This window comes from Lactuca virosa, chromosome 5, assembly GCF_052849685.1.
Source record: "Lactuca virosa cultivar CGN04683 chromosome 5, Lactuca_virosa_CGN04683_v6, whole genome shotgun sequence".
Taxonomy (NCBI): Eukaryota; Viridiplantae; Streptophyta; class Magnoliopsida; order Asterales; family Asteraceae; genus Lactuca; species Lactuca virosa.
This window is the reverse complement of record NC_136430.1, coordinates 412,672,331-412,816,509: the sequence shown is the minus strand read 5'-3', so window position 1 is coordinate 412,816,509 and position 144,179 is coordinate 412,672,331. Positions and strand designations below refer to the sequence as shown.

The window sequence follows — 144,179 nt, the reverse complement described above, 5'->3', positions numbered from 1 at the left end:
TGTTACGATCTTGTTCCAATTTCGAATTACTAAGTTAATTTCCTACTCAGGCAATTTACTTGATTCTACTTTATGGTTTAGCCTTTAAGAGCAATCATAATTATGAATGTCTGTGACCTTTTTGGTTCTTGTTGATTTTTCATCTTCTGGTTTTGTGTGTTGTTCCTACCATAAGTGTTCACTTAAATCAAACTATAGAGCACACCGAGATTCGCAAAATGAATAGAAAGCGAATCTAAGAGGTAAAACGAAAGATGGAGAAGAAGGAGAAGATGACTGGTTTTCAAGGTTGCCAACGGAAGACGGAGAAGATGATCGGAGACAAGCTCCCGGCAGCCACCAAGATTGTCGGAACTCTTGCAAAGTAAGGAACGTCAGAGAAGATGACCAAGGATGTTGGAGAAGAGGTTGGTAGAACTCTTGGTGAGGCCGGAGAAGATGACCAGAGATGTCGTCGGAGCTTGCATCGGCCGGAAATGTCGTCGAAGTTGAAACTCAAACCCCCCAAAACAAGTTTTACCTGCTATTGCACGTAATAGTTGTATGTTTTAAACAAAAAACAAGTTTAAGGGTTAATAGTGCACAAAAAAAATGAAGTGACCAAATATGTATAAATATTATAGTTGGTTACCCTTTCAAATCATTATCTTTAGGTTTATTTGTCAAGATGGTTGTTTAACAAAATTATAAGAAAATACAAAAGTCGTAAAAAGCTTATAAATAAGAACTCATATTTTCGAATCAATTGTTTTACGTTCATATTTTGTATAAAAGGTTTTACAAAGGATAGATATGTGATACCATAAAAGCTTCGGTGAATTTATATGTATACAAAGGGTATCAATGGACATCCCTTAATTTCAGAAAACCTTTTAAAAAACTCAATCTTATTGAGAGGTTTATGTCCATATAAATATGAAGCTTAATTCTCTTCTCGGGTAAGAAGATATGTTTGGTTGAAGTTGAATCTCTTTCCACCCACTTTATCCTTATCTAATTTATACATAAGAACTCTTGCTAAGTCTTTCAATATCTCGTGCATCATATTTTGCTTAACCAAACACAAATTTAATAAAAGATTGGTTAACTATTAGGGTGGTGGGTATCAATATATTGGTACCCTCCTTTTCCTTTAGCAACATCAGGGTCGCTCTTCTCTTCCTTATTTTCCTTAAACATGTGGAAATCGTCTTTCATAGCAAGATCATGTATTTATTTTAAATAATTGAACCTTTATTTGACAATAAGCCTATAAAATGAACTTTTATAGCAACAATTTATAAATGTATTATCAAAATAAAAGTCAACAAAAAATATATATAGCTCTCTATTTCTAATTTTCTTTGACAGGCCTTTGGATTGTGATATCAAATAACATTGACGTCCAAGTTAATTTTCAAAGTACAAAATTAAACCCACATGATAATGGTATAATGAAACTCTAACTTCCCCTCCAGCCTCAATCCTTCTTCTCGGCACTCCACATCCAAGACTTCAAAAATGGAATAAGGAAATAAACTCGGTCCTTTTTAAATAATAATAATAATAATAATAATAATAATAATAAACTAGTCGTTTGAGGGTGAGAGGGTGATATAACTATTGGAGGGTTGGTAGATACCAAAGAGGCTTGGGAAAAACAACTCCAAACAAGATGGTTCATGTTAAACCCCAGAAGCTCAGAAACATGTTTCCAACGGGAATGGTGTCGTAGAGTTCTTTCCCGAGCGTAATGCAACGACACCGTCCATCCATAGCAACTTGTTCTTTTCAACTCACAAATTAACTACTTGCTGTAACATCCTGATTCCCAGGTATGAGCATTTTATTAAAAAAACAATTTTTCCTTGGAACTCGTCGAGTTGATGGCCTCAACTCGACGTGTTGAAAGTTTATGGGCCGCAGATCTTTTTGGACCAACTCGACGAGTTGGAGAAGAAAACTTGACAAGTTGGTGGCTGAATATGAAACCCTATTTTTTAGGGTGTTGCACCCTATTTAAAGGTCTTATACCCTTTGGGTGGCCTTCTTAACCGCCTTCCTTGTCCAAAAACCCTAGTCTCGTGATTTCTCTTCCATATTTGTGTGTGTGTGAGCTTGAAGAAGTGTTTTCTTGGTGTTCTTTTGAAGAAGCTTTAAGGTTGAAGTGGTTTGTGTGGAAAGAAGGCTATAAATCCAAGATCTTCTCTCTTGTTCCAGTCATTTGGAGGTATAAAGTTGACACCTTGCTTATCTAAGATGAGTTTTGAGCACTACAATATTTCTATGGTGCACATGCAACCCTAATGCTTTGGATCTAGGTTTTTCTCAAGTTATACATGCAATTTTGATTATCCAAAGCATGAACCCTAACTAGCATACAATTTTCGAGATTAATAACATAAAACAAAGTTAGATTAATATATTTTCCTTGTAGCTTGTAGATCTTGACATTCAAGAGCTTAGTACCTCAATTGTTGCACCTCTAATGAGTCACAAACACCAAGTAGCAATTGGAAGAATATGAGAGAGGTTAAGGAGGCTCTAAAATCGGCTAGGGTTCTTTGCTTGGAAGCATTGGCCGATTTCAGGGATCCAAGGGGTTCCTTATATAGCTGAGCTGCTAGGGTTTCAGGTAAAACCCTAATCTGATTGCTTAAGCCTTAAACAGTCCAGTAGATTCTTCCAGACGGCCTCCTTGGACGAAATCTATGTGGGCTACACATAGAATTTCGTCCACCCTTCCTAGGGATCCACAAACCCAACTTGCAACTATCATATAATTGCAATATCAGTCCCCATAATTTAATCAGTCTCTTTTGATCACCAAATTAATTCCAAATTAATTTCTGATCAATACTAATTAAATAATATGATTTCTCAATTAATATATTATTTTTATAATATATTAATAAATCACAATTAACCTCTTTCTCCATAATTCATCCTATCAAATTGCTATGGTGAAGGCAACCCAAAAGGACCATGCTACTATCGCGTCAAGTACATACCAGTTATAGTTATGGGCTTAGACACCTAATCCAACAGTCTCCCACTTGGATAATTCTAATAATTATAACTGCAAGTATGACTTCAAAATCCGATTAGCAATCGTAGCTCTCAAAAGCCGTTGTCGAACTCTGACGTAGTCAATGACGCGTCCTTTAGACAAGGGATCATATAATCCTCCGTTCTGCAAGATATCGTGTGGACAATGACATGGAACATAATCATCCTCAATGTCTAGCAGTTTGTTTCCCGACTTCTGATTCGTTTGACATAGAACTTAATTGAACACATCAATTCAGTCCTGACTGGGCCCGACACATAAGTCAACACAAAATCATCGAAGGGCCCAAGATATCTTGTGTACCCTCCTAGGATAAAAGGAACAGATAAACTTTGACTTATATGCTTGTACTATTTACTCGTCAAATCATACACAACAAACACGTTTTATAACATCAAGTTACTGATGCGTTTACGCATTATCAATGCACAACCAACTTGTAAACAACAACTCATATATCTTGGTTTAAAGATTATACGATATTATCGTCTCACAATCACTTGTGACAAATTCCATGAAGTGATTCAAATGAGCGTAGGTTTAATCCAATACTCAAATCTTATTTCAAGAGCACTCATGAACGTTGCAGCAAACCTTTGCTATGTCTAAACACTTAGACAATCTAGAAACCAATTCATGATAGCCTATCCTCATAACTTACTCCCAAAGTATGATCAACTGTGGATAATTTGAATAATCTAATTATTCTGGAAGTAAAATGTCACATCCTCGAACCAGACGGCGGAAACGTCTGAGGGCTCGTGTGACTTAAATTGAAATATCATCACAATGAATATACATGAAACATAACATAAACATCACCATGCATTAATACATTACAACCGTCATTGTTCACATCAAGTACATTGTTTACATTACATAATCCAACACATAAATTGTTTATCGATTGACATCACACAAAAGACGTTCAGAAACACGCTTGGTAATTCTTCATTCTAACGATTACCTGAGAACACAAGTTATTTTGAAAACGGTCAACATATATAATGTTGGTGAGTTCATAAGCAGGTTTGATGTGAAAATGTTTTGTATCGTTTGTAAAACCCAGAAAATCCGATATTTTCTGAAACAAAAACTGTTTACGTAAAAGATGTGATGATCCATAAGTATACGTGTGCATGATTTCAAAACATGTAAAAGTGATATGCCTTTCATACTAGTTTCTTGTATATTAGTTGTTGTAAGTAGAAGTGAATAATGTTGTTCTCCCGGAAAACCGGATGTTTTCCGATATAAAGAGTTTGATAGTCTTGTATTATTGTATCATCACAGAGTATGAATATGATTTCCCATTATTACTTAGGTGGTAATGGTTCTCTATGTGAGTCGTTATAACCATGCATAATAATGACTATTTCGCCTGTCTTGGCATTTTATCAAATGCCGGTTTTGAATTAAGATTTTGTCACCCTAGACTGGCCGAGTCTAACTGTAGCGAACAGCTCAGGTGTGGGGGAGTCACCCCCGTGTAGATCTATACACAAACTCTCGCTCTCCCTTCAGGAGACTCTGATTATAACTACAAGCTACGACCGACACTTATTGGTGCCAACCGATAATTCTCACTAAATCCCAATTATTACCCCATGAATTTGAATAACATTGATTACAACCCGTTTGATTTTTATGTGAATATGAAGTAAGCCTAACAGACAAGAAAGAGGACAACGGAGGCCCACTAACTTTGTATGTTATTACAGGCTGTCGAGTATGCTACGAACACGTTATAGCCCATAGAGCATATGATAAGTTATTTGGACCTTATTAGCAATGCAAATGGGCCACTAAGGCCTAATAACATATAAAAGCTATTAAGGGTCCATTAGGCATGTAATTGGGTCACCGGAAGCCCAATAAACATGTATTGATATATTGGCCCATTAATCGTGTAACTGGGTCACCGGAAGCCCAATAAGCACGAATAGGAAACATTGGGCCCAACCGTCGTATCATTTATAGGTTATTCGATATAAGTTCGTAGTGTAGGTATTTGTTGTATGCTAAATGTTTATTCGCAATGTTAAAAATACTTTGACGTTTGATTTATAACGAAGTTTTGGTTATATATATATATATATATATATATATATATATATATATATATATATATATATATAAACATTTTTAAAAACCATGTGTTATAAACTTAATATTTTTAACCCAATAAGTTAATATTAGCCTATTTGGTCCAAAAATATTTATTTTGACCATTCCAGCCCCTTTTTCTATAAAAATGACACTTTTAGTCCCTTTTTATGAAAATCGACGTTTTTGGTCCTTAAACCATTTTTCTTGACATTATTGACCCAAACTTTATTTAAATAATAATTTCAGTCCAAAACTATTGTATTTGCCATTTCTAGCCCTTATTCGTAAAGAGTTTACACTTTTGGCCCAAATTCCGTAAGTTTTACACTTTTGGCCCAAAATTCAAAAAGTTTGCAATTTTTAGTCCAATTTTGCACTAAAGTCGTTTTTCAGCCCCTGAAATAGTTTATTTATGTTTTAGACTCATATTTTGATGAATTTACAACTTTAGCCCCCAAAAATCTTTATTTTTCACAACTTTGGGCCCAAAAACCGTGAGGCCCAAATCTTAATCCCAATAAGCATAAATTTATGTTTTTAGCCCCTTGAGAAGTATTATTTCCATACAAATAAGATTTTATATAAATAAATACCATTTTGTCCCTATAAAACCGAAAAACATCATCTTTTAACCAAATCTTTGTTATTTTGCAAAAATGACACATATAGAAATCTTTGGCTTTGTTTTTCACTTCTTAAACATATAGACTCTTGGATCTTGGAAGTATGTTGTTTATTATGTTTTTGTTGAGTCTTTCAAACTTTTAGCTATAAATCTCGAGATCTAACAATTATTATCACATTTTAGCAACACAAACCAAAGGAATCACACATAACATGCATACACACATAGATCAACACATAGCACTTGTATTCTCCCCCAAAAACATGTAAAAACCGAAAATAAGGGGGTATGAACTCACATTGCTTAGTTGATCACGGTTTTGAAGAAGAAATGGAAGAAGTTGATGAGATTCTCGGCCCTAGCAATCTTCTTGAAGAGACCTTAGAATTTGAAGAGTTCTAGGGAGTATGATCAAGAATTTAAGGTGGTAAGAAGAGTGATTAAGTGTAGAAAGAAAGTATGTTTGCTAGATCTTACCACAAGTATGTATCATGAAGTGATTTTTGGATGAAAACCTTCTTGAAATGCCCTAGATCTTGAAATTTTTGAGAGGAAATGAGGGATTGTTGTTGTGAGTGTTTGAGAGAAAATTCAAGTGAGGTGTGTGTGTGTGTGTGTGTGACCCTCGATCGAGAAGAAGAAGAAGAAGAAGAAGAAGAGAGGGGAGAGAGGGGTGAGGTGACATTACATGGGTATATGAGATAGTTACCTTGTTGCATGGGGGATAATATGGAGGTGGCACCTCCAAAGTCAACTCCCCCTTTCCATTTCATTTCTTCTTTTTTTTTTAATTGGTGTTGGGCCGAAATGGGCTAAAGAAAGAGGAAAGGAATCATCTTGGGCCCATTCTTGGTCTTGCTTGTAAATGTGAAGTCCATGGAAATGTTTTCGGCCCATTGGGCCTTTAGGGTAGTTCACGGCCCAATTTTTGTATAAAAGAATGGATTTATGACCCATTAGGGCTAATTAGATTTGTTATGGCCCAACAAGGCCCATTACAGGTAAACTAATCCATTTTAGGCCCATTATGGCCTAAAATGTTAAGTTTCATGGAAGTGGGTTGAATTAGAGCCCAATTAAGAGTTCTAAGCCCAAAATAGTCAAATTGGAAGCTTATTGGCCCATTAGGCCCAATAAGAAAATCCTAGTCCATATTGGACTTAAACCGGGATTTTTAGGGTTTCCAATCTTTTGTTGACTATTTGAAGTGTTAGCATAGGGTGATTGATGGAACTTTGGTGTTATTGAATGAACATCATGCACGTTTTCAAGTTTTAGTTACAAATGTTATCCTTGTTAATGTTTACAAAAGCATTAGAATTTCCTGGTTGTGACATCATCCCCTAGTTAGAGGGAATTTCGTCCCGAAATTCTTTTTGAAGCTAGATTTGAGAATGCGAGAATAAGTGAGGGTACTTTTGTTTCATTTGGTCTTTGCGTTCCCATGTGAATTCCGGTCCATGCTTTGCGTTCCATCGAACCTTCACAATCGGAATGTGACTTTGCTTAGTACGCTTCACTTCCCTGTCCATGATTTCAACTGGTTCCTCGATGAATAGGAGATTCTCGTTGATTTCGATTTCTTCCAATGGGATGACAAGAGTTTCGTCGGATAAGCACTTTTTCAGATTGGAGACATGGAACACGGGGTGTACACTGCTGAGCTCAACAGGTAGCTGCAGCCTATAGGCCACTGGGCCGATTCGGGCAAGAATCTCGAATGGCCCAATGTATCGCGGGTTTAATTTTCCCCGTTTCCCGAAACGAATCACCCCTTTCCAGGGAGAGACCTTTAACAACACCCGATCCCCGACTTGAAATTTCCAAGGTTTTTCGCCGTTTATCAGCATAGCTCTTCTGTTGGTCTCGTGATGCTTGAAGTCGATCTCTGATTTGAACTATCTTCTCTGTCGTTTCGCGTATGATTTCTGGCCCTGTTAAAGCATTGTTTGGTGTCTGTCCTCTTGCTAGCTGAGTGTCACATTTACGACCGTATAACGCTTCAAAGGGAGCAACCTTGATGCTCGTGTGATAACTGTTGTTGTAAGAGAATTCAATCAAAGGCAAGTGGGTATCCCACGACCTTCCGAAGTCTATCACACATGCTCGAAGCATATCTTCAAGCGTTTGAATGGTTCGCTCACTTTGACCATCCGTCTGTGGGTGGTAAGCAGTGCTCATGTCGAGTTGTGTTCCCATAGCTTTTTGAAGTGATTGCCAAAAACGTGAAGTGAATCTACTATCTCGGTCCAAGATAATAGATACTGGCACCCCATGGAGTCTCACGATCTCCTTGATGTAGGTTCGGGTCAATTTCTCCATCTTGTAAGATTCCTTTATTGGCAGGAAATGGGCGGATTTAGTCAATCTATTGACGATTACCCATATAGCATCCAGCCCGTCTGCTGTCTTGGGTAATTTAGTCACGAAATCCATGGTAATCCTTTCCCATTTCCATTCGGGGATTTCAGGCTGTTGTAATAGTCCCGAGGGCTTTTGATATTCTACCTTTACTTTAGCGCAAGTGAGGCACTTGCCAACATAAATGGCAATTTCGGCCTTCATGTTAGGCCACCAATAATATTGCTTGATATCCAGGTACATTTTATCTGAACCCGGATGGATGGAGTATCGTGTCTTATGAGCATCATTCATGACTAACTCTCTGAATCCCCCAAGTTTAGGGACCCAAATTCGGTTCATGAAATAATACGTTCCATTCTCCTTGACTTCGAAATTCTTTTCCATTCCACGTAACGCTTCACTTGCTATGTTTTCTGTCTTCATGGCATCATACTGAGCTTCTTTGATTAGCGAGAATAGATGGGATTGAATGGTTATTGAAAGAGTTTTCACACGACGATTCGAGTATTCTTTTCGACTCAAGGCGTCAGCTACCACGTTAGCCTTGCCTGGGTGGTACTTGATTTCACACTCATAATCGTTTAGCAGCTCAACCCATCTTCACTGCCTCATGTTTAACTCCTTTTGATTCAATATGTGTTGGAGGCTTTTGTGGTCAGTGAAAATGGTGCACCTTGTACCGTAGAGGTAGTGCCTCCAAATTTTCAAAGCAAAGACCACAGCTCCTAATTCGAGATCATGGGTGGTATAATTCACCTCATGTGTCTTTAGTTGTTGGGATGCATAAGCTATCACCTTCCCACGCTGCATGAGTACACAGCCTAAACCCTGATTCGAAGCATCGCAGTAAACTATGAAGTCCTCAGTTCCCTCTGGTAATGATAGTACTGGAGCACTATAGAGAGCTCGTTTCAGAGTTCGGAAGGCAACCTCCTGCTTTTCTGTCCATTCGAATGGTACGCCCTTTTGTGTAAGCATGATAAGAGGCCTGGCTGTTTTGGAGAAGTTCTGGATGAATCTTTTGTAATAGCCTGCGAGTCCCAGAAATTGGCGAATTTCTGTGGGTGTCGTCGGGACGGCCCATCCTTCAATCGCTTTAACCTTGGAAGGGTCCACATGTATCCCTTCTTGGCTGACAACATGACCCAAAAAGTTCATGCTACGGAGCCAGAACTCACACTTAGAGAGTTTTGAGTACAACTTTTCGGTTTGCAGGGTTTCCAAGATTTGTCGGAGATGTCGACTGTGTTCCTCTTCGCTTCGAGAATAGACCAGGATGTCGTCGATGAAAACAATTACAAAGTTGTCAAGGAATGGTCGGCAAACTCGATTCATCAGGTCCATAAATGCGGCAGGGGCATTCGTTAGACCGAAGGGCATTACAACAAATTCATAATGTCCATAACGAGTTCAAAAAGCGGTCTTGGGGATATCCTCCTCCCGGACCTTGAGTTGATGATAGCCGGATCGCAGATCTATCTTAGATAAGTAATTTGCTCCTTGAAGTTGGTCGAATAGATCGTCGATTCGTGGAAGTGGGTAGCGATTTTTTATAGTGAGCTTATTCAACTCTCTATAGTCAATGCACATCCTAAAGGATCCGTCCTTCTTTTTAACAAAAAGTACCGGAGCTCCCCAAGGTGAGAAGCTGGGTCAGATGAATCCTTTGTTCAAGAGTTCGCTGAGTTGGCTTGACAATTCTTGCATCTCCGCAGGAGCCAACCTATAGGGCGATTTGGCGATGGGTGTAGCTCCTGGCACAAGGTCGATTCGGAATTTGACTTGTCTTTCTGGGGGTATCCCCGGAAGATCTTCAGGAAAGATGTCCGGGAAGTCGCAAGCCACTGGGATGTTTCGAATATTAATCTCTTCTTTAGATTTATCCACAACGTGAGCCAGAAACGCAAAATCTCTCGTTTGTAGACACTTTTGTGCCTTAATACATGAGATAAGACGGAGGTTCGCACTGGGTTTGTCTCCGTAGATGATTAGGGTTTCGCGGTTAGGGAGATGAAGGCGAACGGCCTTCTCGCGACATATAATTTCAGCATGATGGGGGCTTAACCAATCCATGCCGATAATCACATCAAAACTCTTAATAGTTACATGCATCAAGTTTATTTGAAATGCGTGGTGATTTAAAGTTAGGGTACATCCTACGTAGATTTCCCCAGATGATTCTGTTTTCCCATTATCCATTTCCACCGTAAAGGTTTCATTAAGCTTGTAGGGTTGTTGTTTTAGCAAATGTTTGAATTTATTACTAACAAAACTCTGCTCTGCCCTGGTATCAAATAGGATGCATGCATATGTGTTGTTAAGGAGAAACGTACCAGTGACAACAGCGGGATCCTGAACCGCTTCCGCTTGACCCATGGTCAGCACTCTCCCTGCTCCTCCGTTCCCTTGGTTGTTGATACTGAGACAGTTTCGACGAAAATGCCCGGTCCATCCATATCCATAACAGGTGTGGCTGGCCCCAGCGTTGTTGCCGTTGTTGTTGTTGGTGCGGTTGTTGTTGTTGTTTCCCTCTTGTTGGTTCTGGGGAGGATAGGTCCTACAGTATCTTGTCGTATGACCCTTTCGGTTGCAAATGGTACAATGCATCTCCCTGCATCCACCATTGCGATGGAGATTGCACTTGTTGCACTTTGGGATATTTCTGGAATACTGCTTAGGGGCACTTGGGGTGGATGAGGCTGGAGCAGGCGGGGTGAAGGGAACTTGGGTGGTTGCAGCATGAACTGTCACTGTTTGTTGTTTCTTTGATGACTTTGAGCCTTGTCGTCCCTTCCTCTTGTTATTCTTTCCCTTCTTGTTATTGCTCTCCTTCTTGTTTTCAGTTTCCCTTGCTTTTTCGCCCTTCTTGTCGTTGTGGTCGTACAACTTCTTGGCTAACCTCTTGGCGCTGTCAAAGGTTTCGGGATTTGCGGCTATCACGTTTCCTTGAATTGGGGAGGTTAATCCCCAGATGAATCGTTCGATCTTCTTTCCTTCCGAAGTAATCATGCCAGGGACCAACATAGATAGTTCACTAAACCTTGATATGTAGGCGTCGATGTCGGAGTTTCGGACAGTGAGATTCCATAACTCTTGCTCCATTTTCTGAACCTCGCCACGTGGGTAGTATTCAGCCATCAGCATTTCTTTCAATTCCGCCCATGGCATGACATTAGCCACTGGAAGAGTCATAGCCTCCACATGTCCATTCCACCAGGTGAGAGCTTGATCAACAAATGTACACGCTGCAAACTTCACCTTGACCTCTTCAGGGCATCCGCATATCTCGAACACTGATTCCACCTTTTCAATCCATCTCTTTAGGGTTATCACTCCCCCTGTGCCATTAAAGGTTCGTGGTTTGGCGTTGGTGAAATCTTTGTAAGAGCATGTATTGGTAGGTCCTTGGTTTATCCCGTTATTTGAACTTCCGGCCCCCTGTCCGTTGCCTCCACCATTGTTCCCATTGTGGATTTGCGCCAGTGTTGCTGTGACTGCAGCAGATACAGCTGCTTGAAATGCAACTGAGTTGATTTCTGGTGGCGGTGGTGGTTGATTGTTTCTGCGAGTGGGTCTTTGAGGCATCTTACTGTCATGGAACATAAAGACGTTGAGTATGCATCGTGTTAAAGTTGGGAATTTCGTGAACTGATTGCGCATCTAAGCGGTTCCACAGATTTACACCAAATAAGAAGAATATAAAACACATAGCAGATAACAACATCACGATAAAACACATAATATTTTTCACTAATAATATCCGTACTTTGATACATGAAAATTTGCCCGAAAGGGCATACATAAGGGTACAAAGTTTGGCAGCATGACGACTCTATGAGTAGTGTAATCACTTAAACATGGAGTCGGTAGTACATAACATGGTAAGCATAAGTGAACATAGAACTAGTAGGGGGTCTACTGATCCGGAGTGCTCCGAGATGTGTCGAGTGGTGGGGCTGATGACGTGGACGCGCCCTGAAGACGCGCCACCTGTCGTTCTGTGGCTCGCAGTCGATCCTCCCAAATTGCTTGACGTACATGAAAGTTATGGATTACTTCCTGAGTTTCTCGTTCCGCTCTTGCCACTGCAGCTCGCATCTGATTTAGTTGCTCGGCTGTGTCCTGGGCTAGGTCGCCAGTGTTCCGTAACCACCTCACCATGACAGGAAGTGCTCGGTCAGCCGGTCCTCCATCCCTCAAGTCATAGAACTCACAAGCCATGCCAAACGGGGGTCGTTGTCCCTATTGTCTGCTCCATCTCCAAATGTCGATACCCCAGGGAGGGGTAGGGCCGTTAGGGCCCATTCGGTGAGCTGACACCCTCACTGGGTATGGGGGGTTGATGATAACAGACTCAGTGTCCGAATCATCATCGCTGTCGTCACCAGACTCTTCTTCTTCAATGTCTGCCACAGGTTCTGCAGGTCCCTCTTCGATTTCCTCTTCCGGTTCCTCTTCTTCCACGGGGTCCTCTTCAGGTTCCTCGTCGGATTCCTCTAGCCATCCGTTATTCCCCTGATTGGGGAAGTACGGATCTCCAGGAAGATGGAAGCCAGCCATACTGTCTGCAAGGGGGGGGGGTATATGATTAAACCATTATTATTCCTAAGACATTTTAGTTGTTATTGTAATTGGTTTAATGCTCTCCTCTTGATTAACAAAAGGGTATACCTTAGGTTTACTGACCATCGCGATCGCTCCAGGGCACGTCATAGTTGTATTCTGAAGGAAATGTAGTTGATCAGGCTACATTCATCCCTAATACAACTGTGAACGGTCCTGGCTTAACCGAGATGTCAGGATTTTCCAAATGTTTTATTTGAATCGTTATTATGTTTATTTTTCTAAGTCGCACAAGTAAGAGTGTTTATTATTATATTTTTATTTGTTTTGTTCAGAGTTATTTAGTCCCTCTTTGGGTTTATAGTTGCATATCAATGTGTGGTTAGATATGCCAGTTCACTATAAACAGAGCTCTGATACCAACCTGTCACACCCCTGAACCAGATGGCGGAAACGTCCGAGGGCTCGTGTGACTTAAATTGAAATATCATCACAATGAATATACATGAAACATAACATAAACATCACCATGCATTAATACATTACAGCTATCATTGTTTACATCAAGTACATTGTTTACATTACATAATCCAGCACATAAATTGTTTATCGATTGACATCACACAAAAGACGTTCAGAAACACGCTTGGCAATTCTTCATTCTAACGATTACCTGAGAACACAAGTTATTTTGAAAACGGTCAACATATATAATGTTGGTGAGTTCATAAGCAGGTTTGATGTGAAAATGTTTTGTATCGTTTGTAAAACCCAGAAAATCTGATATTTTCTAAAACAAAAACTGTTTACGAAAAAGATGTGATGATCCATAAGTATACGTGTGCATGATTTCAAAACATGTAAAAGTGATATGCCTTTCATACTAGTTTCTTGTATATTAGTTGTTGTAAGTAGAAGTGAATAATGTTGTTCTCCCGGAAAACCCGATGTTTTCCGATATAAAGAGTTTGATAGTCTTGTATTATTGTATTGTCACAGCGTATGAATATGATTTCCCATGATTACTTAGGTGGTAATGGTTCTCTATGTGAGTCGTTATAACCATGCATAATAATGACTATTTCGCCTGTCTTGGAATTTTATCAAATGCCAGTTTTGAATTAAGATTTTTGCCACCCTAGACTGGCCGAGTCTAACTGTAGCAAACAGCTCAGGTGTGGGGGAGTCACCCCCGTATAGATCTATACACAAACTCTCGCTCTCCCTTCAGGAGACTCTGATTATAACTACAGGCTACGACCGACACTTATTGGTGCCAACCGATAATTCTCACTAAATCCCAATTATTACCCCATGAATTTGAATAACATTGATTACAACCCGTTTGATTTTTACGTGAATATGAAGTAAGCCTAACAGACAAGAAAGAGGACAATGGAGGCCCACTAACTTTGTATGTTATTACAGGTTGTCGAGTATGCTACAGACACGTTATAGCCCATAGAGCATATGATAAGTTATTTGGACCTTATTAGCAATGCAAATGGGCCACTAAGGCCCAATAACATGTAAAACTTATTAAGGGTCCATTAGGCATGTAATTGGGTCACCGGAAGCCCAATAAACATGTATTGATATATTGGCCCATTAATCGTGTAACTGGGTCACCGAAAGCCCAATAAGCACGAATAGGAAACATTGGGCCCAACCGTCGTATCATTTATAGGTTATTCGATATAAGTTTGTAGTGTAGGTATTTGTTGTATGCTAAATTTTTATTCGCCATGTTAAAAATACTTTGACGTTTGATTTATAACGAAGCTTTGGTCATATATATATATATATATATATATATATATATATATATATATATATATATATATATATATATAAACATTTTTAAAAACCATGTGTTATAAACATAATATTTTTAACCCAATAAGTTAATATTAGCCTATTTGGCCCAAAAATATTTATTTTGACCATTCCAACCCCTTTTTCTATAAAAATGACACTTTTAGTCCCTTTTTATGAAAATCGACATTTTTGGTCCTTAAACCATTTTTCTTGACACTTTTGACCCAAACTTTATATAAATCTCGAGATCTAACAATTATTATCATATTTTAGCAACACAAACCAAAGGAATCACACATAACATGCATACACACATAGATCAACACATATCACTTGTCTTCTCCCCCAAAAACATGTAAAAACCGAAAACAAGGGGGTATGAACTCACCTTGATTAGTTGATCACGGTTTTGAAGAATAAATGGAAGAAGTTGATGAGATTCTCGACCCTAGCAATCTTCTTGAAGAGACCTTCGAATTTGAAGAGTTCTAGGGAGTATGATCAAGAATTTAAGGTAGTAAGAAGAGTGATTAAGTGTAGAAAGAAAGTATGTTTGCAAGATCTTACCACAAGTATGTATCTTGAAGTGATTTTTGGATGAAAACCTTCTTGAAATTCCCTAGTTCTCGAAATTTTTGAGTGGAAATGAGGGATTGTTGTTGTGAGTGTTTGAGAGAAAATTCAAGTGAGGTGTGTGTGTGTGTGTGACCCTCGATCGAGAAGAAGAAAAAGAAGAAGAAGAAGAGAAGGGAGAGAGGGGTGAGGTGACATTGCATGGGTATATGAGATAGTTACCTTGTTGCATGGGGGATAATATGGAGGTGGCACCTCCAAAGTCAACTCCCCCTTTCCATTTCATTTCTTTTTTTTTAATTGGTATTGGGCCGAAATGGGCTAAAGAAAGAGGAAATGAATCATCTTGGGCCCATTCTTGGTCTTGCTTGTAAATGTGAAGTCCATGGAAAAGTTTTCGGCCCATTGGGCCTTTAGGGTAGTTCACGGCCCAATTTTTGTATAAAAGAATGGATTTATGACCCATTAGGGCTAATTAGATTTGTTATGGCCCAACAAGGCCCATTACAGGTAAACTAATCCATTTTAGGCCCATTATGGCCCAAAATGTTAAGTTTCATGGAAGTGGGTTGAATTAGAGCCCAATTAAGAGTTCTAAGCCCAAAATAGTTAAATTGGAAGCTTATTGGCCCATTAGGCCCAATAAGAAAATCGTAGTCCATATTGGACATAAACCGGGATTTTTAGGGTTTCCAATCTTTTGTTGACTATTTGAAGTGTTAGCATAGGGTGATTGATGGAACTTTGGTGTTATTGAATGAACATCATGCATGTTTTCAAGTTTTAGTTACAAATGTTATCCTTGTTAATGTTTACAAAAGCATTAGAATTTCCTGGTTGTGACATAAAACATGCAAAAGTGAAACAATAGTAAACAATTGACATAAGATAGTAAACTTTACTCATAAATAAAACTCCTTTATTTAATCATCAAACTTCAATTACATTTTATCTATTACAAGTTTCAAAACAACTATCTAATCACTAAAACTAATATCGTCCTTTAGACCAATGCTCCTCGCATGCTGTAAGTGCTTAACCCTGATCAGACCTTTTGTGAGGGGATCTGATGGGTTCTCCTCTGACGATACCCTCTTAACTACGAGGAGTCCCTCTTCTACTCGATGTCTGATGGATTGATATTTTATGTCGATGTGTCTGGATCTACCATGATCCCTCGGTTCCTTGGTTAAGGCAACCGCTCCTTCGTTATCACATAAAATCTCCATAGGCTCCTTTATGGCTAGTACAACTTCGAGGTCTCCAATAAAGTTCTTCAACCATATTGCCTCCTTCGATGCTTCGCTCTCTGCTATGTACTCTGATTCGAACGTTGAATCAACCACAGTCTCCGGCTTGGAAATTTTCCAAGTGATTTCCCCTCCAGTCAGGGTAAATACCCAGCCCGACTGAGAGCGGAAGTTATCTCTGTCGGTTTGAGAGTTGGCGTCACTGTACCCTGTCACTCTCAAGTCATCACTCCCACCAAGGGTAAGGACCCAGTCCTTAGTCCTTCGCAGGTACTTAAGAATGTTCTTCACTGCGGTCCAATGAGCTCTACCCGGGTTCCCTTGATATTGGCTAACTATGCTCAGCGCAAAAGCCACATCAGGGCGAGTGGATGTCATAGCGTACATGATCGAGCCAACGGCGAAAGCATATGGCATTCGACTCATTTCTGCTATCTCGGAATCGGTACTCGGGCTCTGAGTCTTACTCAGTTTGGTATTGCTTTGGATCGACAGTTCCCCTTTCTTGGTATTCTCCATGCTAAAAAAATTCAGCACCTTGTCCAAGTAAGTACTTTGACTAAGTCATATTAGTCTCCTGCTTCTGTTTCTCAATATCCTTATCCCTAGAATATAAGCAGCTTCTCCTAGATCCTTCATAGCGAAACACTTCCCAAGCCAGGACTTAACCTCCTGCAAGGTCGGGATGTCGTTTCCTATGAGCAGTATGTCATCAACATACAAAACTAGGAAGCTAACTATACTCCCACTAGCCTTGACATACACACATGACTCATCCTTGCTTCTCGAAAATCCAAACTCTTTGACTTTCTCATCGAAACAAAGATTCCATCTGTGAGACGCTTGTTTCAATCCATAAATTGATTTCTCAAGCTTGTACACTCTATTGGGGTATTTGGCATCCACAAAACCTTCTGGCTGACACATGTAAACTTCTTCAGCCAGCTTCCCGTTAAGGAAAGCAGTTTTGACATCCATCTGCCAAATTTCATAATCATGAAATGCAGCGATGGCCAACATGACCCTAATAGACTTGATCTTGGCCACTAGTGAGAAGGTCTCATCATAGTCAACCCCAGGGGTTTGAGTAAAGCCGTTCGCAACCAATCGTGCCTTGAATGTATGCACTTTCCCATCCATGTTGGTCTTCTTCTTGAAGATCTACTTGCAACCGACTATCTTGCGACCCGGTACATTGTCAACCAAGTTCCAAACTTGATTGTCATACATGGACTGAATCTCGCTGTCCATAGCCTCTTTCCATTTCGCAAACTCCGGGCCCGCCATGGCTTCCTTGTAGTTATTAGGTTTATCCAAATTTATCAGTGTACTATCATTGATAAACATATCACCTTCAGCTGTTCTATGGAAACCATACAACACAGGTGGAACACTAACTCTACTGGAACGTCTCAGAGGTAAGGACTCGTCAACTGGTTCAACAGGAATCTCTTCCTCATGTTGAGTGCTAGTGTTAGAGGTTCCTTCATCGCTTGACTCTTGAAGCTCTTCAAGATCAATTTTCCTCCCACTATCCTCTTGGCATATGAGTTCTCTCTCGCGGAAAACCCCTCTCATCGCAACGAAGACAACATTGTCACTCGGTCTATAGAAGAGATATCCAAAGGATTTCTGTGGGTAGCCCATGAAAATATATCGCTCATTACGAGGTTCGAGCTTGTCGTGAGTCTCTCATCTTATGAAAGCCTCACAACCCCAAACCTTGATGTGGTCTAATGAGGGAACCTTCCCTGTCCACATTTCGTGAGGTGTATTGGTAACCTTTTTAGTTGGGACTAGATTAAGGATATGGGCGGCAGTCTCTAAGGCATACCCCCAAAATGAGATAGGTAGCGAAGCTAGACTCATCATGGAACGAACCATGTCCAACAAGTTTCGATTGCGCCTTTCAGCTACACCATTGAGCTGCGGTGTCCTAGGTGGCGTCAATTGTGAAACAATTCCACATTCCTTAAGATAGTCGTAGAACTCGATACTAAGATACTCACCACCCTATCGGATCTGAGCATCTTTATCTTCCTGCCCAATTGATTCTCCACTTCTTGTTTAAACTCTTTGAACTTTTTAAAGGTTTCCAACTTGTGCTTGATTAAGTAGATATGCCCATATCTGCTATAATCATCGGTGAACGTAACATAGAAGCAGTTAACATCCCTTGTGGTGTATATGAAGGGCCCACACACATCAGCGTCTATGAGATCCAACAATCCCTCACCTCTTTCACAAGTACCAGTGAAAGGTGATTTAGTCATCTTTCCAAGCAAACGAGATTCGCACGTGTCATCCGACTTTAGGTCAAACGACTCCAACACTTCATCCTTTTGGAGTTGGGCTATGTGCTTCTTGTTGACATGTCCAAGACGACAATGCCACAAACATGCCTTATCCAAACCATTGGACGAATCAATATGCAACACATTATTTCCTAATTTGTCTACAACCGTCACAGTTTCATATATACCATTATAAGGAAATGCTTCAAAATAAAAAAATACCATTATAGAAAGCATTAATAGAACCAATTTCATTATTAAATGAAAATATAAAACCTTGTCTATACAAACCATGAAAGGAAATAATATTCCTCGTCCTTTCTGACAAGTATCAATAATCGTTCAAATCTAATCCTAACCCACTACTAAGCACTAAATAATAAACTCCAATCTTGGTGACAGGCGATGCTCTCCTATTCCCGTGATTAAGTTCATCTTCCCATGCTCCACATCCTTACTTCTTCTTAGCCCATGCAAATCAGAACAAATATGATAACCGCATCCTATATCAAGCACCCAAGAACTAGCATGCGATGAGTTGTTAGATTGAATAGTATAAATACCTATGACGGTGGGCTTTATCTTCCCATCCTTGATATCTTGCTGATACTTCAGGCAGCTTCGTTTCCAATGCCCCTTGTCGTGACAGTGGAAGCACTCTGCTTCCTTTGGATCGGATGAGGGAGCAGCAAAACCACCTTTTCCTTTGGACCCATTAGAAGAGGATCCATCATGAGTCTTTCCCTTGTGATTCTTAGAGGGAGCTTTCCTCTTCTTCCCCCTTCCCATGTCTAATAGCCAAGACTGGGGTAGCAGCAGTAGGAGTGGTTGCGAAAGCTTTGCCTTTCAACCCACTTTCAGCAGTTCTTAACAACCCTTGAAGCTTGCTCAAGGTGACTTCCTCCTTGTTCATATGATAAGTCATCTTAAACTGATCATAACAAGGAGGCAAAGAGTGGAGAATGATATCAATCGCCAACTCTTCGTCATAGTTAACATTCAACTTGAACAAACGATCCACATACCTTTGCATTCTTTGCAAGTGGCTCATGATGGACTCCCCATCTTTCATATTGGTTGTTATCAACGAGGAAACGATCTCGTACCTTTCTTGATGCACACTTTGATGGTACTTTTCCATCAAATCTTGGCACATCTCGTAAGGCTAGTAGTCCTCATAGAACCGCTGCAGCTCAAGAGTCATAGTGGCTACCATTAAACACGACACCTTTGTCGCGTCTTTTTTGTGAGCTCTATACTCAACAATTTCTTCAGTGGAAGCTTTAGTTTCGTCTATCTCTTTGAGCTTTTCATCAAGAACGTATTCTTTTTCCTCGTATCGGAGAGCCATGCAGATGTTGCAGATCCAATCACTGAAATTGGACCCATCGAAGGTGACCCTCCCACAAATGTTCATAAGAGAAAACGAGCTTGAGGGGTTCGAGCTTGAAGTGTTCTTTGAGCCAGACATCTGAAAAAGAAAAGGAACAAAGTTTAGATTAGATAAGCAATCCTTAATATAACACCCAAATGAAATATTAAGGTTAGGACCCAACACTATAATTCTCAATTCGGCAGAGGGATGCCGTAATCCAGTTGCATATTATATGAAGGTAGGTAAATGACAAAATGAACATTTAGGTTTTAAAATAATCATATAATTTTATCTTTATCAAAATTTGACCTAATCCAGTTTTATTTGGTAAGATAAATGCAAATTAAATTTTATAAATAATTAATTTATCACATAATCTAGTAATTATCTTAAAATTTGACCATTATCTTTTAATTTGATGAGGATATACATTACCATATCAGAAAAATCGTTTTTAATCAGTTACAACAACTTATGGTAATTATCCTTATCTAATTTAGGCTTAAAATCCGAAAATTGTGCAATCAGACGAGTCAACTCGTCGAGTAAGGCTTTGGACTCGTCGAGTTCAGCTTGCAGAGTCCAGATTTCGATTGCTTTCAGCTTTGAACAATTAAACATGACATAAAATATAACAGAAAAACACCCTAAGCTCTGATACCACTGATGTGTTTTGAGCACTACAACATTCCTATGGTGCACATGTAACCCTAATGCTTTGGATCTATGTTTTTATCAAGTGATACATGCAATTTTGATTATCCAAAGCATGAACCCTAACTAGCATACAATTTTCAAGATTAATAACATAAAACAAAGTTAGATGAATACCTTTTCCTTGTAGCCTTTAGATCTTGACCTTCAAGAGCTTAGTGCCTCAATTGTTGCACCTCTAATGAGTCACAAACACCAAGTAGCAATTGGAAGAATATGAGAGAGGTTAAGGAGGCTCAAAAATTGGCTAGGGTTCTTTGCTTGGAAGCATTGGCCCATTTCAGGGATCCAAGGGGTTCCTTATATAGCTGAGCTGCTAGCGTTTCAGGTAAAACCCTAATTTGATTGCTTAAGCCTTAAACTGTCCAGTAGATCCTTCCAGAAGGCCTCCTTGGACGAAATCTATGTTGGCTACACATAGAATTTCGTCCACCCCTTCCTAGGGATCCACAAGCCTAACTTGCAACTATCATATAATTGCAATATCAGTCCTCGTAATTTAATCAGTCTCTTTTGATCACCAAATTAATTCCAAATTAATTTCTGATCAATACTAATTAAATAATATGATTTCTCAATTAATATATTATTTTTATAATATATTAATAAATCACAATTAACCTCTTTCTCCATAATTCATCCTATCAAATTGCTATGGTGAAGGCAACCCAAAAGGACCATGCTGCTATCGGGTCAAGTACATACCAGTTATAGTTATGGGCTTAGACACCTAATCCAACAGTCTCCCACTTGGATAACTCTAATAATTATAACTGCAAGTACGACTTCAAAATCCGATTAGCGATCGTAGCTCTCAAAAGCCGTTGTCAAACTCTGACCTAGTCAATGGCGCGTCCTTTAGATAAGGGATCATATAATCCTCCGTTATGCAAGATATCGTGTGGACAATGACATGGAACATAATCATCCTCAATGTCTAGCAGTTTGTTTCCCGACTTCTGATTCGTTTGGCATAGAACTTAATTGAACACATCATTTCAGTCCTGACCGGGCCCGACACATAAGTGAACACAAAATCATCCAGGGGCCCAAGATATCTCGTTTACCTTCCTAGGATAAAAGGAATAGATAAACTTTGACTTATATGCTTGTACTATTTACTCGTCAAATCATACACAACAACACGTTTTACAACATCAAGTTACTGATTCATTTACGCATTATCAATGCACAACCAACTTGTAAACAACAACTCATATATCTTGGTTTAAAGATTATACGATATTATCGTCTCACAATCATTCGTGACAAATTCCATGAAGTGATTCAAATGAGTGTGGGTTTCATCCAATACTCAAATCTTATTTCAAGAGCACTCATTAACGTTGTAGTAAGCCTTTGCTATGTCTAAACACTTGGACAATCTACAAACCATTTCATGACAGTTTGTCCTCATAACTTACTCTCAAAGTATGATCAACTGTGGATAATTTGAATAATCTAATTATTCTGGAAGTAAAACCCTAATATGATTGTTTAAGCCTTAAGCAGTCCAGTAGATCCTTCCAGAAGGCCTCCTTGGACGAAATCTATTTGGGCTACACATAAAATTTCGCCCACCCCTTCCTAGGTATCCACAAGCCCAACTTGCAACTATCATATAATTGCAATATCAGTCCCCGTAATTTAATCAGTCTCTTTGATCACCAAATTAATTCCAAATTAATTTCTGATCAATACTAATTAAATAATATGATTTCTCAATTAATATATTATTCTTATAATATATTAATAAATCACAATTAACCTCTTTCTCCATAATTCATCTTATCAAATTGCTATGGTGAAGGCAACCCAAAAGGACGATGCTACTATCGGGTCAAGTACATACCAATTATAGTTATGGGCTTAGACACCTAATCCATAGTGGTTATAGGATTTGAGTCGGGAGCTGAGATTCAGAGTTAGATCTTATCAGTTCAGCTGCTTGTGAGGTGAGTCTTCCTCACTATACTTTCGAGTCGAAGACACCAAGGTCGGCCCATTGGTTTGATAACCTGATATTGCTGATATGTTGAGTATGTTATAGTTATGCATGTTTGTCTTGCAATGCTAGTATGGTAGATCTGTAGGGCTACCTGTGAATTGTCTGTTTATCTGTTTACAATATTATCTGTTATATGTCGACATATTGTGGGAGTTGGGTTAAGGTTGTACTGCTTTGTGTTGTAGCCAACAAACCTTGGAGTATGCCAGATATGAGCTGAGGGCTAAGGAGGGCATGCTAAACTCATATTGAGGACTCATGAGCATTCCAGATACGAGCTGGGAGCCGGGTCGGGCATGCGTGACTCGTACTGAGTGCTTAGCGGTATACAGTCTGTTGACTGACCAGGACGGGGAGCAAGCCAGACATAAGCTATGGTCATATGAGGCAATCCATACTTTTGTTGTGGGCTCAAGGATAATCCAGGCTATATAGTTGTGGACCCATTGCATGTTATTATATTGTGTTATTTGATATGTATTGGTATTTTGGGGGAAATTCACTAAGTTTTGGCCTTACAGATGTTGGATTATGTTTCAGGTACTTCTCAGGATCGCAGGGAGGAGAAGGCATGATCGTGCACCTCCTCATGTTTTTATTTCATGATTTTGGGATTTCTCTGATATGAATCTTATTTTGGAAACAGTCTGTAAACAATGATGATTTTAAATGTTTTTTAAAAGTTTAAATTTTTCATGAATTTTACGGGTGTTACAAGTTGGTATCAGAGCTTTGGTTTGAGTGAATTAGAGGAACACTCGTGTGAATTCAGTCTCAAACTAAGGAAAAAATTCATAGAATGATTTTCAAACGGTTTTTTAAAACACTAAAGGAGGATGCGATGTGTATGATCAGTCGGAGCCAGTAAGTAGACCCCAAAATACCATACTATTATTTGATAGTGTGATATGTTAGAACAACATCCTAGTGATAGGCTAGGGATCTTCAGGGATTGCGTGATAGAATTGCTTGATTATATGATGCATGATAGCCTAGGGCCTTTCTTTTATGAAATTAACATCATTACTGTAGCTTCTTAGTGTATGCATCGTGGTTATATATAACTAAGATCTTATTGCCTGAGAATGCTTGGTTTAGCCTTACTTACTGTTCTTGTTTGATGAAGGGCTTAGGGTAGGATCAGGCATTCGAATGTCTATAGGGTCCAGTGTTATGTATGACTAGCATACACGAGTGTTGCAAGGTTGGTGGAAGTTTCATGGATGAGTCGTGAGGGGTCAGTCGGCCAGTAGTGAGAAATTTAGCCTTTCCTCTAGGAGTGAGGACTGAGCGTTCGTCTATGCTTATGAGTATTGATAGGGTGTTGTGATGATCCTTGAGACAAACAGGGGTAGGTGTGGAAGGTAGTATGGGCCCGTACTACTGAAAGCACATGACCCGTGCGCATAGCAAGGAAGTCACAACCCCTAGGGATTTGTTGGGATTGGTTCCCCGTTATTATGTGGATTATATGATATCTTCCTGGTGTATTTTCAATATGGTGACTACGAGTCGAGTTGAGATTGGATCCGGGTCGGGATTAGGGGCTAACAGTCAGATGAGGTCAGAGGAGTTGGATGCCAGGATCAAGAGGATTCTCCGTGAGGAGGTTGTGACCATCTTCCGGGGGTCAGATTCCGGAAATGTTTTGGTCTATCAAGACCATTATGATGGAGTTCTTTGATGATCACTACGCAGCCATTGCTGAGACTGCTGCTGCTGCAGCCTCTACAATCGTAGCCATTGCAGGTGTTGGACCAGGCCGGGTCTTTCAGTATCGGGACTTCGATAATACGAAGCCCGTGAATTTTGAGGGAGTTCAGGACCCGATTATAGCCATGAGGTGGATATCTGACATTGATGGATGCTTTTTCACTTGTTCATGTCCTGCTGACCAGCAGGTCAGGTGCGCTCTGAAACTTCTGAGGTCTGGAGCGAAAGATTGGCGGAGACTTGTTACGGGATCTTACTCCAATGAGCAGAGGGCTGCGGTATCTTGGGATCAGTTCAGAGAGATGTTTCGTACTCGTTACATACCTCGGGTTGAGCGTGAGAGGTTGGCTCAAGAGTTTTTGGATTTGAGGCAGAGATCAGAGTCGGAGATGGATATCACCCGGATGTTTACTGAGAGGGCCATGTTTCCCTGAGTTTGCTTCGGAGCAGGCTCAGATGACCCGTTACTTCAGCATGCTCAAGACGGATATTCGACAGTTTTTTTCTACCCAGTCGTGTGATACTTTGTTGGAGTTATAGGAGCCCGCTAGGCGACGTGAGCTTGAGATAGAGCTTCAGTTGAGAGAGCAGAGGCAAGCACCGGTGCAGTCGCAGCCTGCGCCAAAGTGGTTTAAGACTGCTGATGACAGATCTAGGCGTCGTAAGGGCCGAACTTGCAGCAAGTGCGGCAAGGCGCATGAGGATACTTGTCGGTCATCTTTTGGGTGCCACAATTGTGGCCGGCAGGGTCACATGGCGAGGGATTGCCGCCAGCAGGCTCCAACACTTAGTTCCAAGATTTGCTATCATTGCGAATAGGTTGGCCATGTGAAGGCCAACTGTCCATTGCTCGCGGCTAGCCGGCGTAGGCTCCAACGCTAGCTACATTGAGGATCACTGACGGGAGTAAAGGCAGGGCGGAGCCCCGAGGGCTCGAGGTCACGCTTTTCAGCTCACTGCCGAGGAGGCCAGAGCAGCACTAGATGTTGTGACTGGTATGTTTCTATCTCTTATCTTATTGATTATGATTGCTTTATGCTCATATGTTTGTACCTATGTTAGGTACGTTCTTAGTGAACTCTTTGCCTGCTCTTGTATTGTTTGACTTGGGTGTGAGTCGGTCTTTCGTCTCTCGGTCCTTTAGTAGGGAGTTTGCTTTGCCCATAGGAGAGTTGGAGTGTCCGTTGCGAGTTTCTATCGCGAACGAACACGGGGTTTCTGCTGTTTCAGTTTATCAGGGTTACATTCTGGATATTTTCGGAGTATCTTTCCCGATCGATTTGATTCCTATTCCTATGGGAGACGTCTGCGTGATAGTGGGTATGGATTGGCTAAGCCGTTTCGGTGCCATGATCAACTACGAGGGTCGTGTGGTAGTTCAAACCCCAAGTGAGGGAGAATTGGTTATTTATAGAGAGGGCACCAGGCTGGGTTCAGGGTTTTGTTCGGTAGCCAGGGCTCAGCAATATATTCAGCACTTTAGCTTATGTAGTGGATACACAAGTTGGGGATCAGGTATCGGTTGCTGATGTTCCAGTTGTCAGGGAGTTTGTTGATGTATTCCCGGAGGAGTTACCCGACGTGCCTCCTGGGAGGCAGGCTGAGTTCAGGATCGACCTTGTGCTAGGTGCGGTCCCTATTTCCAAGGTGTCGTACTAATTGGCACCGCCTGGAGATGCAGGAGCTGTCATTTCAACTGCAGGAGATGCTGGGCAAGCAGTTCATCCGTCCGAGCAATTCCCCGTGCGGAGCTCCCATTTTATTTGTCAGGAAGAAGGATGGTTCGCATCGGATATGCATCGATTATAGGGAGCTAAACAAGTTAACGGTGAAGAACCGTTATCCCCTTCAACAGATAGATGATCTCTTTGATAAGTTGCAGGGAACATCTTGGTTCTCCAAGATAGATCTGAGGTCTGGGTACCATCAGGTCAGGGTGAGGGAGGAGGACATGGAGAAGACCGCGTTTCGGACTCGTTATGGGCATTACGAGTTCGTGGTGATTCCATTTGGGCTCACAAATGCACCTACAGTATTTATCGATTTGATGAATCGGGTATGCAGGCTGATGCTCGATCGCTCGGTTATCGTGTTTATTGATGATATCTTGGTATATTCCAATACCAGAGAGCAACATAAGGAGCATCTTCGTGAGCTTCTGGGGGTTTTGAGGCGAGAACGGCTTTATGATAAGTTCTCAAAGTGCGATTTTTGGTTGCGAGAGGTTCAGTTCCTTGGACACCTCGTTAACCAAGATGGGATTTTGGTCGATACGGCCAAAGTCGAGGCAGTGATGCAGTGGGAGGTTCCGAAGTCTCCCTCGGATATCAGGAGTTTCCTGGGTTTGACAGGGTACTACCAGAGATTTATTCAGGATTTTTCCAAGATTGCAGTACCCCTCACTCGTCTGACGAGGAAGGGGGTGGATTTCCGGTAGGGCCCTGAGCAGCACTCTGCATTTGAGACCCTTCGGCAGAGACTTTGTGAGGCCCCATTCTTGACCCTCCCAGAGGGAATTGAGGATTTTGTGTTTTTCTGTGATGCATCCATCACCGGCTTGGGGGAAGTCCTCATGCAGAGAGGACGGGTGATAGCTTATGCTTCGTGGAAGCTAAAGCCGCATGAGTCGAGATATCCCACGCATGATCTTGAGTTGGGAGCGGTGGTTTTCGCTCTCAAGATTTGGAGGCATTATCTTTATGGGGTCCGTTGTACTATCTACACGGATCATAAGAGTTTGAGGCATATTATGGATCAGTCGAACCTGAACACGAGGCAACGCAGGTGGCTGGACGTGGTCAAGGATTATGACTGCGAGATCCTTTCCCATCAAGGTAAAGCGAACGTGGTGGCGGATGCTCTGAGCCGCATGTCGGCTGGGCCTTCTGTTGAGGTGGCATGTATGAGCATATCTATAGATTCTCCACTTATGGGTTTGATTAGGGATGCTCAGTCTGAGGGTGTTCAAGAGGAGAATTGGAAGATTGAGAGGATCAGGGGTGAGATCACCAGATTTGTGTCGGATAGTCGTGGTTTCTTGACCCGTTGCGATCGAGTGTGGGTTCCTGTGTCTGGTGGGGTCAAACAGATTGTATTAGAGGAGGCTCATAAGTCTCGCTTTTCTATCCATCTGGGGGCCACCAAGATGTATCGGGATTTGAGATTGAATTACTTGTGGCCATGCATGAAGAGATAGATCGCTTGGTATGTTGAGAGGTGCTTGACCTGCAGGATGGTCAAGGCCGAGCATCAGAGGCAGCATGACAAGCTGCAGCCTCCGAAGGTTCCCATGTGGAAATGGGAGCAGATTTCGATGGATTTCATCACTAAGTTGTCGAAGACGATGAAGGGTTTTGATGCTATTTGGGTCTGTTGGATTAGATGTCTAAGCCCATAACTATTATTGGTATGTACTCGACCCGAGTGTAGCATGGTCCATTTGGGGTGCATATCATCGGGACAATTTGTTAGGATGGACTTTTGAGAGAAGGTAATTTATGGTTTATTAATATATTATAAGTTATAATATTTAATATGAAATCATATGTTTTAATTAGTATTGATCAAGAATTAATTTGGAGTTAATTTAGTGATCAAAAAGAGACTAATTAAATCTAAGGGGACTAATTATGATAATTAGTTTTATTTATATGTGTTGGGCTTATGATCCATGTTGGACCAAGTTTATGTATGGATACATAAAGAGTTGGGCCACATAAACCATGGATCATAAAACCCATGGGTATGGATTTGGGTTATACCCATGACCCTTGGAATCCACACATATAAATACATGCTCTTAGCCTAAAAAACGCCACTTGAGTCATTCTTGGAGTTCATGGGTGTTTTTGGGTGCATGGAATTCTCTCTCAAGTTCTACCTTTGTTCATGATGTGTTGTGACTTCATTTGAGGCTTCCACACTATTGGGGCTAAGCTCTTTAAGGCCAAATACACCAAGACTTCAAGCTCCATCAAAAGGTATGTTATCCTAACTAGTATCTTATATGGTTTATGTCAAATGTATGCTAGTTATAGGTTTAATTCCTTGGAAACCATTTGCATGTATAATTAGTGAAAACATAGATCCAAGGTATTTAGGGTTGTATGTGCACCATAGGATGTTGTATTATACCAAAAACCCAACAGTGGTATCAGAGACATGGGTTGTTTTCTATTATATTCATGCAAATGATTGATTGTCAAAGTTGGAAAAAAAGGGAAAAAAACATGAAGTTTGTCAAATGTTAAGATAATTACTTGTTTTGTGAAAAACTAATTATTTGTAAAATTTGAATCATTTGCTATATGAGTTGAATTAGGTCAAATTTAGTAAAGGATAAAATGATAAGATAATTTATTAGTTTTAAAAGGTTGATCTAAATGTTTTAAGGAGTTACAAATTTTTTCATAAAATTTTGGAGCTCAAAAATTTTTTTTTTTTTTTTTAAAGTTGTGATCTTAAGAGTTTTGAAACTTCCATAAGTTATGAATATGAAAGTTTTTTTTAATAAAAAAAATTGATTCAAAGTTTTTATGGAGTTACAAAACTTGGTGTTAATGTTTTAAAGAATTCCATAACTTGTTCTTAAGTTATGGAAGATGGAAAGTTTCATCATAAAACACCATTAATTCCATAAGTTATTGAATCTAAAGGTTTTCAAGAGTTACAAAACTTGCCCTCAAGTTTTGAAATTTGAAAAAAGTTTTTTATGAAATAAAAAGAATTGAATTCTAAGACTCTTGGGTTCATAACTTAAACAATTAATTAAATGGCTTTAATTTTAAATTTACTCATTGGAATTATGATGTTTTGTTGAATAGTTCAAATTAACTTTTATGGACTTTATTAATAGTTAATTAAAGCGTTCAATTAAAAGAGTATTATTAAATCCATAAGTAAAGATATGGTTTGAGTTTAATTAAATTAAAAGTTTAGTTTAATTAATAGATTAAATCACCAAGTATTTTAAATGTCTAAAATACACCCTTATACTATTATAATATTAAAAGTTTAATATATTATATGTATAAGAGCAAGTCGTCTTACCATTAGTAGGCCTCATTCACGAAGTCGGTCTATAAGGGGGGTATAAGGTTACTGCCTATAAAATGGCACTTTAATGGGTGTCCACTCTCACCCACCGCTTCCTTGACTGGTGGAGGGTCGTTAGCCGAACAGGTAGGACAATGACTATAATTCTCCCTTCATTAAAAGTATTAATGATAAATACTAAGTAACTAAACTTTTTATAAATTCCCAATCTTAGTTACTTAGGAAAATGTGAATTTGGTGCTAACCCATGAAATTACACTTTGCACTTTGCTTAAGTCGTTAGTGGAGCGCGTGTGGGTAACCGACACACTAACCTGGATTTAACAAGGTAGGCAAAGGGTAACTTAATGTTTATCATAGTATCGTTGGAGCGCGTGTGGTTAACCGGCACATCGATTAAAGGGTAAATATTAAGGGTACCAAATATATTTGCATGGTTATTCACACCTTGTTTTGTGATCCTCGGCATCCCAGTCACAAAATTTGAGAGGGCACAATCGAGATTGAAACATGCCATTAAACAGTTCAATGAATCTCAAAAGATCTAGGAGTTTCAAATCCAAGTAAAACCTAATTAAATTATTTCGTTTTCATGGTGGAAATTGGTGAATCGTCATTCGCCTACCTTCAAATATTTTATAGCTTGGATTACGGCATCCCTCTTCCAAGTTATAAAACTATTGTGTTGGGTTCTAGCCTTAATATTTCATATTGGGTGTTATATTAAGGACTTTAGATCAACTATCTTGAAATTCTCCCAAAAGATGTCTAGTTCAGACATCTATGATCTTCCCAAATCTTTTGGAACTTCACTTCCGCCACCTCCTCCAATTATTCTCCCTAACCCACAAGTTCAAGGTCACTCAAGCCCTATTGGCAAGCAAGGTCTATGTGTGATCGCATCTTGGAGATGAAGTCACATATTGACAAGCCGGGAGAGTTGGGTGTCAAAGTCTTAAGAAGGTTGGATGTTCAATCACTTTCTAAGTCACATAATGAGTTCCTTTGGGACTACTATGAAACAGACTATGACATGACCCTTAATGATCTTATCTATTTGCTTGGTCAGCAATGATTTGAGGACTAGTAAAGCGAATTGATTAGGAGATCAACTTCCCAATGTACATTGACAATGGTAACATTGGATATCTAGAAAAGCCTTCTCATCCCAAAGAAAGGGTTTGACCATAGTCAACTAGGTTGACCAAATGGTAAAGAGAAAGGCTAAGTCTGCGATAGTCCCATGTACCATTCCCAGTGAGTCCATATGTTTCTCTTGCCAAAGGAAGGGGCATTGATTGCGAAGCTGCCTATTTACCTAAAAGATCATAAGGTTGATCAAGTCAAGAAGTTTGACTCTGTTTCAGGTAAAGTCCACTATCTAACTCTGTTAAGTTTCTATTCTGAGATTGTTATTACATGATGTGACTTGGTCACATGTTGATGTTTTAAGAATCAAAGAAAGGTGAAGAAACTTAAAGGAAGTATATGTTGATTCTGATCGCGAAGATGGTTTTCGATCGCATGGTTCGGTGATCAGAATTTTGAGCTGTTGCTTAGGAGTTATGATATATTGCTTAGGAAGAGATAACAACAAGTTTTTCATATGCTTTTGCACTGTAAAGGATAAGTTTTCCGCAAGTTTTAAAATAAAAAAAAAACAGTTTTGATTTATTTATTTTAAGTATCCTTACAATGGCATTTGTGAAAAATTGTTGTTTACATGTTTCCATTGATAGCAATATTGGAAAATGGATTTGATTCCTTCATTTGTGGTAGTGTCATAATTTACCAAATAAGGAAAGATTCTCATCACCCAAGTTTCAGTTGGATAGAAACTTGAAATCATGCAAGTTGTATTGTGTGACGAATGAGAATTGTCATCTTTGGGAAATTAAGACTAAGTCCTTGTTCACATGTATATGTCACTCAAGTGTAGGACTAAGGGATCAAGTACACATTCTTGTGCACTAGTTAAAGTCCACCAGAAAAGATCAATAATACTATTCGTCATGATTTACTAAAGTTTAGTAAATATGGTTATACTTATAAGCTTAAGTATAATTCTGAGACATTGGAAAAGTTTCAATGTATGGCAGAGCGAATGAGAAGAATCAAATTTGGCAGAAGGATAAAAGTGTCTCAAATCTGAAAAGATGGGAGAGCACTTTAAGTATCATGTTTTATGATCATCTTAATGATTATGAGACCTTATCACAATTCATCCTCTAAGTGCATTCTGATGGCTAAGAAGAGGAGTCATGAATTGTTGAAGTGGTTAAATCAAGAAGATGATTCATACTTCGTTCCAAAAAAAATCTTAGAGTCATACTCCAAGATTGTAACTTGAGTGACATATCTTAAAGAAGGTTTATTAACACTTGTCAAATGTAAGAGTAAAAGTTTTCTACTTTTACATTTGAAGTTGGTAAGTTGTGATGTTTTGGATAAAACAAAGACCAACTAAGGCCAATTGTGTGAAGTGTTTGTCTTGATTAGAATCCACACTATCTCTTGAATATTTGACAAGAAAGTCTTATAGGTCAAGAAGACAGTGGGAGTATAAAAGATCATGAAATAGTTTCAAGAACTAATCAAGAATAAAACATGTATTTCATCACTAGCACACGACTAGAGGTTTATAACCTATCGTGTTGACATTTCTGTGCCCATTCCAGTAAAGTTGGCTATACATTTGAGTTCTACATGTTCTCAATTGTTTGCATAACTACTTGGAAGCAATGGCAGACCCTGTAGTTAAGATTGCACAAGTTCAATCCATATGAGTTTGAATTTGTCACTAACCTTGTCTTGTGTCTATGGTTTTGACAAATTCACATGGATAAGAACACATACACCATAAAATCTAAGTGTCACAAGGTTTATCTCCGACTCATGAAAATGATGGTGAGGAAACACTTTCACTAAGTAGATTTTAAGAAGATAGCAACTGTGATATTTGGAGTTCTCAAAGTCGTTAGTGGAGCGCGCGTGGTTAACCGGCACACTAACATGGACTTATGAGAAATGGCAAAGGTCTAAACAATTAAGACTATGATTACGGCATCCCTTTTCATAGTTCTGAAATTGTTTAGACACATCTGTAAGCTATCTAAGATAAAGTGTATGAGTTTGATAAAGTCTTATCAAAGCAATCTCGTATCAGAAATCTGAACTTTGGTAAGAAAGTCAATAAAGTATTGACTTCTAGAAGCCCAACTATTTTCTAGATACATGTCAAACTAGTGGGAGCATAAGTGTTATGCTAATAATCATCATGTTAGTAGGAGCATAATAATTATGATAAGTATTGCAAGTTAGCAATGTTAATTATAGAAAACAAAAGTTTCAATTCGTGAAGTTGCAGGGGTTGAAAAAGTTGTTTTGCTATAATTAAGGGAGAGTATATACTTCATTTCAGTTCTAAAGGCTTAGATTGAGACCTTAATCATCTTTAGTCAAGAATATATATATATATATATATATATATATATATATATATATATATATATATATATATATGAATTTCATGTTGGATTGGTTCAACTTAAGGAAATTCTATATATTGCGTTCTCAAAATTCGATTATGATTACGGCATCCCTCTTCATAGTCAAATTTTGAAAACATGGCAAATAAAAATATTGTAGCAAAAGACTGGTCTAGAATCATGTCTTTATGTGAGACATCATGAATCGTGTCCCATTTGCTTTGGGTACAGGATCGATTGCATGTGCTATAATATTTGTCCTTTCTAAATTTTCCAAATGCCCAGAGGCATTAAGAAGAGAAAAGGTCTAGAATTGGATATGACTAAAACGATTAAGCAATTGTCGAGGACAATCTAAGGTTTACCAAAGATTGGTTGCTCAGGGACAGTTGGAAGTATAGTGCTAATTTTGGAAGGACCATATTGACATATTCTGAAAAGAGGCATCTCTTGTTCAGAAGTGATTGTCAAAATGAGAATATGGAGTTGTCTCTATAGGTGAAAGTTATCTGTGTAAGATTAGAAAACTTAATGCAAGAAGCATGTTCAAAGCAATGTACTTTGAATATGAGACTTAGTTTCCATGGAGTTGATCTCCATTGAAATACCTTATAATGATTGTTGACAAGTCTTTGTGACTTTGTACATATTCATTACAAGAGGGTCAATGCATATAAGTTTAAAATCTAAACAGATTTCGATAAATGATAGGAATTTGAAATTCTCACATTTTTCGATAAGAATTTGGGAGTGTGAAATTAGAATCATTGAAATTATGTTCATTTGGTTTATTTCACAAAGTAAGGATCATAGACAAACATAGAGTGCATACTTGGTGTATGGCAAAGCTATTGTTTTGAAAAACATAGTGTACATGCTTGGAGCATGGGACAACTAGTGTTTTTAATTCAAGTATAAAGTTGATAAAACCGAAACAATGAATAATGAGTAATCAGTATGGTGATAAATAAAAAGTGTTCTATTTATATTCATAGGTTTTGATACCATATTGGATTCAATTATTCTTGTGTTTCATTTTGCATGTTTTGACTTCCAGAATAAACTAGGTCATTCTTCCCGAATGACTAAGTTATTCAAACCATCCACAGTCGGTCATATGTTGGAAGTAGATATGAATCAAGACTGTCATGGGTTGGCTTGTAGAAGTCTAAGATGTTGGACAAAGTGGTGATACAACACTCATGAGTGCTCATAAGTTCTGAGTATTGGATTGAACCCACGCTCATTGGAATCACTTCATGGATTTTATCACGAGTGATCATGAGACGATAATATCCTATATTCTTCAAACCTAGAGATATGAGTTGTTACTATGAGTTGGTTATACATTGATTGCACGAAAACGCATTGGTAACTCGATGTTATAAAACGTGCCTTTGTGTATGATTCAACAAGTAGTAGAACAAGCCATATGAGTCGAAGTTTATCCATTCCTTTTACCTTCGGGATAAAAGCGATATCTGTGGGCCCCTCGATGATTTAATGATGACACTTGTAAGTTCTTGGCCAAGCCAGGACTGATTTGATTTGTTCAATCAGTCAGTCGTCATAAATCGGAAATCGGGAAACAACAAATGGACAGAGAGAATGATTATAATCCATGTCTCAGTCCATATGATATCTAGAATGGAGGAATATATGATCCCTTATCTAATGGACGCGTCATTGATTTGTTCAGAGTTCGACAGCGGCTTTAAGAGCTATGATTGCTAGTCGGGTTATGAAGTCGTACTTGCAATAATAGTTTTAGACTTATCCAAGTGGGAGACTGTTGGATTAGATGTCTAAGCCCATAACTATTATTGGTATGTACTCGACCCGAGTGTAGCATGGTCCATTTGGGTTGCATATCATCGGGACAATTTGTTAGGATGGACTTTTGAGAGAAGGTAATTTATGGTTTATTAATATATTATAAGTTATAATATATTAATATGAAATCATATGTTTTAATTAGTATTGATCAAGAATTAATTTGGAATTAATTTAGTGATCAAAAAGAGACTAATTAAATCTAAGGGGACTAATTATGATAATTAGTTTTATTTATATGTGTTGGGCTTATGATCCATGTTGGACCAAGTTTATGTATGGATACATAAAGAGTTGGTCCACATGAACCATGGATCATAAAACCCATGGGTATGGATTTGGGTTATACCCATGACCCTTGGAATCCATACATATAAATACATGCTCTTAGCCTAAAAAACGCCACTTGAGTCATTCTTGGAGTTCATGGGTGTTTTTGGGTGCATGGAATTCTCTCTCAAGTTCTACCTTTGTTCATGATATGTTGTGACTTCATTTGAGGCTTCCACACTATTGGGGCTAAGCTCTTTAAGGCCAAATACACCAAGACTTCAAGCTCCATCAAAAGGTATGTTATCCTAACTAGTATCTTATATGGTTTATGTCAAATGTATGCTAGTTATAGGTTTAATGCCTTGGAAACCATTTGCATGTATAATTAGTGAAAACATAGATCCAAGGTATTTAGGGTTGTATGTGCACCATAGGATGTTGTATTATACCAAAAACCCAACAGGGTCATCGTGGATCGATTAACCAAGAGTGCCCATTTCCTGGCAATTCGGGAGAGCTCTTCGGCCGAGAAGTTGGCCGATGTGTGTATTCGTGAGATTGTGGCTCGCCATGCGGTTTCAGTCTCTATTCTTTCAGACCGTGATGTTTGGTTCACCTCCCGTTTCTGGTAGAAGTTCCATGAGGAACTGGGCACGAGGCTGCATTTTAGCACAACTTATCATCCGCAGACCGATGGCCAGAGCGAACGGACCATTCATACTCTCTAGGATATGTTGTGAGCCTATGTCATTGATTTTGGTAGGAGCTGGGACTCCTACAGTTACCACTCCAGTGTTGGTGCTCCGCCTTTTGAGCTGTTGTATGGGCTGAGGTGTCGTACCCCAGTCTGTTGGGGCGAGGTTGGCCACAGGGTCATGGGTCGAACCGAGGTGGTTCTGCAGACTATAAATATGATTCAGCAGATCAGGCAGAGATTGCAGACTACTCAGAGTCGGCAGAAGAGTTATGCCGACCGGCGCCGATCTGAGTTGGAGTTTCAGGTCGGTGACATGGTGTTGTTGAAGGTCTCACCCTGGAAGGGTATGATTCGCTTCAGGAAGAGGGGATGTTGGGCCCTCGATATATTGGACCATTCCGGATTATTGCCAGGGTTGGCAAGGTTGCGTATAGATTGGACCTCCCGGAGGAGCTCAGTCAGATTCATAGCACTTTCCACGTTTCACAGTTGCGAAAATGCATATTGAACGAGGATGCAGTGGTATCATTGGATGACATTCAGGTTGATGAGTGTCTGAACTATCTTGAGAGGCCGTTGGTTGTTCTGGAAATGAAGGTAAAGGTCCTACGTAACAAGGAGATACCTTTGGTAAAGGTACAATGGCAGCATCGGAAGGGATCCAAGTGGACTTGGGAGCCGGAGGCTGAGATGCGGGAGCATTATCCGGATTTGTTCACCGCAGCAGGCTTCGAGGATGAATCCTAGTTCAAGTGGGGGAGAGTTCTAACATCCCGATTCCCAGGCATGAGAAATTGATTAAAAAGGCCATTTTTCCTTGGAACTCATCGAGTTGATGGCCTCAACTCGACGTGTTGAAAGTTTATGTGTCACGGATCTTTTTGGACCAACTCGACGAGTTGGAGAAGAAAACTCGACGAGTTGGTGGCTGAATATGAAACCCTAATTTTTAGGGTGTTGCACCCTATTTAAAGGCCTTATACCCTTTGGGTGGCCTCCTTACTTTCCTTCCCTGTCCATAAACCCTAGTCTCGTGATTTCTCTTCCATATTTGTGTGTGTGTGTGAGCTTGAAGAAGTGTTTTCTTGGTGTTCTTTTGAAGAAGCTTGAAGGTTGAAGTGGTTTGTGTGGAAAGAAGGCTATATATCCAGGATCCTCTCTCTCGTTGCAGTCATTTGGAGGTATAAAGTTGACACCTTTCTTATCTATAGTTAGATCTCATTCCTTGAAAGTTTATTGTCATATTGGATCATTTTTGGGTTGTCCTTGGTTTGAGCATGTCATGAAGTTATAACTTTAGATATAGACATTTTGTGGCCTCCTTGGGCTTAAAGTTTCAAGCTTTATTTAGATCTAGGCTTCCTTCATGTTCTAAGTCCCTTAATAATCCTTCTTTGAGTGTTTTAGCCTCTTTATGATATCCATGGACGTAAAGTTAGCAACTTTACGTGGGTTTTCAGCGTTTGGGTTCCAGATCTACATTCTTGAGCGTTAGAAGGGATGAAAAAGGACTAAATGAGTTAAGCTGGGAAAACTCGACGAGTTGTGCTGACAACTCGATGAGTTGGCTCGAGTTTTTTTTGCTTTTTTGTATACTGTAGGAACTCGACGAGTTGTCCTGATAACTCGACGAGTTGTCCTGATAACTCGATGAGTTGGCTTGGGTTTTCCCCATTTATCTGAGTAGTGAAGGAACTCGACGAGTTGGTATGTGCACTCGAGGAGTTGGGTAAACATGGACTGTTGACTTTGACTTTGACTATGGTTGACCAAGTCTGACTTTTGAGGGCACTTTGGGTATTTTGAGGTTTTAATGGGTTGGTCATGATGGTTGTAGGCTTTGAGTCGGGAGTTGAGATTCTGTAAGTCCCAAATTTTCTTGACGTATCAATCAGATCCAATTGATGGTGTGGAATCCCAATCAATTGGATGATGCAAGATCAAAATAGAGAAGAAGAAGAAGAAGAAGAAGAAGAATAAGATGAATCTTCAATGTATTGATGATAAGAGTTATGATCCAACACAAGATTCACACACATATACAAGTTCTCTCTAGTTTGTCTCTTTAGCACATTATATGAATGAATGCTCCTCCCTAGCCGTGTACTCTTATGACTCCACTAACAATATATATATATATATATATATATATATATATATATATATATATATATATATATATATATATATATATATATATATATGGACCGAAGGCCAAGCCCAAAATACAAGGCCTTGACCGAAAATCCATTAGTTGAACGAAAACACGTTCACGGCCGTGAACACCCATACATCCGTAAACACCAGGCTGTTTACGGTCCTAGACTGAAAAATATAGTTGCCTAGAAAAGTAAAGTATAAACCATATTTTTGACCCAACAATCTCCCCCTTGGTTTATAACTTTCCTGTCTTTGACCCAACAAACTCCTCCTAAGAATGTAGCTGGCTTTTCTTGTCAATCTTCATTTGGAGCTTGGCTTCAGCTTTAATCTTCAATTTCTTCACAACTTCGAGATGAGAAAATGAATCTTCTAAGTGAGTGAATTCATCTTGAACAGTTAGACATTTCTTCATAATTTGGCTTTGAACAAATGTTGGGTTTGGAGGCTTCATGTAGAGATTCTTGAAAATCAACACTTTCAGCTTGAGAATCTTCAGAGAGAACAACAGAGAGACCGATTCTTCTGGATCACTTCAGCAGGTACATAGATAGCAGCAAATTGATTGAGGAGGCTTCAATGCAATTCGTCACATAATCTTCAAGTCAGCTTAACCTTGCTTCTGGGGTTGAAAAATTGTATGTTGAAAAATGATCTTCACTTCTAGTTCCTTCGAATAAATGTTCTTGAATGATCTCCGATGCGTCTTGAGAAGTAAGAAAAGACTAAAAAGTCCCTGTGGATCACAGAAAGAATCATAAAGACCCTTCTCACCACAGTTGTTTAAGGATGAATCCTTGGCTCAGAAAGAGACTTCTCGTAGTATCTGTGTGAACTCGGACGAACGTACTGTTATTTGTTGAGTATCAGAGAACAAATTTTGGCTAGTTTTGATGTTAGCCCCTATATATCCTTGATCATAGATCTCAATACAATTATCAAGTTAACGAGTTAACTTGGCCCTTGGCGAGACGTTCAACGATACCTGTTTCCCTGTTGGGTGAATCGCCCTGGTGTTGTGACAGTTCTTAGGTAAAGAAAGCTGATAAGACCAATCTGAAAATTTGTACCGTTTCAGACTTTCAATTCCTTAGATACGACAGTTCTTAGAAAGAAGCTGTCTGACTGGAATTTTGTACAATGTCACACCAGGTATGAGCCATTATCTGTCAATTCATGGGTGAAATCTACAACATTAAAAATGTTCACCGTCAATTCAGAATTAAATGGTTTTAGATTTTGGGTTTCACTTAGAGTCATGGTGACAACGACATCTAAGATCATAAACACAGACTTTTTGGCAACCATCAGCCGAGTTGTTTTATACTCGAACCTCAAGGGGTACCGGTACGTGGAAATGATTTGATGGAAAAAATTTTAGATATGGGTGAAGAATGGTTGGGTGTTTCACATTGGTCATGGTGAAAATGACCTTTGATCATTAACATTTGATGCGAAGACTCCTATTAAGACTAGTATATGTCTCAATATGAAAGAGTCTATCACTCGCATATGAAACATCCGTCAATTCCTTGTGAAAGTAGTGTGAAGTAAAATGATCGTCAATTCCTTTCCCATTTTCAGGTTTCTTCTCCATGCTCAGAATATTTCGATACAGTCTCCTTGAGTCTCATCTTCTCCTGAATTCACTTTTCAAGACAAATGAAATTTTTTGAGATAAACATAAAAAATAAAAGTAAACTTAGCACACTAAGAAATAAAAATAAAAGTAAAATACGCTCAAAAACACTATTTTTGGATTTTTAATTTTTCTGAAAAATAAATAAAAACATAAATGAAAATATTTTTGTATTTTTGAAATTATATAAATTTTTGTTTTGTTTTTTTTAATTCTCCACCTAAATTTGTGCATATAATAAAATATGAACAAATTTAACCAAAAACAAAAGAGAAATACAAAATGTAATTTTTTTTTTAATTTTGATTTTTCTATATTTTTTTTGTATTTTGATTTCTCCCCCATAAATTGAGCATAGGGAATAAATGAAATAAATGCGCAAAATTAAAAGAAATTTGTCTTTGAAACGAATCATTTTAAGAAAAACTTAGCAGCATCGAAAGAATTCAAACCGAAAGATAGCAATTGAGGACGCAAGCAGCAACGAATTCAGCCTTAGCTGTGCTTCAATCTCGGAACAGATCCGAAAATTTTCACATCGTTAAGCACAAACCCCATGTGTGATCCTCTTCTTTCTTCCTTTCCTGCAAAGAACACATACTCTCACTTAAAGTTCTGATTGGTGTACAGTTGAGAGATGCCTCCTATCATGTGCTTGGAACATCCACTATCAACTAACCGAAGTCTTATGATATTCCTCCATAGCTGCTCCAACACAGAGCGGGATCAGTTGATCTTTGGAACCCAATCCATTTTGAAACTGGGTTGACCTTTGTCATCTACACACGGTACTCTCTCCCAAGACATATCCTGCTTATCACAAACAGAAGATGAAGAAATATTAGAATCATTAGAAGATTTGGGAGAGTGAACCTTTGGTACCCATCTGTAGTTGGGTTTAACCCCTTTCTTGTTCGAGCGGATGGGTGCCTCGACACTTGATTTTGAACTTGAAGCCGATCTTCGAGATGACTTTGATTTAACCGATCTAGGTTTCACCGGAGCATCTTTTGGATTGGACTTCTTTTCCGACATTCCCTTCTTGACTTTGGGATTTTGATTCTTGGCCTTCTACGCGTTCCAGTCACCGTTGTTTGAACGTGGCCTCAAAGGGTTCCTTTTGGAAAATCTTCCTCTTGGCGCGTTCTGCCAGCCTTGTGCGTAGTAGGGAACGTATGCGCGATTTGGACAATTTCTGGCAATGTGTCCAGGTGTTCCACAGTGAAAACATGTTTTTTCTTCACGTAGGAGTTAAAAAAATAAGTTAGGGACCAAACACGCAAATTACCCTAAACCATAGGGACCATTCGTGTAATTTACTCAAATTAAAAACCTAAATTTTGGGTAGAAAATGGAATTTTAAAATTTAAAAAAAAATTGAATTTTTGGGCTAAAAGTGTTAAAATTGCGAAACTGGAACCGAAATAACGAGTCTTTTTGAATTAAATCGGGAAGGAGAATAACGTGTGGCTTGCTAGATAAGTTGGAAGGGGCGTTGGTTGCGTTTGCAAGAGACCTAGGTTCGATCCTTGCAACCCCCATATATTTTTGAATTACTGCTGCTACCAAGAACTCGCACCAATGTTGTTGATCGCGAGGCAACCGACAACCTGCGAGCCGAACACGTGCTGGAGTCGCACCGAAGACCGATCTCGGCCGAGAACTGTTTGCGATCGAGAACGAGACGCGCCACCGCAAACGAACCCGCTCCACCGCAAACCTGCCTGACCGAACACGTGTCTCCGGACCGTAAACTCGCGAGACCTTGGACCGTAAATACCCGAACCGCAAATAGTTTCCGGCAGCAAACGCTTCGGAAACCCTAGCCGCTGGCCGTACACGCCGCCACCCCCTCCCTGGTTACGACCAAAAACACCGTTTTTTCGACTTTGTAGCTCCAAAACTCGATCAAAAAGTCGTTTTTATGAAATACTCGAAGAACAAACCCCTAATATTTTTCAAAAAACTATCCAAAAACGAAAAATCCTTCAATAAAAAGTGCAAAAACGTTCCAGATCTTTCCAATTTGATTGATACAATCCAAGCTCTGATATCAACTGTAAGTCACAAATTTGCTTGACGTATCAGTCAGATCCAATTCATGGTGCGGAATCCCAATCAATTGGATGATGCAAGATCAAAATAGAGAAGAAGAAGAATAATAAGATGAATCTTCAATGTATTGATGATAAAAGTTATGATCCAACACAAGATTCACACACATATACAAGTTCTCTCTAGTTTGTCTCTCTAGCACATGATATGAATGAATGCTCCTCCCTACTCGTGTACTCTTTTGACTCCACTAACACTATATATATATATATATATATATATATATATGGACCTAAGGCCAAGCCCAAAATACAAGGCCTTGACCGAAAACCCATTAGTTGACCGAAAACACGTTCACGGCCGCAAACAGGTTTACGGCCGTGAACACCCATACAGCCGTAAACACCAGGTTGTTTACGGTCCTAGACTGAAAAATATAGTTACCTAGAAAAGTAAAGTATAAACCATATTTTTGACCTAACAGGTTCGTAGTTAGATCTTATTAGTTAAGCTGCTTGTGAGGTGAGTCTTCCTCACTATACTTTCGGGTCAAAGGTACCAAAGCCGATCCATTGATTTGATAACCTGATATTGCTGATATGTTGAGTATGTTATAGTTATGCATGTTAGTCTTGCTATGCTAGTCTGGTAGATCTGTAGGACTACCTGTGAATTGTATGTTTATCTATTTACGATATTATCTGTTATATGTCGACATATTGTGGGAGTTGGGTTGAGGTTGTACTGCTTTGTGTTGTAGCCAACAAACCCTGGAGTATGCCAGATATGAGCTAAGGGCTAGGGATGGCATGTCAGACTCATACCGAGGACTCCTGAGCATTCCACATACGAGCTGAGTGTCGGGCCAGGCATGCCAGACTCGTACTGAAGGCTTAGCGGTATTCAGTTTGTTGACTGACCAGGTCGGGGAGCAAGCCAAACATAAGTTGTGGGCCTGTGAGGCAATCCAGACTTATGTTGTGGGCTCAGGGGTAATCTAGTCTGTAAAGCTGTGGACCCATTTCATGTTGTTATTATATTGTGTTATTTGCTATGTATTGGTATTTTGGGGGAAACTCACTAAGCTTTGAGCTTACAACTGTTGGATTATGTTTCGAGCACTTCTCAGGACCGAGGGAAGGGGAAGGCGTGATCGTGCACCTCCTCATGTTTTTATTTCACGATTTTGGGATTTCTCTGATATGAATCTTATTTTGGAAATAGTTTGTAAACAATGTTTGAATGTTTTTTAAAAGTTTAAATTTTTCATGAATTTTATGGGTGTTACACTTGCATCACAACAAAATGTATGTATTTTCTTCGGCATAGATATATACCTGTAGTTTAAGAAGAAAAATGGTCGCTTCCTTTTGTTAGTCACGCAACTATGGATAGAGAGTAAACAATGAAACTTCTCTAGCCAAACAATTATAATACGAAATTGATAGAGAGAAGTAAGGGACAAAAGAACTGTTTTTTATTCATATCAGTAGAGGCTATATATAGCCTTCTAATATACCCACACGAACTACTCCACCTAAAGAACCGTCCGGTCAAAACTAAATACTCGTTCTAAAAAATTAACTATTTCCTAAACTATAAAACATAAAACAATAAAAACTTATTAAATTCAAAGTTTCAGCCATGCACAAACCAATTAACCCAACAATCACCCCTTAATTGGTTTGCTCATAACACTCGTTCTCAGCAATCTCTTCTTCAATTAGATTTGACTCTTGCTTCTCCCACTTTGAACACTCATTGCTATAATGACCATACTCACCACATTTGTAACATTTAACGTGAATTTTATCCCGGACACGTTCATTTCCATCTCGACTCTTCTCGTACCCACGACCTCTTCCCCAGCCATGTCCAAAGTCATCCCGATTTGAACCTACATAGCCACAATGTTTACAACCATGTTTTTTTTTCTTGACTAGCCAATAACAACTCACCTTAAGTGTCTTCCACTTTCTCACTTTCTTTTATTCGTTCCTCATAAGCTTTAAACCTTCCAACGACCTCATTAAACAACATAGAATATAGCTCGAAACAATGTTCAATTGACGCCACAATTTGGAAAAACGATCTTGGCATCGAGTCAAGTAGTCTTTTCACCAACTCCACCTCTTCAAGCTCATATCCAAGGCTTCTTACTTTTGCAGCTAAATTGATCAGTTTGTCGTGAAGTCATCAACCGTTTCACCCTCTTTCATTCGTAAGTCATCGAGTTCCGTTTTTATCATTACAAGCCAAGCCGTTCTCACCCGATCCACTCCCAAATACTGTATCTTCAACCCATCCCACACTTGTTTTGGATCGGTGTAACTCGCCATTTGCAAAACCATGTCTTTGGGTATTGCTTGAAACAAGAAAGCGAGTGCTTGTTTTGACTTCCTTGGATCTGCTTCTTCACTTAATGCCCTCAGTTCGACCGTCTCTCATATGTCGTGTGCATCCATGATCCACTTAACCTTGACCACCCACAGCGGATAATTTGTTGGGGTCAACACCGGCACTTGAAAGGACACCGAACCTCCTTCTTTTGCTGGTAAAAATGACATTTTCTTTTTCTTTATTTGTGACAGCCCCAATCTTTTCTGATCCAACTCGTTCCTCTAGCGAGTCCTCTTCCACAAGTGCAGAAAACCAAGCTCTTGTTTCTTCTGTTTTATTTTACACGCTGTGAGAAAGCAAACCAAAACCCACCTGTTTTGATTTCTTTCCGCTTCTCTTCTCCGCTTCTGGTTAGTCTCTATTTAACCCGAAAATAGATCATCAAGGATGGAGGCTGCACCACTCTTGCTATCAAAAGAAACTTACACCTCCTTTAACAGAACCTAGGAGCTCTGATACCAAATGTAGTTTAAGAAGAAAAGTGGCAGCCTCCTTTTGTTAGTCACACAGCTATGGACAGAGAGTAAATAATGAAAGTTCTCTAGCCAAACAATTATAGTACGGAATTGATAAAGAAAAGTAAGGGACAAAAGAACTATTTTTATTCATATTAGTAGAGGCTATATATAGCCTTCTAAGATGCCCACATGAACTACTCCACCTAAAGAACCGATCTAAGCTAATGACTCGTACACTTGCATAGGATCCGGTCAAAACTAAATATTCATTCTAAATAATTAACTATTTTCTAAACCATAAAACATCTCTTCTATTCTCTTCTCTATTCTTAAGAAAAGACTCCTAAACAGTCACATGGCAGTTTTCTATACCTCTAGTTTGCGATATGGCAGATTCTGCTTAATCCGTCCCTTTAATTCCCGCCCATTTTCTTCACCTTATTTCGTTCTAGCTTGCACTGTAATCCCCTACTAAAGTTGTGTTTGGTGTGCCGCAACTAGCTTATTTTTCGAGCTTTTTTATGTTGTGTTTGGCAAGCCAAAAAGTAGCTTATAAGCTAGCTTTTTAAAAAACTACTTAGACTAGCTTTTTATGAGTTTTTTTAAAATTTTTCCAAATATACCCCTTAATTACTTATAGAAACACATTCTCTTAAATGGCCTTTTATGTAATTTGATATATTTCAACTAGCTTTTCAGATAGTTTTACCAAACATTATTTTTTATCAACTTGCTTTTCAGCTATCGGCTAGCTTTTTATTTAAAAAGTAGCTTTTCAGTTATCAGCTAGTTTTTCAGCTAACAGCTAGTATGTCAAACATAATCAAATTAGCAAATTGATCCTACATTTAAATTTTGAAACAAACTAATTGAAAAAGTATCCTTCTAAAGAGCCGATAATATTTCTCTTGTACATAAGATCCCAATTTTTTTGAACAAAAATAAATCTTCTCCCTCAGTATTACCATTGCTTCCCACACTATTGTTGATAATTCCGATCGTCCACCTGCTTCACTCTCTAATTAAATCCTGGCGGTGATCTCTCGAAATTCGTTTACAATCACCATTGATTTTATCAATGGCTTGGTTATAGGTTTGATCAAGAACATGAACAATATTGGTGTTTGTATATTTATCGGTCAGATTCGGGTTTCAATTAACAAAATTTTGAAGATTTGGTTTTATAGAAACAACATTGTTTTTAAGAGACAAAGCCAAACTCCTCATGAGGGTTCTCTTTAATTTATCTTTCTATCTCTACTTCTTTATCTCTCTCTATCAACTTTCTCATGGCATGTTCTTTTTAATTTCTTCGTTTCTATACTATTACACTGCTTGACAGGTTTATCTCATAAAAATTATCAACATTTTCTCTTTAAATTTCATTTGCTACTATGTTTGCAAGTTTACCTTCTAGGTCTAAAGGTTTGTAGAGTCTTCTGTAGTTAAATTTTAGTTTTAAAGAAATGGTCTTGCTTATAAAAGAGAAAATGATCTTCCAATTATCCTTTAAAGTAAACCTAAGATGAAAATATAATGAATATAATATATGTTGACATAGGTTGGGAACTGGGTAGATAACAAATGTACTTTGTACATGCACTTGAGAGGGAATAAATGTTATACCACAAAATTGCAAAAATGGTCCTTGTGGTTTTTCATTTTATGTGGCTAAGGTCCAAATCTTTGAAAAGTTGTAGATTTGGTCCTTTTAAATATGTTTTGTTATGGTTTTGGTCCCTCGTCCGTTAACTTTAATAGCTTGGCTGTTAACTTTTTTAAAATGACTATTTTACCCTTAGGAACCATTTCTGCAACCAAACTACAAGGACCATTTCTACATATCTTCTTTTTATTTTTATTAAATTATTATATATTAATAAATATTATTTTTAATATGTACTATTTATATATTAATAAATATTGTTTTATTAGATTGTTCATTTATTTTAATTTCTTTGTTATCGGATCTTTTATTTTAATCGGATTATTATATATGAATAAATATTATTTTTAATATATAATATTTATATATTAATAAATATTATTATATTTGTTTATTACTTTATTTTAGTTAATTTTATTTATTGGAGTAATTCTTTTTTATTGGATTATTATATATTAATAAATATTATTTTTAATTTATAATATTTATATCTCAATAAATATTACATTATTAGATTATTAATTTCTTTTAGTAAAAAATTTTAATTCCTTATTTTTGAATTAATTGTTTTTATTGGAATTTTAATTTTAATTTATTATTTTATTTATATAATAAATATTATTTACTATATTATCAATTTATTTTTATTGTATGATATTAAGTCTTTCTAATTTATTAGTTCTACCACAAAGCTGTCGGAATACGCAAAAGCGCCGCTTCTCATCAACGAAAATCGTCGGGATCACTACTAAACACCTTCATCGGATGTTCAACGTACACCCTACTAACTTTTCCACCCAACATCACTGGTAGCCACCTGCGACAAACTCTTCACAATCCACTGGAATCCCCCATATCCCACACAATGTGCAACAAACTCCTAAAACATTAAGAGTCATGGTGGTGATCAGGTGATAGCCATGAACTTCCAGTTATTAGGTCTAATCCTCCACGAAAAGTAAGAAAGTCCGCATATTTTGACCAATTCAATGTGAAAAATGGGGTTGCTCCCTTGGCAAAATTGGGATAAAGTTGAGCCAAAAGATCCCGATTCGAGATAAATTCATGAGGAAGTGGCATGGTAGTAGTTTTAACGCACGTGACTACCGTCATCGTTGGTTGGAAAAGGGTGGTGGGTTTCTGTCCGACCTCCAATGAAGATGTTTTGTGTTAATCCAGACAATTTTCGATGACGAGAGGCAATGCTTTTGCGTATTCTGACGACTTTGTGGGTGGAACTAATAAAATTAAGAAGAACTAATAGTATACGTTAAAAATAAACTAATAATCTAATAATTCAACAAAGTATTTATTATATAAAGAAAATAATAACTTAAAAGTAATAATCGAATAAAAAAGAATTACTCCGAAAAAGAAATTAAAAAAACTTAACAAAAGAAATTAATAATCCAATAATATAATATAATTAGGATAGAAATATTATATATTAAAAATAATATTTATTAATAAATAATAATCAAATAAAAATGAATTACTCCAATAAAAAAAATTAACTAAAATAAATTAATAATCAAATATAATAATATTTATTAATATATAAATATTATACATTAAAAATAATATTTATTCATATATAATAATCGAGTTAAAGAAATCCAATAACAAAGAAATTAAAAAAATTTAATTAAAAGAAATTAATAATCTTATAAAATAGTATTTATTAATATATAAATATTATATATTATATATTAAAAATAACATTTATTAATATATTATAATTCAAGAAAATTAAAAAGAAGATATGTGGAAATAGTCCTTGTAGTTTCTTTGTAGAAATGGACCCTGGGGTAAAACACTCATTTTAAAAAAGTTAACAACCAGGTTGTTAAAGTTAATGGAAGAGGGACCAAAACCACAACAAAACTTTTTGAAAAGGACCAAATCTGCAACTTTTGAAAGGTTTGGAACTTAGCCACATAAAATGAGAAACTATAGGGATCATTTTTTCAATTTTGTCATGTTATAATGTTACTCGTAAGCTAACGAACTTATGTAGATATATGTATATTTTTTTTATTCATACGCTGCTTTTCTAATATTTTGGTTTTGTTTTCTTAATTTTTTCCTGTTTTTTTTATAGATGGAAGATAACATATTCTGATAGGGAGGTAGTGTGGGTGTTGTTGAGGACTGTTATATAGATTGGAAAGTTTTTTCAAGTGAGGGTACTATTGGAATTTTATTGTTTTTATGGTAACTTCATCTGGTGATGTTTTATCTGTGTATGTATCATTCAAGGGGGTTCCTAATTGTCGAGGTTAATTGTTGGGTGCATTGAAAGTACATTGCTATCGTAGGATAATACAAGAAGTGTGTTGCGACTGCCGAATCTGGTGATATTTTAACTTTGCTGTTAAAGAAAATAGGTCACAAAATGCGTCATCACTTTTGAGATTCAATGAAGTGCTAGATCAAATCCAAGAAAAAAAATCTCCAAACAAGAATTAACGGTACTTTATTATTATTATTTCTACATTTTTTATTAAAATTTCAGGGTAATTATATGAATAATGAGATATAAATATTATATAGCATCCTACTTTCCTACATTATACATTATGGCATCCTATTTTATGAATAACAAGATGCAAATATTTTACCACAGAAATAAACCAGAAAAGTCGAAAACCCAAAAAAGGATTTATGTATTTAATTTTAATTACCATTGTACCCCCTTCATAACCATGAAAATTTGAAAATTCAATTTTTAATGAAATTGCCATTTTACCCCTGCCTGCAAAGTAAGAACCTAAAAATTTTAAATCTTAATTTATTTTATCATTTTATTTACTATACAAGTTCATTCATATATGAATAACGAAATAGTAGTGATATTTTTTAGATACAAACTTATGAACTTATTTTCACTTTGTGGGTGAATTATAACTTTTACCTATATATCAAAGGCTATATTAGTCAACCTGATTTGGTATGAGAAAATCTTAATGATGTATAGTTTTCTCCACGGTCTCTATTGTGAGGTTTTAACAATACTTAGCCGAGTAAAATCAACTATTTGTCTTTAGTCATCCAACTTTCCTTTATTTGTTTATTATGACATCCTAATTTTTTTTCTATTAAAGCATTTAACGTTTTTTCAACAAGAATTTTGAGAAACTACAGCCAACACAAAATGTGTCACAACCATTTACTTTTTAACAACACTTTTGCTAATGTAAAATAACGTTTACAACAATTTTATTGTATTCTTTATTGCCCAACTATTCATCCATGTCAAATTACTAATTTCCAGATTAAATGAAAATGCATTGTACTTTAATTCATCCTTTCTATTTTAATCTCAAACATTTGATTTTGCATCTTATTGGGCTAAATTCATGACATGACAATGTATTTTAATTCAAACATCTGGTTATAAATCTTATTTTGAGAAACTAATTTGCCTCTTTTTGCACCAGGTTATAAAAATAGACAAAGGAAAGTACCAACTTTTACACTAACATGTTACTTCGGAACATGTTTTCCACTGCATTCTGACTTCAAATTGTTATACCGCCAGGGGCCATGCCCCTCGGGGTGTTGAAAGATATCCTAATCTAAAAAACTCGATCTGGAAATCCGATATGAAATTATCCGAATGAGAAACATTGTTTATTATTAATTGGATTCATTGTCGACAAAATTTTTGTTCAATTATTATTGTGTTACATTTGGCTTAACTTAGGTTGGTTAATGTATATTACATATTTTATATTGGTTATCTATTTGTTTGATTTCCATGTGAATATGATTTTATAGCATTGTACTTTATAACCATCACTACTCTGCCCGGAATATAAAATCCTAAAACCTTTTCTGACTCCCTGACAGACAGACCATTCTGAATCACTGCCAATTCAGCTCCACTATGCAATCCAAACTGAGCATAACCCCCTTGACCCCATAACCTTTGCTGGTTCCACTGGGAAACAAAATCCGTGACCATTCATTGTTGCCGAAAACCATTTGCTTGAAAGGCAAGATGATTTTTAACATGAGTATCAATTGTGTATACCATCTCATACTCACCTTGTTGTCCCATAATTATAATTTTGATGCAACCAAGACCTCCTTGGTCTCGTACATACCTACCAGTTAACCGATATGCCGGATTCCCAACTGGTTGTTGAGGCTGATAGCCTCACACAGTCGCGCCACACGACTCCTGAACGAGGGTCTATCTGGCAAGAACTGTCCTAGCTTTCTTGTCATAATGGCTCCAACAGCCCTTCTGATCCAACAAATGAATAACATAACCACCCGTTACATCGATGCAATAAATTCCAACTTGCTATAAACGAATGCTACATGCCCAGCTGTAGTCTTATGTTACCACCAACCTTAGATGGATAACAACCTTCCTTAGTTCCATGAATATTGTGGCCTTCCCATGGTCTCACAACCTGCCCTGCTATGGTCCAATCCTTACCTAGAGAACTACAAGCCCAACCATAGGTTTACCCAGCTCTCACAGCTGCTCAAGACCAGGCGCATGCTATAGGCCACCCCACAATCTTACAACACTTGCAAATCAACATGGAACCAACTCATGATAATATTGTCCATCTACCATACCAACCATAATCAAACACGTGTCAAAACCATATCGATTGAATCCTAACCAGATGTCTGGATTATGCGTCGAACCCTAAATCCTTCATCAGGCAAGAACAGTCAGAGATGCTCTAACACAACCCTCAACCTGGATCCACCCACATACCCACCATGCGTCACTATTGATTCACAATGAAACTTAAAAACCTATTCTTATGCAACCTTAAAAACAAGCGATTCTCCCCCACTTGGACTCGATTGCACTCTTCCAATCTACCAAAAGTTGATGGAGTCCCAATCCATCTCACAACCTTACAATTCAACTTGTCATCAACCATGAATTTCAAGAACTAGCATTCCATTAACAGACAGCCTTAGCGATCACACACATTCCAAACCCATATGAATGCTTCTTGAAATCTCAACGAGCTCAATAATCCCAAGTACTTCCCACAATACTACTCCAGATCCTTAAGCCACCTCAGCTCGGAGCATAGACTATAACCCTTAATCGGAATGGACGGATCAACAATTCAACAACTCTCCTGCCAAAGGATTGATGTATTCAAAGTTTTCCAAAAGCTACCATTCGATTTCTGCTGACAATTACAATGGCGAAAATAACCCATGCGAAAAACACTTTCCCATTACTTAAGAGTAATATGTTACCACTGCTCAATCCCTACATGGTAGCAGTCGATAACCTGAGCTTACAATAGCTAACTTTCCTTGACCAGCCAAACCTAGCGCTTATACCTTCCAAGTCCAGATGATCATTCTCAATACCTTACCGAATTCAAAGATCCTAAGGCACTTATCGCTGAATCCACTACAAGTCCTTGGTGACTGATCGGTTGATGAGGGACAATATCTCAATATCGAACAAGTACCTAATCCGTTCAACCACTTCCTTGCACTTAGAGAAATCCCAAAGCAACCTGCAGCTGACCTTGCTTTGAAGGTGTAAACTTGAAAACTACCGATCCTACATCTATTGTAACATCCCGTTGATAAGGTACTTCTAATTTTAACCCTATAATTTAATTATGTTGTATTTTGGTCCCTAAGTTCAAGAAAGTGTGCAAAAGGAGCCCTAGTGGCATTTTCGTAAATATGCCTTGGGGGAGTACGCCATACGTACGCGTGTACGCTGAGCGTACTAGCGCGCGCCCTAGTACGATGGGCGTACATGTTGTACGCTGGGCATACTTTCCAGATTTGGAATACCTAATTTTTAGGGTTTAGTTCATATTTAAACACCCTTATGGCTTCATTTCCCCTCACCTCATAATCCTCCATCCCTCTTGACACGTTTTGCAACCCTAGTTCACATTGAGAAACCATTCCAAGCCTAAGAGTGTGTGTTTTGTGCTTAGAAGAAGAAGGAAGGAAGCAAGCTCATCTTGGAAGAGTGAAGCACTTTGGCTCTGGGGTTTCTACATCATTTGCAACCTTTCTAAGGTATAAAGCTTGCAACTTTACCCCTTTATCATATAGATATAGATTTGGATGTCTTTATGAAGCTTTTTGGTCCCAAAATGTTAGATCTTGAGCATGGCATGTTCTAGACCATTAAGTTGTCCTTTCATGCCCTAGGAGGTGTCTTAAGTCATAAAAATGAAGTCCAAATGGTTGGTTTTGTCCCATGCATGTGTTTGGAGGGTCTTAAGGCATTAAGATGTTGGGTTTTTATGGATTAAGCACTTATTGAGCATGCAAGGTCATAAAGTTGGAAATTTTATAACTCCTAATGATATTTTGACCTTGGATCTACTTTTGGACGTGTTAAGACGTTGTATTAAGCTCTTAATGGGCTAAAATGAAAGTTTGGGGGTTACGCCGTGCGTACATGGGAGTACGCCCTGCGTACACGGTCAACGACCCCATTTTTGGTCAAGAGGAGGAGTACACCCAGCGTAGCTCCAGAGTACGCCCAACGTATGCTTGCCGAGTTGACTCGATTGAGTTGACTCAGATAGGTTGACTCGGTTGGGTTATCTCAGTTGATTTATGGATTTTGACCAGTTTGACCTTGACTTTGACCAAGTTTGACCTTAAGGGTATTTTGGGATTTTAAAGGAAATTGGTCATTTGGTTGGAATAGTGTCAGTTAGAGAGCTGAGATTCAGAGTCGAGACCTCATAAGCTTTTGTCCAATTTATGAGGTGAGTTTTCCTCACTGTACTTGCAGGTCGAAGGCACCAAGGCCAACCCTTTGGATTTGATATCTTGTTATGTATGTTATCATGTTGTAGTGATTTGTTAGATTGGTATCTTGGTATATAGGATGATGCTATGCTTAGTGATCTGTAGATCTGCCTCACTGTTTGTAGATTGTTATTATATGTTATCTGTTATATGTGCACATATTTGGTCGGTGGTTGAGGCTTTACTACTTTGTGTGTAAGCCAACAGGCCAGGGGCATACTAACCCGATGGTTGATTGGGATTGGGGGTATTCCATCCCGAGGATGATATGGCCCGCTGTAGATTGGCATTCCAACCCGATGGTTGATAGGCATGGGGTATTCCAACCCTATGGTTGACTGGACCCATAGTATATTGGCATTCCAACCCGATGGTTGATTGGGCCTGGGGGTATTCCAACCTGATGGTTGATTGGACCCGACATGTTGTTATTGTATATGTTATCTGTTTATGTGTTGGTACTTTGGGGGATCTCACTAAGCGTTGGCTAACAGTTTTGGATATGTTTCAGGTACTTCAGATGACCGCGGGAAGGCGAAGGCGTGACCGTGCACATCCTCATGTTTATGACTTGTGATTTTGGGAGACTCTGATGTTGAAAATGTCTTGAAAACTATGATTGTAAACAATTTATGAATTTGGGTTGGTTTTTAAAAGTTTAAATTTCTTGTGATTTTTATGGGTGTCACACCTATGACCGAACCCATTCCTAATTATCTTAAAACCATGAGCACCTCTACATATTCTTAATTCAAACCCGACTTGCCCACCTTGCAGATCTCTTGAATTCTCGTTGATACCACTAAAGATATGACCGACTGCTGGTCTCCCATGTGGAATACTCACACCTCTTTTAAACACGGCCCGAAGTATGCAAAAAGGCATATGACAACTTTCCAGATAAAATAACTATATTACTCATACATGTGCTTCCATTCTTAGATAATCAGGGCATAACATTTCACACACACCATTACATAATTATTAGCATAATGATTTAAGGGTGAAAGAGAAAGATACAATACATACTCAAAGTGTCTCAGGATTCTGCTCCCCCTTCCTACAGAAGTACGTAAAATGGAACCTGAGCTGCCCTAATCACTAAACGTGGGCAATTTACTCTGATATGACCTTGCTGATGACAAATATAACACAGTTCTACTTCCAGGGTGCACTATTGGCGAAGGTGGCCCCTCCATCCGCACATGCCGCATTTAGACTCATGGGTTCCTCCACTGTTAGCACAAATGTTATGGCCTCTCAGATCTCTATCACCAGGCATGACAACATCAAACTGCTCATATGATGTTAGGAAAGTCGGATCATGAGTCCGCCTCCTCTTCACCAGTTTCCTCTCCAAACTAAGCTCCTGCTCATGAGTCACCTCGACAATCCCATCAACGACATGAATGGCCGAGATCCGATTCTTGAACCTAGTAACCAGTCTGTCAGTTACGCGCCCAATGATGTCGAATAACTCCTCTTGTAAATCTCGTGAAACCTCAATGGCAATCCAATCATGTAATTAATCCCCCGGAAGGCATGATGAATAATCCACCTTTGATCCCTCATGACAATAGCTAATAATAGGATCCTCCTTCTCAAAAGATTCTAGGGCTCCACTAGCCTTGAGATCCTGATGGGCCCCCAAACGTCCTGCTACAATCTCGGACTAAAAAGCCCCAAGAAGATCATCCAAGAGTTCCATGATCCCCTCCTTGACCGTACCAAAGATTACTGGAGTCTGCTCCAAAATATCGTAGGTAATCTCCGACGAGATGAACTCCTGCATCCGCTCATTAATCGGTTCGGTACCTGCACCAGATCCTGAACCAGAACCTGAACCTCCTCCACGAGTGTTCATTACCATTCTGAAAAAAATCATACAAATGATCAAAACATACCCAAAAATCCCCATCCCATAGGTTTCCTAGATTCTCTAATAATCTCCTCAATTCGCGTATATATCCTATGCTTTCATTAGTACGGGCCTAATACTACCTTCCACACCTATCCATACTTTACTCAAGAATTATCTCGAACCCTCTAGGTCACCTTCTCAAACTGATACCCCAATTACTTGCTAACAACACAACTAAGCCCACTGAAGCACTTCCTAGGCCTTCCTAGGTTTCCAACCTCACCCTGCCATCAAATACCGAAGAGCTCCCACTAATACCAGTTAACTACCTCATGAATATAATCACATGCCACATAGATTATATAATCCTTCGAGTAACAGACTCAACCCTGCAAAGGTTAGACTCAAACAAGAGCTGCGCAATAGAGTAAAATCCATCACTCTGAGATTATTTAACCTTTACAACATGTGACTTGACATATTCACTTAATAGTTAACTCATATAACTAAGAGTTCCACAAAGCACAAAGCAAGCAGCATTCGTGTAGTAACACTCCAATCCATAGAATAACCAAAGAAAATTCAAGCTCACATACTACAACTCATGCTAGGAACTTCCACCCTCACTGTTGGTTGCCTTATGCATGCAAATTATACACAATACATGATCAAATAGACTATCAAATAAAAGAATCTACTGTAGGATCACAACCAAACGAGGAACACGAAATAAGGCCAAATCAATCATTCTAGGGCTATGTGATCCTAACCGTATATAATTTGAAAGCATACACTTAGCAATTACTGATTCCAATACATATTCCCACTCATATCATCCAATGCTTCCTAGGCTACAAGGCCTCACATATCTGGCCAATCTATCATGCAATTCCTGAAAGTATCCCAAGCCTTATCCTAGCATGCAAACATTCACATCATTTAACATATCAACATGTATGGGTATCACTTACTTGAGCTCGGCTGATTGCACGCATCGCACCCCATCTCTTTTATTAAAATCCCTTAATTAAAATCTTTCTTTTTATGGAAAATCTACAAAATCCTCGATTTGAGTTCAGACACACCTGAGAGTATTCCCGAATCCCTTAAACGAAGGCTCTGATACCAACTTGTAACATCTCAAAAATACGGATATTTTTTTTTAAATTCGTTCAAAAAACACGATAATCATATCAAACAGTCGAAATTGTATCATAGTAACATTTTATTAGAGTACAAATTCCCAAAATCTCATAATGCGGGAAATCATAGGTGGATGTAGTACGATCAGGTCGGGCCCTTCCCCTTCGAGCTGAAAGTACCTGAAACATAAAATGAAAACCATAAGCACAAAGCTTAGTGAATTCCCTCAAAATACTCCATACCATACGAACATACAGTCAAGCATATCTGGGTGCTTGCAGTCCCCTTCGGTCTATTTCAACTGGATACAATCAAGCATATCTTAGTACTTGCAATGCCCTCCGGTCTATTTCAACCGCATACAATCAAGCATATCTTCGTACTTGCAATCCCCTTCGGTCTATTTTAACAAGATACCAGGTCTATTTCACCCCTACCACTACCATATAATATCATGACAAAAGAATCACAGAAACATCAAACAATTACATGCATAATAGGCAATTATCACGAAGACAATCATCATACTAGAAGCATAAATTAATGGGCCGACATTGGTGCCTTCGACCCACATGTACAGTTAAGGGAACTCACCTCAGACTGAAGGTATCAAATCAAACTCGAGCGGCTGACTCGCGAAATCCCCTTCTTAATTCACAAGTATAAAACCTTACTTAGAAATTAGGTCAATAATCTAACCCCGACAGTTCAAACCCTAATTATTGACTTAAAGCAAAATGTTTCTTCACTCTTGCCTCATTGCCCCCCACCCCCCAACGCCCAAATGCAAACTAGCCCAAAAAAGGCATTCCAAACCCAACTATAAGGCCCTAAGGCCCAATAGGCCCAAGAGCTCCTAAAATGGCTTAAAGCCCATAAATGTCCTGCTACTATGGGTAGGCCTGAGGCCCAAACCTAAACAAGTCAAAAAGCCCAACAAACTCGAGCCCAAAAATCTATTAAGCCCACAAACTGCATATGCACGGCGTACATGGATCGTACGCCCGGCGTACGTTGATGATCCATAATCGGGGCACTAGCCTAGTACGCGCAACGTACTAGTCAATCAGCCCCAAAATGCTCCAAAGTCTTAACCCATTAAGCTTTAACGTCCAAAACTTAGATCCAAGCTCATAAAAGTGTATTAAGCCATAAAGTTTCAGACTTTATGCTTTTTCATGCCTCATTGGGACACAAACCATGAATGAAGCCTTCTATCTCTCTTAAGTGGTCACCAATTCATGCATGGTTGAGTCTTAACCTTCAAGATATGACTTTTATGACTTCATGCACCCCTAAGAGTCCAAAAGGACAACTTAAATGGTCTGGAGTAGCCCATACTCCAAAAGACCAAGCTATGGGACCAAAAGATGCTAAGATCTTCCCTAAACCTAGATGCTAAGATCTTCCCTAAACCTAGATCTAAGCTTAGAATGAACAAGTTTCATACTTTATACCTCCAATGAGTTAGAAATGATGCACAAACTCTGGATCTACAAGCTTCTTCTTCTCCTTTGCTTTTCCTCAAGCTTCCTTCTTCTTTAAAACCACAAAAGAAAACCAAAAAACTCTTTTTAAGCAAAAAAATGCACTCAAGATGGCTAGGGTTTTGAGATTAGCACTAAAAGGCAGTGGGGGTTGAAAAGGTGATGAACTTGAAGGACTTAATGATAAATAGGATGCAAACCCTAAAAATTAGTAATTTCCACTGGATTAAGTATGCCCATCGTACGCATGGATACGCCCAGCGTATGAAGGGATCACCCATGATCACTTGGTCTAGTACGCCTAACGTACAACTATGTACGCCCAACATACTAGACTACCCTATAGCCCTTCTATCTTCCGAATTCCATAACTTCTTCATTCTAACTCCGATTTCGATGATCCTTATATCCACGAAAAGGTAATGAGAAGCTCTACAATACTACCAACTATTCTTCGCCTTAAAACATCTTGAACTTAAATCCAAAATTCATGAAAAGCCCACACCATCATTTTACAATTATACCCCTAGGCTCCAAAACCCAAACCGAACACTCGGCAACCACAACCTACATTATCCACCATCAAATAGGCCTAAACCTCTCTTTCCCAAGGCCCGAAGCCTTTTGATACTTGATCTTTGGATCACGACCCTGAATTATGGAACGACCTGAAACAAGGTGTTACAAATCATGCATTACATTACATGGAGTTGTATTCTGTTTGAAAGTATGTTTATGCGCTTGTATTTTATTCAAAAGATTTCAAATGGATTAGATGGGGATTAAAACGACTAAATGATCTGTTTCCAAACCTATGTATCTCACAAGACAATAGTCTTACATATTCAATTTTTATTATAAATAAAATAACATGTGTTCGAGTATGAAGGAAATTAATAGTGACATAGACTACTAGCATGGATCTTTTAGACTATAAGACATATTTTGAGAACTTAGAATTTGAAATATGTTGGGTTTTATGTACTCTAACATTCCTATGGTGCACATACAACCATAATGCTTTGGATCTAAGTTCTCTCTAATTATACATGCAACATTGTTTTCCAAAGCATGAAGCCTAAACTAGCATACAAAATTTGATACATGAATCATAAAACTAGTTAGAAGATTACCTTTTTATGTAGCTAGTGAGACTTTGGCCTTATGAGAACTTAGCACCCCAAGTGTTGTGCCTCAAACAAGTCACAAACACCAATAAACAACTAGATGTATATGAGAGAGATTTAGGAGACTAGAAATCAGATTCTACTTCTTAGAATGCAAGGTGTCACCGATTTTAGTTTATGAATACACACACACACACACACACATATATATATATATATATATATATATATATATATATATATATGTGTGTGTGTGTGTGTGTGTAGAATATCATGGGTCATGTGTAACCCTAATCCATACCCATAAGCTTATGATTCACCCATTTGATTTGGATAAATACTTCATGGATTAACCCATAAGCCTATCACAAATCAAACCATGGATCCTTAGCCCAACTCAGATGTATCAATTTAATTAGTCTCTTTTGATCACTAAATTAATTCTAAATTAATTCTTGATCAATACTAATTAAATAATATGATTCCTCAATTAATATATTATACTTATAATATATTAATAAATCATAAATAACCTCTTACTCAAATATCCATCTATCAAATTATTCTGGTGAAGGCAACCCGAAATGGACCATGCTACTACCGGGTCAAGTACATACCAATTGTAGTTATGGACTTAGACACCTAATCCAACAGTCTCCCACTTGGATAAGTCTAATAAGTATAATTGCTAATGCAACTTAAAATCCGACTAGCAATCGTAGCTTTGAAAAAGCCGTTGTCGCACTCTAATGTGTCCATTAGATAAGTGATCATATAATCCTCTATTCTACAAGATATCTTGTGGACAAAGACATGGAATTAAAGTCATACTCATTGTCCAACATTTTGTTTCCCAATTTCTGATTTGTCTTACATAGAACTTAATTGAACACATCAATTGAGTCCTAACCGGGCCCGACACATAAGTCAAAACAAAATCATCGAGGGGCCCAAGATATCGCTTTTAATCCTCTTAGGATAAAAGGAACAGATAAACCTCGACTTATATGCTTGTACTAATCACTCATTAAATCATACATAACAACACGTTTTATAACATCGAGTTACCGATGCGTTTTCGCACTATCAATGTACAACCAACTCATAATCAAAAACTCATATATATTAGTTTGAAGACTATATGATATTATCATCTCACAATAACTCATGATAAATTCCATGAAGTGATTCATGACAGTCTACTTTCATAACCTACTTCCAAAGTATGATCGACTGTGGACAATTTGAATAATTTTATTATTCTAGAAGTCAAAACATGCAAAATGAAACAATAGTAAACAATTGACACAAGATAGTAACTTTACTTATAAATAAAACTTCTGTTATTCAATCATCAAATGTCAATTACATTTTAGCTATTACAAGTTTCTACATGTCTATCTAATCATTAAAACTGATATCCTCCTTCAGCGCGATTCTCCTAGCGTGCTGCAAGTGCTTGACCCTACTCAGTCCCTTCGTAAGGGGATCTGTTGGGTTTTCCTCTGATGATACCCCCTTCATTACGAGGAGTCCTTCTTCTATTTGATGTCTTATGAAGTGATATTTTCTGTCGATGTGCCTGGATCTGCCATGATCCCTTGGTGCCTTGGCTAAGGCTACCACACCCTCGTTGTCACAGAAAATCTCCATAGGCTCCTTGACTGCTGGTACAACTCCAAGGTCTCCGATGAAGTTCTTTATCCATATCGCCTCCTTCGATGCTTCACTTGCTGCTATATACTCTGATTCGCACGTTGAATCAACTACAGTCTCCTGTTTGAAACTTTTCCAAGTTACTACACCACCATTTAGGGTAAATATCCAGCCTGACTGAGAGCGGAAATTATCTCTATCGGTTTGAAAGCCGGCGTCACTATACCCTGTCACTCTTAAGTCATCACTACCACTGAGGGTAAGGATCCAATCCTTAGTCCTCCGCAGGTACTTTAGAATGTTCTTTACCGTAGTCCAGTGAGCTTTACCAGGATTCCCTTGATATCTACTAACCACGCTCAAAGCAAAGGCTACATCAGGGTGAGTACATGTCATAGCATACATGATCGAGCCAACATCAGAAGCATATGGTATTCGACTCATTTCTTCTATCTCAGCATCTGTACTTGGACTCTGAGTCTTACTCAGTTTGGTATTGCTCTAGATAGGTAGTTCTCCTTTCTTGGATTCCTCCATGCTGAAACGTTTCAACACTTTGTCCAAGTAGGTAGTTTGACTAAGTCCTATTAGTCTTTTACTCCTGTTTCTCAATATCCTTATCCCTAGAATATAAGCAGCTTCTCCGAGGTCCTTCATAGCAAAACACTTCCCAAGCCAGTACTTAACCTCCTGCAAGGTTGGGATGTCATTTTCCTATGAGCAGTATGTCATCCACATACAACACCAGAAAGCTAACTATACTTCCACTAGCTTTGACATATACACATGACTCATCCTCGCTTCTCGAAAATCCAAACTCTTTGACTTTCTCATCGAAACAAAGATTTCATCTGCGAGATGCTTGTTTCAATCCATAAATGGATTTCTCAAGCTTACACACTCTATTAGGGTACTTTGCATTGACAAAACCCTTTGGCTGATTCATGTAAACATATTCAGCCAACTTCGCATTAAGGAAAGCGGTTTTGACATCCATTTGCCATATTTCATAATCATGAAATGCAACTATGGCTAGCATAACCCTTATAGATTTAATCTTGGCCACTGGTAAGAAGGTCTCATTATAGTCAACTCCAGGAGTTTGAGTAAAGCCCTTCGCAACCAATCGTGCCTTATAAGTGTGTACTTTCCCATCCATGTCGGTCTTCTTCTTGAAGATCCATTTGTACCCAACTGTCTTACGGCCTGGTACATTGTCAACCAAGTTCCAAACTTGATTGTCATACATGGACTGAATCTCGTTCTCCATTGCCTCCTTCCAATTAGCAGACTCGGGGCCTGCCATGGCTTCCTTGTAGTTGTTAGGTTCATCCAAATTTACCAGTGTGTTATCACTGATAAATGTATCACCTTCAGTAGTAATATGGAAACCATAAAACTCAGGTGTATTTCTAACTCTACTGGAACGCCTCAGAGGTAAGGGCTCGTCAATTGGTTCAACTGGAGTTTCCTACTCAGGTTGAGCGCTAGTGTTTGAGGTTCCATCATCACTTAACTCTTGAAGCTCTTCAAGGTCAATTTTCCTCCCACTGTCCTCCTGGCATATGAGTTCTCTCTCATGGAAAACCTGTAACAACCCAAAAATTTACTAAAAATTTAAACTTTTCAAAACCAATCCGGGTAAATAAGATTATTCAAACATCAACATAGTTCACAAATTGTTTTCAAAATGATTTCATATCGGAGTTCCGAGAAATCCCAAATCATAAAATGTGAGGATGTGTATGTCACGCCTTCGCCTTGCCATGGTCACCTGAAGTACCTGAAACAAAATCAATAAATGTAAGCTCGAAGGCTTAGTGAGTTACCTCCAAAATACCAACATATACTACCCAGCAAAATAATAACAAACATCATGTATAATGAGCCTTCAGCATGACTGGACCGCCTCCTCAGGGCCTACAGCCTATCTGGACCGCTCCCGAGCCTTCGACATGACTGGACCGCCTCGCATGGCCTACAACCTATCCGGACCGCTCGCCGGGCCTTTGGCCTGACTGGACCGCCTCCTCAGGGCCTACAACCTATCCGGACCGCCCCGAGTATGCTTGCCTACAACACGAAGCAGGACCGCCTTAACCCAACCCCTAAACAAACAATCATGTGCACATGGATAACATACAAACAATAGCATGCATATAACAGTCAAACCGATCTAACAGATCACAAGCATAGCAATGATCCTATAACCAGGACACCAACCTAACAGGTCACTAACATAGCATCCTAACTACCAGGATGTAAATCAGTAGGCATATCATATAATAATCCGAATACAATTCATAAAGGGTCGGCCTTGGTGCCTTAGACCCTGTTGATATAGTGAGGATAACTCACCTGACACTGCTGAAGTCCCGCAGATAAAACTCCAGCTGCTGGTTGACAGATTCCCAAACTGTCAACATCAAACAATACCCAATTAATAATTGGGTTCCAAGCCCAAGGTCCAACTCACACTACAAAACCCAATAGTCAAGTAACGGGCCAAAGCCCAACACATGGCCCAATTTTCCAAATTGGGCCCTACCCTTCACATCGGCCTTACCCATTAGGCCCAACCATCTCTCCTGGTCCAAATACTTGGCATACTAATGGCCCAATCTCTCATAAACATAAAGGCCCCATTTTGGCCCATCTATGGCCCAAATTTCCAAATTAGGCCCCAATCCTCACATGGGCCTTATCCTAAAGCCCATCTAATTATTTTGGTCCATTAACTTGTTCTTGGATAACCCATCTATAGTCCAACCACCAAACCACCAAAACCCTATAGGAAGGCTCAACTCAAGGCCCAAGCGAAACATAGGGTCTTCACATGAAATGACAATTAGGGTTAAGTGTTCCTACTTAACCCATTAAGGACTTAATCCATTAAGTCCATTATTGCCTTAGGTTTATTTGCCAATGATTATAATTTATTATTTTAAGTTCATTAAATAATTCACGGCTGTGTGTCCCGATCAATTCCCAAAAATTAGGGTTTTCCAAACCCTAATTAGGGTTTCCTACCCAGTATTAGTCCATTAATCAATTGGTTGGGCTTTTAGGTCACTTAGGGCTGGCCCATTAGGGTTTCATTGGGCCCACTAGGGTTTATTAGGCCCATTAGGGTTTTAGTCCCTTGTACAAACATCCCAAACGAGTCACGATACGAACGAGGCACACCGCCACCCAACACGGCGGCCGGTGGCGGCAGGAGGCGGCAGCCACCACCTTACGGTCGTGGTTACGAATTTTCTTTTGATTATTACCACATTATTACAACTTTACAATGCAATCTCAAATAACACACACACCCACGATTAGTCACACACACACTAAATCACACACAGCCACCTCACACGGTGGCTGGTGGTGGCAGAAGAGCAGCATCCGGCCGACAGCCACCATGGTTGGCTGTCATGGTGGTTCCAACCATTTTCCGGCCAACCCAAAAACGCATACACACGTGAAAAACACCCACCGCAGCTCTTCATCGGTCTTGAAGGAGGTTGACGCTGGCAGCACTAGCGGCGGCGACGGCGTGCACCCGAAATGGCAGACAACAGCGACAGCTATCGACGACTGTGGCTTGCACACATAAAAAAAAACGCACCTGCTTCATTCGACCCTGCTACAGAAACCCTCACGCATCATCTTTGCGATTCCACGAACCCAACCACCAACCTACGGTGGCATGCAGCGGACGGAGGAGGTCAGCCTCCAGACGATAGTGGTGATGCGGCCATCGGGAAGGAAATGGAGATGGAAGAAGGTGGTTCGAACCCACCAAGCACAGCAGCAGCAACAGCGAAGAGCCAACAACTCTTGTCCTCGTCGGCAGCTCCATCTTCAATGGCATCGGCGCAGCGGCGGCTGTGGGTAAGAACCCGACAGCGTTGGAGGATTCCCCGCTAGCCCCTGATGGTCTTCCGTTTCTCTGATCATGGAGGAGGTCGTCGTTGGTCTTGGTTGATCGGAACAGGCGAAGGGCCGGACGATGGAGGAAGGAGGGGTGGCGGCTGTAACATAAAGTGGGAGTTAGGGTTAGGGTTGCAAGGTGACGGGGATAGCACGGGTTATATACCCGGTTCTCAAACATAATCCCATAATAGCATAAATAGCCCCTCCTTGTATTATTCCTTTCAAAACAAACCCTTAATTTACAATCTAATCCCTCCCTTCTGAAAATCCTTACATATTAAGTCCAAGTAATTACCATATGGCCCCTCCATGACCAATTATTTTCAACTTAGGTACGCAATTTACCCTTTTAGCCCCAGCTATTCAAGATCCTTTCAAATTAAGTCCAATATTATACTTTAACCTCCGAATTAACATTCCGATAATTATTAATTGATTTTGGACTATAATATTATAAATAATAATAAAATTACATTTCGGGGTTCCGGATTTATTCTATTTAAAACGGGATGTTACAAAACCTCTCTCCTCGCAACGAAGACAACATTGTCACTCGGTCTATAGAAAAGATATCCAAAGGATTTCTGTGGGTAGCCGATGAAAATACATCGCTCACTACGAGGTTCGAGCTTGTCGTGAGTCTCTCATCTTAAGAAAGCCTGCAACCCCAAACGTTGATGTAGTCTAATGAGGGAACCTTCCCTGTCCATATTTCGTGAGGTGTTTTGGTAACCTTTTTAGTTAGGACTAGATTAAGTATATGGGCGGCAGTCTCTAAGGCATACCCCTAGAATGAGATAGGTAACGAATTTCGAATCATCATGGAATGAACCATGTCCAACAAGTTTCGATTGCGCATCTCAGCCACATCATTAAGCTGTGGTGTCCTAGGTGGCTTCAATTGTGAAACAATTCCATATTCCTTAAGATAGTCGTGGAACTCGATACTAAGATACTCTCCTCCACGATCGGATCAAAGCATCTTTGTCTTCCTGCCCAATTGATTCTCCACTTCTTGCTTAAACTCTTTGACCTTTTCAAAGGCTTCTTACTTATGCTTGATTAAGCAGACATACCCATATCTACTATAATCATCAGTAAAAGTCACATATAAACGGTTAGCATTCCTTGTGGCAGTTCTGAAGGGTCCACACACATCGGTGTGTATGAGATCCAACAGACCCTCACCCCTTCCACAAGAACCAATGAAGGGTGACTTGGTCATCTTTCCAAGCAAACAAAATTCACAAGTGTCATCTGGCTTTAAGTCAAATGACTCCAAAACTCCATCCTTTTGGAGTTGGGCTATGCGCTTCTTGTTGACATGTCCAAGACGAAAATGCCATAAGGATGCTTTGTCCAAACCATTGGACGAACCGATATGCAATACATTATTTCCTAAGTTATCAACAACCATCACAGTTTCATATATGCCATTACAAGGCAATGCTTCAAAATAAAGTACATCATTAAAATAAGTATTAAAACCACCATTTTCATTATTAAAAGAAAAGTTAAAACCTTGTTCATACAAACCGTGAAAGGAAATAATATTCATCGCCATATCAGACGAGTAGAAACATTTATTCAATTCTAATTTTAAACCATTACTAAGCAATAAAGAATAAACTCGAATCTTGGTGACAGGTGACTTTTTCCTATTCCCCATGATCAAGTTCATCTTCCCGTGCTCCACATCCCTACTTTCTTTTAGTCCCTGCAAATCAGAACAAATGTGAAAACCACATCTTGTATCAAGGGCACAAGAATTAGCAAGTGATGAGTTATTAGACAGAATATTGTAAATATCTGCGAAGGAGGGTTTGATCTTCCCATCCTTTATGTCCTGCAAGTATTTGGGGCAGCTTCGGTTCCAGTGCCCTTTTTCATGACAATGGAAACACTCTTCTTCCTTTGGGTTTGAGGAGGGTATAGCAGGACCACCTTTGGACCCACTAGAAGAGGATCCAACATAGGACTTTCCCTTGTGGCTCTTTGAGGAAGCTTTCCTTTTCTTTCCCTTCCCATGTGCAATTGCCAAGACATGGGCAGTAGCAGTAGGAGTAGTAACAACAAATTTTCCTTTAAGACTACTTTCAGCAGACCTTAAAAGGCCTTGAAGCTTGCTTAGAGTGACCTCCTCCTTGTTCATATGATAGGTCATACGAAACTGATCATAACAAGGAGGTAAAGAGTTTAGAATGATATCTATGACCAACTCTTCATTGAAGTTAACATTCAACTTCAGCAAGCGGTCCATAAACCTTTGCATCTTTTGCAAGTGGGCCGTGATGGACTCTCCATCCTTCATTTTGGTAGTAATCATGGAGGCTATGATTTCATATCTTTCCTATCGTGCACTTTGATGGTACATTTCCATCAAATCTTGATGCATTTCATCAGGCCAGAAGTCCTCATTGAGGACTTCTGATTCTCAGCAGTCATGGTAGCAATCATAATACACGACACTTTGGTCGCGTCCCTCTCATGGGCCTTGTATTCATCAATATGTTCGGGAGTAGCAGAAGATTCATCAATCTCCTTAAGCTCTTTATCGAGAACATATTCTTTGTCCTCGTAGCGAATGGCCATTCGGATGTTTCGAATCCAATCATTAAAATTTGTTCCATCGAAGATGACCCTCCCACATAAGTTCATGAGGGAGAAAGAGCCGGAAGGGATTGGGTTTGAAGTAGACATCTAAGAAGAAAGACAAAGTTTAGATTAGATAAGGATTCTTAATACAACACCCAAAATGAAATATTAAGGCTAGGACCCAACACACTATTTTACAATTCGGAGAGGGATGTCGTAATCCAATTGTAAAATATTTGAAGGTAGGTAAATGACGATTTACCAATTTCCATCATGAAAAACGAAATAGATTATTAAGTTTTAAATGAATTGAATTTCCTAGATTCTTTTGAGATTCATTGAACTTTTCAATGGCATGTTTAAATCTCGATTACGCCCTTCACGTTTGTGACTAGGATACCGAGGATCACAAACAAGGTGTGAAGAACCATGCAAATTAGCTTGGTACTCTCAATGTTACAAATCACTTAATCAATGTGCTGGTTAACCACACACGCTCTATTGGTCCATGATTAACACCGAGCTACCCTTTGCCACATATTGTCAGTCTCAAATTAGTGTGACGGTTAACCACACACACTCCACTAACGACTTAACAAGGTGCAAAGTGAAATTTCATGGAATAGCACCATTTTCACATTTTTCCTAAAGTAACTAAGATTGGGAATTTATAAAAGTTTAGTTACTTTATAATTTCATTATACTTATTAATGAGAATTAATGTCTAATCCTACCCGTTCGGCTAACGACCCTCCACCAGTCAAGGAAGCGATGGGTGAAAGTGGACACCCATTAAACAACCATTTTATAGGCAGTAACCTTATACCCCCTTATAGACCGACTTCGTCAATGAGGCCTACTAACGGTAAGACTGACTTGTCTTATATATATATATATATATATATATATATATATATATATATATATATATATATATATATATATATATATATATATATATATATATATAAGCATTAAAATTTAATATTATAATAGTATAGGGTTGAATTTTAAACTTTTAAAATTCTAGGGTTTGGAATTAAAGTTTCATAAATGTAACTTTTCAAGTTCCAAAACTTAAGGGCAAGTTTTGTAACATGTCAAAACCTTTGATTTCCATAACTTATGGAATTATGGTTTCATTGATGAGACTTTTCCAATTCCATAACTTGAGGACAAGTTATGAACTTTACAAGACCTTTGGAATTTCATAACTTATGAGAATTAATGTTTCATAAATGATGACTTTTCACATTCCATAACTTGAGGACAAGTTATGGAACTCTTCAAGAAACACTTCTAGATCAAATTAACTAATCCAATTATCATATGATGATTATTTACCAACTTGACCTAATTTGATTCATATTACATGATAACTTCAAATTTTACAAATAACTAGTTTTTTCACAAATCAAGTAATTATCTTAAAATTTGATAACATGATGTTATTGGATGGGGATTAACATTACCATATCATTAAAATTGAATTTTATGAACCAAAATAGTTTGTGGTAATGTTCCTAATCCAAAACAGGCCAAAAACTCAAAGATTCTGCCATCAGATGCACCAACTCGTCGAGTGCCATACTGAACTCATCGAGTTCAAGGTAAACATCATCCAACTCGTCGAGTTTAATGATGGAATCGGCGAGTTGGCCCTGGCAGAATCCCGAAATGCAGTTTTTTCAGCTTTGAAAAATACACAATTACATCAATACAATAGAAAACACCCATGGCTCTGATACCACTGTTGGGTTTTATGTACTCTGACATTCCTATGGTTCACATACAACTCTAATGCTTTGGATCTAAGTTTTCTCTAATTATACATGCAACATTGTTTTCCAAAGCATGAAGCCTAAACTAGCATACAAAATTTGATACATGAATCATAAAACTAGTTAGAAGATTACCTTTTTATGTAGCTAGTGAGACTTTGGCCTTAAAATAACTTAGCACCCCAAGTGTTGTGCCTCAAACAAGTCACAAACACCAATAAACAACTAGATGGATATGAGAGAGATTTAGGAGACTTGAAATCAGATTCTACTTCTTAGAATGCAAGGTGTCACTGATTTTAGCTTATGAATATATATATATATATATATATATATATATATATATATATATATATATATATATATATGTGTGTGTGTGTGTGTGTGTATGTGTGTGTGTGTGTTTGTGTGTAGAATATCAAGGGTCATGTGTAACCTTAATCCATACCCATAAGCTTATGATCCATCCATTTGATTTGGATAAATACTTCATGGATTAACCTATAAGGCCATCACAAATCAAACCATGGATCATTAGCCCAACTCATATGTATCAATCTAATTAGTCTCTTTTGATCAGTAAATTAATTCTAAATTAATTCTTGATCAATACTAATTAAATAATATGATTCATCAATTAATATATTATACTTATAATATATTAATAAATCATAAATAACCTCTTACTCAAATATCCATCTATCAAATTGTTCCGGTGAAGGCAACCCGAAATAGACCATGCTACTATCGGGTCAAGTACATACTAATTATAGTTATGGGCTTAGACACCTAATCCAACAAAATCATCCTGTAGTACTTTGTATTTTGCAAAAGATGTAAAGTGTTATGAATGTTTTGTGTGTACTAGATTGTAATCCCCATGACATATATTCTCTTTCTTTAAGAAAAGAATTAATTTGGGACTAAATTATGCAATTATGAAACATTTGGGAAAGTCTAAATGAAAACAAATGTTGTTTTAAAATGGTATAAATATTAGGGTGTTACAAGTTCATATCAGAGTCATAGTTTAAGGAAATTAGGTTTGCACACATTTAGGATTAAATTGTGAGGAATAAGAAAAAAAACAGGTTGCTTTAGGAGTACAATTAGTCAAAAATATAGGACATATGTGCTTATTTGCTAGAGTTGCATAACTACGAAATGCCATGCTACTATAACACCCTGTTTCAAGTCGTTTCACAATTTAGGGTCGTGGCCTAAAGAGTAAGTATCATAAGCCTCTGGGCTTTAGGAAATAGAATTTTAGGCCTATTCAGACGTGGGTAATGTAGATTGTGTGATCCAAGAGTTCGGTTGTGCTTTGGAGTCTAATGGGTAAATGGGAAGTGGTGATTCTGAATTCTTTTATGAATTATGGATTTTAGTTCGATATGTTTTAAGTCAAAAGTACTTAGATAGGGCTATAGAGCTCCTCAATACCATTCCATTGATATAAATATCGTCGAAATTGGAGTTGAAACGAAGAAGTTATGACCGTTTGAAGTTTGGACGGTTTTGGGTTAAGCCGCGCACGCTGGGCATACGAGGAAGTACGTTGGGCATACTAGGGAATCCCTGAGTACGTTGGGCGTACTAGGGCATCCCTAGGTAAACTGTGCATACTAGGGCATCCCTGGGTACGCTGGACATACCAGGAGTACGCATGGCATATGCGATTAGTGCCGAAACCTTATTTTTGTGGTTTGATCCTTATTTAAGATCCTTAACTTCCCCATACCCATTCCATTCTCAGCCTCCACCTCTTCAACACCCTCCCAGGAAAAACATGACCCTAGTTTGAGCCCTTCGAGCTTAAGAAGATGTTTTTAAGTGCTTTGAAGTGTTATTGGTGCATCTTGGAGAAGACATAGCTCATTGGAGAAATGTTGTTTGAATTGGAGCTTGTAGATCTAGACTTTGTTCACCTTGATCTCTATTCTAGAGGTAAAGAGTTTGAATCTTAATGATGCATTTGTTAGATCTAGTTAGTATTGGATGTTATGAGCTTTTGGTCATTTTAGTGCATAAAGTTTAGATCTTGAAAATTTGTGACCTTGTTATGGATAAAGTCGGAAACTTTATCCATCTAAACATCATTGTGATTCAGATCTGAAGGTTGGAGACTTGGACTTAATGGATTAAGTTGAAAAAGATGCACTTTTGGTCCCTTTGATACTTAAAGGCTAGATCTTGGTGGTTTGGACCATTCTAATGGATAAATTTGGAAACGTTATCCATTATGGAGCTTTTAGGATCCATAAAAATGTGATATTGGTCCTTCTATCCCATCCATGCAAGAGTTATGATGTCTTAATGGATTAATAAGTTAGAGTTTTGCATTTTGGACCTTTTCTAGACATGGAAAGTCATAAAGGTGGGAACTTTATGACTTAGAATGATGTTATGGGTCTAGATCTGAGTATTGGATGAAAGGACTTAAGAGATTAAGAACTTAATGGAAAAGTGTCATATGGCCGAGTACGCTGGGCGTAACTTTGTGTATGCTGAGCGTACGCGTATAGGGTCTCGATTCTGGATGGTGAGTACGCCATGCGTACGAGCTGAGTACGCTGGACGTAATCAGCCTGAATTTTGACTTGTTGACTTTGATTTCCATTGACCGTTAACTTTTTGACCAAGTTTGACCTTCGATCAAACTTTAGGGTTTTGAGCTATTAATTAAGATTTTATCTGGTTCTAGTGTTAGTGGATTTGCGGGTGCAAGCGATGCAGAAAAGGGATCGTATCATTGTGTTTCAGAGTTCTTCGATTTAGGTGAGTCTTCTCCCTGTGCTTGTGAGTCGAAGACACCAATGTCAACTCACTAAATTATATATGTAGGATGCTAGCTGTCTTTGTGACTCTTGCATGTTTGTATAAGCCTGTGTGGTAATATATATATATATATATATATATATATATATATACATATATATATATATATATATATATATATATATGCTGACCAACTGGGTCTTGCTTGTTGTTACTATGATATGTGCTACTGTGTATTGAGACTTCGGGTAGTCTCCAGGGTTGATGATAACCCATTGTGCGTGATTTTTTTCCCACTAAGACTTCGGGTAGTATCCAGGGTTGCTGATAACCCACAGGCATGCTGTTTGCCTACTGAGACTTCTGTTGGATATAGTGTCTAAGTCCATAACTATATTTGGTATGTACTTGACCCGACCCGGCATGGTCCATTTGGGTTACACTTCACCCGAACAATTTATGGATAATCGTTTGAGAATAGTATAAGTTATGATTTATTAATATATTATAAGTCTTAATATATTAATATAAAATCATATTATTTAATTAGTATTGATCTATAATTAATTTAGAATTAATTTAGAGATCAAAAGTATGACTAATTAAATATGGGCTCTTGTATTTATATAGTGTGGGCTAATGCTTATTTGGAATGGGCTAGGCTTGCATGGAAAGTCCATGGATACTCCATGGAGCTTTAACCCATGGATCTCATGAAAATGAAAAGACATGGGTATTAGGGTTTACATGGATGTAACCCTAATCCACCACACTATATAAAGGAGGCTTTGGTTCTTGAAATTGGACGAGTTGATGTGTGTAAACTAAGAGGGCCGATTTCAAGAAGTTTGTGACTATTCTCTCAAGTTTCCAAGTTTGTGGTGATTTGTGACTTCCATTTGAGGCATCCACATTATTGGTGCTAGGCTCTCAAACTCCAAGCAATCAACTACTACTACAAGGTAAGTAATTCTACTAGTTTTATTTGATTCAAGTACCCCATGCCATGCTAGTTAGGATAAGAACCTTGGAAAATAATTATTTGCATGTATCTTAGTCAAACATAGATCCAAGGTTTCTAGGGTTGCATGTACACCATAGGAGTGTTAGAATGCTGAAAACCCATCAACTTCGGGTAGTATCCAGGGCTGCTGATAACCCATAACTGTTTATTTGTGTTTTTTGTGTGTGGTATTTTGGGGAACTCACTAAGCTTTGTGCTTACGATTTGTAGTTTACATGTTTTAGGTTTTCTTATATTAAAGGAGGGGCACGGCTCGATTGCATCGCATCAATGGGGGACTTGTGCACATGATAAATTTTAATGATCCTCTGATAAATGTTTTAAAATCTTGTGGTTGTGATTTAAATAAACACTTAAAGTTTTAAATTGAAAATTTTGGGTTGAAATTTAGGGCGTTACAAGTTGGTATCAGAGCCTTGGTGTGAGAGATTTAGGCATACTCTCGGGTGTGCCTAAACTCAAACTGAGGAATTGGTAAAATTTTCTAAAAGAAAATGATTTTCTAAAAAGGTTTATAAAATAAAAGGGGGTGTGATGCATGCAATTAGCCAAGCTCAAGTAAGTATTTCCTAAAATACCCATACGTGTTTTATGATTGATGTTTGATGTGAGTATATAAGAACTGCATGCTATATTAGGTCTAAGGATCTGCTCAGTGTTGCATGGTAAGATGCCTAATTAGGAGAGATGCCTTTATGCCTGTGTGTGAGATGATAGTGATGCATGCTAGTGACTAGAGATCTTCTGGAGCTTCTAAGATAGGACTGCCTATTTATGAAATGTTATTAGGTCTTGATGCTCAAAGGTTGCTTGCTTTGTGCTTTGTAGGGCTCATATTGATGTAAGTTAGTTACCTCTTGAATATGTTAAGTTACAGGCAGTAACAGTTAAATAATCTTAGAGTGATTGACTTGGCCTTATTACATAGCTCTTATTTGAGTCTAACCGTTGTAGGGTTGAGTCTTTTAGTCGAAGTATTATCTAAGATTTGTTGCAAATTGTATTAGTGAAGTAGTTAACTGACATTAGTAGAGGTCCTTCAGCAGCTTGATGGCAGGGTGAGGTGGGAATCCTAGGAGAGACTACGAAGCACTTTAGTACGAGTGATGCGTTGTTTAGTAGATTTTGGAGGGTATGTTTACGAGGAATTGACTTAGAGGATTCAAGATGATTCTGAGGAAAGTACGGATAGGTGTGGATGGTAGTATTGGGCTCGTACTACTGGAAGCACAAGATCCATACTCGAATCCAGAATAGTCCCAAAATTTCTAAGGATATGGTTGAGGGTAGGAACATGGTTTGGCACCATGAATCAGTTGCAACATTTTGGGTATTATCAGCTTTTCAGTTAGGACTGTCCTGGAAGAAGACGGGTCAGATGATTGTTTGGGTCTTAGTGGCCATGTCAGTTGGGTTTGAATGGTGCAGACCTAAATGAGTAGTTGATTTCGAGTTCTTGGGGGCCCTACTTATGGCAGTGTCAGTCTGAGTCGTGGGAATCAATGAAGGAGCGGTTTGGATAAGCGGTTTAGGGATTGCAGTCTTAAGATTGAGTAATTGGCCGATGGCTTATGATGTCATTTTCTATGACGAGGATTCTGTACTTCCAGTTTTCTATGATGGGGAGAAGAGAGACCGAGCGTATTATTGCAGAGATCAGAGGACGACCTAGTTGGGGAAACCGGATGGTTCCGGTATCCGCGACAAAGGTGGAAATGCTCGAGAGGATTCTTGTGGTTTGATCGCCTCAAGAAAATTTCATATGTGGAAAGAGATTCATTTTCATGGAGACTGTACAAGATGAGGACTAGGGGTATTCCTTCCTTGAGTTCAGTTAGAGCGTGTCCAGACAGGTTGTTCCAGGTGATCAGGAGAAGTGAATCGGGAACGATAACTTTTGTTGTCTATGTTGTATCTCGACTATGAGGATGATGCCTCATATTTTTATGGAGTCTCAGGACGGAGTGAAGGTAATGGATTAAGAGGCAAAGTGTGTAGTAGTCCAAATGTTCTTAGATGGAAAATCGTTGCTATTAATGGGCTATCAGAGTTAATGCTTATGCATTTTCATGGGATTCTTGATGATACAGGCGGTTATGACTGGGGAGTTTCTGAGGTGTCCATCTGAGATTCGGAATGTCCTTGAGTTTCTGAGTCTTTATTTGGAAGATTGTCTTGCGTTGTGTTATACATTCCAAGAGTCAGGGATGTTATGTATCTAGTTGAGCCGGTTTGAAATGTGGTTGTTTGCAATGTCAGTTGGTGATAATTCAAACCCAAGAGGGGGAGAAATGTATATGCCACTTGGAAGATCAACGATATGTTCAAGGTCATGGTTCTAGAAGAATGGGTTTCAGGGATCGGTGGTTCGGGTATGCGAAACTCTGGTTCAAGAAGAAGGTGTAGAGCAAGTTTCCATAAGATATATCTGCTAAAAAATACATGATTTGCCTTCGTGATAAGAAGTTGTTGGTCAAGGAGCTCTTTGTAGCCAGTGGTCCCTTTCGGGAAGGTCGATGAACTATTTAAGAGGTGGTTAGGTCGCTCAGGTTGAGCATCAGTTGTTGAAGGATTTGTTAGCTCAATGTATAAATTGCTACCTATAGTCTAGGATAAGAAGTGGTTGATCTGTCAATCAACTTCAGGGTTGGGTATGTAGTTCTGCATGGTTTTAGTCCAGTGGAAAAGATTGGATTTCCAGGTTGTTGTCAGTACATTCTTGATCATTCGTTGTTCTCGTTCATTGTCTATAGTCGGGATGCTTCGAAGGTGTCGAGCTGTATAAGTTGGAGGTCAGTAGACTTGATAACCAATCATCATGTTCTGTTTATGGTATATCATGGCTTCTGTGTACGTTTTCCCTGAATTGCTGAATTGTGTAATTATGGTCTATAACAGAATCAGGTTTGATTCGGCAGTAAGTAGGGCATTGAAGTGATTATCTATCTACTCTAATTGTGGGTATATGGGTTCCTTGTTACCAGTTGGGATCGTAAAAGGATGTGGAAATTGTATCAAGGGAAGGTACCTTGGATACGAAAATCTTTGTCGAGAGTAGTAAAGTGTTTCATCTGGATTGGGGTATGGGCACCCAATAATGTTTGGTCGTGGTATCATCCTAAGTCAACTAGAGAGCCAGTTCTGGTTACGAGAGGGACCAGGGTTAAGCAAGGAACAATGTTCTTTGGTCAGTTATGAGCATCGGAGCAAATGATATGGATTCATGGTTAGGTTTAGGTTGAGGGTTATGTTAGGACCTCTCTGCTTGTTCTTGTCTGATGAAGGCTTTGGGGTCTGAAGCATGATCCGAACACCTGATAGAGTCCGGTAGGCGGGGATTTGACTAGTAGTGTTGTTGGTTAGTGTGCACTTGTAGGAGTGATGTAAGACTGCGAAGCATCCGTAGCATTCACCAGGTTAGTGTGTGGTTATGAATGTGATGTAAGACTACGGGGCAGCCGTAACATTCACCAAGTTAGTGTGCGGTTGTAGGAGTGATGTAAGACTGTGGAGCAGTCATAACATTCACCAGATTAGTGTGTGGTTGTGGAAGTGATGTAAGATTGCAGAGCATCTGTAACATTCACGAGGTTAGTGTGAGATTGTAGGAGTGATGTAAGACTGCGGAATAGCCGTAGCATTCACTAGGATAGGATGCGGTTGTGGAAGTGTTATAAGACTACGGAGCAGCCGTAGCATTCACTAGGTTGGTAGGTCGTGGTAATAGTGATGGAAGTCTATGACCTGGCTCGTGGAATTCTCTAGGATGATTTAGATCATCACAGGGTTGGGTGAAAGGTTGTTAGTGGGACTCAACATCTGTAATACTTGGGAAATCGTAGGCTAGGTTGGGGCCAAATGTGATGTGAGAACTCGGTTTAGTTTGTATCCATCACTGGTGTTAACAGGACTTGGTGATAGTTCGAGCATTGGTTGGTTGAGCTGTCCTTCCTTGGGAGCGAATGATTGATGTATTCGTATTGGTGGATAGACCAGGACCACTTGTACCTGTTCAGTTTTTGAGTTTGGATCTGATTTTGTTTTCGATGAGGATTTTTCGGTACTGGTAAGTGGTCGGGGCGTATAGGTACAGGGTATCCGTAAATTTGTTAAGGACGAATAGGTTCGTGCAGTTCGGGTTATGAAGTTGAGTCATTATGGGAATGGTTTGGAATGGTTCTGTCTTCCTAGGAGTCAGACATTGATCAGGGTTTTCAATTTTAGGCGTAGTGGTTGGAGACTTGTGGGCTTGGAGCAAAGTTGAGGTTCATTCTTCATTAGGGCTTGTGATTTCTGCTATTTTGGGTTCAACAGTAGTAAGAGTGGGTGGTTATTGGAGTAAGGTGAATTTTACAGTCATCTTCATGATTCAGGGAGTTCAGTCAGGATCGTTTGGTTCGACAGAGGAGATAGTAAGGAATGATTTCAAATACGAAATCTTATTTAAGTGGGAGAGAGTTGTAACACCCTGTTTCAAGTCATTTCACAATTCGGGGCCATGACCTAAAAAGCAAGTATCATAAGGCTTCAGCCTTTGGGAAATAAAGGTTTAGACCCATTTGGATGTGGGTAATGTAGATTGTGTGATCCAAGAGTTCGGTTGTGATTTGGAGTCAAAGGGGTAAACGGGAAGTGGTGGTTCAGACTTCTTTTATGAATTATAGATTTTAGTTCTATGAGTTTTAAGTCAAAAGTAATTATATAGGGTTGTAAAGCTCCTCAATACCTTTATGTGGATATAAATATCGTCTAAATTGGAGTTGAAACGAAGAAGTTATGACTGTCTGAAGTTTGGATGATTTTGGGTTAAGCCGCGTACGCTGGGCGTACGGGGAAGTACGTTGGGTATACTAGGGCATCCCTGCATATGTTGGGCGTACTAGGGCATCCCCGAGTATGCTGGACGTACCAGGAGTACGTTGGGCGTACACGATCGGTGCCAAAACCTTATTTCCATGGTTTGAGCCCTATTTAAGCTCCTTTGCTTCCCTAAACCCATTCCATTCTCAACCTCCACCTCTCCAACACCCTCCCATGAATACCCTAACCCTAGTTTGATCCTTTTAAGCAAAAGAAGATGTTTTTGATTGCTTTGAAGTGCTCTTGGTGCATCTTGAAGAAGAAGGAGCTCATTGGAGAAGTGTTGTTTGCATTGAAGCATGTAGATCCAGACTTTGTTCACCCTGATCTCTCTTATAGAGGTAAAAAGTTTGAATCTTGATGATGCATTTGTTAGATCTAGCTAGTTTTGGATGTTATGAGCTTTTGGTTATTTTAGTGCATAAACTTTAGAGCTTGAAAGTTTGTGACCTTGTTATGGATAAAGTTGGAAACTTTATCCATCTAAACATCATTATGATTCAAATATGAAGGTTGGAGACTTGAACTTAATGAATTAAGTTGAAAAAGATGCACTTTTAGTCCCTTTTATAAATAAAGGCTAGATCTTGGTGGTTTGGACCATTCTAATGGATAAAGTTGGAAACTTTATCCATTATGGAGCTTTTAGGATCCACAAAAATGTGATATTTGTTCTTCTATCCCATCCATGCAAAAGTTATGATGTCTTAATGGATTAATAAGTTAAGGTTTTGGCTTTTGGACCTTTTCTAGACATGGAAAGTCATAAAGGTGGGGACTTTATGACTTAGAATGATGTTATGGGTCTAGATCTGAGTGTTGGATGAAAGGACTTAAGAGATTAAGAACTTAATGGAAAAGTGTCATCTGGCCGAGTACGTTGGGCGTAACTTTGAGTACGTTGCGCGTACTCAGCCAGAAGTTTGACTTGTTGACATTGACTTCCATTGACCATTGACTTTTTGACCAAGTTTGACCTTGGGTCAAACTTGAGGGTTTTAGGCTATTAATTAGGATTTTATCTGGTTCTAGTGTTAGTGGATTTGCGGGTTCATGTGGTGCAGAAAAAGGATCGTATCATAATGTTTCAGAGTTCTTCGATTCAGGTGAGTCTTCTCCCTGTGCTTGTGAGTCGAAGGCACCAATGCCAGCTCACTAAATTATGTATGTAGGATACTAGCTGTCTTTGTGACTCTTGCATGTTTGTTTGAGCCTGTGTGGTAATATATATATATATATATATATATATATATATATATATATATATATATATATATATATATATATATATATATATATATGTGTGTGTGTGCAGGCCAGCTGGGTCTTTCATGTTGTTACGGTGATATGTTCTACTATGTACCGAGACTTCGGGTAGTCTCTAGGGTTGCTGATAACCCACCGGGTGTGCTGTTTGTCCACTGAGACTTCGGGTAGTCTCCAGGTTTGCTAATAACCCATAACTGTTTATTTGTGTTGTTTAGTATGTGGTATTTTGGGGAACTTACTAAGCTTTGTGCTTACGATTTGTGGTTTACATGTTTTAGGTTTTTTTATATTAAAGGAGGGGCACGGCTCGATTGCATCGCATCAATGGGGGACTTGTGCACATGATAAATTTTAATGATCCTCTGATAAATGTTTTAAAATCTTGTGGTTGTGATTTAAATAAACACTTAAAGTTTTAAATTGAAAATTTTGGGTTGAAATTTGGGGCGTTACAGCAACAATCTAATGCATGATTTGATCACTGATATGTGAAATATATCAATAAAATTTATAATAATAAATTCAAAAATTCTCATGGGAAATAGAAAATCGAAGGAGTGACAACATGTCACAAATTGATGGACAAGTGTTGAATAAAACGTCGTCTTAGCGAAGTTGCCCACCATGTTGATGAGGAAGAGAACTCGAAGAACTAATGAAATTCTCATCAGATTGCGTTGGATGCTTTACAAAATCTTCTTAATGTCTTGCGAGAAATGAAGAAAGGAAATGTGGTACTATCTACAAAAACATAATGATTACAGTGGAGCAATGTAAAACTCACGACTATGAGGATTGAAACTTAAGAAATAAGCATATAAAATTTCTTTGATATCAGCAAAATTTTTAGAGTAAATTACACGAATGGTCCCTATGGTTTAGGGTAATTTGCACATTTGGTCTCTAATTTATTTTTGTAACTCGGAAGGTCCCTATTATTTGTTTTTGTTATGCGCTTGCCATTCAACAAACATATGAAAGATTTCACAAGAATAAAATCGATATTGAAATGAAATTGGCTCATCAAAAGAGAAAAGGTTGTTCAGGATGCGATCAAACTATCTTCATAATATTGTTATAAAGAAACAAGTAACTGCCTTAATTGAGATGATTGGATTAGTTTGAGCTACAAAGAGAGTGTTAAAGAAAATAATAAAATAAAAATCAAATGTTTGGTAAAAATAGAAAACAAAGTGAATCATGAAAATGTGACAAAAGATTTCAATACTCCCTTGGTGATATCAAAAGAGGAAACACGAAAAGATGTTTGACATACGACAAGAATCATAAAGAAGGAAGTATTTGTAAAAGTTTCAAAAGTTATAATTTTGGTGAAATTGACATACAAGGATACTGATAAGGAACACAATACTTATGGTTGCCAAACATGGGAATACATTCTTTTTCCTTTGTGGCAAGTAAGAAGAAAATTATTGGAATTTTTATCTTCCAAAACCCAAACGAATGAAACAAGTAAAACATTGTGATAGTTGGCCACAAGACAAATGTAACATCCCAAAAACCATAGTGAAAGTTTTTGATTTTCAAAGTCATTTTAATTAAAACCATGTAACAATCAACCATTGTTTTCCAAAAATATCATAACAAATCAAAGTATAAAAACATCTCTTAAATCATAAAAATCCATAGGATGATGTGTACGATCAAGCCTTCACCTTCCCCCGGTCATCTGAAGTACCTGAAACATTAAAATCCACAACTGTAAGCTAAAGCTTAGTGAGTTTCCCAAAATACTCCATACAATAATATAAAAACAATTATAACACATGCATATAGGGTTTGTTGGCCCTTGGCTTCAACACAACCATTTAGGGTTTGGTGGCATATTGCCTCAACCCAACCATCCAGGGTTTGTTGGCATAATGCCTCAACCCAACCATCCCGGGTTTGTTGGCATATTGCCTCAACCTAACCATCATCTGTTTGTTGGTATACCGCACGAAGTAGTACCACCTCAACCCAACCATCCATGGTTTGTTGGCTTCCCGCCTCAACCCAACCACCAGTATGTCGACATATGCAACAGATAAACAATAATCAGCAAGTACATGTAATCATATAGATATACCAATCTAATAGGTTACTACAACATTACAACATCCTATATACCATGATACATAACACAACCTAGTGGGCTGACATTGGTGCCTTCGACCAACGAGTACAATAAGGAAAACTCACATCAAAGTCTAGAAGATAGCTAAACTGATCACTGCTCCAATTACCGACTCTACAGGTCACTTAAACAACAAAAAGGGACCAATCCTCAATCTACTAATCAAATTACCCCATTTTCCCTAAAGTCAAACTTGGTCAAATCAACGATCAATAGTAAAAAAGTCACGTCAATATTCAGTCAGATTATGCCATGCGTAATAGCTGTATGCCCTACGTAGAGCCCAAGGGGGCAAAATCGGGAAAAAATGAGGCTACTCGATGTGTAGCTATAGTTATGCCCGTGTACCGAGCTAAATCCCAACTTAATCATTACGCTCTTAATACAAAAGGTTAAACCACCAAACTTCTTCATCTACACTAGATGAACATCTTAATGGATAAAGTTTGCGACTTTATCCATTTGCATGCATACCAAGGGCACATACTCACAATCTTAGTCCAAAAGGACATTCAAAGCTCAAAAACACATGCATGGATGGATGAGAGTGACCAAGCTCTCATTTTTATGGCTTAAGAATCCTAAAAATGTCTGGAAGTGACTCTTATGTGGTCAATAGTAGCTCGTACTCATAAACACTATGGTTATAGGGATAAAAATATGAAAACCCAAAAATAAGCTAGATCTATCATAAAATTCATCAAGAATGAGACCTTATACCTCCTAGAGATGGATGAGGGGAAGGAACTTTTGGATCCAAATCTGATTGAAGCTTCTAAGCAACTCCACCACCTTCTTCTTTTCATCAAAAAGCACACAAACACACTCTTAAGCTTACAAATACACAAAAAAAGGAACTAGGGTTTCAAAGGGAATGTTTGGGGGAATGGAGGCTGAGAATGGAAGGGCCTCAAGAGATTTCGAGCACTTAAATAGGGCTCAAAACTCCAAGATTAGGATTTGGGCGCTAGGTAAGTATGCGTTGTGTACCTAGATCTATGCCATGAATAGATCATTAAAACCCCGTCTCCGCGATACCCTTCTATGCATCGCGTAGAAGGCTATCTATTCCTTATGTAGATACACACCAAACATCAAAACTTCAAATTTAAAGGGAAAGAATTTACCTGCAAGGATCAGTTTTTACAACGAAGTAAAAGTAAACTGCCTTAATGGGTAAACTGAGAAAGCATATTGCCTATATGGAAAAGAAATGAATACATAATACTCCTAGTGTTTTCCAGGTGTAGAAAAATGATAAAAGAAAAACAAAAAGTGTAAAATAGGTATCATCATCAATGGTAAAATCATCAACTGAAAAACTTGAAACATGTGAAAGTTCAACTTCTTAGAAAGAACAAGAATTCATGATGACATACTCGAAAATATTTCATAGGCGGTGGAAATAACATACAACTAAATAATTATGATTCTAAAAGATGATGAATGGTCAAAGAACAATTCTACGTATGTTTCCCTAATGCATTAACTTGGTAACTTATGAAACCTATGGTAGGGAACTTAGGCAAACCATTATTGCAAGTTTCTATGTCTAATGACAAGTGTAAATAACAACCTCTAATAATGATAATGACAAGAGTTTATGATTATGACCTATGTGGTCCAAATATGATGTGAAGTTTAGTAGGAGTTAAAATGCATAAAGCATGGAAGATACAAGTAACAATGCATATGATACAAGTATAAGAAGTTCCTTAATATCACTATATGATACTTTAAAGCAGGAACATCATAAGTAGATCAATGATACAAAGTTTGGAATTTCAAATCTTGACATTTTGTTTGCACGAACCGCGTGATCTCAAATGCAATTGGTACTTGGTTTGAGAACGACAGTTGATCTGGATTAGATTATTGACCAAGAGTTGACCATGATTGAGTTTTGTTTACCAAGATATATAGTTATGTTATTGTCTATCCTAGGGAAAACTAGAATATTAGAAGCTTGATAGTAGACATCGTAAGTCATTTATTTATGATTAAAGGATGTGAAAAACCTACATCATATGAAAAGTAGTTATGAATATGAAATAACCGATCATAATAGTAGTCAAAAGTAGTTATGAATACGAAATAACTAATCATAATAGTAGTCATATTTAATGAATAAAATGAGCATATAGTTATGAATAAAAGGTGTATATATGAATCCTTAATCATCTATAAGAGTCAATGATATAGAGGGAAATTGTTATAATTATGAATAAAGAGGGGAGTGTATATATATATATATATATATATATATATATATATATATATATATATATATACACACACACACAACAATATACATATATGAAAAATGATGTAATGTTGGAATCTTCGTGGACATGGTTATCTAACTCAAGTATGACTAAAATGATTTGTTAAGGATGAGAACCACAATTAAAATGTTATAGAAACTTTAATACCCCTAGAATAAAAGAATGTTGCTTTGGAAAGTCATTAAAAAGTTTGAAGGGTTTGGATGATGATGAAACCTTGGAATATTTACTAAAGTAGTATCTGACCTTATTATGAGGTAAGTTGACTTCTCAAGGACAAGAACTAAGATTCTTATATTGTGAATCTCTTGATACACCTCGAATGCATGGTACATATAGTTGAGCCTAAAAAAGTGTTAAAAGATGGAATATTGAGAATTATCAAGATATATGAAACTATTATGGTAAACTTATATTAAAAATATAACCTACCTTATGAATTAAGATACTTGCATGGTAGAAATAGTATTATATGATCATTAATCATGACCAAGGGTATTAAACCAAACAAAAATAACGAGTGACATGCTTAGACAATTGAGGAAAGTTAGAAATTAACTAAGTAATCGTAAATGTACTAAAGTATATATACAATAACATCAAAGTATAAATTAAATTAAAATGACTAAATGGGATAGTCAAGGAATTATATATGAAACTTATTATGGTATGAAGACCTAAATAGATACCGGAGGAACTTATCAAAGCATAGTGATCGGATGGGTAATGGATGAAAACATCTAATGAAGGTAAGTGACAATTATAGATAGATAAATTGCTATTATGGAAGGACTAATCTAATAGTCTAAGTCAAAACTATAGGAGAATGAAAAGGAAAGAAATAGTCATGAAGACAAAGTTTAATGAATAGAAACTAAGTGAAATTGCAAATTATAATACTATTATTTTGGATAAAAGGTTGAAAATTATTGAAATACCTTCAATGGTATGACTCAACCATTGGAAAACAATATTAGCCAATAAGTAAATATTTGATTATAAGGTTACCATGGAACTAGAAAATGGTGATTGGAGCATGTGTTGACTATTAAAATTTCAAACATATTATAAAAAGTATAGTATGGAACACTTCAAGGGTTCTAACAAAAACACTCTATGACTATGGGACATGTAAAGGAAATATGAGAACAAAAAACTTTCAAGAAAGTTCCCAATGATATAAATGGAACTTGAATTGATATAGAAGGATGACACCTCCATTAAGAAGAATGATACCCCACAAGCAAAAGGGTGAGCCTTTCAAATGAGTGTTGTCGAGGCCCATGAGGTTATTGATGTTGTTGCATGTGCTTTCTGGTAAACACAATACACATATCACTCTTGTTTTATTCAGGTGCCACGTATTAATATGTTTCTTATGAGTTTGGTAAGAATTAAAAGTATATTTGAAAGCGTTATATCCAAGATTTATTATATAAATAGACGATGTCAATGTAATTATTACTAGTAAAGAATATCTTAATATTTAAATAGAATTTAGTGGAGTGATATTTGGGACACATTTTATGTCATATTAGTTCCCGATACTATCTTTTAGGGAATAAATATCAATCCTTGATGCTATCTCGTTTATTATCCAATATAAATCATGTGGATCCTCATTATATGTCATGTCAGTCCCTAATATGATTTATTAGGGACTGGATATCTGTCTCAAATACAGTGTAACCATTAAACCCACTAACAACTCTATAAGGGAAGTGAAGTGTGTAAGGACTTTCTAAAAGACTTATGATGAGTAAATACCAAAAGTACATGTCATATATCACTATTTTTGACATATGTTTTGATTTAAACTTATATCATAATACGTTTTCTTACTCTGTGACTACTATATGTATGTTTTTGCATCTATGAAACCTATTCTAAAAGTGTTTTCATTTGGAAAGATACAATATTTGATTAAAAACTTGTTTAAGAAGCCTACTTGTGTATATCGGTTCACTTGAGCGTGTCCCGAGAATTCTGAGGTATTAATTCCCATTTTGACCTTTATGATCCTTTCTTGACCTTAGTGTTTGTTTGTAGACTTTAATGGTCGTTTCTTGATCTTAGTGTTCGCTTGTTGACCATAGTGATCGTTTGTTGACCTTAGTGGTTGTATGTTGACCTTTGTGGTCGTACCATCATGACGGTAGAAGAAAGGAACTTTGTCCGAGTGCAGAGAATGTGGGTGAGAATTTCGAAGCATTTGCATTGCATTTATTTATAATAAATCTTATGTTGATTTTTAAATGTTTAATATGATATGCTTCTTATCATTGACTAGATTATAAATATTTAAAATATTTTGAAAGTATGTTGGGAGTTTGAATTTGGAATTGGATCATTGTCATTTTCCAATTCCATTCAAGCATCTGACTCCGAGTTACTTACTAGGCTTCACAAACCTTTCGTTAATATTTTGACATGTACTCATAGATGAAGATTGATGCCTTAGTTAGAGAAAATAGCTTAGATATTCTAGAAGGACATATTCTATGAGGCGACTTCCTTGACTTGTGTTTTGATGTTTCAATTATACACCCTTCTATATTAAATGTTCAAACTTAAATTGTAAAACTTAACTTTTAGGACCTAAATTCTGTACTATAGCTTTTAAACGACTAAATGTTATTGAAAGAAAACTTAAATACTTTTAACTCATACAATGCATATTTCACGAAAAAATGTCTGTAAATATGTGTTTGGAAGATTGTTTAAGATGTATTTATGGAGGGAACTCCAATGAGTGGAGCTTTTGGATTCTATTGGAAGAATGGTGGTTTAGTACTCATTACCAAACTACAGTTAGTATTAAAACTTATATTCTCTAAACCAAACCTATTCAAAGCTATTTAGAATGAAACAAAATGTTGATAAACACGTATTAAAGAGAACATTTGACATTGGTGATTGGGTATGACTTAAATTCCCGCCTTACATACAACAATTAGTTAAGTTAAGGATGAATCTGGCGTTCGTAAGGAAGTATTATGGTCCTTTTCAAATTTCTACAATTGTTAAGATGGTAGAATATAGGTTCAAATTCCCTATGTATTTTAAAATACATGGTATATTGCATGTTTCATAACTCAATAAAATTGTATGTAAGCTTCATATACTAGACCGCTTCCCACCTTGGTTTCGGAGTAACAACACAAAATTTATCTAGTATATGTTAGAGTCTACCATCTCTCTATAAGGACTTATCTTACATTAAGAATATATGTATATAATATACGAATATTGATTCTATTCTAAGCACATATGCTTTATATTAACAATACACATTTTTTTCTCATCTCAAATATTGCTTCGTTTTCTTTACCGTTCTTCCCTCTTAAGATAAAATTCAAATTTGATGTAACATTTTGGTGATTACTTTTAACGTAACTGTATGTCACTTATCTTGTAACGTCTACAATCAAATCCTCTCTAATAAATGAATGTTTTTTTTATCACTTGTCAGATTCTCATTCAATTTGTCAAATGTCATTTTGTGGTTATATTAAATTAATCTTTTTTCCACAAGTCATTTTATAAGTTTTTTTATTTATTAAATTCCACATAATATTTTAATGTAATAATTGCAATAAATGTAGCAAGAAATAGATATTAATTTCATTAATAAACTTACCATTTAATTTTAAAATTATCAAAATTAAAGCTCATTAGTTTCTTTTCTTTATTTAAATTATTTGTTTAAATTTAAAAGATAAAAAACATTTCCATTATAATAATTTATTATTTTTCTTATAAATTCAAAGTAAATCCACTTGGCAAATTGTGGTTTTTTTTGGATTTGTTATTAAATTATAAAAAAATCTAATATAATAATATAATAAAGAAAATAAGGAAACTTAAATGTCTCGTAATTTGTCAATTAATGTATTGAATTCAATTTAAATCAAATCAACCTTTCTAATTGAAAAAACATAATTTTCGGTCCATTCCTTTTGAATTCACGATAATTTGCAGAAATCTAGCAAAAATTGGTTCATTTACGACTAATATTGATATTCTTTTCAAATTCAGTTTTGTAAATTATTAAACATGTAATGTTTAACTATATATATATATATATATATATATATATATATATATATATATATATATATATATATATATATATATATATATATAGGCATACGAAAACATAAATAATTTACGAAAATGCGAAAACATATTTTATTTTATAAAAATCAAATACATGTACTTTAGAAATTAAATTTCTTAGCAATAAATTAAAGATAATAAGTTTACATTTTTTTTTTGAACAGCCGTGTTAGTATTTGCCTGGGATTGAATCCAGGACCTCCTGGTTAGAAAACTCATAGTTAGACATCTTGTTAACCAAGTGGGCTAGCTCAATTTGTAGATAATAAGTTTACATGAGAGACTATTATGAGAATATAGCGTGTATTACACGGATGTCAAAATCTCGTTAACCGCTTTCAAATTCAAGTTTTCATAATAAAAAAGTCAAAATCTATAAAACAGCGTGTATTACACGGATGTCACACTTAGATAAGTAATAGTCCAACATAGACACATAGTTATAAAGTGGTGTTTCAAAATCTAGTAAAACCTGCAATATAATTAAAATTTTGATTTCCTTTTTTTAGAAGATATATGTTGTCTTGTCTTCTCATCGTTATATAATTCTTATGTATAGTTCATGTCTAGTTTGGTGAGGGTTGTTTTCTTCCGCTATATATGACGTTTTGGTCTAATAATCTGAAATGGTCACGCAATCTTAGGTGATGAAAGTTTTTAGAAAGGATTGGTTTACTCGTGCATTTCTTTTGAGTAATTGAGTTTTGTACATAATAAAGGTATTTTTGAAAATTTAATATAAAATAACAAAATTTGAGGGTTTTTTAATCGAAAATAAAAATTACAATTAACTTACAGATTTCACCCCGCGACTAATCTTCGTAAAGATATAGTTCCGCCATAGTTATTCAATTTTTTTCGTTATTTTAAAAAGACACTAGACGAATGCCCGCGGGTTGCGTGGGATATAAAAAAATATTTTAAGAGATAAGGTTGGAACTTGAAATTGTTTTGCATATACAAAGTTATATGATTAAAATAGAAAAAAATTAATTTTTAAATATAAATAAATCGTTATTGTTATCTATTAAATAATAATTTCATATTAAATTAAAACGTTTATATTAAATATTATCATTATGTAGAAAATACGATAATAGAGACATCTTTTTATCTATCTTAAATTTTATCATTCTGTACAACATATGATAATAGAGACAACTTTTTATCTTAAATAGTAAAAAAAAATGTTTTGTATCATAAATATTACCATAATTATGTAGAACATATGATAATAGTGACGTCTTTTATAAGGTTAAAACTTTAAATTGTATTACATACAGGGTTGTAAAACTTGGCTAACACAACCAAATATTCGGCATGTTACTTAAACTCGGCCTCCAATGGAAGCGAGTTTGCCTAACTCAGCCAGAAGACACTCAAATCCTTATTAAACTCGATCCAAATCTAAAAGATACGGTCCAAAATCATTTTCGAAATTCTGAAATTTAATTGGTCACTTGTCGACAAAGACAATCTCACCAAAGAATACACTCAACGTCCTACAAAGTTAGATGCAAGGAAGATCTCATGGCTTAGTCCCTTTGAAATATTTCACAACCTTTCCTATTTATAGAGGAGAATACATTCTCTTGTTTGCTCTAACGATCAATGTGGGATGAAGACTTTTTATTAAACTCATTTCTTTATTTGCCAATAATTTCATTTTGTTAAATAAAATATTAAATAATAAAAATAAAACGTTATCCAGAAAATTTATTGTTCAATAGTTCCATTTTTAAGTAATCTCGTAAGTTGCTATAAAAAATTAAGTTTTTATTGAATAACTTTTTGTTAAATCCTAAAATCATAAATTCAATTAGGTACTTAATATAGAAAGTTTGTTTATATGTATTTTCATGATTCAAAATGTCATTATAAAATGAATTCATTTATAAAATATAATCGAGTATATACTTCGTATTTTTGAATCAAAGTGATTTTTCAAACAATTATAATTTTATGTTTAGGTAGATTTTTTTATATTTATATAACATTATGTAACTTATAATATTATTATAAACAATTTGAATAATCATGGGAGTTTCAAATGTATGTGGTGAAAGGAAAATGTTTCATTTATCGGTCCAAATTGATCGAACTCGGACCGATTCAGCTTAATATACCAAACTACATAACGTTTTTTCTATTGAAACCCGGTTTGTATATATTTTGTGTTTTTGAATCAAATTTATTTTTCAAACAATTATAATATTATGTTTAGGTAACTTATTTATAATATTATTAGAAACAATTTGAAAAATCATGGGAGTTTCAAATGTATGTGCTGAAAGGAAAATGCTTCTTTTATCGGTCTAAATTGATCAAACTCAGACCGATTCAACTCAATATACCAAACTACATAACAGTTTTTCAACTGAAACTCTGTTTGAACCTAAAAAAATCTTGTTCAAAACCATTTTCGGGATTCTAAAACTTAAATGGACAGTTGCCAATAAAGACAATCTCACCAAAGAATACCCTCAACATCCTAAAAAGGTAGGCATAAGGAAGTTCTCATAGTTTGGTCCCTTTGAAACATTTCACAACATTTCCTATTTATAGAAGAGGAAACGTTCTCTTGTTTACTCTCACCATCGATGTGGGATGAATACATTGTAATAAAACACGCTTTCTTGTTAATAAAACATTATTCAACTTATTTAGTAAAACACCATTTCTCTTGTTTACACTTTCTTTATTGTTCAATAGTTCCATTTTTCTATAATCGCGTAAGTTGCTATCTAAAAAAGTAAGTTTTTATTGAATAACTTTTTGTTCAATTCTAAAATTATAAATTCAGTTAGGTACTTAATATAGAAAGTTTGTTTATATGTATTTTCAAGATTCAAAAGTTCATTATAAAAAGAATTCATTTATAAAATATTAATCTGCGTATATATTTCGTGCTTTTGATCAAATCGAATTTTCAAACAATTATAATTTTATGTTTAGGTAGATGTTTTTTTATATTTATATAACATTATGTAACTTTTTTAAAATATCATTGGAAACAATTTGAAAAATCATGGGAGTTTCAAATGTATGTAGTGAAAGGAAAATGTTTCTTTTATGGTCCAAATAGATCAAACTCGGACCGATTCAACTAAATATACCAAACAACATATTTTTTTTCTAGTGAAACCCAGTTTGTATATATTTCGTGCTTTTGAATCAAATTGATTTTTCAAACAGTTATAATTTTAGGTTTAGGTAGATGCTTTTTTATATTTATATAAAATTATGTAACTTATTTATATTATTATTAGAAATAATTTGAAAAATCATGGGAGTTTCAAATGTTTGTTGTGAAAGGAAAATGATTCATTTATCGGTCCAAATTGATCCAGCTCCGGTTCAACTCAATATACCCAACTACATAATTTTTTTTCTAACTGAAACACGGTTTAAACCTGAAAAAATTCGGTTCAAAACCATTTTTGGAATTCTAAAAGTTAACTGGACACTTGCCAATATAGACAATCTCACCAAATAATACCTTCAAAATCCTACAAAGGTAGGCATGAGGAAGTTCTCATGGTTTGGTCCCTTTGAAACATTTCACAACCTTTCCTATTTATAGAAGAGGAAACATTGTCTTGTTTACTCTCACCATCGATGTGGGATGAAGACATTGTAATAAAACACCCTTGTTGTTTATAGAACATTATTTAACTTATTTATAATATTATTGTAAAGAAATTGAAAAGTCATGAGAGTTTCAAATGAATGTGGTGAAAAGAAGTTAAAAAATGGGGTTTCAAATGCATGAGATTTAAGAAAAAAATGCTAGCTTTATAAGTATGTATGATTCCTAACGGCATTCAGTCACAACACCGAAAAATTAAAAAATTTTAAAAAAAATCAAGCAATTTAATAGTTGACAAATATACATTGTTTCACATCATTATTATAAAAATAATACTACCTATTTATATTAGTATTAAAATATTATGCATGGTATTCTAGATGTAATGGTTGGTCAATTCTTAATATATTCAGTTGACACATGTGAAATTCATCTATCAATTATTGTTTTCCGTGATAGGAAGGAAACTTGTCAAATAAATACTATCTTTCTCCATTTAAAAACCGCCAAAATAATACACACATCTACAGACGGAGCTCTCGATATCCATGGTAACACCTACAATGGCTGCTGACCTGAATAAGGTGGTCGTAGTGATGGTTCCACTACCATTACAAGGCCACCTAAACCAGCTCCTCCACCTCTCCCGCCTTATCGCCACCAACAACATCCCAGTCCACTTCGTCTGCACCACCACCCACGGCCGCCAAGCCAAGCTCCGGATCCAGGGATGGAACCCCCACACCATCTCCACCATTCACTTCCACGACTTCCCTATCCCTCCCTCCGCTTCTCCTCCTCCTCCTCCCAACCCCAACTCCACCAACAACTTCCCTTCTCATCTCCAACCTTTATGCGAAGCCGCCACCCAACTCCGCCACCCCGTAGCCTCCCTCCTCCGTAAACTCTCCCCAACAACCCACCGTCTTGTTGTTATCCATGATTCTCTAATGGGTTCTGTCGTTCAAGACTTCGTTTCTCTTCCAAACGCTGAATCATATACTTTTCATACAGTATCAGCATTCGCTATTGCTTTATACACTTCCAAGAAAGTTAGAGAACAAATCCAGGAGTTAGTCGAACCAGAGGATCTTACAAAAGACCTCCTCTCATTCGAGGGTTGCTTCACTTCGGAGTTCAAGAAATTCATTTCACTACAACACGAGTATACAAAACTAAGCTCGGGCCGCATCTACAACACGTGTAAAGTCGTGGAGCAACCAGTTCTGGACCTACTTGAAACAGAGGCAAGAAATCGAAACAAGTTACTTTGGGCTCTTGGACCCTTTAATCCTGTGGACATAAAAAGGTCAACAGTAGTCACGAAAAAAGATGGTGGTCCAGTCCACGTCGACAGATGCCTCAAATGGCTTGACAAACAAACATCGAACACCGTGATCTTCGTTTCTTTCGGGACAACCATTTCATTCTCCCATGAACAAGTTCTCGAGATTGCAACCGGGTTGGAAAAGAGCAACAGAAAGTTCATATGGGTGTTAAGAGATGCAGATATAGGAGATCATCATTATGAGTTCAACGATGAAATTAAACGTCGCTTGGAACTTCCAGAAGGGTATGAAGATCGAGTTAAAGATAGAGGCATGGTGGTTAGAGAATGGGCACCCCAGTTAGAGATCTTGGCTCACCCATCTATCGGTGGATTCATGAGTCACTGTGGTTGGAACTCATGCATGGAAAGCATTTCTATGGGCGTCCCAATAGCTGCATGGCCTTTACACTCCGACCAACCAAACAACGCCGTTTTGGTAACCAAGATTCTTAAAGTAGGTTTCCTGGTGAAAGAATGGTCCTCCCGGCGAGAGAAGGTTGTGCCAGCAGTGGCGGTGGAGAAGGCGGTGATGAGATTGATGGGTTCGACAGAAGGGCAGGAAATGAGGAAGAGGGCGGTGGTTGTAGGCCGCCGAGTTAGAAAGTCGGTGAGAGATGGAGGCGACGCTCGGATGGAGCTTGAATCGTTCATAGCTCACATAGCTCGATAATTATGACTTCGTTTGTCAGGTGTTATCAAAATTGATTAAAATAAATAACCGTTTTTGTTTGTCGAGCGGTATATGGTGTTGAAGTGGTTTTCTTCCACGTACCAAGTGTTTGAAGGTTTAAGTAATCAGTACTGTAGCTTAGAAATATATTGGAGAGTGTGTTATTGTTCTAGATAACCAAAATTAATTATCTCAAACTACTACTCCTTCATGTTTCTCTCTCTTAAATTTCTACTTTTTCAACATAATGTTTCAATATATTTTGACACAATATATTACAATGTCTAAATCCTAAACTCCATATAAAAATAAACGAGTTGATAAGATACAACATGATGATTAACCAGATCAGGTTATGTAAACTTATCTCAACCCATTTATATTTCAATCTCACGAACAGGACACAATGATACCATTCGTTTGCCACCCCTAATTAAAATAGGTAGCAGCCGAATCACTTTTTAATTTGCACTTTTTTTTTTCTATGGTTGGGGTGACAAATTAGGTGGAGGGTCCGGCCGCCACCAAATGTATGTCGGCACTCGGCACTCGGCACATTCCACTGCATGAAGGAGGCCGAAGCTGTACTCAAGTCTCATCTACTTTAGCTGTAGATTGTCAAAGTGATTTTCATTATAAATGTGTACCTTTCAAGTCCGAGACAGGTCCACTTCAATTCGGTGAACATGACCATCACTTTACCATATCAATATCAATATGACATCGGTTTTTCTTCTATTTAGATCTTTCCATTATATACCAAATTATTTGATGTGTCATTGATAAAGGGTCTTATTTTTATTTGATTATATATATATATATATATATATATATATATATATATATATATATATATATATATATATATATATATATATATAATCAACTAAAAAATTTTCATATAACAAATTATACTTAACTAATTTATTTATTCAAAATATGTAATCTTTTTTCAAACCATGTCTATACTTTCCAATCTCCCAAAACGAAGGATATATGATGGCACCACCACCTAATTTCATGTGAAACTAAAAATCGATACTATTTCATTGATATTTTTAATTACAGCTCCAACGATGTTCTTCCAATGAATACAGGGGCCAACTTAAAGAAAATGCTCGAAGCAAATCAATATGTTTCACAATGAATACCATTAATTACCCATGTCTAGAAAGTGTTATCCTTGCTATAAAATCACCAATCCCGTTTAGAAGTTAGAGAGTGATTAGCCACGAAAAGGCTAGCTATACATAGGCCACCTGTTTCTATATCATCCATAACTTTCTTCCACTTTATCCACAACATGTTTATATCAACAATGTTACCTCCCCAATAAATATTACGTCTCAAACTTTCAAGCTCCTTACAAATCCAGTCAATACTTTAAAGGAAGGAAAAGATAAGGCCCTTTAAAGGAAGGAAAAGATAAGCCCCTAAGCTACATGAACTGCCTTTATGAGTATATGACTACCCCTATGGATAAAGACTTTAGCTTTTCAATTGGAAAGTCTCTTTGTGAAATGCTCTATAATTGTGTGTCCATCAGTGATCCTATTCATATTCTGTCCAATTGTGACGGCTAAACAGCTGCTCCGGATCTTTTGGGCTTTACAATGAACCTAATTAGCAATGAGATTAACCTCGCTATTGCTTACTCAAAACCTAAAAATTGAGTTTTAGCCATGTTAGTTTTAAATCCCGATGCTAAGTAGAAAAATCAAAGCATAAAAAATAAATTCCTCCGTGTTTATTCCTAACCATTCCTGTCTCAAAAATTGTGGTGCATGCGAAAAAGATGCGACAGTTTGCTTAGATTTCATTTTCTCACTTTCATGAGAAGAGATCATATATATTCTCAAGGATAGTAATTTGTTCGGATTTCATCTTTTACACTTTCATCAACTAAGGCTCTAGTTTGGTACTCTCTAATCCCTTCGATAACCGTCGATACCACCTTGATCCACAAGGATCTAACCCTTTTTCATTATGGATTTTCCTACGTGCTCAATGCTCAATACATTGCTACATGACCATTAGCTTTACATGTATATTAAAATATCTTGTCGTCATAGTCGGTAAAAAAGTACAATAGTACATTGAGCATCTATGCATCATCCTAAAATCAATATCAAAGAGATCGTCGTAGACTCTTGTGGTTAGGAAATAATTTTCACTTGGCAATATGAGAATAGTATCGCCACATCTTCAGTGCAATAATTATGTTTGCCAACTCCGGATCATGAGTCGGTACTTCAGCTCATAAGCCATTAGTTGTTGTTACACGTAAGCTATGACCTTGTTTCTATGCATAAGGACACAACCTAAGCTAACTCTTGACACATCATTATATACACTACAGTCTTCCTTCCCCTTTGGTAAAGAGAGGATTGGTGTTTTGCTATTTGCTTCTTCAAATCTACAAATACTTCTTCCTGCTTTTCATTATTCATAAGAATTCACTTTTCATGTAAAATCTATCAACACAGTGTAATAGAGGAAAAATTCTAAGTGAATTTCTTATAGTAACCGATTACGCCCAAAAAGAAAACTTGGGACCTTAGCGAGCCTCTTCGACGACTCGCACTCTGTAATTTCATCAACCTTTGTGGGGGTCAACCTTAGCACCACACTACTAGAAAACAAGAGCAATACCTACGACACGATCTTAGGTATTTTGTAGGTATAAGGCAATACCTACGAAATTGCTACGGAAAAAAGGCCAGTAGCATAAACGCCCGTGGGAAATTTATACCTACGGAATTGCTACAGACTAACTATTGTAACGTCCCAAAATTTAAGACCAAAAATTTCATTTTTATAATAATAAAACTATCACCCAACACGTTTTCATAAAACCATAATTAAATCAGAGTATGTCAATAATCATCCAAATACATCAGTGTCAAATAAAATGCGAAACAATATGGTGTGTGCGATGCGATCATCCCAAGCTCTTACCCATCGATTCGGAAGTACCTAAAACATAAACTGGAAACCATAAGCACGAAGCTTAGTGAGTTCTGTGACAACCCAAAACTCTGTCCGTTTCCGTTACGCGATTTCCGTTAATAAAATTTCGAATTCATTAACTTTTCTGTCAAACTTCTTGGTTTAGAAATTAATCTAGTTATATATAATTAAATTATTTACGAGTCGGAACCAAAAATCACGCGGGAACCCGAATATCTCGAAAAACCAAACATTTCCGGTCTAAGTGAGGTTACGACCGTAAACTCGTTTACGGCCGTAAACTCGTTTACGACCGTATACCTGTTTACGGTCAGCAAAGGGTGGACCCCCACCACCGACCACAAAACCACTATAAATATGAGACCTCCACCTTCATTTGAACATTTCTGGCCAAAAACTCTCTCCTTCTCTCTCTAAGAACCTTGACCGTAAACACCTAAAAACACCTTCAAAGTTTGGGAATCATCGAGAAACACCGTTTAGAGTCACTTCGGAATGTCTGGAAACGCTTATCTCTTCGAAATCAGCACTATTGTTCTTGAGTTTACGGTCCATCTTCAAAGACCGTAAACACTGTTCTTGAGTTTACGGTCCAAGCCTTCAAAGACCGTAAACCCTGTTCTTGAGTTTACGGCCGTAAACTCACCAAGCCTTCAGAAACAGTAAACCTCAGTTTACGACCGTAAACCCCGTTCACGACCGTAAACTGTCTGCTGACCGCAAACCCTAGTTTACGACCGTAAACACCTTTTAAGTGGTGCTTTTGGCTGAAAACTCACTTTCATCGATTCGATCAAGTCCCGGATTCCGTTAAGTGTCACGTGCAACAACTCGAGCATCTTCATTTCAGTCAACGATTTCACGCAAGAACTGTGAGTTCATACCCCTACATTTTTCCATATTTTTAATGTTTTCAGGGAGGGATACAAGCTAAACATAAATGTTTTCAAAAACTCATGCAAACCTCATACTTTAACTCTTTTTCACTGTGTTGAGCATAAGGGACGTTTTCACTAAAATTGCATAGTTTTTCCGGACACGCTATTCGCTACGTTTTACATGCAAACTATTATCGGTATAGTTTGGGATTTTTCTAAAATATATCAAGTATAGAAACTTTCACTACTAAACATATGCACTAAGACAGAAACCGTTACAGTTTACATCACTACTTTATCATGGAATTCATAACTGTAATTATCACTATATACGGTATACATACGGATTTTCACTACGGTAGAACGCTACTACACTACATGTAAACTAGATTGTACGATACTGTGAGGCGCTACTTCACTACTGTACCCTTAGGTGTACAGGGATAAATCCTATCATAGTATAACCAGAGTCTCTTGGAGGGAGAGCGTGAGATTTGTGAATAGATCTATTCGGGACTGACAATCCCACATCTGACTGCTAGCTACAGTTAGGCGGGCACGCCTGAGATGTACAAATGTCATTTAACTCGACGCCTGAAGAACGTTGGAAAGGTCTCTAGTCATATCAAGCATGGTTATACGACTCACAATATGTATAAATCACCTTTAGTTTACAACTTAACACTCTTCAACAGTTTTATTTACATTAAATAGAACTAATACACACTACAACTGGAGAACTTTCAGGCTTTTCAAACAGAAACGAGCTTACAATGTTTCGCGCACGAAATGCTATTACATCATGATTAGCATTAGCTAGTCACATGAAGTAATAATTTCGCATATCACTACGGTTTTCAATGACAAACATTCAGGGTTTTATACAGAATTAAAATCACTACTTTCTCACTAAAGGAAATATCGGATTTTCTTGGAATTATACAAATATTTTACGAACTCATCAACGATTTTCACTATAAATCACCGCTTATGAACTCACCAGCTTTATGCTGATACCCTTTCAAACTGCTTGTATTCTCAGGAAATCAGTAAACAGGTACTTGCTGGATTTTTGAGGAACTGGAGCAATAAGAGTTTTATGTTTTTACTATACATAGCTATTGGATGTAATTCAAACAAAGTTTCAGACAAAGTTTCAAACCGATGTAAACATTTTTATTCACTGTAATGGTTGAGTTGCTATGATTTCTATTATTCATTGGTTGTGATGCTACACATGACGTCTTCCGCCCCGGAACGTTTCCGCCATCGATTTCGGGGTGTGACAGATTGGTATCAGAGCCCTTGTTTATAGCGAACTAGTATACCGAACCTTACGTGGTATACAACTATAAACACTAAGGGGCCTAAGTGCTCTACGCTAAAAGTATACTTTCAAAATATAAGTATTTTTATAAAAGTATACGACCATGCATACATAACAAAGTTCGTGTCACTAGTAGAACAAAACAAAGAGTATTTGGATGTTGGAACGCTGCGGTTAAACCTGGGCATTTATGTAATCATGTCTAGGGTGAATATAGCCTGATCAACTATATTCAGTCGAGACATGACCAACATGTGCTTGGGAGTGACTGTGGTGTTACAGCAGGCCTAAAACTTACCAAAAATCATCTCACATAAAATACTATAGGAGTATTTTCGCTAGAGCCAAACTCAGGATACAGATTCACTCTAAGTGTTGCTACCTCTTCTCCCTTAAGCGATAACTTACTTGCGTTAGTAACCTTTCTGTGCTTATCGCTCGGCAGTATACTTTTATTATCAGGATGAGATATATTTTGCTTTATATATATCTCGAGGACTTACCGTCCTCTTCTTCCTGACTGTTTTCTAGAACGAGATGCCTCCTTGACCAAGACCCATCAGAAGGAACGACGACACTCCGCCACCACCACCACCTCCTCAGTTCGACCCTGTCATGTTTCAGGAAGCAGTTACCGCCGCCGTGACTGCAGCAATGGCACAAGTAAATGCTGGTGGGGCTGGAGGTGGAACCGACCCACAGAAACCAGGTGGAAGTCAGGGACATCAAAAAGAATGTTCCTACAAGGACTTCATGACTGCAAAACCCAAGTCCTTCGACGGAAATGGAGGTGTCATCGCCCTGAATCGATGGTTCGAGAAGATCGAATCCATCTTCGAAATTTGCGTTTGTTCTAAAGCAAACAAGGTGAAGTTCGCCGCCTAGACCTTCACCGACAGAGCCTTGACCTGGTGGAATGGTCGAGTCAAAACCCTAACCCTGCCAATGGCTAACGCCATGGGTTGGGAAAGACTGAAGGAGCTCATGCTCGCGGAGTACTGCCCGAGGGGCGAAGTGCAAAAGTTGGAACACGAACTTTGGAACTTGAAGATGAAGGGTTCCGACATCGCTGCCTACACCGCGAGATTTTGTGATTTGGCTCTCCTCTGTCCAGGAATGGTCACCCCGGAAAGCAAGAAAATCGAAAGGTACATCTGGGGACTGACACAACCAACAAAGGGGAATGTCTTGGCTGCTAGACCGAGTACTTTTGAAAGCGCCAACGATCTGGCACAGACTCTGATCGATCATGGAATCGATCTGGATGAGGTGGCAGCTGTCTCCGAGCCACAAAAGGAAAGCGGTGGGAAGAAGAAGAAGTTTGGTAACAAACGAAAGGGTCAGTCTTCGCAGGAGCCCTCCAAGAAACAACAAACAGTGACAGTTCATGCTGTTACTGCTCCTGCTGCTGCTCCCACTGCTGTTCCAACCACCCAATCTCCTACCGGTGGTTATGCTGGAAAACTACCCCTGTGCAACAAGTGTAACTTCCATCATCACGGACCCTGCTGTGAGTTGAGTTGCAACAGCTGTGGAAAGAAAGGACACACAGCTCGATACTGCAAGGTGCCAACCCAACCAACCAACCAGGCTCCGGGAGCGGGCGCTGGTTAAACTTGTTATGGATGTGGAGAGGCTGGGCACTTCAGGAGAAACTGCCCCAAGGCAACAACTGGTGGCAATACAGGAAGAGTTCTGGTGATGGGCCAGGAGGAAGCAGTTGCTGATCCTACCGTGGTTACGGGTACGTTCCTCCTTGACAACTCTTATGCATGCATTCTCTTCGATTCTGGTGCGGAGAGGAGTTTTGTTAGTCATACATTCAAACATCTAATCAAATGTAAATCCCAACCTCTAACCGAAACATTTACCGTTGAGATGGCTAACGGAAAGAAGGAGAGCACTAACGACATATTCATAGGCTGTACTCTTACTCTAGACAATTATTCGTTTCCCATCGACCTTATGCCTGTGTCCATCAAGAGTTTCGACGTCATTATCGGCATGGACTGGTTAAGCTCCAATCATGCTGATATTCTTTGCTTCGAGAAGGCTATATGTCTCAATCTTCCCTCTGGCGAAACCCTCATGATTTACGGAGATAAGCCTAGCTCGAACCTCCGTGTCATTTCGTGCATCAAAGCTCAGAAGTATCTGCGGAAGGAGTGTCATGCATTCCTAGCACATGTTGTCGACAAAACGCAAAAAGTTAGAGACCTCGAGAGCATCCCCGAAGTCTGTAACTTTCCTGACGTTTTCCCCGAAGATCTCCCAGGAACCCCTCCCGAGCGCCAAGTCGAGTTTCGTATCGACTTGATCCCCGGAGCTACTCCTGTAGCTAAATCTCCTTACCGTTTAGCGCCAGCGGAAATGCAAGAATTATCCAGTCAGCTCAATGAGCTGATCAGCAAAGGATTCATAAGGCCGAGTTCCTCACCATGGGGAGCTCCGGTCTTATTCGTGAAAAAGAAAGATGGATCCTTTCGGATGTGCATTGACTACCGAGAGCTGAATAAGCTTACCATCAAGAAACGATATCCCTTACCCAGAATCGACGATCTCTTCGACCAACTTCAGGGAGCTAGTTATTTCTTAAAGATAGATCTAAGATCAGGGTACCATCAGTTGCGAGTTCATGAGAATGATGTACCCAAAACAGCATTCCGAACTCGCTATGGACACTACGAGTTTGTAGTAATGCCCTTTGGTCTAACCAACGCACCGGCAGTATTCATGGACCTGATGAATCGGGTGTGCCGCCCTTTCTTAGACAAGTTTGTGATTGTGTTCATCGACGATATACTTGTCTATTCGCGGAGTGAGAATACGCGAAATTTTCGAAGTGCGAATTCTGGATCAGGAAGGTAAATTTCCTAGGACACGTGATTATCAAGGAAGGAATACACGTGGACCCTTCCAAGATCAAAGCGATTGAGAATTGGTCTGCACCAAAGACACCCACAGAAATCCGGCAATTCTTGGGTCTCACGGGCTATTATTGCAGGTTCATCCAGAACTTCTCCAGAATCGCTAAGCCTTTAACTACCCTGACACAGAAGGGTATAACCTTCAGTTGGGAAGCCAAGCAAGACACCGCATTTCAAACATTGAAGAGGGCCCTGTGCAGCGCACCTATATTGTCCCTGCCCGAAGGGACAGAAGACTTCGTAGTTTATTGTGATGCATCCAATCAGGGCCTAGGGTGTGTGCTCATGCAGAGAGGAAAGGTCATCGCCTATGCCTCGAGGCAGTTGAAAACACACGAAGTCAATTACACAACTCACGATTTAGAGTTGGGAGCAGTGGTCTTTGCGTTAAAGATCTGGAGACACTATCTCTATGGAACCAAGTGCACTATCTTCACCGACCATAAGAGCTTACAACATATTCTTGATCAAAAGGAGTTAAACATGAGACAACGACGATGGGTAGAGCTACTCAGTGACTACGAGTGCGAACTTCGCTATCATCCCGGCAAGGCCAATGTGGTAGCGGATGCCCTCAGTCGAAAGGAGTATTCAGGGCGTAAGGTGAAGGCACTGACCATGACTATCCATTCCCATTTATCCGCGCAAATCAAGGAGGCTCAGCTGGAAGCCTTAAAACCAGAGAACATGCCGGGTGAAGCATTGAGAGGAATGGAAAAGAACTTAGAGATCAAGGGAGACGGAGTCTATTACTTCATGGACCGGATCTGGACCCCAAAGTTCGGCGGGTACAGAGAGGTTGTCATGAATGAGGCTCACAAGACGAAATACTCCGTTCACCCAGGTTCAGATAAGATGTATCTGGATCTCAAACAGCTCTATTGGTGGCCAAACATGAAAGCGGAATTTTCAACTTTCCTGGGCAAGTGCCTGACTTGTGCCAAGGTAAAAGTAGAATATCAAACGCCCTCAGGTTTACTTCAGCAGCCGGAAATACCTGAGTGGAAGTGGGAAAGGATAACCATGGATTTTATCACCAAGTTACCCAGATCTCCGAGTGGGCACGATGTCATCTGGGTAATTGTTGATCGATTGACGAAGTCCGCCCACTTCCTGTCAATAAAAGAAAACCTCAAGATGGAGAGACTCACACGGATCTACATTCAAGAGATAGTTCGCCTTCACGGTGTACCTGCATCCATTATCTCCGATCGAGATAGCAGGTTTACATCGAGGTTCTGGCAGTCTTTACAGAAGGCTCTTGGAACTAAGTTGGATATGAGCACGACTTATCATCCGCAGACTGATGGACAGAGTGAGAGAACAATTCAGACCTTGGAAGATATGTTGAGAGCCTGCGTCATCGACTTCGTCGCGTAATGGGACACTCATCTTCCTTTGGTTGAATTTTCCTACAACAACAGCTACCATACCAGCATCAAGGCTGCGTCGTTTGAAGCCCTCTATGGCCGTAAATGCAGATCCCCTCTGTGCTGGGCTGAGGTGGGCGACACGCAACTAGCCAGGGGTCAAGTCCCCGACAGTACTCTCACTGGTCCTAAAATTATCCGAGAGACGACTGAGAAGATTGTACAAATCCGGGAACGACTGAAAGCCTCACGAGATAGACAAAAGAGCTATGCCGATAAGAGACGAAAACCCTTGGAGTTCCAGGTTGGTGACCGCGTCCTTCTGAAGGTCTCACCCTGGAAAGGCATGATACGCTTTGGAAAGCGTGGAAATCTTAACCCAAGGTACATTGGACCGTTCGATATCCTTGCTAGGATCGGTCCCGTAGCATACAAACTCCAATTACCGCGAGAGCTCAGCAACATCCACCCTGTTTTCCACGTATCGAACCTAAAGAAGTGTCTGTCCGATGAGACACTTGTGATTCCTCTCGATGAGATTGAAATCAACGAGAACCTCAACTTCGTGGAAGAACCGGTCGAAATCATGGACAGAGAGATCAAACGAACGAAACAAAGTCGCATCCCGATAGTGAAGGTTCGCTGGAATGCCAAGCGGGGACCAGAATTCACTTGGGAGTGCGAAGATCAGATGAAACAGAAATATCTGCATCTCTTTCCTAATCCATGATTTGTATTCTATGTTCGAATTTCGGGACAAAATTCCCTCTAACGGGGGGATGATGTGACAACCCAAAACTCTGTCCGTTTCCGTTACGCGATTTCCGTTAATAAAATTTCGAATCCATTAACTTTTCCGTCAAACTTCTTGGTTTAGAAAATAATCTAGTTATATATAATTAAATTATTTACGAGTCGGAACCAAAAATCACGCGGGAACCCGAATATCTCAAAAAACCAAACATTTCTGGTCTAAGTTAGGTTACGACCGTAAACTAGTTTACGACCGTAAACTCATTTACGGCCGTAAACTCGTTTACGACTGTATACCTGTTTACGGTCAGCAAAGGGTGGACCCCCACCACCGACCACAAAACCACTATAAATATGAGACCTCCACCTTCATTTGAACATTTCTGGCCAAAAACTCTCTCCTTCTCTCTCTAAGAACCTTGACCGTAAACACCTAAAAACACCTTCAAAGTTTGGGAATCATCGAGAAACATCGTTTAGAGTCACTTCGGAACGTCTGGAAACGCTTATCTCTTCGAAATCAGCACCATTGTTCTTGAGTTTACAGTCCATCTTCAAAGACCGTAAACATTGTTCTTGAGTTTACGGTCCAAGCCTTCAAAGACCGTAAACCCTGTTCTTGAGTTTACGGCCGTAAAATCACCAAGCCTTCAGAAACCGTAAACCCCAGTTTACGACCGTAAACCCCGTTCACGGCCGTAAACTGTCTGTTGACCGTAAACCCTAGTTTACGACCGTAAACACCTTTTAAGTGGTGCTTTTGGCTGAAAACCCACTTTCATCGATTCGATCAAGTCCCAGATTCCGTTAAGTGTCACGTGCAACAACTCGAGGATCTTTATTTCAGTCAACGATTTCACGCAAGAACTGTGATTTCATACCCCCTACATTTTTCCATATTTTTAATGTTTTCAGGGGGGATACAAGCTAAACATAAATGTTTTCAAAAACTCATGCAAACCTCATACTTTAACTCTTTTGCACTGTGTTGAGCATAAGGGACGTTTTCACTAAAATTGCATAGTTTTTCCGGACACGCTATTCGCTACGTTTTACATGCAAACTATTATTGGTATAGTTTGGGATTTTTCTAAAATATATCAAGTATAGAAACTTTCACTACTAAACATATGCACTAAGACAGAAACCGTTACAGTTTACATCACTACTTTATCATGGAATTCATAACTGTAATTATCACTATATACGGTATACATACGGATTTTCACTACGGTAGAACGCTACTACACTACATGTAAACTAGATTGTACGATACTGTGAGGCGCTACTTCACTACTGTACCCTTAGGTGTACAGGGATAAATCCTATCACAGTATAACCAGAGTCTCCTGGAGGGAGAGCGTGAGATTTGTGAATAGATCTATTCGGGACTGACAATCCCACATCTGACTGCTAGCTACAGTTAGGTGGGCACGCCTGAGATGTACAAATGTCATTTAACTCGACGCCTGAAGAACGTTGGAAAGGTCTCTAGTCATATCAAGCATGGTTATATGACTCACAATATGTATAAATCACCTTTAGTTTACAACTTAACACTCTTCAACAGTTTTATTTACATTAAATATAACTAATACACACTACAACTGGAGAACTTTCAGGCTTTTCAAACAGAAACGAGCATACAATGTTTCACGCACGAAATGCTATTACATCATGATTAGCATTAGCTAGTCACATGAAGTAATAATTTCGCATATCACTACGGTTTTCAGTGACAAACATTCAGGGTTTTATATAGAATTAAAATCACTACTTTCTCACTAAAGGAAATATCGGATTTTCTTGGAATTATACAAATATTTTACGAACTCATCAACGATTTTCACTATAAATCACCGCTTATGAACTCACCAGCTTTATGCTGATACCCTTTCAAACTGCTTGTATTCTCAGGAAATCAGTAAATAGGTACTTGCTGGATTTTTGAGGAACTGGAGCAATAAGAGTTTTATGTTTTTACTATACATAGCTATTGGATGTAATTCAAACAAAGTTTCAGACAAAGTTTCAAACCGATGTAAACATTTTTATTCACTGTAATGGTTGAGTTGCTATGATTGCTATTATTCATTAGTTGTGGTGCTACACATGACGTCCTCCGCCCCGGAACGTTTCCGCCATCGGTTTCGGGGTGTGACAAGTTCCCCAAGATATCTCGTATCATACATATCAAACATACAATGGGACATGCCCAACACCCATCGGACCCCGCCAGACATCAGACCCCGCTCGGAACAAATCTGTCAATAATATGAGATGGGCATTCATTAGGCCCCTCCTAGCATCGGGTCCCACCCGACATTCATATTGACACATAAAACACATGAAAGAATCACTAAGATAAATAAAATACAATACACTCATTAGGCCCCGCCTGGCATCGGACCCCGCCCGGTATACATATCACATTACATAGATGCAACAGTCACACATACAACTAGCATCCTAATCATAATAAACCATGGGCTGACATTGGTGCCTTCAATCCACCAAGCACAGTGAGGAAACTCACCTCAGACTGTTGAATATCTCAGATAAAAGCTCGGGCTTCTGATCCGGGAAATCTCCACACTAATCATCATCAAATAATATCCAATTAATAACTTGGGCCACAAACCATAACTGGGATCCTAGTTCATTTGACGAACACCCAGGGTAAAAGACCATTTTACCCTTTCCTTATTTGGCCCAATATCCGAGGTCCATCCCAATGGCACCAAAAAGCCCAAAACGGCCCAGATCCCTAAACGATACCTAAAACCTAATATGGGCCCAAATCCAAGAAGGCCCAAAGCCTAGCAATAGCCTAAAGTCATAAAGGCTAATGACCCAACAAGACCCAAAAATCTACTAGCCCAAATATGGCCCAAACAGCAAAATCAACAAAAGTCAACAGCAGCTGAGTACGCCCAACATACTCAGACTTATGCCCAACGTACTACGAAGCGTGCATGATCGGGGACTCGACGGCGTACACTTGCGTACGCCCAGCGTACGTGCCCATTAATCACTTTTCCCATTAAGTGCTTAATACTTGCAACCAGATGCCAAAACTTCAGATCTCAGTCTATAGGAACGTCTTAATCCATAAAGTCATGAACTAGGAGCCTTTGTATGGCTCAAAAGAACCCAAACCTTACTTTTAGCATTCTACTTTCACCAAAAGGACCTAAACACATGCCTGGTTGATCCACAACCATCAAGATGTTAACTTTATAGACTAAGGACCTCAGAAACATCAAGAGAAGCAACTCCTAACTTTTGGAGTGGAAAAGACCCACTAGATCTCATCATAGGACCAAAACCTCATAAAGATTAGATCTAAGCATACAAGAATCAAGTTCCAAGCTTTACACCTCAATGAAGCTGGAAATGATGTGAGAAATCTAGATCTACAAGTTCTCTTTTGAACAAAGCTCCTTCCTCAAATCTCTTCTTCTTCAACTCTTACCAACACACACAAGAGGGTCAAATCTCTTCAAGAGGGGCTAGGGTTTCGAAATGGGAGTGAAAGGGCTATGGAGGCTGAGAAATGAGAGGATCAAGGTTCATTAAGTTGTTTAAATAGGGTCCAAACCCTAAATTTTAGGGTTCGTCCCCTGCATGGGTACGGTCCGCGTACGAGGAGTACGCCCAGCGTACTCCAATTTTTTCGGAAATGGAAAAACTGCCCTTAGGGACCAAATCTGCAAAACATTTACATACCAAGGGTCAAAAATGAAAGTACCTTAAATCGGGTGTTACAACTCTCTCCCACTAGAATAAAACTTTGTCCTCGAAGTCCGTTACCGCAAATAACTCTGAGTAATGCTCCATCATCTTGCCCTAAGGCTCCCACATCCATTCGGACCCCTTCCGGTGCTGCCACTACACCTTCACCAACTCCACAACCTTGTTCCTCAAGGTTTTCTTCTTCTTCTCAAGGATGGAAATCGGCCTCTCAATATAATTCAAGCGATCATCCACCTGAATATCCTCCAATGGAAGCACCGCGGAATCATCAACCAAACATTTCCGCAGCTGAAAGACGTGAAACGTGCTATGGATCTGACTAAGCTCTTGGGGAAGGTCCAAGCGATAAGCAACCTGGCCCACCCAGGCCAAAACCCTTAAAGGCGCGATGTACCTGGGGACCAACTTGCACCTCTTCCTGAATCGGATGACACCTTTCCAAGGCGACACTTTCAGGAGAACCATATCCCCAACCTGGAACTTCAGGTCTTATCGGCGCTTGTCGGCATAACTCTTCTGCCGACTCTGTGCTGTCTGAAGTCTAACCCGAACCTGCTGAATCAACTCGGTAGTCTTGAGTACTACTTCGGTAATCCCCATGACTCGGTGACCGACCTCACCCCAACATATCGGGGTCCTGCACTTCCTCATATAGCGCATCTCAAAAGGAGTTTGATCAATGCTAGCATGATACCTGTTGTTATATGAAAACTCCGCCAAAGGGAGATACATATCCCAACTCCCATCGAAATCCAATACACATGCTCAAAGAATGTCCTCCAAGGTCTGGATAGTTTGCTCACTCTGTCCGTCAGTCTGCGGGTGGAAAGTCATGCTGAAATGCAGAAGAGTTCCCAACTCCTCGTGAAGCCTCTTCCAAAACCTGGAAGTAAATCGGACATCCCTGTATGAAACCAATGAAACTGATACCCCATGTCGTGCCATAATCTCCCTGATGTAAATGTCGGCCAACTTCTCAGCAGAGATACTCTTATAAATCGGGATGAAATGCATGCTCTTGGTCAATCGATCCATGATGACCCATATCGAATCCACTATGTGCGCTGTCCGTGGCAACTTCGTGATGAAATCCATGGTGATCTCTTCCCATTTCCAAACGGGAATGTTTAACGGTTGCATTTTTCCATGAGGTCGTTAATGCTAGGCATTGATTTTCCTGCAAGTCAAGCACCTCTCCACATACCAAGCTACATCCTGCTTCATACATGGCCACCAATAATCGGGACGGAGATCTCTATACATCTTTGTCGCTCCGGGATGAATAGAGAATCTTGACTTGTATGCCTCTTCCATCAAAACCTGCCACGCACCACCCTAGTAAGGAACCTACACCCTCCGATGGAGAGTCAATATCCCTCGGCCATTATAATCAAAAGGAAGCCATCTGACCCACAATGCGCTCACTCTTTTGGTGTGCTTCCTTCATAGCCTTAACCTGAGCCTCTCGAATCTGCTCCAAGATGGGATTACACTTTCATCTTCAAACACATATCCATGATCAGAGTCGCGACCGCCTTGCGGCTGAGAGCATAAGCCACTACATTGGCCTTCACCAAATGGTAAAGGATATCACAATCATAATCCTTCACCACATCCAACCACCTACGCTGCCTCATGTTCAGATTCAGCTTATCTATCAGATACCTCAGGCTCTTGTGATCCGTGTAGATGGTACAACGGAGCCCATAGAGGTAATGCCGCCAAATCTTGAGGTCGAACACCACAGCCCCCATCTCCAAATCATGCGTAGGATAGTTCGCCTCATGAGGCTTCATCTGCCTCGAAGCGTAAGCAATAACGCGACCCCTCCGTATCAGAACTGCACCCAAACCTATGATCAACGCATCACAATAAACCACAAAATCCTCAACACCCTCAGGCAGGGTCAAAATTGGCACCTCACACAATCTCTGCCTCAGGGTCTCAAAAGTTGCTTGTTGCTCAGGCCCCGAGCAAAAAGTGATAATCTTCTTCATCAATCGAGTCAGAGGAACTACTATCTTGGAGAAATCCTAAATAAATCTCCGATAGTAACCTGCCAAACCAAGGAAACTCTAAATCTCAGATGGAGACCTCGGAACCTCCCATCTCATTACTGCCTCGACCTTGGTCGGGTCGACCAGAATATCATTCTCGTTGACAAGGTGCCCCTGAAATTTCACCTTGTGCAACCAGAACTCACACTTGGAGAACTTCGCATACAATCTCTCCCTCCTCAGAGTCTCCAATACCTCCCTCAAATGCTCCTCATGTAGCTCCTGGGTCTTGGAATATACCAGGATGTCATCAATAAATACAATCACAGACTGATCCAACATAGGTCTGCATACACGATTCATGAGGTCCATTAATGCGGCTGGAGCATTGGTAAGCCAAAGGGCATCACCACGAACTCGTAATGGCCATAATAAGTCCGTAAGGCCGTCTTCTGCACATCATCCTCTGTGACCCTCATCTGATGATATCCTGAACGCAGACCGATCTTGGAAAATCAAGATGCACCCTGAAGCTAGTCAAACAAATTGTCAATCCTTGGGAATGGATAACGGTTCTTCAATGTTATCTTATTCAGCTCCCAATAGTCGATACACATCTGATGTGACCCATCCTTCTTCTTCACAAACAAGATCGGTGCTCCCCAAGGCGAACTACTCGGCCGAATGAATCTTTGTCTAACATCTCCTGCAACTGTGTAGACAACTCCTACATCTTTGGAGGTGCTAACTAATAAGGTGCTTTGGCTATCAGAGTTGCACCAGGAACCTGGTCAATCAGAAACTCCATTTGTCTCTCCGGAGGCACTCCAGGCAATTCATATGGGAACACATCTGGATATTCCTGAACAACCAGCACATCATCCACAGTCGCCTTACCCTTCTCCCGGGTATCCATAACATAAGCGACAAATCCAGAACAACCTTGCTGAAGATAGCGCCTTGCCCTAGCTGTTGAACATGAAACCGGCCCACATTGAACACCCTCTCCCTGAATCACCAGCTCTCCGCCACTTGGGGTTCGGATACACACCAATTGTTGCTCACGATTAGTCATTTCCCCATTGGAGCTCAGCCAATACATCCCTACAATAACCTTGCTCTCACGCAGGGTAATATGAACTAAATCAATCGGATACCGATCGTTGAACAACTCCAGGATACAACCCAGATGATCCCTACATACTCGCATAGGACGATCATCAGCAATCTCAACCTCTAATGGACAATCCATCTCCCCCGGAGCATCGGCAAACCTCTTGCTGAGCGCAAGAGATACAAAAGATCGGGTAGCCCCTGAATCAAAAAATACCAGATACCGTTCACAAGGAACGATCCTAAAATAAAACACACAAATATAAGCTGAAAATCAACATAAATAAAGAGATGATGAGAAGATACATACTCGTCACCACATTTGGTGCTTCACGAGCCTATTCGTTTGTCAGCTGAAAAGTCCGACTCCTCACAACAGGTGCATCCACCTTGCCCTGACGGCCATCAGTAATTCGAAAAGTCGCTAGAGCAGGTGCTACCACTAGTCCCCCCGCTGCTAAACTCGGGAAGTTGGCTTTATTATGGCCCATTTGATTGCAAACAATGAACATGAAAAAAAAAATGAGGATTTGATATTAGAAGAGGACCAAAGAAGAAGGAAGATGGAACTACTTATGCATATATATATATATATATATATATATATATATATATATATATATATATATATATGTTTTGAAAGATTATTGTGATGCTAGAAATTAGCTGATAACATTTCAGTCATATATTTTTGCATAGTTTTTTTTGTTTATGCTTTTTGTAGTGTTATCTACATGTTAGAATTTATACTTAGAACGAGTTTGAAGTTTTACTATCCTTCATGGTTTAATTTTATATATGTATAATAATATTGTAAGAAAGAATTATACATTTACACTTTCAACAAAACTATCAAGTACATTTATATAGGAATTGTTCTTTCATTAAATAATATATGTAGATATGTATAAGTGTCCAAATAAGGCTAAATACATGAATATCAACATATTTCAATCGATCGATCACATATTAAAGAAAAGAGCACATATTAAAGAAAAGGGTAGAAGATTAATATTAAAATAAATTAAGTCTAGCTATATTAATTTTAGATAAATTAATATACTTTTAAGAGAACTAATAATTATACCTGATGGTATTTTATATTTTCAAAAGACTATAATGTCAATCTTATTTAAAGTCCAAAAAAGTAATAATATGGTTTAACCTGGGTTAAAAGAAAATTATCTGATACATGTAAAAACCTAAAAATTAGAAAGATCTGATTTTGGGTGAATGGTTGACCAGAATGGCAATTTGGCTATTTAAAGGAATTTCATGAATTAAGAAGATGTAACTTCATGAAACGAGTCAAGATAAGTCTAAGTGACTTTTATAAGACAAGATAAGTGGGTTCAAGAGTAGAAATGTAAGAGATGGTGAATTTAGGCCATAAAGGGTAAAATGAGAATTTTATTCTTTTTGGGCAAAGTTTGTGACTTAATAGATTAAGGCCCATAAGTAGTCAGTCTGAAGTGACTTAATGGAGTTGTATAACTCACACTCACCTTCATGTGGATATAAAAATCATTGAAAACAGGTTTCAAACGAAGAAGTTATGAGTGTTAGAAGCTAGAAGAAAAATTGTCCCAAAGCTGGAATGGAATCAGCTAAGGAGTTGTTGAAATGCAGGCATCACGGTGCACTAAGGAACTTGCAACAACGCGGTGGGCAGAACAGTAGAATGGAAGAAAGACTCATTGTAAGTAGAGGCTAATCTACTTTGCACCGCGACAAGGTATGTGGGTACCCGCAAAGCGGTGGCGAAATTAAGATGCTATATGAGAAAGGCATCATGGCTCAGTTAGAGGGAGACTACAACCTAATTAGGCGCACCACAGTGCGGTAGGAATGTTTTCGTGGCATGGTTTTGCAGATCAGGAAACAATTTTAAACCTGTTAAGGGTTCATTTCAAACCATTTTCTCCCCAAATTCGATGGAGAGCTAGAGAATGACGATTTTGAACCCAAGAGAGTACCAAGAGGAGCTAAAGATGGAGGATTGCAAGGATTAACATCCTTTTCCTCTTAAGGTAATGATTTCTTCCTTTTTATGAAGCTTTGAGCTTCAATGGTGAAACTTTTAGTTTGACTAGATTATTTGAGTTAATAGAACTATAACTCAATTACTATGTTATTGACAGTGTTTAGAAGCTTTGTATGATACTTTCAAGGTGAAGTCCATATATGTACAAGTTAGGGTTTCAAACCCTAACTAGTAAGAAAGATAAATTGATTCAATAGAGATTTGATTGTAATGAATTAGGTAGTATGAGATGATTAATTCATTGGGGTATAATAGATTTAGAGATAGAAAATGAGAGGTTAGAAATATGATCAGTTGAGTGATCAATTTGATATAAGATAGTGATTAAGCTCTTAATAGGCTATGACAAGTTCTAAAGAGCTTCATATGTTGTATGAATAGGCCTTGAGCAAAGAAGATGGACCAAGTTGCATCAATTGAAGATTTGAAACCAACGGGTAGTTATTTTTCACTAACTAACAAGGTGAGTTATAACTTTCTCTTACTAGCTTATGATTATATGCCTTATAATATTATGAATGTATGTGTATGCATATTTAGAAATAAATGGTATTGTATTAAATACCCATAATATACTTGAAGAATATTGAGTATACATGTATGATTATGAAATATAATCTTGTAAATGAGTATAAATATGATTATATGAACTATAATCTTGTAAATGAGTATAAAGGCGTGATTAGATGTTAAGGGTATTATGTTAAATACCTACAAGTTGATAGATGAAGATATAGTATGAGTATATGTATATAATCTCATGAATGAGTATGTTTGTATGTTAAGATATTAATGGTATTGTGTTGAATACCTACATGTTAGTAGATGAAGATTCAGATTAAGTACTTAATGAATTACGTACTAGATTTATAGTAGAAGATTTCTTAAGGAAATGATGAGATAAAATGTTATGTGACAAGTGATATGTAAGACTATGGGTAGACCATAGCATTCACATGAAAGATTAAGATAATGTAGAAAGATGATTCCTTCGGGAATGAGATTATGATTCCTATGGGAATGAGATTATGATTCCTACAGGAATGAGATTACGATTCCTACGAGAATGAGATTAAAATTTCTTTGGAAATGTAGATAGATGATTACTACGGGAATAAGATTATGTGTTGTTAGAGCAGGTTGAGAAGGGGTTCCATGAATGGAAAAAAAAGTAAGAAAGTTCTTCTAAAGAAACTTGATATACAATCTGTGAGGGATTAAGTGTAGATGATATGCAAGCGATCATCGCAATCTGCGATGAATGCATGAAAAAAGTGTTGGATTAAGTGTCTAAGGTCTTAACTAAATTGGTATAATCTTGATGAATAAAAGTAAAGTCCTTTTTAGGTTGCCCTCATAACTAGGAAATCACTTGGATTGATAATAAGAGATATATAAAGGATTTTTTAATATATTATATGATTAATATATTAACTAGAAATAGTAATAATTAATTAAGAAATAATGAGAAATAATTTGGAATTAATTATGGGTTAATTAGAATTAATTAGTGGTACAAGGGCTGGACTTCAATTGTTCAAAAGTTGAGCAAAGAAGAGGATCCAGAACCTTCCTAGGGGTGGCCGCTTTTAGGATCCCTCTTTTAGGGTTTCCGGAAGTCTCCTATTCAGATAAGGAAACATAATTTGAATAGGAATAAAATACAATTATTTTATTATTCAAATTTAGGGTTTTTAGGTTATCTAGCAGGTATAAATAGAGCCCCCTAGCCAAAATCGGCCACTACCTCTTATAACCAGAAAATCCAATTTTCTCCTCTCCCCTCTCTCCTATATTCGATCCTAGGATTTAAGCAAAGGTATGTTTCCTACTTGTGATTTTGATTATTATACGGTTTTAGTTTTGTTTCATAAAGTATGTTGCTATTAGTAGTGACAAGTCATATAATGTTTTAGGTTGCATGTACCCATAAGTGTTTATATGAAATTCTGCAAGTACATTGTTATTGTAATCTAAAAACCGCAGTAGTGGTACAGAGACATGCTTGTTCAATTATTAGTGCATAAAGATGAAACTTGAAAATTATAAAAAGAAACATGTTAGTTGCAGGGTGTGGCGTGCCTAAGGCTTGGTGCGACTCGCTTCTGGCTAATTTAGGGTTTTGAGATTTACTTGCCTAATTCGAATTGTAGGACAATTATTAGTCATTAGTAGTTATTTTATTTGATTAAAATCCGAACTTTAATGCTAGATAATCATAAAACCCTAATTTGAATTTTGAGGAAGTAAATATAAAAGGAAACTAAATTATTTAAATACAAGATAATTTAAATGGAATTGAATTATCGTTAAAACGAATTTAATATATTAAATTAATAGTTTAATTAAAAGATGAATATTAAATTCATAATTGGTTTAAAAGATTAATTAATTAAATGTTAATTCCGATAATTAAATTCAAACCTCTGTTTTGAAAAAGTTTTAAAATACACACTATACATATATAAATTATAATACTATATGTATAACTAAAAGTCAATAGAATCAAAAGTAGGACTCACTCCCGAAGCCACACTATAAGAGAGGTATAAGGAAACGACATATAAAATGATTTTTGAATGGGTGTCCCTTTCACCCACGGCTTCTTTGTGTAGTGGAGGGTTGTTAGACGAAAGGGTTTGATAGGACATAATCAAATCAAAAGTGTAATGTATAAGTACTATAACCTTTTATATAATTATACTCTAGTTAATTTAGGAAAAATTTGAAATTTTATGCTAATCCATGAAAACGCATATCATTTCATTGCAAGTCGTTAGTGGAGCGAGCGTGGTTAATCAACACACTAATGTGGGACTACAGATATGAAATGATGGCACATACTCGACATTTATGGTTATTGATGGAGCGTGTATGGTTAACCTTCATGTCAATGTGGGATCATAAACGACCCCGAGGATGTCACACGGGTTTTCATGGTTATTCACATTTTGTTTCTGATTATCGGCATCCCAGTCACAAATCGAATAGCATAATCTAAGATTAAACATGCCATTGAATAGTTAAATGAATCTTGCGCAGGTTATGTCGCCTATGTTATGGATACCCGGGATAAGGGTAAGACGACCGTGGATGATGTACCGATCATGAGGGAATACCCGGACGTGTTCCCAGAGGATCTGCTTGGGATACCTCCGGAGAGGCAGGTAGAGTTCCAGATTGACCTAGTCCTTGGTGCGGCTCCGATAGCCAAGGCACCATATCGGTTGGCTTCTCCCGAGATGCAAGAGTTGTCTACACAGCTGCAAGAGCTGTTAGACAAGGGATTTATCAGGCCAAGCAGTTCTCCATGGGGAGCCCCGATCCTGTTTGTGAAGAAGGATGGGTCACATCGGATGTGTATAGATTACCGGGAGCTGAATAAGGTAACAATGAAGAACCGTTATCCCCTCCCGAGGATCGATGACGTATCGGGATCTTCGCCTTGATTATTGGTGGCCCTGCATGAAGCGGGACATAGCATGGTACGTAGAGCGGTGCTTGACTTGTAGGAAAGTCAAGGCCAAACACCAGCGACCTCACGTCAAGATGCAGCTGTTGGAGATTCCCGTGTGGAAATAGGAAGATATCACTATGGATTTCATCACGAAGCTTCCAAGGATTGCACGTGGAGTGGATTCGATATGGGTCATCATGGATCGGATGACCAAGAGTGCTCATTTCATCCCGATCCAGGAGAGTATATCGGATGAGAAGCTAGCTGAGATTTACGTTCGAGAGGTGGTGGCACGTCATGGAGTGCCAGTTTCGGTCGTGTCGGACCGAGACGTCCGTTTTACTTCCAGATTTTGGAAGCGGTTTCACGATGAGATGGGTACTCGTCTTCACTTCAGCACCGCTTTCCACCCTCAGACTGACGGACAGAGTGAGAGGACGATTCAGACTCTCGAGGACATGCTGCGTGCGTGCGTATTGGATTTCGGAGGCAGTTGGGATATGTATCTTCCATTATCAGAATTTTCGTATAAAAACAACTACCATACTAGCATAGATCGACCTTCCTTCGAGATGCTCTACGGGAGGAAGTGTAGGACCCCAATCTGTTGGGGCGAGGTCGGTCAGAGAGTCATGGGGAGTACTGAGGTAGTACTCAAGACTACTGAGAGGATCCAACAGGTCCGGAGCAGGCTTCAAATTGCTCAGAGTCGCCAGAAAAGTTATGCCGACAAGCGCCGTTCAGACTTGGTGTTTCAGGTGGGCGACATGGTCCTCCTGAAGGTGTCACCTTGGAAAGGTGTCATCCGGTTCAGGAAGTGAGGAAAGCTGGGCCCCAGATACATCAGTCTGTTCAGGGTTTTGGCTCGGGTGGGTCGGGTTGCTTACCGTTTGGATCTTCCAGCAGAGCTCAGCCAGATCCACAACACTTTCCATGTTTCTCAGCTGCGGAAGTGCTTAATAAATGACTCAGCGGTTGTGCCTTTAGAGGATATTCAGGTTGATGAAAGCCTGAATTACATCGAGAGACCAATAGCCATCCTAGACAGGAAAAAGAAGGAGATGGGGAACAAGAGGGTCGCGCTGGTGAAGGTGCAGTGGCAGCAACGCAAGGGCTCAGAGTGGACCTGGGAGCCCGACGAGGAGATGAGGGAGCACTACCCGGAGTTATTTCCGGATGCAGCCGACTTCGAGGACGAAGTCTGATTCAAGTGGGGGAGAGTTTTAACATCCGTCACTTGAGGTAATAATCATTTAATATTTCTTTAATTAATTGTTGGGCTAAGAATTTAATAGATGGACTATTGAGTGGACCATTAGTAGTGGGTTGTGTAGTTGGGCTGCCCAGAAGACGTACGCTGGGCGTAAGCTTGGCGTACGCGGGGAGTAGAAGAGCATTAGATTCGGGGGCGCATGCACGTACGCGCAACGAACTTAAGCAGAATCCAAACCCTAAATTTTAGGGTTTAAGCCATATAAATAGAACATTATGACTCAAACCCTAGCCTCCTTACCAGCCTCTCAACCTCTGAAACCCCAGATAGCCTCTTTTCTTCATTCTTGTGTGTGTTTGGCCTTGTGAAGCTTGTTTTGGAGATTTAGAGCTTGGAAGAAGAAATGAGGAGTTGGAGAAGAAGAACTTGAGTATCTTGAGCTCAAGGATTCGAGTTTACATCACCATTTGGCACTCATTGTAGGTATAAAGCTTCCAACTTTCCTCATGAACGCTTAGATCTATGTTTATGGAGTTTTGGACCTTTTTAGGTCCAAAGAATGGATTTTTATGGTTCAACTTCGTATCTAGGCTTAGGGTTACCACCCTTGGTGCTAAATGTGTCCCATTAGCAGTAAAGTTTCGATCTTTAAGGTCCTTTTGTGACCATGCATGAGATCTAGCCATTTCCATGGAAGTTAGTTGTTATATTCCAAGTTTGGGTCCATTTGGTGGGTTGCAAGACACCAAGTAATCGAATTTATGAGTTAAGACATGCTAAGGGACTCAGATCTGTAATATGGGTTTAAGGTCTTATTGGAATAAGCACTTTTGAAGTTTATGGCTTAACGGGGTAGTATGATGGGCGTACAAGCCAGTACACGCGGCGTACAAGCAATGCAACAGTACGCTTAGCGTACAGAGGAGTACGCCCAACGTACTATCAGGTTTTGGGCTTTGCGACGTTTGGGCCTCGGTTTGGGCCAATCTTTGGACTTAGCAGTTAATGGGCCTTAATGGGCCATCAAAAGTCAGATAATGGACCAAGGACATGTTTGGGCTTAAGTGAAGGCCCATTTGAGGAGTTGGGCCCAATTTAGAAAATTGGGCCATTAGTGGGTCTTTAGTGGGCCATTAGTGGGCTTGGAGAGATTAGATGGAATTGGGCCTAGGTTATGGTCTAAATTAGACCAATGGGTAAAATTATCATTTTACCCTAAGAAGGATTATGGATTATCACTAAGTGTTGTTATGATATGATAGTCGGGGAGTCGTTGGAGCAACCATAGGAGATTCCTTACCGGGAGACTTCGCTTTTGTAACAAACCGTTATTTCAAACCTATGTAATAATATAGGTCAATTTGTAATTCTTTTTAAAAATAATAAAGAGAAATTTTAGCATATTGTGTACATTTACATAATTGACCCTCAAAATAAAGTATTAAACAATCTCGATTGGGATGAACAAAGTGGTAGATATTTAACAAGGTTTCCAAAAATATAAAGAACACTAAAATCCGAGTTATAACGAAGAAGTTATGACCAATCGAAGATCCGCGACAAAACCGGCAAAACATTATTCAGTGTAAAAAGTGAATTTTCAATAAAAGGCTTTTTAGCCATAACAATCTAAATGAAAGTTGTAGATTATGTTAAACCGAGAACTTTCATAAAAAGAACATCAAAATCTGACTTCGTATGAGGAAGTTATAATTTTTCTAAGTTTTAGTATAGCAGTATACAACTAAAAACTCGAAATAAATATCGAGTGATTTTTAGCCAACACAACCTAAACGAGAATTGAAGGTCTCGTCAATAGTAGTACAACGGTAAAAAGACAGACAAAAACGGACGTCGGATGAAGAAGTTATGAATTTTTAACGGATTTTCCTGTCCCGGTCTATTAAAAATAATAATATTAAAAATAAAGTCAAAATTAGCCGACAAAGTCTAAACAAAAGTCATAGAGTATAATTTTACCTATGCGCACATATATAGAACGTCGAAAACGGAGCTCGTATGCGAAAATTATGATTTTTGCAAGTTTTGGGCACGAAAATCGAAAAATGTTGAAAACCGGGAAAAATCGCATGGTGCATATTCGGCCACGTCACCTCGCATGCGAGGCTGCCGCGTGTCGCATCGTGTCCTCTTCTGATTGGACCGAAGGCTCGGTCACTCCTGTTCCGACGCGCCTCGCACCGTGGCTGCTTCCGAGCTCGGCCTCGTGGCTCCTTGCGAACCGAGACACGTGCCTCCCTTCCCTCGATGCCACCTCGCATGATGACTCCTCCTCCCCCTCGCCACTTGTCCGAACTTCGGCCTATATAAGGCATGCAAGACCCTCCGGATTTAAACACATTTTCACCCCAAATTTCACACACTCTTATATCTTTCACACCCACAACCTCACCTACAACCCCTAAAGCCCCGATATCAAGTCTAAAACCCTAAGCAAGACTCGAAGCCCCGAGATTCCCGAGAAAAACAACTTTCTCCAGTCGAAACTCTGCCCGATTAAAGCCGGTTTTTCTTCTAATAAACTCCTTTCCAGAAAACGAAACACTATCCAAATCACCACCTATCAAGTGAGTTCATACCCCCGTATTTTCATAATTTTTACTGTTTTAAGGGGGAATACAAGTCTAACACAAAAAATTTTGTGTTACAAACAAATGATTTCAAATCGCGATAAAATGACATTAAGTCATCAAAAATACTCAAAATATTAAACTCTTTTATAAACTTATATTTTTCCCCAAAATTCATATATATATATATATATATATATATATATATATATATATATATATATATATATATATATATATATATATATATATAAGATTTAAAAGGCTTAGGACTGATAACTCATTATGGGTCCTTTTTCTTGTTTGGATGTGAGCTTACAGTACCGGTTATTTGTCCGAATGTTGTTTAAATTTTACTTATATATATATAATTGTATATGTATATAAATATAAAAGTTATCTCATTAGTTTAAATACCCTTTGTAACATGTTGAGCAAGGGGTTACATTCAAAAACAGTTAAATACCAAAAAGTACATATAAATTATAATAGGTATAATTTATGATACATAGAACAATAATTCATGATTCCAGTATACTAGAATACATCGTTTTACAAGGAACAAAGGTTTGGTTCAAAACAAATCAAGGGTATACAATTTTCAAATACATGTTAAGAATACTAATTCATGAATATACAATCAATCATTATTTCAGGATGATTGAGTTTTCATAACTATTATACATGTAACGTTTATATGCTTTTTATGAGTTATTCAATTCAGGTTGTTTAATTCATTTAAACAACATAGTTAAAGTCCTGATATTATAACCAGAGTCTCCAGTCATGGGATCGAAACAAGTTGTGTGTAGATCTATATTGGGATTGACAACCCCTCACTCAGGCTGCTAGCTACAATCAGGCATACACACCAATGAGTGACAATTGTTATCAACAGTTTAAACGCCTACAAAGCGTTTGTTTCAGGCCATCTAGTCACAGTATGGTTATAATAACTCATTAAAAAGATATTAACAATATGTTAGTGTATAAACAACTAAACGTAAGTACATCTTCAAAGTACCAGTTTACAAAATACAAACTACAATAGTATATTACAGTTTTCAATAACAGCTGGTGAAACCAGGCACACTCTCAGTTACAAGTTTTACATAAAGGAATACAAATACAGAACATTGGTTTACAAATAGAATGGTTTTATGGGAATAAAACTACTTGTCATATACAGCAGAAAATATAGGATTTTCTGGAACAGTTTACATATTCAAGATACAGAGACATCCTTTCAAACATAAATACTTATGCACTCACTCAACTTTATGTTGATACTCTCTTTTCAAATTACTTGTATTCTCAGGGAAACAATAAACAGGTACTCCCCGAGCTTTTTGAGAAGATGGAGCTATTTTGAGTCATATCTTCTTCTTTTGTATAACTATTTTGGTTTCAATATACAATGATTGAACACATGTAAATACTTATACTTTTTAAATACAATGGTTGTTTGTACTTTGATTACTATGATGCATGTTTTGTGATACTACAAATGAAGTCCTCCACCCCCAGACGTTTCCGCCGTCTGGTTTGAGGGTGTGACAGATTGGTATCAGAGCATTGTTTATAGTGAACTCAGTATATCAATCCATAAAAGATATACAAACTATAAATACATCGGGGCTAGGAGCTCTGACTACAAGTATACTTTTTAAAACTTTAAGTATTTTGACAAGAAGTATACTAACACTCATACCTACAAGTACAGTATCACAATCATAAGAACTTAAAAGTATCTCAATGTTGAACATTATAGTCAAACCTGAGCAGTTATGTAATCATGTCTGGGATTAATATAGCCTGATCAACTATATTGATTTGAGATATGACCAACATGTGTTTGGGAGTGATAGTAGTGTTGCGACATGTCTAAAACTTACAAACCATACATATTCAGAAGAACTATAGAGCAGAACACAAAGATTAAAATACTATGGGAGTATTTTACTATCCTTACCTCTAATACAGATAATATGGCTGAACACAATTTACATGGGGACCCCTACAATCAACAAAATGCAGGTTGGAATTCAGACTCATATAAAGAACCTTTTGAAGACAGTGAATCAAGTGGTTGTTGAATCGTAAAAGTGACCCTCTTGAACTTGAGCTACCGCAGCTCTCAAGGATCCGCAGTCAAAGCTTCATCAGCAACCTCATCTGAAGTCATCATCAACCGCAGCCTTTCTTACTTCCTAGTTTACTTAGTTTAACTTTATCTACTTTTATTGTAGTACTCTCTATTGTCCAGTATGCCTTGCATGGCTACTCTTAGAGATTTGATCCAATGTAATCCCTGAGTCTCTATATATAGAGCTCAATCTTTCTAATACAAAAACTTCGATGCTATCAATTACATCTCTCACTCCTATCTGATTACGCATCTTAAATCTATCCCTACTCTCAAAGTTCACTAGAACATAACTGAATATTATTTCTCTTCGGAGCAAGTCATTCGTGACTTAATCACTAAGTTTGATCTCACTTACTAACTGGTCTGAATGCATTCCATGTTATGAATCAACTTATGTGTATACTTGATATATCACCTGCTGTCATTTATATTTCCTTACATTTCCGCAACTAACTCTCTAATTATCTAACTCATTAACATATTATTATTGTTGAGCTTTTAGATCCTTTGAGATAAACTATTCCGCAACTATACTTGTTCTAACGTTTGTTCAAGTGTGTCTCAAGTTTTTCTCTCAACAATTGGTATCAGAGCCATAGTGGTTTCTTTTTGAAAAAAAAAAACAAAAACTCTGATTTTCAAAGGACCTTCTATACCACTGAAGCTCATTTCTTTTTTTTTTTAAAAAAAACAAGGAAAAAATGGCACAAACATTATCTCTGAATGTTTCCAACAGTGTTGGTGGTTCGAATCGAGCCCCAATATTGGTAGCAAATGAATATCATCACTGGTCTCAAAGAATGGAAAGATACTTCAGGAGACTTGGTAGAGATGTATGGCGGTCCGTAGAAGAAGGACCACATGTCCATGTTCTTACACCAGTTCAAACTGATGGCGCCACAGCCAGACTAGGAGGAGGACAACCAGTCATGAACCGTCCCACCAAAGATGATCTCGATAAAATGGAAAATGATGCTGTTTCTTTTTATGAAATCTCTTGTGGAGTTGCTCCTAACAACTTCGACATTATCATAAACTGCAAATCAGCAAAAGAGATCTGGGAAGTTCTCAAGAATTTGTACGAAGGCTCAGAACAAGCTCAATATAAGAAGCTCACAATTGCACTCAATGAGTTCAACAATTTCAAAGCTCATAATGGCGAAAGTTTAGAAGACTCCTTTAAAAGGTTCAACCTGATAGTCACCAAGTTATCGAATGTTGGCACCATCCGCAGTAACCATGAAACAAACCTTCAATTTCTCAACGGTTTGGGAAGACATTGGACTACTGTTAAGATGATAGTTCAAGGGGATAGAAAGATTCATTCTTTGTCTCTCTACAAGCTCTACGGGGAACTGCAAGCACAAGAATCCACCGTACTCAAAGACTGTGCTGACTTCAGAGGACCACTCGCTCTTATAGCACAAGCTCCACATAATCAATCCTACTCTCCCTCGTATGACACTACACCGCAGTCATACGAAGCCGACTCAGAGTATGATGATGATGAAGAATTTCAGAAGGCTATTGCTCTTGTTAGTCAATAGTTCAACCGGCTACCACCACCTTCTTTTCGTAAAAATCAACAATTCAACAAACCTCCATTCAACCGTAACTTCAACCCGCAGAATAACCATTCTCGTTATCCCAAAAGTTCTCATCCACCACCGCAATCTCAAAATACTCAACCAAAGGAGGCACCGCAGTCCATTCAAACCACTGACTCCGGTACTCCCTCAGAAGACAAAAGTGACGTTGTGATTTGTCACAAGTGCAACAAAGAGAATCATTTTGCAAAAGATTGCAAGGCAAATGTAGTGAAAGACAGAGCATTCTACCTCAGAATGGCTCAAGAATTAGAAGAAAAGGAAAAGGCTAGGGCATACGTAGCCCATGTCAAAAGAGACCATCAAGTTTGGTCATCCGGAGATGAAGAAGAAGCCATCAGCAATGTCAAAGGAAAAGGCAAAATCTGCATGCTGGCAACTGCGGATGATGATGGGTCTACAAAGCTGGAAAAGAACTACTGCTACATGGCAAAGGATGGAACTCTAAGCATCGTCGAACAGGTAAAACTCATGATTCAAACTCTAAACTATAGCATGCATGACTGTCAACCCTTCATAAACAATCTTAATGACACATGTGTTGCCGTCCTTACAGACTATAACAAAGCTTTAGATGAGAAGAACATAGCGTCCCAAGAGATGTTTCATGTAAGAGGACGACTGGACAACAAAAGACTCAAAATGGCTATGTTAGAAAAGGACTTAGAGTTAGAAAAAGATGCAAGAATGTTAAGTGAAACACAACTAGAGATAGCTTTGAACCAAAGAGATTTAGCTCAGAGTGAGATTGTACGCTTAAATCTTTTAATAGAAAAATTGTTCAATGAAAGTGAAGCTATTGAAAATTTGGTGAATAATGGAACTGTGGACACTACATACAATTGGGGTTGGTCTAATGGATATCCTACCGCAAAGGATTCCTCACCCCGATTTAACAAAGATCGACTGCATGTCCATCCGGACTGAGAATTTCATTTCCCAGTCAATGACAAAACCTTTCCCGAAGATATCAGAACACACTTCGGTAGACTTCATAATCTAAGTAATAACTGTGTCATTGAGGAAATTGTGTCTGAGGTTTCAGGTCACACAAGTGATCAAACTCATATCTATGGCACAATCTATCCAAGTTCTCAGACCTCATCAGTTGTTGATGAAGTAATTATCATACAGAGTCCTAAAGTCTCACAGGACTTCCCATTTCTGCCCTCAAACCGCAGTGTCTCTCACTATAGTCATGAGCTGCAGAAGTCTCACAAAAGTCCCACTAAAGTCCCAACTCAGACTTACTCTGCGGTAGTCAAATCATCCTTACCGCAGTCCTCAATAAAAGGCACTGTGACGTTTCAGCCAATTCATCATGAATTACCCATAGAGAACTTTGAAGTGGGTCAATGCTCTCAAAACCCTGAATCTTCAAGTTCGGATGAATCAAGCCCTCATTTTAAAAAATTTTCAAAGGCTTCCAGGAAACCGCATCTGAACACTAATGACTGTGGTTCTCCAAAAACCTTAGCAAAAAGGGCTTTCAAAGAGGAAATTCGATCCCGAGGCACAAATTGACAAACCTTTTCTAAAAACAAAAGACATATCAGATTTCCAAAACCTAAGAGTCCAGAAAAGTTTTTTTTCTCACACTATTTTTCAAAAAATTCTCCCATCAAGAAAACATGCAAAAAGGAATGTACAGTTTCAACAGTCATTCCAAACTCATCTGACACAACCCAAAAGAAAGAAAGGTCTTTTCGCAGCAATGGTTTTCAAATCTATTCCTCAGATCATCCAAAATGGAAGGGTATCTTACCCACTCCAACACTTATAAAATCACATCAAAATTTTAACAAGTGGAAGGGCATTTTACCAAATCCAATAAAAAGGTTCAAAGGATCTACGCGTGCTAAATCTTTTTTCGAAACAAACTTTTTCAAATTCCAATAGCACCAATGTCAGATATTACCAACCTCGGACCGGTCACAAGCTTACCTCATCATTTAGACCGCTGACCAAACAAGGTGTCAGAGCAAACGACAAAATTTGTCAATTTCAATGTAGTTGTCAAAATGGTTCATCTCATGTTAAATCTAATCCTTTCAGAAACCTCGTAACTTTTCAAAAAAACACAACACTCCAAAAACTCACAAACACCCAAGACTAGGATTAAAAGCTGACACGAAACCAGTCCCTGCAACCTCGGTTCATGCATCAATCAGAAACTCATCCGTTGTCCCAGGCTCCAAACTAGTTTGGATGCCTAAACTAACTGTGTAATTCTCGGGCTTTGTACAAGGAGGAACAAGAAGAAGAATGGTTAATCGACAGTGCCTGCACCTTGCACATGGCCGGAAGGTTAGAATACCTTCGGGATTTCAGGCCAATTTGCAATGGTGGAAATTTCACATTCGGCAACAATGCGAATGGGATAATCCGAGGTTATGGCGTTCTTACTACATGAAACTTCTCTATTCAAAAGGTTGCTTATGTAGAAAGCCTTAAACACAATCTCATCAGTGTTGGTCAACTATGTAAGGCAGGCCATCGTGTTGAATTTGATGACCAATTCTGCTATGTAATGACAAGCGATAGGAGCACGTGTCTGATCAAGTCCCGATCCGAAGGCACTATGTATCCTCTGGACGTGTCTCTGATCATAGGCAAACCATAATTATGCTTCCTATCCAAAGCAGTATCCGAAGTCAGCTGGCTATGGCACCGCAAGCTAGCTCATCTCAACTTCAGATACATCAACAATTTGGTCACCGGAGAACTAGTCAGAGGTCTTCCAATCCTCAAGTTCAGCAATGATACTCTCTGTCCTGCATGTGAATGTGGAAAGCAATCCAAAGCAAGTCATCCCATGGTGATTGACTCCTCAATTTCTAAACCATTGGAACTCTTGCACATTGATCTCTACGGTCCATCTACCGTAGCCAGTCTTCATCACAAGAAATACATACTGGTTATAGTTGATGACTTCACACGGTTCACCTAGGTTTCTTTCTTAAGACTCAAATCAGAAACTCCGCAGATACTGATCAATTTCATCAAGGAAATTGCACTTCAGCTCAAGTTACCAGTACGACGTATCCGAAGTGATAATGGAACCGAGTTCACTAACCATCTCCTAAATATTTTCTTGGTTTCAAAGGGTATCACTCACAACTTCTCAGCTCCCTACACACTGCAACAAAATGGGGTAGTAGAGCGAAGGAACCGCACTCTAGTAGAAGCTGCCAGATCTATGCTCAACTTTGCCCACCTTCCTCTCTACTTCTGGGCCGAAGCAGTGGCCACAACTTGCTTTGTACAGAACCGGAGCATTGTGTGCAAACGTCTCAGCAAAACACCATATGAGGGCCTTAACAACCACAAGCCAAATGTTCGATTATTCCATATATTTGGGTGTAGATGTTTCGTAATCAACAACAGAGACCACCTTAACAAATTTGCACCGAAGTCTGATGAAGGCATCTTCCTTGGCTACTCCACTAACAAAGTTGCTTATAGGGTTCTCATTAGACGCACAAGGCTGATAATTGAAAGCTTCGATGTGAAATTTGATGACTATCACATCCGCAACACCGCTCCATCAACCGAAACCACAGCAATCCTAGAAAGTGATAATCCTGCCTCTTCGGGTCCACTAAACCTAGTTGAAGTAAACTATGATGATCTCTTCGACCCTGTAGAAACAGCCAAGTTATCTGAAGTTCTTGTGTCCTTGGAAGCTCAGCAGCAACATGCTGATGTATCTGGTCCTACACCGTCCGATGAGGTATCACTAAATACTTCCACCTCGCCGGTTGAGGGGGAAAACTCAACTCCGGACCATACAACAACCATCGAGGTTCCAGTACTAGAAGATGCAGCTCCAATCCCTATCCGCAGAGATTTTCAACCATCAAACGTTTCTTCGGACTCGGATGATGAAAACATAGAGAACATTGACACAAGAACAGACTCGAGGATTATCACTCTCCCATCCGCATTCCTGGGGGAACCTTCTCAGGTTCAAGGGGAACTCCCGTCTACACTACAGGGGGAACCTTCACCATCTACCCAAGAAAACTCTGATCCCACCTTCCCAGTTCAAGACAATTCAGCAGGATGTTCTCAAGTCCAGGGGGAACTGCCATCTCCAACCGCAGAATCTTTCGATATTGAAGATATTCCCTCTACCACAGCTGCTGATTATCTGCAACCCCGTCTACACGTATGGACGAAGGACCACCCACCATGTCAAATCATCGGCAACCCATCCGCAGGTATCCAGACTCGATCTTCCAAGGATTTATCTGATCACTGTCACTACGCAGCGTTTATGTCCTCGATCGAGCCCTGAACGATCAAAGAAGCATTACTAGAACCAGATTGGATATCCTCAATGCAATAAGAGCTAGAAGAATTCAAAAGAAACAAAGTATGGCAGCTCGTTCCGAAGCCGCAAGGTCACACCATTGTTGGTACGAGATGGGTGTACAAGAATAAGTTGGATGAATCCGGTGCGGTCGTCAGAAACAAGGCAAGGCTAGTTGCCAAGGGATATAGTCAACTTGAAGGTATTGACTATGATGAAACGTATGCTCCGGTAGCATGAATGGAAGCCATCCGAATCTTCTTAGCATACGCAGCTCACAAGAACATCAAGGTTCATCAAATGGATGTGAAAAGTGCTTTTCTCAATGGTGAATTAAAAGAGGAGGTTTATCTTCAGCAACCTCCGGGCTTTGAAAGTCTTGAATTCCCAGATCACTGCTACAAGCTTGAAAAAGCAGTCTACGGTCTAAAACAAGCCCCAAGAGCATGGTACGAGACTCTCTCTGAATTTCTTGTCTCGTCCAGATACAAAAGAGGAGTGATTGATCCCACTTTACTTAGAAAAGAAAATGGTGACCACCTTATGCTTGTACAAATATATGTGGATGATATCATCTTTGGATCAACTGATCAAAAAATGGTGAATGAATTCGCTAAGCTCATGACCAACAAGTTCCAAATGAGCATGAATAGAGAGCTTAACTTCTTTCTAGGACTTCAAGTGAAAAAAGTCCCTCAAGGGATATTCATTCATCAGGAGAAATACACCACTGAACTGTTAAAGAAATATTCAATGGACAACAGTTCTTCGGCTAAGGTCCCCATGGCCTTCGGATATAAGATATCTGCTGATCCCTCAGGCGAATCAGTGGATCATAAGACTTATAGAGGTATTATTGGCTCATTGTTGTACCTCACCGCAAGCCGACCAGACATCGTCTTTGCAACAGGTGTATGCGCAAGGTACCAGGCTGACCCAAAAATGTCACACATGACCGCAGCCAAGCAGATTCTAAGATACTTAAAGTGTAGCAAGACTCTTCGCTTATGGTACCTCGCAGGGAATGACTTCAGCCTACAAGCATTCACTGATGCGGATCATGCCGGATGCAGACTAGATCAAAAAAGCACCTCCGGTGGATGTCAATTTCTGGGTGGAAGACTCGTCAGCTGGTCATCAAGAAAACAAAATTGTGTATCACTCTCTACCGCAGAAGCTGAATATGTGGCCCCAACCAACTGTTGTTCACAAGTCTTATGGATGAAAGCACAACTTATAGACTACGGATACAGAATGCTGCGGATACCAATTTATTGTGACTCTAAAAGTGCTATAGCGATTTCTCACAATCCAATCCAGCACTCCAAGACAAAGCATATTGAGCTATGATATCACTTCATCAAAGACCACATCCTGAAAGGTAACATTGAACTAATTTTTGTCCATACTCATGAAGAGATTGTTGATGTATTCACAAAGCCACTTGACTCTACAAAACTCAACAGTTTCTTACAAATGTTAGGAATGATGAATCTGGACCCACAATTCTTTTTGAATTAATAGGTACCGCAGACCATCCTTGGTCTCTGTTGTGGTCCTAATTGAAGTTACTTATGATAGATAGTTTTGGTATATCCTGTGTACCGCAGTATATGTATCGCAACCATATATCATATTTATCTTTCAATGGTCCTTATTGTTTGTTGTTACTAATTTTTGTTCAAGTGTTCTCCTCAGTTCTTCTACTGCAGTCATTCAACCGTCCATCCGCAATGACAAATGATCCATCCGCAATGAAGTCTCAATCCGCAATCACATTGATTGATTTCTCAACTGTTTCATTAATTCTTGAATCATGGTGTGCTATTTAATGATCCTTCATTAAATAAGAAAAACTTAAAAAAAACATTCCTTGTGTAACTGTCTCATTCCCTTTTTGAATAAACCTTGTGTCAGACCTATTTTAGGTATGATGACAAAAAGAACGTTTTTCCATAAACAAATCCCTTTTAAACTGACTCTTCCTATTACCCCAAAACGTCTAATCCGTTACATCTTCCCTTTTTGCACAACGGATTAAACCCACCCCCACCACACGTTCTTCAGACGTGATGTCTTAGACTGACACTTCATTAAATGCTCACCCTTTTTTGGTAAATCTGGAAAAATAAATTAAACATTTTCTTAATCTGTGGCTGAGATTTCCTCTCTTAATCAAATAAAACACCCAAACGTTTTTTTTTACCTTATCTAATCTTACTTAGGGTAAAATCAATTACCGTTTCAAATCCGCCACTATAAACCCCCTTCTTCTTCCCCAATAAAGGTTTACGCCTTCTGACCATCGAACTTCTTCTCCTTCATCTTCTTGCACTCTGTTTTCTTGCAAGTTTCTTCAACTCTCAAAAATGGTGAAATCTGGCATCTCCAAGAAACAGTCCAAGGCATCTGCCTCAGCAAACCCTACTGGTTTAGACTCTGCATCAAGGAACCAAATGCCAATAATTGCTTCAAGCAATTTTAGGGATGTGTTCGAAGAGCATTCCTCCTATAATGCTCCGATCAAGTTGATGATCAAGTTCCTGTCCAATCACCCCCTGTTTGGTCCCTTCGATTCATTCACCGATGTGGTTCCTCTTTCAACCCTCTTCAAATGTGCATTCTCTGCATATCGACCCCTCGAAAATCTTCAAGAGGTGCATCTGAATCTGGTGAACGATTCTTTGGTCATTTTGACCAAGGAAAAATTCCTCAATGCCATCAATCTGTTAGTTCATCCTTTAACCAAGGTTTTCACTCCAAGCATGGCGGACATTCTTTCTGCACTCTACCAGATGGGTTATCAGAAAAAGATCAAAGGCATAGGCGAATTCAAGAAAAATCAGTTGCCTGCGGTGTGGCAGTTCGTTTGCCACTTTGTGATCCGTAGCCTGTCAGACCGAACCAGAGGCACGGATAATATGGGTCTCAAGCTATTGGAGTTGGTGTGGAGTATTTTCACTGGCCACGATGTCAACTACGGTCAGATCTTGTGGGATGACTTCTTGCAATACATTCCCAAAGAAAGTCCAAGAGAAAACCCTACCGAACTCACATTTACTAGGTTCTGGTCTCTATGCATCTCAGATCTTCATGCGGATGCAGGACTTAGCATGGGCAATGACACCAACCTCTTCATCACTAAAGATCTTAAAAGGTACAATCCCTCTACTGATCAATCTATTTTTGGACCCATCAGACGGCTACCAGTCCACATTCTATCTACCCTTGGTCTTAAAACCACTGATGTCACAGACCATATAGAGGCTACGGAAGGTATTGACCCATACCCTCCTACCCCGCCTCTACAAGCCACATCCGCACTCACCATCCCTGGTAGTACCGCAGTCCCATCCTCCACCACTCTATCCAACTTGTCCTTATCAAAAAGATGCAAGAAGCTAGCCTCAGCCCATCAAGGCCCCCGCAACATCACCAAGAAACATGGAACCCCAAAGAAGAAAGATGCTCCCAAACAAGCTGAACCTTCAAAGAACGAAAACTCAAACAAACTGTGCCCTCAGATGACGAATCAACCGAAAATCAATCTCACTCTCCCTTTATGAGTGATTCTGATGAGGATGTACAACCCATCTCTATCCTCAAGAAAAGAAAAACCAATCCCACAGACCAAATGCGTGACCGGACTGATGTCGCAGCCTCTCAAAAGGCTCTGGTAGTCCTTGGGGTGGCCGCAGACCCATTCAACACCACCATCAAATTCCACTCAGACACAGAAAGTGTGTATGTTTCAACTCAACGTGGAGACTCACCCCCAGCTCACTCCCAAGGGGATGGAACTGGTTCTCGCCCTAAGATCTCCAGGGCTTCCCGTCTACACTTCTTTTCCCCTGAGGAGTTGAACTCCATCCTTTTGTCTGTAACCCAAACACTACAAACACCTTCCCAACCGCAGGGCAATTCTTTCGCCTTTGCCAGAACTGAGCCGATGCCAGAATTGACCACTGGTCAAGGAGACCAAGGAAGCTCAGGAAATCCTACTCTACTTACATCTTTTACAGGTGGTTTAGGTACGGTGAGCACCAATGTGCAAGGATCCGTGGACCCGAGGGACACCTTGGTGCGATTCCATGGATTTGACGGTGATGAATCGAATAATTCATGGTTACATTACACTCCAATCTCTGATCCGACATCAAGAAATATGCCGCTTTCCATAGGGCATTTCAGGCAAGGAAGGATCAGCAAATCAAGCAACTCCAACAGAAACAACAGGAGATTCAATCTGTAGCCAAGTATTGGGCGGACGCAATCAACAACGCCAATACCGTAGCCACCATTCTGAAAGTACAAGAGTGGATGTCCGAAATGGCTGAGACGATCCGCAAGGCTCAGTCCACTCATGGTGGTGAAGGTACATCTAAACTCCCTCCAACTCCAACTCCAACTGTTAGAGATTTTCAAGACGAGGGAACCGCAATCGAAGTTAGCTCAGCTCCTACCTTCGGATTCGATGATTTTGATCTCAATGAGGTAAATCGGCCTAACCCTTCTGATGATGATTTGATGATGTTTGATGAGGAAGAAGAATCGAGTGGCTCTCAACACTCAGCCTCCAAGCCGAAAGAGAAAAAGAAGAAAAAGAAGATGGCTGTGTCCAGAAAAGAATTTCTGAGTCTACAAGCCAAAGTAGATCAGATTCTTGCTGCGGTTAAGCCCACTTAACCACAACCTAAAGACATTCCAGGACCGCAGTCCTTAATTGAAAGAATCGAAAGACTGGAAACCCGTGAACGACTAGCTGCTGAGCGAATTTCCCTGAAAGTTGAAATGGGAATCCGATCCCTGGATACAAGTCGTCAGGCTGATCATAAGCAATTCATGGCTACTGCGGAGCGCCTCATCTCTGAGGTATCCTCAATCAAGGCAGATTTATAAACAGCCATTGCGGACCAGTCAACTCACTCACAAAAGCTGATAGTTGAGACTCATACTGCCTATGAGTCCACCAACTCAGTCCTTCAATCTACCATCAACAGACTTCAACGATCTTTATCGTCAAATTTTCATGGCCCCGAGATTCTTCAACTTACAAAGGAGATTCATCGAATACTCTTCAACCCCGCCATCCCAGACAATCAGAAACTGGCTGATGCTCTGAAAGCTCAATTCCAGGAGGTGTGTGCCAAAGTCGATGGTCTTAAACAATGGCTTGAGGATGCTCCGGTTTTGCATTCCTCAAGAGGGGGAAGTGATGAAGACCATCACTCAAACAGCGTTTCTCATCATAGGAGCCCCCCATCACAACTGAAAAAATTCCCTCACCGCAGCCATCTCCGCATCAGACACCACCGCATCAAACACCACCGCATCAGTCTCCACTGCAACAGAAAATCACTCAAGAAACTTCTCCTGAGCGACCGGAGACTCCTCCCCACTTCAAGAATCTAGCATCCAACATGTCATCCGAACACTCCGACGACTCTCCCACAACGAAACAGAAGAAAGCAGATTGGAAAGCAGCCAAATTTGCTGAACTCATCTAGAGAGAAAAAGGATTCGACATCACCATGGATGAATCCTTGGTCAATTCCTGGATCAATCCCCACTGAAGACTGTTGGATGATGACTACAAACCCTACCTTACTTACGCTGAACCCCCCTCTGACGGTTACTGGGATGTTCCAATCTCCCCAAATGCTAAATACTTCACTGTATTTGAGCAGTTTGACCGTAGCCTACCTGATCACAAGAGACTGCCCATGGAATTCGAAAGACTCAATCGATTCTATGCCAAACATGCTTCTTCCATAGAGAAAATCTGGTCTAATGATAGACCATCCGCAGTCAAGAACTTTATGCCCCGAAAATTTATGAAAGCTGACTTCATTCAGTATACTCTGACAAGAAGGAATCAGGACTACGTCCGCACCCAAGCTGACTTCCCATGTATGAATCCAGAAGAAATCTTCCTGATAGCAAAGGTGTTCCAAAACAAAAGCGAGTAGTATCCAAAGATGAAGATAGCACTTGAAAGGGCAAGCACATTTTTGAGGGAAACCGTCTGTGACTTTGCAAAGATTGATGCAGACATCTACCCTACAATTGCCAAAAAGTTCGATCTACCACCACTTGATCTTGCACCGATGCCTACCGAAGGTTATCAAGAGAGATCCCTAGGTATAACAAACTTCCCAAAACTTGGAGTCATTTTCAAAAGAAAGGTCGATAAAATCAAATACTTCATTCCCATGACTGCCATGAATCGTCTCACAAGGAAACAACTTGAAATTTGTCGAACCGCAGTTGAAAGATCAAAACACACGACTGCCGAAGTCAAGTTTGAAATTTTAAGAAGGATCACATGGTTGGAAAATATCAGAAAGTTTTGGTGGATTCTAATCAAGTTCCTAAAACTTGATAATTGAAGAGAAGTTAAAGAGGTCACTTAGGGGGAAATTGTTGAATCATAAAAGTGACCCTCTTGAACTTGAGCTACCGCAGCTCTCAAGGATCCGCAGTCAAAGCTTCATCAACAACCTCATCCGAAGTCATCATCAACCGCAGCCTTTCTTACTTACTAGTTTACTTAGTTTAACTTTATCTACTTTTATTGTAGTACTCTCTATTGTCCAGTATGCCTTGCATGGCTACTCTTAGAGATTTGATCCAATGTAATCCTTGAGTCTCTATATATAGAGCTCAATCTTTCTAATACAAAAACTTCGATGCTATCAATTACATATCTCACTCCTATCTAATTACGCATCTAACTCGTTAACATATTATTATTGTTGAGCTTTTAGATCCTTTGAGATAAACTATTCCGCAACTATACTTGTTCTAACGTTTGTTCAAGTGTGTCTCAAGTTTTTCTCTCAACAGTGGTACCGACACAGAACCACAAGTCTGCAATCATGGGGAACGTCCCATGAGACAAGGTGAAGCAGAACCCATACCAGAATGGGGCCAGTATATAAACCACTGGAGTCGTCAAGATGGCCAACGTCCTCCTTACGGGATGGCAAGAGGTTTCTATAATGTCTCTAGAGGAGGAACAACCGATAGAGCTCTTCCGGTTATAGTAAATCGAATAGCCCGTCAAGCCGATCAAGCAAGGATTTCGATCAATCGAATCCTACAAGTAAATACGGTTGCGCAGGTTAACACTGCAGATATCCTTCGTCTTGATGAAATGCAGGACGACACCCAGCATCATACAGAAGCCCTTCAAAGGAAACTCAATGCTGCTCAATCTGAGATAAGAGAATTGAAAGAGCATCAAGCTGCACAAGAAAGGTGCTGGAAAGCACAGGATGAAGCAGGACCCAGCAACCATCGTAGCAACCGCCGCAAGTAGTGTTTACACTACTTCTACTCTCTAGTTTAATATATCGAATGTATATACTACTTTTCACGATATGTACAAAACCGTGTATCAATAAAATAATAAGCACTTTACTTCAACAAGAGTTATTACAATTTTCATAAACAATCATATGTCAAAGTTTTGGTCATAGTATAAATCTACAGATATGTTCTAGTGTTATTTTTCATGTTTTTCAATACGACCGCGAAATTTTTTATTTCGGTAGGTCGGTTTGATGTCGACGCTTTCCGAGTATTGTGGTATATTATAGACCTGCTTTAAGGTCAAGTTTTCCAGATTATGTATACTTAATATACCAATACAATCGACATGTATTTTCATACTCTTTGAAAAATAACCACTCAAATTCATATTATCCTGTTGCAAGTTGTATTTGCAATAGATTTCTATTTCCAATCCTTTACAATATTCATAATGAATTAAGTGTTTAGTTCAGAGATATTAAATTCATATTCATTCTTGATATCTTACCAACTTTTTATCTTTTAAATTTTATAGAAAAAGATGCCTCCTCGTAGAAATCCAAGAGGTAACAATGTCAATGAAGCACCAACGCCACCTCCACCACCACCTCCTCAATTCGACGCTGCTATGTTTCAAGTAGCGGTCACGGCGTCTGTACCGACTGCCATGTCTCATATCAATACTTCTGGTGCTAGTAGGTCGGGAGCTGGTGCACATCCTTCTAACAATGGAGAGAGTCATGAGCACTCGTGAGAGTGCACTTATAAAGACTTCTCGAACGCCAAACCCAGGACCTTTAATGGAACTGGAGGAGTGATGGTTTTAAGGCAATGGATTGAGAAGACAGAAGCAATCTTTGAAATTTGCTCCTGTCCGGAGGGTAGCAAAGTTAAATTTGATGCTTGTACTTTTTCAGATAGGGCCCTAACATGGTTGAACGGCCATGTTAAGTCACTGACTTTGGTAGTGGCTAATACTATAAGCTGGGAGAACTTAAAAACCATGCTGATGCGGGAATACTGTCCGCAAGGGGAAATTCAAAAACTTGAGCAAGAGCTCTGGGGCCTTACCATGGTCGGTGCAGACATAACAACTTACGCGAATCGATTCTGTGACTTGGCGATTCTGTGTCCAGATATGGTTGCTTTGGAGAGCAAAAAGATTGAAATGTATATTTGGGGACTGTCGCCCCAGATACAGGCAAGTGTCATTGCTTCTAGGCATGTTACCTTTGACAGTGCCAAGGAGTTGGCACGGTCACTTATTGACCACGGAAATCGTCAAAATTTTGTGGTTGCTGCCCCAGAACAACCTAAGGATAACAGCAACAACAGCAAGAAGAAGGTTTGGAATAAGAGGAAGGGCAAATCTCCTCTGGAACCGTCAAAGAAGCAACAAGTAGTGGCAGTCCATGCTGCTACTATACCTGCTACCATACCTGCTACTGTTCCTATTAACCCTGCACCAACTAAGCCCTATGCTGGTAACCTCCCTAAATGCAACAAATGCAATTTTCACCACAATGGAAATTGCCGAGAAATGCAGTGCCGTAACTGCAACAGGAAAGGGCATACTGCCCGATTCTGTAGAACACCACCCCAACCAATTAACCAAGTACCTGCCGCTGGAGTAGGTCAAGAATGCTACCAATGCAGTGATGTGGGGCATTTCAAGAGAGATTGTCCAAAAGCTGGAAAATGCCGGTGGAGTTGGGAGAACTTTAGCCTTGGGTCACGAAGAAGCGGTCGTAGACCCTACGGTGGTCACGAGTACGTTTCTTCCCAACAACACTTATGTATGCATTCTATTTGATTGTGGTGCTGAGAGGAGCTTTGTGAGCCATAATTTTAAAAACCTACTAAATCAAAACTCCCAACCACTAAAAGAAACATTCACAGTCGAAATGGCTAACGGAAAATCCGAATCCACCAACGATATATACATAGGATGTATCCTTACCTTGAATGACTTGTCTTTCCCAATAGACCTTATGTCGGTCTCTATCAAAAGTTTTAACGTCATAATAGGTATGGATTGGTTGTGCCCTAATCATGTTGACATCCTATGCTATGAAAAAGCCATTCGTCTGAACTTTCCAACTAACGGAACTCTTGTTATTTACGGCGACAAACCCGGAACGAACCTTCAGATCATTTCTTGCATCAAGGCACAGAAGTACCTTCGCAAAGAGTACTGTGCTTTCTTAGCTCACGTGGTACACAAAAAACAAGAAGTGAAAGATATCGCGAGCATTCCTGAGGTCTGCAACTTTCCCGATATTTTTCCCAATGATCTTCCAGGAGTGCCTCCCGAACGACAAGTCCAATTCCGAATCGACTTAATCCCTGGAGCTACCCCTGTAGCCAAATCCCCCTATCGTCTTGCACCTTCTGAAATGTAGGAATTATCCAGCCAGCTTAACGAACTCCTTAACAAAGTTTTCATAAGACCAAGCTTCTCACCTTGGGGAGCACCGGTTTTGTTCGTAAAGAAGAAGGATGGATCATTCCGCATGTGCATAGACTACCGCGAGCTGAATATACTTACCATCAAGAATCGATATCCTCTGCCTCGCATTGACGATCTGTTCGACCAACTTCAATGTGCGAACTACTTCTCGAAAATAGACTTAAGATTCGGGTATCACCAGTTACGGATTTTGGAGGAAGACATTCCCAAGACCGCGTTCAGAACTTGTTATGGTCATTACGAGTTTGTAGTGATGCCATTCGGATTGACGAATGCACCTGCTGTGTTCATGGATCTAATGAACAGAGTGTGTCGTCCATTCCTGGACAAATTCGTCATAGTCTTCATTGATGACATCGTTATCTACTCAAGAAGTGAAGAGGAACATGGCCAACATCTTCGTCAAGTATTACAAACCCTTAGAACAGAAAAACTCTATGCGAAGTTCTCAAAGTGCGAGTTTTGGATCAGGAAGGTTGAATTCCTAGGTCACGTGGTCAGTTCAGAAGGAATACACGTCGACCCTTCCAAAATAAAGGCAATAGCACCCAAAACACCTACAGAAATCCGTCAATTCTTAGGTCTTGTTGGCTGTTATCGCAGATTCATCCAAAATTTCTCTCGAATAGCTAAGCCTCTTACCACCCTGACGCAAAAGGGTGTAACTTTTAGTTGGGGAGAAAAGCAAGAAATAGTGTTCCAAACGCTGAAGCGAGCTTTGTGCAGTGCACCGATCTTGTCTCTACCCGAAGGGACAGAGGACTTCGTAGTGTACTGTGATGCTTCTAATCAAGGCCTTGGATGTGTTCTTATGCAAAGAGGAAATGTTATCTCCTATGCCTCAAGACAGCTTAAGACGCATGAGGTCAACTATACAACACATGACCTTGAGCTAGGAGCGGTGGTGTTTGCTCTGAAGATCTGGAGACATTACTTATATGGCACGAAGTGCACAATATTCACGGACCATAAAAGTCTCTAGCATATCTTCGATCAGAAAGAGTTGAACATGAGACAACGATGATGGGTGGAGCTACGGAACGATTATGAATGTGAAATTCTTTATCACCCTGGTAAAGCAAACGTAGTAGCTAACGCCCTTAGCAGAAAAGAATACTCGGGACGCCGAGTAAAGTCGTTGACCATGACAATCCATTCACATCTGTCCACACAGATCAAAGAAGCTCAACTTGAAGCCTTGAAACCCAAAAATGTGGCAGGTGAAACCCTGAGAGGAATGGATAAGAACTTCGAAGTCAGGGATGATGGAGTCTATTATTTCATGAACCGGATCTGGACACCAAAGTTCGGTGGTTACAGAGACGTGGTTATGAATAAAGCACACAAAACCCGATACTCCATTCATCCAGGTTCAGACAAGATGTATCTGGACCTCAAGAAACTATATTGGTGGCCTAACATGAAGGCCGAATCGCTACCTTTGTGGGCAAGTGCCTTACTTGTGCCAAAGTCAAGGTAGAGTACCAGAAAACTTCAGGTTTATTACAACAACCTGAAATCCCTGAATGAAAGTGGGAGCGGATTACAATGGATTTCATAACCATGTTACCCAAGACAACGGGTGATTATGATACTATTTGGGTAATCGTCGATAGATTAACCAAATCCGCACACTTCTTACCAATAAAAGAAACCGACAAGATGGAGAAGCTAACAAGAACTTACCTCAAGGAGATTGTTAGACTGCATGGTGTGCCAATATCTATTATTTCGGACCGAGATAGTAGATTCACCTCTCGTTTCTGGCAGTCTTTACAAAACTCTCTGGGGAACTAGGTTGGACATGAGTACAGCCTACCATCTACAAACCGACGGACAAAGTGAGAGGACGATTCAAACATTAGAAGACTTATTGCGAGCCTGCGTGATAGACTTTGGAAAGGCATGGGATATTCATTTACCCCTTGTTGAGTTCTCTTATAACAACAATTATCACACTAGCATAAAGGCTACTCCATTCGAAGCCCTCTATGGCCGCAAGTGCAGATCCCCTCTGTGTTGTGCTGAAGTGGGTGACACGCAGCTAGCTAGAGGTCAAACTCCTGACAGTGCTCTCACTGGTCCGGAAATTATTCGAGAAACTACAGAGAAAATCGTACAATTTCGGGAGCGACTTAAAGCTTCCAGAGATAGATAGAAAAGCTACGCTGACAAAAGGATAAAACCCTTGGAATTCCAGGTTGGTGACCACGTCTTGTTAAAGGTCTCGCCCTGGAAGGGCATGATACGCTTTGGAAAGCGTGACAAACTGAATCCAAGGTACATAGGACCATTCGAGATTCTTTCCAGAATCGGTCCTGTAGCTTACAAACTTCGACTACCCCAAGAACGAAGTAACATTCATCCTACCTTCCACGTTTCGAACTTGAAAAAGTGTCTATCCGACGAGACTCTTGTAATCCCACTCCAGGAAATCGAGTTAAACGAGAGCCTCAATTTTGTGGAAGAACCCGTAGAGATTCTAGACAGGGAAGTTAAGAAAACCAAACAAAGCCGTATCCCGATAGTGAAGGTTCGCTGGAATGCAAAACGGGGACCTGAATTCACTTGGGAGCGGGAGGATCAAATGCAACAGAAATATCCACATCTTTTTCCCTAGTCTATCTGTAATGCTAATTTCGGGACGAAATTCTCTCTAACAGGGGGATAATGTAACAAACTGTTATTTCAAACCTATGTAATAATATAGGTCAATTTGTAAATCTTTTTTAAAAATAATAAAGAGAAATTTTAGCATATTGTGTACATTTACATAATTGACCCTCAAAAATAAAGTACTAAACAATCTCGATTAGGATGAACAAAGTGGTAGAGATTGTAACAAGGTTTCCAAAAATATAAAGAACACTAAAATCCGAGTTATAACGAAGAAGTTATGACCAATCGAAGATTCGCGACAAAACCGATAAAACACTGTTCAGTGTAAAAAATGAATTTTCAATAAAAGGCTTTTTAGCCATAACAATCTAAATGAAAGTTGTAGATTATGTTAAACCGAGAACTTTCATAAAAAGAACATCAAAATCTGACTTCGTATGAGGAAGTTATGATTTTTCTAAGTTTCAGTATAGCAGTAGCTAAAAACTCGAAATAAAGATCGAGTGATTTTTAGCCAATACAACCTAAACGAGAATTGAAGGTCTCGTCAATAGTAGTACAACGGTAAAAAGACAGACAAAAACGGACGTCAGATGAAGAAGTTATAAATTTTTAACGGATTTTCCTGTCCCGGTCTGTTAAAAATAATAATATTAAAAATAAAGTCAAAATTAGCCGACAAAGTCTAAACGAAAGTCGTAGAGTATAAATTTTACTTATATCAGTTTTACTGATAACTCATTATGGGTCCTTTTCCTTGTTTGGATGTGAGCTTATAGTACCGGTTATTTATCTGAATGTTGTTTAAATTTTACTTATATATATATAATTGTATATGTATATAAATATAAAAGTTATCTCATTAGTTTAAATACCCTTTGTAACATGTTGAGCAAGGGGTTACATTCAAAAACAGTTAAATATCAAAAAGTACATATAAATTATAATAGGTATAATTTATGATACATAGAACAATAATTCATGATTCCAGTATACTAGAATACATCGTTTTACAAGGAACAAAGGTTTGGTTCAAAACAAATCAAGGGTATACAATTTTCAAATACATGTTAAGAATACTAATTCATGAATATACAATCAATCATTATTTCAGGATGATTGGGTTTTCATAACTATTATACATGTAACGTTTATATGCTTTTTATGAGTTATTCAATTCAGGTTGTTTAATTCATTTAAACAACATAGTTAAAGTCCTGATATTATAACCAGAGTCTCCAGTCATGGGATCGAAACAAGTTGTGTGTAGATCTATATTGGGATTGACAACCCCTCACTCAGGCTGCTAGCTACAGTCAGGCATACACGCCAATGAGTGACAATTGTTATCAACAGTTTAAACGCCTACAAAGCGTTTGTTTCAGGCCATCTAGTCACAGTATGGTTATAATAACTCATTAAAAAGATATTAACAATACGTTAGTGTATAAAATACAAACTACAATAGTATATTACAGTTTTCAATAACAGCTGGTGAAACCAGGCACACTCTCAGTTACAAGTTTTACATAAAGGAATACAAATACAGAACATTGGTTTACAAATAGAATGGTTTTAAGGGAATAAAACTACTTTTCATATACAGCAGAAAATATAGGATTTTCTGGAACAGTTTACATATTCAAGATACAGAGACATCCTTTCAAACATAAATACTTATGCACTCACTCAACTTTATGTTGATACTCTCTTTTCAAATTACTTGTATTCTCAAGGAAACAATAAACAAGTACTCCCCGAGCTTTTTTAGAAGATGGAGCGATTTTGAGTCATATCTTCTTCTTTTGTATAACTATTTTGGTTTCAATATACAATGATTGAACACATGTAAATACTTATACTTTTTAAATACTGTTGAAAAATGTTTTTATATGTGATCATCACTGAAATAAGACGAACTGGTTTTATATTATCTAACAAATATTATCAGTTATTTCAGGTTGCGTGGATTCGTGCTTAATTATGAAATAGAAAAATATGCAAAAGACGAAATACGCAAAGACGGAAAAATAGACGCAATATTTGGTCGTTTGAAGACAAAACAAATCAAGACTAAAATTGTCAAGAATTTAAAAACCTCAAGGGTCAAAAATGGAAATTCAATTCACAATTGGATATATATATATATATATAAGTGTTCGTGTGTATATATATATATATATATATATATATATATATATATATATATATATATATATACATATATATATGTGTGTGTGTGTGTCTATATATATATATATATATATATATATATATATATATATATATATTCATATATTTTGGGTGGAAAGGTGAAAAGAAAAAGCAAAGGAATGATGAAGCAAACCCATGCCATGTTTTTCCTACTACAAATTGCAAGCTAGTTATTATTTCCCCACTTCTTTTCATCATTAAAGCTAGAAGAAGATATTTGTTCTCTCATATATGTATACGTGAGTTTGTGTGTGAGAGTGTGAGTGTTTTTTTTTTCCTTTGTAATATATCTCCATACATCTTACATCTCTCCCAACCAAGAACACATCCAACCTTCACCACCTTATATCAAATTCCTTACAACCTCCAAATACCTTTCAAAACACCCTCAAAATAATCTCCAAACACCCTCCAAATACCCTACTTAAACCTCCTCCAAAAGCCCTTTCAAATCACCACAACCATCACCACCTTGCTGTTTTTCGACATCAGAATTTGCAAGTTAAGAAAAAATTCACCGAGCACAACTCAACAAGATAATACGGGAGAGATTTTCACCGCAAATTATTCAGGAACTTACCTACATCCAGGATTTTTCCTCGATTTTTTTGACCACTGCAAACCCCAGAGAGACGCGAGAGAGAATTGGCTATCCAGAGAGATTTACTACGAAAATCTATATTCATAACCACCCAAAGCTTTTTCAACATCACTCTCTTTGTTACCTTATACCACCAAAACTACAACCTTATTCCACCTTCTACCACTCTCCAAATACCCACTTCAACCTCATCAAATCACCTTAAAAAAACCCATACCCACATACAAAAAACATTACCCGTGTATTTTGTATCGTTTTGTAAACAATTCATTGTTACATAAAAAGAACTTATTGTTACTTACCGGTTTGAACTTTGAACAAATAGAGACACAGTCTATTAAGATCCAGTCCAACCCTAAGCCTGTTAGTCATTTATTTGACTAACAACTTGACAAAACAGTCGTTCCACAAGTCCCGTTCTAACACCACCTACTATATATATATATTTATATATTTTATTAACGCTTTATGTCATTTAAATACTGTCATTTATTTCATTATAGCTTTCAGTCATTTATAGCTTTCCAGTATTTATTTATTCCGCACTTCTTATCTTTCCGCATCTAATCTCATTAAATATATATATATCTGTCACCCAGTAACTGGTAACCGAGCCTTTTATTCGTGGTAATCAGATTGTTATATATTCCCAACAATTGGTATCAGAGCTTGTGTGATTTACCTTGAAATTTTTGTCGAAAACTTTTGGTTAGCGTTTATAAACCTTCCATAAGCTTTTCTTTAAAATTTTCATTTTAATATCACTTGTTCAAAATCCTTAAAAAAAATTTATTAAAAAAAATTTTTAAAAATTTAAAAAAAAAAAAATCTTAAACAAAAAAATTCAGAGCTTGTGTGATTTACTTTGAAATTTTTGTCAAAAACTTTTGGTTAGCGTTTATAAACCTTCCATAAGATTTTCTTTAAAAATTTCATTTTAATATCAATTGTTCAAAATCCTTTAAAAAACAAAAATTTTATTATGTCTTCTGCTAATTATTCCAACATGAACTCTGTTTCTATTGCTAACAGCTTGGGATCTGGTTCACGGGCACCCATACTTATTCCTGAAGAGTATAATTCGTGGGTTGGCCGTATGAATCTTCATCTTAACACCATAAGTGAAGATGTCTGGAATTGTGTAGAAGGAACATATGTTACTCCAGAAAATATGGCTACTCTTGCTACAAATCAAGCCACTCTTGCTGAAACCGAAAAAAGGCTGCAACTCCAAGCCAAAAAGGAACTTGTGTCTGGAATTCCCCACAGTATTCTAAGTCAAATGGATGACATAATACTGTTGACTGCAAATCAAATCTGGGAAAATTTAAAAAATCGTTTTTGTGGAAATCAAAGAATTATTGGAAACAAAAGAACATCTGTTTTAAATGAATTCGATAATTTCAAGATGCTTTCATCAGAAACCATCCATGATGCTCATGATAGGTTCAATTTTATCATGGTAAAAATAAACAATTTGGGCATCAAAAAGACACAGCACGAGATAAATCTCAAGTTTCTAAACAATCTTTACGAAAGCTGGAAGATGGTTAAACTCATCATTCAGGGAAATCCAGCCATTCATACTGAAACTTTATACAATTTGTATGGAGAACTTCAATCGTATGAATCCTCGATTGACCCACCAACGACTACAGCTTTTGGAGGACCACTTGCTCTCGTTTCCACATCTTCTCAAAACCAAACATCTTTTAATGAACAAAACTTCAATCATTTTAATCATACATCTTTTCAAAACCAACCCTTTTTGAACAATTCTTTTGATCAATCTGATTTAAATGATGAAGCAGACTACCAACAACTGTGTGCTTTGGTAGCAAACACAAACCTCCAGAGATTTATTCCAAATCACGGTCAATCGAATTTTAAACCAAAT

General features: G+C 38.5%; 1 protein-coding gene across 1 annotated transcript; it reads left to right on the top strand.

Annotated features, from left to right (window-relative positions):
* Positions 1 to 91,073: 91,073 nt before the first annotated feature.
* On the top strand, positions 91,074 to 92,812 carry LOC145111927 (zeatin O-glucosyltransferase-like). Its single transcript, XM_079048161.1, has one exon. The coding sequence runs from the start codon at positions 91,146 to 91,148 to the stop codon at positions 92,595 to 92,597; it is 1,452 nt and encodes a 483-aa protein (XP_078904287.1). The 5' UTR covers positions 91,074 to 91,145; the 3' UTR covers positions 92,598 to 92,812.
* Positions 92,813 to 144,179: the final 51,367 nt, after the last annotated feature.

What these genes read in the sequence shown, in the direction of transcription:
- LOC145111927 (XM_079048161.1), top strand. Translation starts at nt 91,146, where the DNA reads ATGGTAACACCTACAATGGCTGCTGACCTGAATAAGGTGGTCGTAGTG.